The sequence below is a fragment of the Balaenoptera acutorostrata genome, chromosome 7 (genome assembly GCF_949987535.1).
Source record: "Balaenoptera acutorostrata chromosome 7, mBalAcu1.1, whole genome shotgun sequence".
Lineage (NCBI taxonomy): Eukaryota > Metazoa > Chordata > Mammalia > Artiodactyla > Balaenopteridae > Balaenoptera > Balaenoptera acutorostrata.
This window is the reverse complement of record NC_080070.1, coordinates 94497403-94641581: the sequence shown is the minus strand read 5'-3', so window position 1 is coordinate 94641581 and position 144179 is coordinate 94497403. Positions and strand designations below refer to the sequence as shown.

At 37.7% G+C, this 144179-nt stretch overlaps 1 protein-coding gene across 1 annotated transcript; it reads left to right on the top strand.

The window, feature by feature from the left end:
- The first annotated feature begins 46866 nt into the window (after positions 1-46866).
- GNAI1 (G protein subunit alpha i1) lies at positions 46867-137370 on the top strand. Its single transcript, XM_007187121.2, has 8 exons — positions 46867-47429; positions 101240-101282; positions 101376-101517; positions 110645-110802; positions 114308-114436; positions 121479-121608; positions 122967-123120; positions 135314-137370. The coding sequence occupies exons 1-8, from the start codon at positions 47312-47314 to the stop codon at positions 135502-135504; spliced, it is 1065 nt and encodes a 354-aa protein (XP_007187183.1). The 5' UTR covers positions 46867-47311; the 3' UTR covers positions 135505-137370.
- Positions 137371-144179: the final 6809 nt, after the last annotated feature.

The window sequence follows — 144179 nt, the reverse complement described above, 5'->3', positions numbered from 1 at the left end:
CCATGCAATTTAAGACATATTATATATTTTTTTCTTTTCCATTATGGTTTATTATAAGATATTGAATATAGTTCCCTGTGCTATACAGTAGGACCTTGTTGTTTATCCATGCTTTGCAAGTGCTAATCCCAAACTCCCAATCCATCCCCCAACCCCCTGCACCCCCTGTCCCTTGGCGATCACAAGTCTGTTTTCTGTTTCATAGAAAAGTTCATTTGTGTCATATTTTAGATTCCACATATAAGTGATATCATATGGTATTTGTCTTTCTCTTTCTGACTTACTTCACTCAGTATGATAATCTCTAGGTCTATCCACGTAGTTGCAAATGGCATTATTTCATTCTTTTTTATAGCTTTTTTATGGCTGAGAGGTATTCCATTGTATATATATACCGCTGCTTCTTTATCCATTCCTCTGTCGATGGACATTTAGGTTGTTTCCATATCTCGGCTATTGTGAATAGTGCTGCTATGAAGGCATATGATATTTTAATCTCTGCTTATTTCTTCTATCTCACCTCTTGCCACAACCTGCTCCCAATCTGTGCCCCCCACCTCCAGCTTTGCCTATTTTTTACACTAATCATAGCCCTGAAATGCATATTCCTAATTCTAAATAAAACTACTTAACCTATAAAGCAGTATTCTCACAGGGTGGGAGAAAATTATCTTCAGAATCGAGGATACTCCTCTGAGAGGAGGAATCTTTTCCAACTGTCCCCTCCCCACTTGGAGATTATGATCCATTGCCTATAGGATGACACATCATCCCACACACTTAAATGAGAATCATTATAATAGAAAGCCACTGCCATAGAAAGAGAATGCATTGCATCCTTCAAATGAGCTGGGGCAGAAAATAGTGTGAGACCCATTAAGATAAAGATTCAATATCAAATTGAGTTAACCTATCTTAACCTCTCCACCCTCTTAGATCCTTTTACATACCTCCATCATGTCATAGGGGAAATGAAATTATCTTTTAAAGTATAATCTTTCATTAGATTGTGAGTTCCTTGAGTGTAAACCAGCTTATGGCCCAGTGCCTAGTATATGATGGATACTTACTATCAATTTCAAAAGTGAAAGTTGACTCCAATAGACATATTTATCCAAAGTTCAGTCAAAACTAATTGAAATTATAATAAACCCTGGTATGATAAATTCTAAAAGATATTGTGAATTTTCACTAAATCATACTTTCATTCTAGTTCCATTGCTATAGTCATAATGAAGATCTCCCAGGAATGGGAGCAAAAGAGAGTGCCCGCCCAACTTCCCAGAATTTTTGCAGATGAAAGTAATAACTGCATGTAATAGAGAAAAAGGAGAGCTTTTTAAATTCATGACACAAACAAGTTCCTGGTTCTCGTGTGAGTATTGTTTTCTTTCCATGGACCTCCTTCAGGAGTAGTCAAGAAGGAGCTCATGTACTTGAAGACCATTCCTCTGCAGTTTGCCCTTGACAATGGTCAAAGGATGCTGCATGCCCTGTGCGCAAGGTAGGACTGCTTCACTGCCCAGCAGCAGGCTTCCTTCTACAGAAGTCAAGAGGAATAGATTGCCCTGGGAGGAAGACCCTAGTCTGCAGAGCTCTGTGCTTCCATGTCAGGAGTAAAATGGGAGCCCAGAAGTAGCCATAGTCCTCGTAAGACCTTCCACCCTCCAACTCCTTCCACTCACAGCCTGGCTGCCACTCTCTGCCTTGGAAATATTAGGACTAAATTCATTACTTTTCTTATACCAGTTGATGTCAATCACCAGAAGAAACCTAAGATTCCTAGATTGCCTGGGTTATAATATTGCCCATATGGTGCCTTTTCTGACCCCATATTCCACTCTTTGCATCTTTTCTCAGTGTGGCCACTGAAACTCATGCTAGATTATTAATAAAGTCTCTTCTGTGAGGCTTCATTGTATCATGTTGCTTTAATGGAAACCTGTTTTCTCCCTGAGGACTTTCCCTTTTTATAGTCTTCTCAAATGATGACTGATTTCTTTTCCACTCTCGTCTTAAAGTAGGGCTAGAAAAGTAGTTGATATCTTCCTCACTCCTCTTTACCGCTTCCAGACCATTTCCCTGTTTTCTTCCCTAAAAGTTCCCAGCTTTCAAACTTGTGTCATCAGTTTGTGTTTCCCATTATCTGTCCTTTGTGCAGTCATCTATAACTCCCAAGGTCAGCTCATCCCCCCCTTATCTTAAATAAAGATCATTGGCTGTTTAGGTCATTGTCAAGCTCTCCAGCATTACTCCTGTCAGTTTTTTTGTTGATTGCAGCATCCACGCAGATGATCCTTTCCATTCCCTGGCCTTTTAATTCCTGGACCTCCTCTCGGCCAGTGGTCTCTTGCACACTCCTCAGCCACTCACTACTATGACTTTATCAATATCGATAATTACAACCTCCTAGGTAATCTTTAGCCCTCCCTCCAATATTACCCCAAATCTTTCCTGATCACTCCCTAAACACCAATGTTATTTTCATACTGAGAATACCACCCTCTCACTCTTCTTCTCCCACCTCCTGTGTGTCTTTACTCCTCTCATTTACCTAGCTTAAATCTTATGTTCGTTCATTATAATTACTCCCTTGACTATATTCAATTCTCTATCCCTTTCTCATTTGTTTTACTTGTATGGCTAATCCATACCCCTAGTTAAAATCAATTATCTGTCTACTACTTGCGTGTAATTCCGTAGCTGAGCATAACTAGAGAAAAATATACAGTCATACTTACTTGTGTCATTTCAAATTCATGAACATTAACCCAAATCATTTTTAATGGTGATGATTACTATATCATCAATTCGTAGACCATTCATTCTCTTATTCGCCTAGACACTGTTTCTTCCTTTCTGCTCTATTCTCAAACTTTCAGCAATTCCTTTTTGATCCTTGCTCTCAGCTATTGATTTGACTTCCTATTTAATTAAGAAAATAAAAGCAACCAGAAAAGATGGAGCATGGGCTCACAAGACTAAAGTATAGAGCTATCTGAATCTTTGCATTCATTCCTATTACTATGGGTGAACTGTTCAGTTTGTTATTATGGGCCAGTTTTCAATTGTCCACTAGATGCCATCTCCTGTCATGCCCTCAAGGGCATTGCACTGACAGTTCTCCTCTTTCTCCCTTGAATCATCCATGTTTCCTTCTCTTCTGGATCATTCCCTTCAGTATAAAACCGTACTATTCTTTCAAAATTATCTTTGAAAAAAAATTATCCCGTAACCTCATTGTCTCTTCCTGCTGACATCTCATTTCTTTCTTTTCCTCTATATCAAAATCTCTTCAATGAGCTGTCTATACACCCACTTTTCCTCCTCCCATATTCTCTTGAATCTATTCTAATCAACTTTTCATTCCCTTCACTGTATCCAATCTGTGTTCTCAGTTCTTTTTCTTTCCCTTGACTTGTCAATATAATTTAACCCATTAGCTGACTTTCTCCCCCTTGAAACATTCTTTTTTCCTCTTAACATCCAAAACATCACACTCTCTGAGTTTTTCTCCTACCTCTCTGGACAATTTCTCAGGCTCTTTGCTGTTCCCTCTTTATTTCCTGACCTCCAGATGTAGGAATTTTCTAGGGTTTGGTCCTTTGGGATCATCTGCCTATATCAATATTCAGTCCTTAGGAAACCTCATCCGATCTCATCGTATGATATACCATCTATATGCTACGATTCCCACATTTACACCTCCATCCTGGACCTCTCTTCCAAATTCCAGACTTATGACCAACAGCCTTCTCTTTATCCCTACTTGGGTATCCAATAGTCACCTCAAGTTTAAATGTTCAAAACTAAACTACTAATATTTCTCCTCCATCACCACCAAAACAAAAATGTTTTCCACAGACTTTCTATCCCCCCAAATGCTAACGCTATGAAGGTAATTTGAAGAATGTGGAGGTTGCCTTGTAGATGTAGTTAAATATTAAAGCTATATCTATTCCATTTCACTATTAAAGATATCATTTTTATGGATTAAATTTAATAATATATTATTTCCTTATATAACTTGAACTCAAGGAACCCCTGTCTAAGTTTGGGTCCTTTAGAGAAGAAAAAAAAAAGCCTGAGAGAATACCCTCATGTTAATTAGTTAGGAGTACAATCCCAGGGCACCAAGAGTGAGAGGGAAAGGAAGTGAGGTAAAGAGAGTTGGAAAGGAAATGCAGGTGATGTGATGTGGTGCTCTGCTGGCCATCACTATTTGACAAGCCTTGAAAAGACGTGCATGGAAATCCTGTGTAATGGAACAGTCCATTTGCAGGAAGAATAGAGAGCAAATTTATCTGCTGTTGTCTCTGTGTCTCTTGCCAACCATTGGTCAAAGTTTTCCCCATGAGAAGACTTTACCCTGCACTTCTGTGTTGTGTCACCTGGTCTCACCTGGTCTCTATGACGGTCTCTAGGGCAGGCAGATCCCATATTTTACAGTGCTGGCTGTGGGTGGGGCAAGCAGCCCAGGGTCTGAAAGCTTGGTAAGGCCAGGAAACTCAGAGGAGAAGTGTGAAAAATGTTTGATAAACCCCATATAACTGCATCAGTAGATTTGATAGTTAATGTCTCCTAAACACCCGTACCATCTATGCTTCAATACTTTAGAGTAATTTTAGGTAATTTTTTAATTAAAAGAGGGTAAGCCATATAGCAGTACTATCTCTTAGTTATTTTAAAAATGACTGATGAATTTATATGTGGCTTTTAATTGTGAAATAGTTTGAAAATAAATAGGCATTTCAGATCATCAGCTTATCATTTTATGAATATTTACAGCTCAGAGTTTTTTAATTATTTCCTAAAATATTTTTCCCAAATTAGAAACTACCTGCTACTATATTTTCTTCTAATTATACCTCTCAATCTGTTTGATGTTTAGAATGTTGATGACTAAAATGAATTATGGGACTTTTTAATATTTAATCATAAAGCTATATTTTCCTCATAAAGTTTTCAGTTTGAACTCCTCCAGCAAGGATTCTTTTCATTTCTATCTTTTCTATTTTTGGTACCAACTGCACAAAATAATATTTTTATATGAATTAGTTGTGAGATCTGCAGATTTACAAATAAAATATCACTATTAAAAAAACTTATTTTGGCATTAAATTATTGTAGGCTACTACTGAGTGGTAATGTTAACTTGCCTTAAAGGTACCTCAAAAATAGATGAACCTATCTAAGTAATTTAAAACCTCAAACTTTGGTCACAATCTAGTGTTAACTAAATAAATAATTCTAAATCCTAGGGATGGGTTAGTGTTAAAAGATCTACAAGTTATTTTCCATATAAATAACTGAGTTATTCTCCTTAAGTAAAGTATAAAAATAAACATTAAATATCTGTTTAAATTATATTGATAGGGAAAATTTGATATTAATTTTAAAAAGAGATTGCAATAATTCTTTTCATTAAAACATTGGCCTCCATTAGGCCTGCAAATTTCAAACAGTGCTCACACTGTCAAGAACTTTCTTAAAAAACATGATCCATTTTCACCTCCCCTAGTTTTTTAATGTAAATTTTATTTGTATATAATATATGTGTTATACATAATTGCATATACAAATCATAAGTATAGAGCTCAATGAATTTACACCAAGTGTAACTAGCCTCCAGATCAAGAAAGAGAATATTACAGAGTCCCTCCTTGTTTTGTAAAGTAAACGTGAAACTAGATGCAAATATGAATTTGTTTAAATTAGGAGTTGTCATCTAACTGCTTCTGAGTTTATTTCCAGTCAGAATTATTTAAAATCATTTTTATAGTTAGAGCACAGTGATAGTGAGATCTGAGTTTCACATGTAATGGTCATATGAGTGAACAGACGTTCTCAAACAAAAATGAAACCCCTGTGTTTAAAAGCATATATGTGTGTATGTGTGTGTGTTTGTGTCACTTTGATAGAAAAACATATACTATTCTTATTCATCGATTTATTTACATGAAGAAGACAGTATTTTGTCTTTTCTAAATCAACTTGGTGCACACCATACTTGGTCATAATAAATAAAAGATAATGACATCTTTCTTCTGAACAATATTTGAGAAAGTTCAAAACACAGACGTGTTGTGGTCAGGTTTACAGACTGCTAGGCAACAGATGAAAGAATATTTATTATACTATTAATACAAAGTGGCGATAAAATAGCTTACATTACTCTTTTCTGCTATAGAAATAGAGAGGCAAATTTTATAACTTCCAAAGGTGAATCTCTTTTTATAGCTCTTTGTAATAAGGTAGTCTTTTGTTTGATGTTTCAAAAGTAATTTATCTGTTTTAAGTAGCAGTAAGTCATTACCACCATCTAAATATAAAGCTCTATATTAGAATAACTTCTTTAGTAAGAAAAATAGCACTGTGGACATTAGGCTGAGCACCCAACTGCTAAATAAAAGATTGATTTAATATTGCAAAGGTATGAATCTGTAAAGCAGGTGATCTTCAGTAAACCTCAATGGCAATTGAACCATTAGGCAACTAATGCCAGATGTAAACTAATAACAAAGACAAGTTAGAAGCAGCTATGAGGAGCACTTGTATAGCCACTAGGTGCCAGTGTTTTGTGGAAAACTCATTAAATGATATAACTGATGTCTAATTTAGTCCTTTCTTTTTTTAAAGTCACATACTGAATTGGGCTATTGGCATATCATATTTCTAAAATGAGTATATTTCTTTGTCTTGGATTAGTCAAACTCACACCAAAATAAAATAATGCAATATTTGAAAGAAGTGATAAAGCAAAAAAAATTACCATTATCAATATAAATCTGGCTGTTAGAGCTGAATCATCATTGATCAATAATCAAAGGATTTATGAACTGAAAACTTAAGTAAGATATGGTAAGATAGCTGCATAAGCATTTTTAAACTGAGACATATTGCTTGGTTCCAAAATACTTTCTTTTCCTACATGATCGCTTACAGAAAATTAGAAATGGGATCACATATAAGTTAATGTAGGAAAATTATTTTTAAAGAAACTCTCCTTAATCTATCAATTGGCATTGACCCAAAGTTGGATATAAATAGGCCCACATCAAAGCTAAAATGGTAGAGATTATCTTCAGAAGTAACCAACTCATTGATAGCCAAATACTGAAGACCTTTTTCTTATAAATATGCTAAGTTATACGGGCTGATTCCATTTGTTCCTCAAAATAAACCTAAATAAAATCACTACTGTAATCCCTTAGTGTCAGGTAGAGTTGGTGCCCCTTTGCTTTGGCATAGAACATGGTATTTGAATATATATGGAAGTTTGGTGGAAAGTTGTAAATAGATGAGTTTTTTATACTTTCCAAATAACTCTAAAGTCCAGTCTAAGATATAGATCAAGTGTGTCTTAAAGTTACTAAAAGGTTTTTCCAAAACTGATGTTGACTATTAAGCTATCGTCTGATTATTAGACAACTAATTTAATTTTTGAATATTCAAGGTAATATTGTCATAGGGCAAGGATAATGATTTCATGGAGTCTATAAAGAGAAACAGTGAGTTGATTCTGTCATTGTATGTTCATACTATCCAGGCAGTTTCCTTTACCAACAGAAGTAAATAGGTGACTTAGGATATAATAGCTTGATGACATTGTTTCCGAAATCACTCAACTCTCTCTACCAATACTCTATATTACATACAAATAATAATCTTGGCAAAGTGATGGTCTATTTCAAGCCTATCTAAATATATGCCTTTTATCTGAATAATACTAAAATTCCTACTGAGAGCTCTTAAAATGAGTGTTTATCAGCTTTATTTCTTAGTAAACTAGAATGTGAGGGAGATCTGGCTGTGTTATCCTTTGTTTTGTGATTAATTCCATTGATTGGAATGGTTTTCACCCTTTGGGGGGTGACTTCCCAAGCTGTAACCTGGATGGAAGCACATAATATTTCCAGAATGTGCCAATTAAAACTTCTATTTTATTCATCTCTGGTTATTCATATGAAATAATTTCCCAAAATCCTAATAATCTTTGAGTAACCTGATAAAATTGTGACTTTGGCATATTATAGATACACAATAACTCTGTGGAATGACTGACTAAGCATGCAAACCTGAGGACCAATTTGACCTTACATACCCTGCTTCCCTATCTTTTAAAGGACATTTAACATCCTTTTAAAAACATCCTCTATGCTTTTTGTTTGTTTGAGAGTTGCTATAGTTTTAAAGGATATCTTTATTTATTTATTTATTTAATACAGCAGGTTCTTATTAGTCATCAATTTTATACACATCAGTGTATACATGTCAATCCCAGTTGCCCAATTCATCACACCACCACCACCACCCTTCCGCCGCTTTCCCCCCCTGGTATCCATACGTTTGTTCTCTACATCTGTGTCTCTATTTCTGCCCTGCAAACCGGTTCATCTGTACCATTTTTCTAGGTTCCACATATATGCGTTAATATATGATATTCGTTTTTCTCTTTCTGACTTACCTCACTCTGTATGACAGTGTCTAGATCCATCCACATCTCAACAAATAACCCAATTCCGTTCCTTTTTAGGAGTGAGTAATATTCCATTGTATATATGTACCACAACTTCTTTATCCATTCATCTGTCGATGGGCATTTAGGTTGCTTCCATGACCTGGCTATTGTAAATAGTGGTGCAATGAACATTGGGGTGCGTGTGTCTTTTTGAATTACGGTTTTCTCTGGGTATATGCCCAGTAGTGGGATTGCTGGATCATAGGGTGATTCTATTTTTAGTTTTTTAAGGAACCTCCATACTGTTCTCCATAATGGCTGTGTCAATTTATATTCCCACCAACAGTGCAAGAGGGTTCCCTTTTCTCCACACCCTCTCCAGCATTTATTGTTTCTAGATTTTCTGATGATGCCCATTCTGACTGGTGTGAGGTGATACCTCATTGTAGTTTTGATTTGCATTTCTCTAATAAATAGTGATGTTGAGCAGCTTTTCATGTACTTCTTGGCTATCTGTATGTCTTCTTTGGAGAAATGTCTATTTAGGTCTTCTGCCCATTTTTGGATTGGGTTGTTGTTTTTTTTAATATTCAGCTGCATGAGCTGTTTATATATTTTGGAGATTAATCCTTTGTCCGTTGATTTGTTTGCAAATACTTTCTCCCATTCTGAGGTTTGTCTTTTCATCCTGTTTATGGTTTCCTTTGCTGTGCAGAAGCTTTGAAGTTTCATTATGTCCCGTTTGTTTATTTTTGTTTTTATTTCCATTACTCTAGGAGGTGGATCAAAAAAGATCTTGCTGTGATTTATGTCAAAGAGTGTTCTTCCTATGTTTTCTTCTAAGAGTTTTATAGTGTCTGGTCTTACGTTTAGGTCTCTAATCCATTTTGAGTTTATTTTTGTGTATGGTGTTATGGGGTATTCTAATTTCATTCTTTTACATGTAGCTGTCCAGTTTTCCCAGCACCACTTATTGAAGAGACTATCTTTTCTCCATTGTATATCCTTGCCTCCTCTGTCATAGATTAGCTGACCATAGGTGCGTGGGTTTATCTCTGGGCTTTCTATCTCGTTCAATTGATCTATGTTTCTGTTTTTGTGCCAGTAGCACATTGTCTTGATTACTGTAGCTTTGTAGTATAGTCTGAAGTCAGGGACTCTGATTCCTCCAGCTTTGCTTTTTTCCCTCAAGACTGCTTTGACTATTTGGCGTCTTTTGTGTCTTCATACAAATTTTATGATTTTTTGTTCTAGTTCTGTAAAAAATGCCATTGGTAATTTGATAGGGATTGCACTGAATCTGTAGATTGCTTTGGGTGGTATAGTCATTTTCACAATATTGATTCTTCCAATCCAAGAACATGGTATATCTCTCCATCTGTTGGTATCATCTTTAATTTCTTTCATCAGTGTCTTATACTTTTCTGCATATAGGTCTTTTGTCTCCCTAGGTAGGTTTATTCCTAGGTATTTTATTCTTTTTTTTGCAATGGTAAATGGGAGTGTTTCCTTAATTTCTCTTTCAGATTTTTCATCATTAGTATATAGGAATGCAAGAGATTTCTGTGCATTATTTTTGTATCCTGCAACTTTACCAAATTCATTGATTAGCTCTAGTAGTTTTCTGGTGGCATCTTTAGGATTCTCTATGTATAGTATCATGTCATCGGCAAACAGTGAGAGTTTTACTTCTTCTTTTCCAATTTGTATTCCTTTTATTTCTTCTTCTTCTCTGATTGCTGTGGCTAGGACTTCCAAAACTATATTGAATAATAGTGGTGAGAGTGGACAACCTTGTCTTGTTCCTGATCTTAGAGGAAATGCTTTCCGTTTTTCACCACTGAGAATGATGTTTGCTGTGGGTTTGTCGTATATAGCCTTTATTATGTTGAGGTAGGTTCCCTCTATGCCCACTTTGTGGAGAGTTTTTATCATAAATCGGTGTTGAATTTTGTCAAAAGCTTTTTATGCATCTATTGAGATGATCATATGGTTTTTCTTCTTCAATTTGTTAATATGGTGTATCACATTGATTGATTTGCCTATATTGAAGAATCCTTGCATCCCTGGGATAAATCCCACTTGATCATGGTCCAAGGATCATAATACTTTTAATGTGTTGTTGGATTCTGTTTGCTAGTATGTTGTTGAGGATTTTTGCATCTATAGTCATCAGTGATATTGGTCTGTAATTTTCTTTTTTTGTAGTAACTTTGTCTGGTTTTGGTATCAGGGTGATGGTGGCCTCATAGAATGAGGTTGGGAGTGTTCCTTCCTCTGCAATTTTTTGGAAGAGTTTGAGAATGATGGGTGTTAGCTCTTCTATAAATATTTGATAGAATTCCCCTGTGAAGCCATCTGGTCTTGGACTTTTGTTTGTTGGAAGATTTTTTTTTTTAATATTTTATTTATTTATTTATGGCTGTGTTGGGTCTTCGTTTCTGTGCGAGGGCTTTCTCTAGTTGTGGCAAGTAGGGGCCACTCTTCATCGCGGTGCGCGGGCCTCTCATTATCGTGGCCTCTCTTGTTGCAGAGCACAGGCTCCAGGCGCGCAGGCTCAGTAATTGTGGCTCATGGGCCCAGTTGCTCCGCGGCATGTGGGATCTTCCCGGACCAGGGCTCGAACCCATGTCCCCCGCATTGGCAGGCAGATTCTCAACCACTGCGCCACCAGGGAAGCCCTGTTGGAAGATTTTTAATCACAGTTTCAATTTCATTACTTGTGATTAGTCTGTTCATATTTTCTATTTCTTCCTGGTTCAGTCTTGGAAGGTTATACCTTTCTAAGAATTTGTCCATTTCTTCCAGGTTGTCCATTTTCTTGGCATAGAGTTGCTTGTAGTAGTCTCTTAGGATGCTTTATATTTCTGTGGGGTCTTTTGTGACTTCTCCTTTTTCATTTTTAATTGTACTGATTTGAGTCCTCTCCCTCTTTTTCTTGATGAGTCTGGCTAAAGGTTTATCAATTTTGTTTATCTTCTCAAAGAACCAGCTTTTAGTTTTATTGATCTTTGCTATTGTTTTCTTTGTTTCTATTTCATTTATTTCTGCTCTGATCTTTATGATTTCTTTCCTTCTGCTAACTTTGGGTTTTGTTTGTTCTTCTTTCTCTAGTTCCTTTAGGTGTAAGGTTAGGTTGTTTACTTGAGATGTTTCTTGTTTCTTGAGGTAGGCTTGTATAGCTATAAACTTCTCTCTTAGAACTGCTTTTGCTGCATCCCATAGGTTTTGGATCGTCGTGTTTTCACTGTCATTTGTCTCTAGGCATTTTTTGATTTCCTCTTTCATTTCTTCGGTGATCTCTTGGTTATTCAGTAACGTATTGTTTAGCCTCCATGTGTTTGTGTTTGTGTTTTTTACGGTTTTTTCTCTGTAATTCATTTCTAATCTCATAGCATTGTGGTCAGAAAAGATGCTTGATATGATTTCAATTTTCTTAAATTTACTGAGGCTTGATTTGTGACCCAAGATGTGATCTGTCCTGGAGAATGTTCCATGCACACTTGAGAAGAAAGTGTAATCTCCTGTTTTTGGATGGAATGTTCTATAAATATCAATTAAATCTATCTGGTCTATTGTGTCATTTAAAGCTTCTGTTTCCTTATTTATTTTCATTTTGGATGATCTGTCCATTGGTGTAAGTGAGCTGTTAAAGTCCCCCACTGTTATTGTGTTACTGGCGATTTCCCCTTTTATAGCTGTTAGCAGTTGCCTTATGTATTGAGGTGCTCCTATGTTGGGTGCATTTATATTTATAATTGTTATATCTTCTTCTTGGATTGATCCCTTGATCATTATGTAATGTTCTTCCTTGTCTCTTATAACATTCTTTATTTTAAAGTCTATTTTATCTGATATGAGTATTGCTACTCCAGCTTTCTTTTGATTTCCATTTGCATGGAATATCTTTTTCCATCCCCTCAGTCTGTATGTGTCCCTAGGTCTGAAGTGGGTCTCTTGTAGATAGCATATATATGGGTCTTGTTTTTGTATCCATTCAGCAAGCCTGTGTCTTTTGGTTGGAGCATTTAATCCATTCACGTTTAAGGTAATTATTAATATGTATGTTCCTATGACCATTTTCTTAATTGTTTTGGGTTTGTTTTTGTAGGTCTTTTTCTTCTCTTGTGTTTCCCAGTTAGAGAAGTTCCTTTAGCATTTGTTGTAGAGCTGGTTTGGTGGTGCTGAATTCTCTTAGCTTTTGCTTGTCTGGAAAGCTTTTGATTTCTCCATCAAATCTGAATGAGATCATTCCTGGGTAGAGTAATGTTGGTTGTAGGTTCTTCCCTTTCATCACTTTAAGTATATCATGTCACTCCCTTCTGGCTTGTAGAGTTTCTGCTGAGAAATCAGCTGTTAACCTTATGGGAGTTCCCTTGTATCTTATTTGTCATTTTTCCCTTTCTGCTTTCAATAATTTTTCTTTGTCTTTATTTTTGCCAATTTGATTAATATGTGGCTCGGCGTGTTTCTCCTTGGGTTTATCCTGTATGGGACTCTCCATGCTTCCTGGACTTGGATGGCTATTTCCTTTCCCATGTTAGGGAAGTTTTTGACTATAATCTCCTCAAATATTTTCTCTGGTCCTTTCTCTCTCTCTTCTCCTTATGGGACCCCGATAATGCGAATGTTGTTGCGTTTAATGTTGTCCCAGAGGTCTCTTAGGCTGTCTTCATTTCTTTTTCATTCTTTTTTCTTTATTCTGTTCCACAGCAGTGAATTCCACCATTCTGTCTTCCAGGTCACTTATCCGTTCTTCTGCCTCAGTTATTCTGCTGTTGATTCCTTCTAGTGTAGTTTTCATTTCACTTATTGTAGTGTTCATCTCTGTTTGTTTGTTCTTTAATTCTTCTAGGTCTTTGTTAAACATTTCTTGCATCTTCTCAATCTTTGCCTCCATTCTTTTTCCAAGGTCCTGAATCACCTTCACTATCATTATTCTGAATTCTTTTTCTGGAAGGTTGCCTAGCTCCACTTCATTTAGTTGTTTTTCTGGGGTTTTATCTTGTTCCTTCATCTGATACATAGTCCTCTGCCTTTTCATCTTGTCTATCTTTCTGTGAGTGTGGTTTTTGTTCCACAGGCTGCAGGATTGTTGTTCTTCTTGCTTCTGCTGTCTCCCCTCTCAAGGATATCTTACTTTAAATGTCTAGTTTTCCCAGTAGCCCTTCTAGCACACAGTATGAATATGGGATGTGCAGGGGGCAGTTCTGTGGCTTCCCAGGGAGAGGTATAGGCCTAAAGGGATGACATTTGAACCTACTAGATAATGTAACTGTTGCCTGGTGGTTATAAATGTCACAAGAACTAAACTGGTTAAGGGTGAGAGAGACCAGCACTGTCCCTGTGGTCCTTGCTGCCTTTGTCTAAGCCAGTTATGGCAGGTTTGTACCCAATGTCAGCAAATTCTAGCCAGGTTCAGACCAGAGCTAGAATATCAGAATCAGACTAGTGAGGCAAAACCCAGTGGAAGAGACAGAATTTACAAAGACAAATTTTTAAAAAAGGAGGCAGCGGGGTGCGGGGGGGATATGAATGAAGCTGTGCTAATTATACACAGGAAAAACATGTACACATAAAGAGGGCTGCCCTACTTTTGTGTGTGTGTATGTGGAAGTTTCAGGTATAAAGCATTACAGGTCAACATCTGTATATACTCCAGAGTGATCAACACCACAAATCTAGTTACTATCCATCTCCACACAGTTGACCTTTATCCATTTTGCTCACCTCCAACCCCCTTCCCTTCTGGTAACCACTAATCTGTTCTCTGTATCTATGTGTTTGTTTTTGTTTTATTTTATTTGTTCCTTTGTTTTCTTTTGTTTGATTCCACATATGCGTGAAATCATATGGTATTTCTCTATCTGACTGGTTGAGATCTATTTCTTTGTCTTCGAGTTTGCTGATTTGTGTTCCTACTTCATCCCTTCTGCTGATTAACCCCCTCTAGTGCATTTTTCAGTTCACTTATATTCTCTGTTTGGTACTTTATTATATTTTCTGTCTCTATTGAAGTTCTCACTATGTTCATCCGTTCTTCTCCTGTGATTGGTGAGCATGTTTACGACATTAATTTGAACTCTTTATCAGGTAGGTTATTTATCTCCATAAGGTCTTTTTTTCTGGGAATTTGTTATATTCCTCCATCTCCTCATTTTGTCTGACTCTTTGTGTTTTTCTATATGTATTAGGCAAAACATCTACCTTTCCCAGTCTTGAAGGAGTAGTCTTGAAGTGTAGGAGTGTAGGAGATGATCTGTGGTGCCCAGAAGTGCTGTCTTCCCTGCCCTCCAGAGCCAGATGCTCAAGAGGAATCCCTTTGTGGACTGTCCTGGGGCCTCAGCTGCTGCATAGGGAGGGCAGGATGTGATGCAGCCTCCCTGTGCAGATGTGGCATGGCTGTGGCACAGGCAAGTTAGAGTACAGCCCACGCACCTGGCCTGGTTGTGGTATGGCTGCTGTGCCAGGTGGGTTGGGTGCAGGGAGCTTGCCCAGCTGCAGCCCTGCTAGTGTGTGGAGAGGGCGGGGCATGGTGCACTTGCCCAGTTTGGTTGTGTCATGGCTGCTGTGTGGAGTGGGTGGGGCATGGAGGACACCTACTGTACTAGCAGGTTAGAGGAAGGCACCAAACATGGCTTCCGCCAGCTCTGTCAACAGCAAGTTAGAATGAGATTGCAAAAATGGTACCCACCAGCATTTTCATCCCTGGAGAAAGTCACTTCAGTTTTCTGCCTCTCTGACAGACACTTTGGGATTAGTAACTGGGTCTTCCTCGCATACTGTCTGGGTGTTTTTCAAACTGCTGCTTTTTGATGGATCTCAGGGCAAGTTGGTCTGTGGTTGAGCCCTTTAAGAGTGGGTTCTTGGCAGCTGCGTGGGTGGGTGGTGTGCAGAGAATGCCCACTGGTGCTAGCAGGCTAGAGGGAGGGCTCCAAAAATAATGCCCCCACCGGCCTTTGTGTCCCCAGAGAAAGTCACTGCACGTTCCTGCCTCTCCAGGGCTACCATTCTTTTGGGAAGAAGGTGGAATCTTTGTGTCATTTCACAGCCACTTCAAGGACTGACAGAGGTACATGTTCCTTCCCTGGCTGTCCTGAAGTTGCCTCCTCTTCTTAGAAGCAACTAGAAAAAGATTATGTCACTATTCACTGTACGTAAAGACTCTGAAAAGTAAAATTATTTTACTTTGACTGGGTCCCAGGTGATAAACTGACAATAGCAGCTTTGAAAAAAATAAGAAGCCACTAAAGAAACTGATATCATTCTCTTCATTATTTTTTAAAATTGAAAAAAAAAAACCTACACAATTAGCAGTATCAAGGGTGATTCCTGAAAACACACACATACAAACACATATAATTTACAGTCCTAATTATGCTGTTGCTGACTACGGGAATATAAATTGTATAACCAATTTGTAAGCTTCAGTTTCTTCCTCAATGAAGAATGCCTGCCTCACAAAGTTACCTTATATATTGTTTCATATTTTATTTTATTTTATATACATTGTATAATATTTTTTCTGTGTGCTTCCATGGAAAACTATGCATCTTCTGTAGTATATACCCTTCTAGGTTATCATATTCCAGCCCTGTTACTTTTCTTTGAGCTAATTTGCAACTCTGTAGGTTGTAGGTAACTGAGAGATAAGTAAATTGTCCTGTCTGGTAGTGATTTAACTGACTTCCTCCCCTCTGTGGAAAACTAATTTCGTCTCCATTTGCAATTCATCTGAACATTCCTCTATTCCTTAGTAATTTATGCTGTTCTGACTTTTCCTTTGAACCAAGAGCCCCTGACAGTAAGTGTCCATTTTCCTCATCCAGTGTGGACTGGTTGCCCTCCAGGCTAGCTGCACAGTACTGGTACTTCCCTTCATTGTCATCCTCAAAAATTCTGTCATTTTTCTAGGTTTTATCCACTGTTTACTGTATACTATATCTGTCTCTTTGCTTAATTTGCATTTGCCTTTGTTCAGAGATATCCTCTAGTAGTAGCTTCCCATTAATGAATGACTGAACGGTGTGTATGTATATATATGTATATATGTGTGTGTGTATATTTTTATCCTTGCATTCCTAAAAATGTCCTCATTTTACTCTCTTTCTCTTTTGCCGCACCATGCAGTTTGCAGGATCTTAGTTCCCCAGCCAGGTATTGAACCCACGCCCTGGGCAGTGAGAGCACAGAGTCCTAACCACTGGACTGCCAGGGAATTCCCTTTACTCTCATTCTTGAACATTAGCTTGTCTTGAGTATAGAACTGTTCACTAAATACCATTTTTGTTAAAACTTTTGAAGACATTGCTCCAAAGTGTCTTAACAAGTGGATTCTAAACCCCCATAGACTTATCTTCTTATTTTCTTTTCTCTACTTCCTGTTTTTCACTTCTTTGTGTTTTGTTTTACTTTTGGTCCTGGATTTATCTTTCAATTATTTTAGAATGTTATTTATTTCTATTATTTTTGTGCTCTGATTTTTTTTCCTTTTCATAGCATCCTATTCGTATATCTATTGAAAAATATACACATTGAAAAATAGTATTTCCACATTGAAAAATAGTATTCCCTATGTTATCTCTGTTTCCAGTGGATTTTATCTCTTATGGTATTTTTTTTTTTAATTTTATTTATTTATTTATTTATGGCTGTGTGGGTCTTCGTTTCTGTGCGAGGGCTTTCTCTAGTTGCGGCAAGTGGGGGCCACTCTTCATCACGGTGTGCGGGCCTCTCACTATCGCGGCCTCTCTTGTTGCGGAACACAGGCTCCAGACGCGCAGGCTCAGCAATTGTGGCTCACGGGCCCAGTCGCTCCGCGGCATGCGGGATCCTCCCAGACCAGGGCTTGAACCCGTGTCCCCTGCATTGGCAGGCAGACTCTCAATCACTGCGCCACCAGGGAAGCCCTATGGTATTTTTTTTATTGCTTTATTCCTTTACTATTGTTTTAGTAAGGTTTGCAAAGGAAGAAAAATAATAACATGTGATCAGTCATTTGGTTAAAAAAAGAAATTCCTTTTTAATCTTCCAGAATACTAATTTTTGGTTTTTTATTTGTATTGGGTTGAATAGTGTCTCTCCAAAACACATGTCGAACCAGTGAACGTGGCCTTATTTGGAAACAGGGTCTTTGCAGATGTAATCAACTTAAGATGAGGTCATACTGGGTAGCGTGGGTCCTAAATCCAATACGTCTGGTGTCCTTATAAGAAGAGGAACATTTGGGCACAGAGACACACACAGGAGAGAAGGGATGTGAAGACAGAGGCAGATATTGGACTGATACATGTATGAGCTAGGGACCACCAAGGATTGCTGGCAACCACCAGAAGCTGGAAGAGATAAGAAAGAAAGGATTCTTCCCTAGAGGCTTCAGAGGGAGTATGGCTTGCTGACCCCCTGATTTTGAACTATTGATACTAGCCTCTAGAATTATGAGAGAATAAATTTCTGTTAAGTCATCTGGTTTCTGTACTTTGTTACAGCAGCCCTAGGAAACGAATACATCTTTCCCCATTAAGATGAATTTATAATTTAGTAAAAATAGATTAAGCTGCTTTTGAAAAACTTGTCTCAGATTAGTACCTTTTAAACCTTCCTTTTTGAGAAACAGAAAATGCAGACAGTTGAGAATCTAAAACTTCTTCCCTATAATCATACAATGTTCAAGGACTTAGTGTTGATTTTTCCTCCTTAGTGGTTTCTCCTGGTCGGGTCAGCTCAAGCACCCAGTGATAACTGCATAGAATAAAACAGTTTTTCCTATGCTGATAACTGAAGATAAAATTCCAGTTTTATACATTTAGCTAATTAGAAGTGTAGATGATGACTGCTTTCCATATATAATTTTAGGGCCTGGGCAATTTGACGCCTTTTTCTATACAATGAGATGGGCATTTTTTTTTTCTTTTATACCTAAGAATTTGTTAAGCTCTATACATAGTTTTATTTAAATATATTTGGTTCAAGACTAGTGAGAGATAGAAGGAAATGTATAAACAAAAAAGACAAGCCAAGAAAGGGATGTGTTCAAGAAGAGAAGAGTCAACTCTATCGAATGCCACAGACTCCAAGAAAATACCGTCGGGAAACTGTTTTGTGTGGAGGAAGTTATTGACATCTTTGGTGCCTTGAGGGGTTCTCTGAGCAGAGACCAAATTGCAGTAAGCTTGTGATTGAATTAGAGGTAAGGAAATGAAGTAGGGAATGCTCTTTTCTTTTCTATGGAAAAGTTTGGTTTTGCAAGGAAGGAAAAAGGGGGGCAGTTATAGGATATTATTTTTAGAACAAGAGATTCCGAGTGTTATATTTAGAAGGGAAGGAGTTTGAAACGAAAAGCAGCTGGAGCTGAAGAAGTTGAAATACTAGAGAGAGGGAAAGATAGAGATGAGATAGAGATAAGGACAGGGAGGTGGGGGGTGGAGGGGAGAGAGAGAAAGAGAGAGAGAGAGAGAGCGAGAGAGAGCGTGAGAGCGACTGAGCGAGAGCGAGAGAGAACGAGGGAGAGAGAGAGAGAGAGGGAGAGAGAGGGAGGTGGGGGGAGAGGTAGAATGAGAGGTCGGGGGAGAAGATAGTATATTTTCTTGAGCAGAAGGGGACACTAATATCCAGACAACGATATATATTAGCAGTAGCTTTGGACATAAGCACAGCCCCTGAGACTAGAAAGAAAAATAATTTGTTTTCAGGGAGTTAAATGGGGAGGGGACAGGAAATTGAGAACTCTTGACTTTCTGTGAAGTTAGAAAGCAATATCGCGTGCTAAAAATATTTATATAAAGAAACTAAATTGAATAAGCTAAAATTATTATTTTATTTCCAAGTTGAAATGGCAAAAAATGACTACACAAGTGCTCTGAGAGCTCTCTTTAAAACAACGTGGAAGGAGGATCACTGAATAACGAGAGTCCTAACACATGGCTTCTTAGGCCATTAACAGAAATTATGGATTTCACACAGTCCGTCAACCTTGTATATTTAGTTGATTTACAAAACAATAAATGACAAGTACAGACTGGTTTCAGATGCTAAGAGACGGGTAGGTTCTGCTATTTTATCTCTGAAGGCTCTAAGTGTCCTGTTTCGATTTAAAAGAAAAAGTGCTTCCTCTAAAAAACATCCATTGAGGATGTGGCTTTATGACACACTTTAACTTTATTTGCCTAAGTGCTTGCTTTTCAGGGTATAAGGAAAAGCTTCATGGAAATTTTATTTGACTTTATCTGGTAACACTTATTTTAGGAAAAAAAAATCAACTGTTAATTAAATATGTAGCTCCTATAGATAAACTGTAAGTTCCTGACATAAATTTCAAAATCAGTCAAATATAGATAAGTGACTGACTGAAGTATTTTATGCCAATCTGCTTATTTAGAAAAGAAAGCAATTTCATCAGCTAAGCATATAATTTATTCAATCCTCTCAATTAAATGAACACATTCATAGTTAAACATGACACAAATGTTTGCTAGAATGCCAAGAGACACGCAGAAAAAGATTCTTGTTTGAAAAAAAAAAGTTGTATAGAGATATTTGTGAAGCACACAAACTCAAGGAAAAATTGTGTAAGTATTTTAGTATTGCTGTTCACATTCGTGCCTTTTCTCTTTGCTTTTATCATTATGTTTATATAATCTAGACCAAAAAGGAGAGTAATAGCGCAGGTATACTTTCTGTATTCAGCTCGGGCACATGGCTGCTTGTAGCTGGTTCCATTTCCAAGTGAAATCACACAGCATTTGGTATGAGCCAATCCAAACTTGGATGAAAATGATGTCTCTTTCTAGCAAATTAATTAATCCTGCCCTTATGGTGAACTACTTTGTGATGCTTTTCTTCCGGCCCATTGGGTTAATGATGAGAGAGCAGAGCAGCTTTGAATGTGGTGCCTGTCTTCTTGGTTTTTACTTTTCTACCAAAGATTTTTTTTTCTGAATGGATTTTAGTTTTGCAAGTTATAGCACACTGTCGGGTTCAAGAAGATTAAGGAAAGAGAAAAAATACAGAATTATAGAAATGGTCCTAGCCACACTTAAAAACGTTTATTGAACTCATGTAAATGAGACTGCTTTAACTCAAAAATCAGATAGAAATTGAGGGTTCTGATTACCATAGAAATAGAATAACTGAGTTCATTTAATGCCTCTTTTCTTCATACAGCAAGGCATTTCAAGGTTTATTGAGAGGTAGAAGAAACAGTATGTTGTCAGAAAGATCTTATATATACTTCATTCAACATATAATGAATTGATAATAAAACATTACATTCATGATATTTTATATTTTGTACTTGTATACTGGAGTTGTTATTTTCCTATGAAATGATGAAACAGTTGTTTTTTAAAAAACATTTATGTTATACAATAGAAATTTTCTTTTAAATATACAATAATTCAACCAAGGGGGAAAGTAACAAATATTAATAATGATATGTTAAATAGTTTGTAATAGAATAAGAGCACACACATAGGATGTGAATAATGCTATTGTTCTCAAATTCTTGATTATTTTTCATGTTTAAAAAAGTTTCCACAAGTATGGTGTGCAAACTGAGTTTTGTGTTTGCAGCTAAGAAACCAAGACAAGCTATAAATTTGTCAGTTTTACTGATTAACCTAAATCAGTGCATACCTAAATATTAACCTAAATTGTACATGCCTAAATATCTGATAATACATAGAATGATTAACTTACTGGTTTGTAGTAATTTGGGTGAACTCTCAGTTTTTAAAACAAAAAGCTCATTTCTATGGTTCTGCATCTCTGGACGTTGCTGGGCCTAAGGCTTAGACCCTCAGGACACACCAGTGTATATTACCAAGATTATTTATCATAATTTGCATACGTTTTTATTTGTAAGAATTCTCTTTATAAAACATTCCAAGTTATTTGTATCTTGGTCTGTCTTTTAGGGCCTTATTATTCAAATGTGGTCCCTGAGATCAGCAGTATCCACATCTCCTGGAAGCTTGTCAGAAATGTAGACTCTCAGGCTCCGCCCCAGACCTGCTGAATCAGAATTTTAATTTAATGAGATTCTCAGATGCTTTGCATGCACATTAGAATTTGAGCAGAAATGCTTGAGGGAGTAAAAACCTAGTATGCTGGAAGGTTTAAAGGTCCCAGGTGGTGTGGAAAGAAACACATTTCAAAGAAATGTAGCTCAAATCATATTCAACTTTACTTTTTCACATCTTGGGTTTTCTTTATAATCAATAAATTATAAGTGAGACATTTAAATGAGTCAGTTTAAACAAATGGGTATAGTTCAGAATTGAGTAGAAACAAGAGATTTTATTTGCATAGTACTCTAAGTTGGAAAATGTTTTTAAAAATAGAAAAATATATCAAGTAATTATTAGTGATATATTTTTCTGGCTAATTTCTTCATTATTTTAAATCATAATTTCAATAATATTTAATATGTCACTGAACTAAATATAAATATCCTTAAATAGTCAAGTGATCGAGCATTCTGTTCACCTTCCTTGCATGACTTGAAAAGATTTCTAAATCTAAAGAAGCTGTAATAGGGAAAGTGCACATGACTCGGTCCTGTTTTAGCAATTCGCTAAATGGATAGCTAGAAGGTTTCCTCCCTTCACACTGAGTCCTCTACAAACATTTGTTGAATGAATGAATCAGTGTTAGAGACAAAGACTATTCTTTCAAGAATAGACTGTACCAGAAAAAGATATAGGGCAATATCCAAAAGGAAGATACATTCAAAGTGTTTTTGTTTGACTGTTTATAAAACCAGAAAGGCAATTTGTTAAAGATAAGAATTACATTATCAAGAAGAAAGGATACCCATGTTTGCTGATCAGCACATTCTCTTCCTGGGACAACTATGTGTGGGAAGCAATATTATAATCAGAAAGTTATTGTGAGCCAAAGACATTAGATGGGTGATTATAGTGGCTTGTGCCATCAAGCCTGAAAAACTGGTACGTAGTTTTTTACCATTAGAATATACTAATCCCACAGAATGGATATTTGATTGTCTGGGTTCAGGTTAAATCGTCATCTGATTAGTACAAGAGACATTTTATTACTATTTGCCCTACCTATTCTGCCTTTTCTTCTTTTCTTTCTTTTGGAGAAATGCTTTGAATGGCAGGAAGAGTGGATTGAGGGAACCCAATCCTATTAGGAGCCCACTGACCCATTGTATGTGTGTTTACATGTGTATGTGTGTATCTCTGTCCCAGTTTAGCTGGAACAGGCCTCACTTACACCTCCTTAGCATTTGTTCAGAACTTTTTATTTTTCTTAAAGTATTAGTATTTATATTAAAATAATCAGGGATGAGTTTGTGAGATCTACTCTTTGTGTTTCCAGGTCTGTCATTGTCTGTCAGGAACACGGTTATACCTTTAAAATAACCTTTAATAACCACCTACCTTTTCCTGAGTCTGTTCAGATTCAGTATAACAAGCCCCTCCCTTTCAAGAAGAGCATACAGTATGCACACTGATAAAACCAAGTACACTTGGACGTGAAAGGCTAGGGATAGTTAACTTTGCAGTTTCAGGTGCTGACAGGAGATGCTTTTGAAGTTGCAGCCTCTGCCAGACATTTGGTAAACTAGTCAACTGTTTGGTGGCAACGTGTCACAGTCTGGCAGATGCATGAAGCCACCAGTCAATAGGGTCAATGGGAAATATGGAGTATTAAAGGTTAGATGCATACGGTACTTCTGCAGTACAGTATACTTTAAAATCTCTTGATGTAGTAGTTTGGTCATTTATTAAATGCTGTAAATTACAAATATTTATTTTATTGTTTGGTAAAGCTTTTAAAATTTTGCAGTAGACTCTGGGCAACAATGAACTCAAAGTATGAAAAGCATGTTTAATGAAAACTTTAGTACTAAACATCGACTTTTCAAACAAGTAGATATAATGTGAACTTGCACAGAAAGCTTATCAATGGATACCATTCATCCCAGGAGCCAGAGTAAAGCTAATACTCGCTACAAAGGGAGAAAACACAATCTCTGAAGAAACATCATCTATTTGAAAAGTTAATACTTATTTTAAGAAGAATGTTCCCAAAGACAACAATTTAATATATACAGCTGATACATTTCATTCTTGAGAAGCATGAGTTTTCATTTGGATCAAATGAGTGTCCTTCTAAATAGCTGAATTTATTTTCAATCCCAGTTCTTCTTGGACACATGTGCAAAGTGAAGCAGTAGCTCTGATGTCAGTTTTATATATGTCATTATATGCTTCAAATAAGAATTCATGTAAGTTAATTCCAACAATGCTTCAGAGTTTTTCCACCAGCTCATGCAAGCAAAGGAAAAATTTTGGAGGTGAAACATCTGACATTTACAACATTACATAAAAGTTGTAAATTCAATTAAAAAGTTCAACATTTAAGATACAATTATTTATTTGTACAATGATAAAATGAACACAAATTTTGGTGGAGCAAGCATTGTGATAGAAACAATGTTGTGGCTAATTTAAGAAACCTATTTTATCTATTGACTATTGCCACATTAATGCTGCTTAATAAATCACCCCAAAATTCAGTGGCTTAAAACAAAAATTATTTATTTGCATGGATATATGATTAGCTGACTGTAAGAAGACCAGCTAATAGATGAATTCAGTAATCAAGAGTGAGATGATGGTGGCTCAGGCTAGGAAGATAGGATTGAGGACTTGGGGAGTGATAAGAAGGGACTGAATTTAAATACATGGGTCAGCTTTGCGTCAACTGATCTGGGCTATATTCAGCTGCCAGTTTATTCTATGTCTGTCTCATCCTTCCTGTGGACCCAATGGAATAGACAAGGACCTGTTCTTCCCGTGGTTATGGCAAAGGCTCTGGAGAGCAAGCAGAAATGCTGCAGACTTCTTAAAGCCAGAGGTCAGAACTAGCACACTATCAAATCTATCCACATGCCGCTGGCCAAAATAAGCCAAGGGGTGGGAAGTAGATTCTGCTCAGGATGACTAGGGTGCGGATACAAAAAAGGATGCAAAGATTTGGGCCAGTCATTCAATCTACAAACCCTTTTGGAAGCAATAAGCTCTTAAACAGATAAACTTGGAATTGGCTGTGCTCATACATAATTGACTGCATCCCATAAAGTACTGCACTCTATAGTCAAAACAGAGGATGTAGATGTCAAAATTTACACTTTTTAATATGTTCACAGAGTAAACTACAGAATTTGGAGGAGTAAAGCTGATGTTAAATAAACATAAACACACTTCGGCTTTGAAGTATGTGCTTTCTCTCTTTGCTGCTCATCATCAATTTGATTTTTAAAAATATCTTGAGACTTGGAAGACACAATTTTGTAAAACAACCTAAAAGGCCTACAGTGGAATTGAACTTCTTAAAAAAAATAAAACGCTTCTAAATTGTGGTTGCATTTTGTTCCAAAAAAAAAATTTTTTTTTTCAATTTATTTATTTTTGGCTGTGTTGGGTCTTTGTTGCTGCGCGCCAGCTTTCTCTAGTTGCGGTGAGCGGGGGCTATTCTTCCTTGCAGTGCGTGGGCTTCTCATTGCGGTGGCTTCTCTTGTGGAGCACAGGCTCTAGGCGTGCGGGTTTCAGTAGTTGCGGCACGCGGACTCAGTAGTTGTGGCTCACGGGCTCTAGAGCGCAGGCTCAGTAGTTGTGGCGTACAGGCTTAGTTGCTCCGCGGCATGTGGGATTTTCCCAGACCAGGGATCGAACCCGTGTCCCCAGCATTAGCAGGCAGATTCTTAACCACTGTGCCACCAGGGAAGCCCTTGTTCAAAATTAAAGTTGAAAATATTTAACCAAAATTTTCTGCAAATGAAACAATAAAAAACTTACTTTTAGAAAAGAAAAATTATTTAAAACAATGCTAAAATCAGGAAGGCATTAAAATATATCTGTTTAAAAGCAAAGGAGAAACTGAATAAATTAAAGGATGAGAGCTCAAACGGGGTACACAATCTAATTTTTGAATTCTAAAATGGCACTTTGGAATATCGCAAGTTGTGGGATGAATCTTTTGACAGAGGCCTTATTTTTAATGGATAAATTTATAATTTCCACAAAAATTGAATAAAAGACCTACAATTATAAATATGGTGAAACATCAAAAAATAATAGAAAAAGATAACTGACAAGTTTTTTTCTTATAAAATGTACATCAAAGAAAGGTTTCCTGAACGGAGGCAAAAAGAAAGCCTGTCAAAATATTTAGGTGAAATATTTGCACAGCTGAATGGCAAAAAAGAAGAACTGACAATATCCTCCATTTAGCAAAATTTGCTCAGATCTTACCAGGCATCTTAACATCTATAAAGAGATTGTTTGTTTAATTAAAAATACAATGGTCCACAGAGAAATATTTGTATAAATTGTCAACAATTTCAAATTTAGTAAACATAAAATACGACCTCAAAGAACATTGCAGGTAATTGTATGAAAACAAGATATTTAGGACATTTTTAAGAAAAGATGTTGAAAAAATACATTCTTAAGAAAAGCACCAGTGACATTATGTAAAAAAACGTTTAAAGAACATGAATATGTGCCAAAATTAATTATTCTGCTTATATTTTTTAATGTTTATATAATCAACATAAATAATTGTTAAAATTTTTGCTTTGATGAACATGGATATATGCTATTTTTATTTTTAGAAATCTTTGTATAGTTTCAGCATTATAATAAAATAATTTGGGGAGTAAAGAGATAAACATTTCAAAAAACAATGTAATTTTTTTTCATGTCTTTAGTTAAATTCTTTTTTCTTTTAATTTTATTGGCGTATAGTTGATTTACAATGTTGCATTAGTTTCAGGTTTATAGCAAAGTGATTCAGTTATACATCTACATATATTCATTCTCTTTCAGATTTTTTTTTCTCATGTAAGTTATAATGGGGTATTGAGTAGTGTTCCCTGTGCTATACAGTAGGTCCTTGTTGGTTATCTATTTTATATATAGTAGTGTGTGTATGTTAATCCCAAACTCCTGATTTATCCCTCCCTGCCATGTTTCCCCTTTGTTAACCGTAAAGTTTGTTTTTGATATCTGTGAGTCTGTTTCTGTTTTGTAAATAAGTTCATTTTTATCATTTTTTAAAATTAGATTCCACATTTGAGTGATACTGTATGATATTTGTCTTTGACTTACTTCACTTAGTATGGTCATCTCTAGGTTCATCCATGTTGCTACAAATGGCATTATTTCATTCTTTTTTATGGGTGAGTAATATTCCATTGTATATATGTACCACATCTTCTTTATCCATTCCTGGGTTGATAGACGTTGCTTCCATGTCTTGGCTACTGTAAATAGTGCTGCAATGAACATTGGGGTCCATGTATCTTTTCGAATTACGGTTTTCTCCAGATATATGCCTAGGAGTAGGATTGCTGGATCATATGGTAGCTCTATTCTTATTTTTTTAAGGAACTTCCCTACTCTTCTCCATAGTGGCTGCTACCAATTTACATTCCCACCAACAGTGCAAGAGGGTTCCCTTTTCTCCACACCCTCTCCAGCATTTATTGTTTGTAGACTTTTTGATGGTGGCCACTCTGACCCTTGTAAGGTGATACCTCATTGTAGTCTTGATTTGCATTTCTCTGATAATTAGTGATGTTGAGCATCTTTTCATGTGCTTTTTGGCCATCTGTATGTCTTCTTTGGAGAAATGTCTATTTAGATCTTCTGCCTGTTTTTTGATTGAGTTGTTTGTTTTTTTGACATAGCTGCATGAGCTCTTTGTATATTTTGGAGATTAATCCCTTGTCGGTCACTTCATTTGCAAATATTTTCTCCCATTCTGTGGGTTGTCTTCTCATTTTAAAACTATGTAATGTAATTTGACTCTTTCATTCCCAAAATTATCCCAGACTGAAATTTAAAGCAAATAGTCAAACCTATATGTCAGTAGTATAGGCATGACATGATAGTAGTCTGAACTACGTAGATAGTAGTTGTCAGAGAGAAATGTGGATAGAGCTTAATTATACTTAATTAAAATTAATAGGAGCTGAAGTAGACATCTCTAGATTGTATATTGTGATTAGTGGAACTAGTTAGTATAGTTAGTTGGTTAGTGGAAGTCATCTGTTAATAGATGGTATTGACCTTCATGGGATTTAAAAAAAAAGAAAAGATGAAGATACAGTTTGGTAGGAGACTGTTTTCAAGTGGGGAGGATCAAGAGACATTGGGTCTCTTGATGGTGGGCTGAAGCCTCGGAGATGAGGTTTTGATACAAACTGAAGGGCAACATCTTTCCTAATGACCATATCAAAGGCATGTCTCCTACCAAAGGTACTGAGTTTTGTTCATTTGAAGCCTCTGAATGTAGTTATTTTAGGTGTTTTGAAACAGTATTAGGATAAAAAAATACATTTTCTGTGTTTATGTTGGTATGACAGACTACTAACAAGTTAATAAACATGAATGAAAAGAATACTGTTGTTACATATTAATTTTGTGTGAGACCTAGTCAAATCAATTGAGTCCAGTAAGATATAGAGAAAGGTAATTTTATATTTTCATTTACCCAGTAAACATAATGCATAATTCAACAAAAAAATAAATCTATTGGAATTCAGTGCACTAAGGAAATTAAAAATTAATATATTTACATTCTCTAAATCCAAACATTTTCTACATTCTATTTATTAGATCTCCATTCTTTAATGATCAATTAATTTCACATAACAAGAACTGGCAAATTCAATTAACATTGTAAAGCATCATATGTGCTATGTGTCTACTCAACTATGGTCTCACACAGTTCCACATCCACCGTTTTATGCTCTATTTTGTGGTACTTTGTGGTACTGGAAACTCAGAACTTTTTTTGTTTTGCTTTTTTGCAAACCGAGTCCATGTAGGTCTCACCAATAGTGGGCGCTAGTGAGAGAGTAGAAAAGAGAAGTCAGTAGAAAAAAAAATTAATATATTTACATTCTCTATTGATTTATTTTACTACTCGTGAAAAAAATAGTTTTGCTATGTACAAATGTACATGCACATACATATACTGAATCGCAGCTCATATACTACCCCAGTTGAAAATGTACAGATACAACATAAAAAGATGGGGCAATTTGGTGTTTTAAAGTGTTAAAAAAGACTATTTTAAATTTTAATCTGGTTAATTTGTCTAATTATTAAGACACTAGATATTGCTTTAGTTTGTATTAGATTTTTTATTTATGTAATCTTATTATGGTTACTAAAATCCATGTTTTTGTGATTTCTGTCCTTTAGGATCTCAGATTATTTTATAGTTTATCTTATTCATTTATTTGAATATTTTTAAAGGAATTTTCATGTGTGTGCACATGTACATATTTTGGAAAATCCTTGTGGAAAATAGAATATAGAATTCTTCAATGATATAAAATATGATGTAGAATCCTTCAGTAATACTACACTAAATGGTAGTTCTAAGACTTGTCATTACATCTCAGGGACTCTATTTAAACATCACTGTATTGAAGACAGACGTTTAGTCTGGTCAAGTGTCAGTGAATACAGATAATCAAGTGCTTCCCAGATCACTAAAAATGAAATAGAAAATAAGTGACCTAAATGGAAACAATTAATTGGTTCTAACAAATATTAGAAAGCTAATTCTAAAATTTACATGGGACATTATTTTCCTGAACCTTTAAAAATATGTCAGTCATATTACTTGATGCACTCATCCTTCATGTCTTGAAAAGTAACCCATTCGTTATGACATTAAAACACAACAGAAACATCCCCTCCTTCTTAGTGAGAATGCTGCCTCCCCACCCCACCCCACCCCCAGTTCACTATTCCTCGCGTTGTCCATTTCCTTGGTACTTGCCTTCCCTCCCCCACAGTCTTTAACTCTCAGCTGATGCACACCCCACCCCATCATTCACTGAGAAAAGTTACTGCACGGGAGCTCCCTCACATTCCCAGCAGCAGATCTATTCATTTTCTCTGCACTCCTACTTAGAGTAGGAACGAGTGTCCTATCAAGTCTATTCTTGCAGGCACTGGCCTCCATGCCCTCTTGCCTTATCAAGAACTTCACTCCTCAGCCATGCCTCCTCTCCCCTACCTCCTGAATCTGTTCATCTCTCCATCATCAGTCTCTTCCTCTGTATTGGCATAATTCTGTCAGCATACAGATATTCTCTACTAGTTCTATTTTAAAATCCCTTCCGTAACCCCTCATTTCCTCCTGTTACTGTTCTATTTTTCTACTCCTGTTCCCAGAAAACATTCTTTATTTAGCGGCTTTACTTACTCTCACCGACTTCATTTCTCCAACTCATACATCAAACTACACATATATGACTTCATTCTCCTTTCCACTGACTCTGTTCTTTTCAAGGTCACCAACTACTTCTGAGTTGCCAATTCCAAGAGGAATTTCTCTGTGTTTAACCTACTTGGCCTCTTGACGGTATTCAACATGTTGGAAATGCTGTTCCTCTGGAAACCTTCCCTCCTGGATTCCTTGACCTAATAGTTTCAGGCTTTTCCTCCTACCTCACAGTCTCCTCAAAGTCTGTTTCTGATTTAGATCTTCCTAAATGCCTTCCTAGTATGCCTCCTTCTCTTTATTACCCACATCTTCTTCCTAGGTTGCCTTTTCTTTCTCATAGCTTTAGATACTATTCCTGTTCTCCCGCATTCCATGTCTATTTTTCCATGTCAGACCTATCCTCTAGGTCTGAATCCTGGCTCATGAAGTCGAGACTCATGTATTCACCTGCCTATCTGACATCATCTCTCAGATACCTAGTTGGTAAGAAATGTTCAAACGTAGCTGATGATTCTCTCCACTAACCTATTTCTTTCTCTATTTTCCCTTGTTACGCAATGGCTCTGCCAGTTACTCAAGACAAAAACAAACAAACAAATCTAAAAATCATACTTGATTTCTTTCTGTTCTACACCATCATCCCTAAATCCAATTGATCATCAAGTCCTCCTGGTCTAATTAATTCTAAAATATGGCTTGAATTTATCTAGAAGATGTCAGCTGTGATTCTGAACTGCACCAGCCCTGTTCTAAGTTATCTTCCTTGTGTTGCCTAAAATATTACAAAAACTTCTTAATTATAACCCCTGCTCTCATGAACAATTCTTCCATTCTCCAAACTGTATTAAGAGTGATGTTCTAAAATAAATAAGATCATATCACTTATCTGTTTATTCTCCTCTAATTGTTCCCCATGGAGTCTTTCCATGATCAAGCTCCTATTTACCTCTGCAAATACAGGTCCTCTGTGTCACCTCTTGCTTACATTCCATTCTTCAGCCACCTGGCCTTCATACTGCCCTTCCCGTATCCACGTTGCCTTTCTCTGCTTGAAATGATCTTCCTCCCACTCCTAACCGTCATCTGGCTCATTCTCATCCTTTATATTTCAGCTCAAATGTCTCCTTTTTGCAGAGTCCTCCTCTCTACCCAAACCATTTAAAGTAGCTTCTGCCTACTACTCTTTATCTTCTCACTCTGTTTATTTTGCCCTACACCTATCTATCACCACCTGAAAACATCCAACTTTTTGGCCGCCCTGTACAGCACGCGGGATCTTAGTTCCCCGACAAGGGATCAGATCTGTGCCCCCTGCATTGGGAGTGCGGAGTCTTAACCACTGGACCACCAGGGAAGTCCTCTGATTTGGTTTCTTGTTCACTCTTTATCCATCTGAATGTTCACTTGAATGGAAGCTTCTGGAGAACAGGGACATTATCTCTGTGGATCAGTTTTTGTTTTTTTTTTTAAGCCCAGGCCAATGTCTGCCCTGTATAGCACTTGATAGGTAATTGTTGAATAAATATGTGACTAAATGAATAGATTATTTATAAAGTATGTTTATTATATGAAAAAGGTCAAGGAGTGTGAAATTGGATGACATCACAATCTAAACCAACCTAAGTGGTCAATACCCTCAATTGTCTAGAAAATTCAGAAAATGTAAATAATCCAAGAACATACGGAGCAACAGTACAGCTGAGAGAACAAAAAATAAACATACTAAGTTTAAAGGGACACATTTTTCCTTTTTGAAAAGTTACAAAGAAATGTATATATAATTGCAGAAATCTTAGAAAATATTATAAGGAAAAATAATCTAGGAATACCTGCTCTCCTGTCAACTGGTCAAAGCCTCAATTAATGTTTTATTACATAATTTCCAGATTTTTCCCATGGAGATCTACATATGGTCATTGAGCACTTGAAACATGGCTAGTGCAAATGAGGAATTGAATTTTTAGCTTACTTATTTACTTATTTATTTTTAATAAAACTAAAATTAAAATTGAGGCAGTATAAAATATTTTTTTTCCAAACACCACTTTATTGTTTGGCATGACTACATTTTGCTTTATTGAAAATACAATGTCTGAATTGAGATGAGCTGTAAATGTGAAATATACACTGCATTTTAAAGACAATATAAAAAATCCAAAAAATCTTAGTAATAACTCTTTTATGGATTACATGTTGAAATGTTAATATTTTGGATATAATGGATTAAGTAGAATATTTTTAATCTAATCTATTTTTATGTTTTCTAAAGTGGCTACCACAAAATTTCAATTACATATGTGGCTTCCGTTATACTTCTATTGAATATCACTTTATACATATACATCTATATTTATATATGCATATACTTACACATATATAGGTTTTTGTGAAACATATTCTTTTATAAACTACTTCCTTGACTTAATGATATTATACAAACATCCTTTGAAGTCAATAAATACAGATCTATATTTAGCTTATTTGAATGATTGTTTAGTATTTCACTGTGTGGAATATTAGATATATTCCTTATTACTGAACATTTAGATGATTTCTAAATTTTCACTTTAAATACAATGCTAGGGACATAATTTAAGGGATGTTTATGCATGAGTGATGGTTATAAAGGCCAGACACCTTCAGTGCTAAATTTTAAAGCAATTAAAGAAGGCAAGGAGAAATTTTTCAATAATCATTGAAGTAATGAAAGTAATGGAAAGCAAAAGTAGTGGATTACTATGCATAATGGTGAAAGAATGGATGGAGAATCAGTCACAGTGGGTTCCAGGAGGAACACAAGTGGTGGCAAGAAGAGTTTTCAATGACAATGGGAGCAGTAACAAGCAGAAGACAGAAGTGGCTAAAATCAAGGGCATCAAGGTTATCTGAAGACATTTGGTCCAAATGACCTTACCCAACTCCTACACATATTGTTCTAATAGAGTCATGTCCCTACGAATAATAAATAAGAGATTTTATATGTTTCATACCTTCTGCTTATTAAGACAGAAAGTAAATAACATATATTATGAAGATTTCTATCAATACCAGTTAAATTCTTTTTTACAATTCTATTTAAGACAGTTCTAATTTTCTGGAAAAATATGTTATATGATGATTTCATCTCTCTGAGAACACTTTAAAAAATAATTTTAGGTAAATGAAATACTGCTATTTTTTTTTTTTTTTTTTACTGCTATTTTTAAAAACAGCATACAAGCTCATGGATATAAGAGGCTGAATGCTCTGGCCTATGTCTGTCATTTTTGCCTGACTCTAGAAGATGCTGTGAGTACAACGTCAGAAGACAAAGAGCCTGCAGGGACAGGTGCTCTGGTCCAGCCCTCCTGAGAACACATCAGAATTTACCCATCTAGGCCAACCTCAGGGGTTTGCCAAGGGATGTGGAATGGAATGGTTCTCAGACCAGTTTGGGGAGGCCTTTATCCTTTGTGCTCCAAAATGTCAGATCTGCTCCAGGTGTCCAGAATAGGTAACAATATTGTCTCCGGAGAACTTCTAATACACTCCACATTAGGGGAGATAAACAGAGTAGGACTGTCTTGATTTTCCAAGAGGTTTGAGTCTACTATATGCTCAGTGTTTCAGTATTGTGTGAATTACAAATTCCAGTGTTGTCAGGCCACTGGTAGGTTCCTAGACAGAAAAGATTGAAATTTAATATAGAGAAAATTACAGATACAGAAGAAAAAAATATTTTATGGTATTAAATGGAAATAAAATATAATACCATATTTAGCATTGCTAGAAAAAGTCTTTTACAATTTGAACCAGTTATGCTACTTACCCCATAAATAGAATCATATGACTTTCTTGGTTAAGAGCAGTACAGTTGACTCTTTTTCATCCATTTATTTCAGCAGTAAGGGTTTTGCCTCCTATGTCCTACATTTCACTCAAGTTAAATAGATAATAGGTAGGACCTGGGCATTGTTAAATTTCTAACAGTTACACCTTTTATATAAACACATTGTAATTCACTTAGAAGCCACTCGTCTCTGCATCATTCCTACAGTGTCATAGAAGCACCAGAAAGAAGGTCTGTCCTCTATTTCTGGCTCTGCCAGTTACTGATTTTTAGCGAGGGTATGTCAGTTAATCTCTGAAAGTTAATTTCCTCGTACATAATATGGGGACAGTACATCTTGTGCTACCTACTTCACAGGGTTGTCATGAGAATCAAATGAGGTAAAACATATAAATACACTCTGTAAACTAAAAGAGAGATTATTCTTGGAAGCTTAGAACAATTTCATTAGTAATAACAATGACAAGTCCTCATTTTGTAAGTATTTCTTTTTTTTTTTTTTTTTTTTTTTAGTATTTCTTTTATTAGGAATCTTCTGATTGCAAGCAAAAGGAATCAACTCAAAGAAGCTTAAGGGGGGGCAAAACATGGAGAGAGGTTTGTAATATAAGGATGCAAAATCATCTCTTGGTATATGAAACCAGGAGCACATCAAGATCTTAGGAAAAAAACTGAAACCAGTTACTTCTCTCCTCTCTTCTATTTGCCTGAAGCTTTTTTTTTTTTTTTTAAATCTAAAGATAGATTTCTTCTGCTTTTCCATGAATGAAAATGTGGCTACCCACAGATCCAGAGCATATATTTTACAGATCCAGCCACCTAAAGACACTGATCTCTTTCATTTCCAACTACAAGTTCATGGGGAATCTGGTTATGCTTGCATGACGTGCCCACCCATGCCCTATATTGTGAGCAATGATCAAGGACAAGACAAACGAAACGGCTGTTCAGTGAATACTGCTATTCTCCGATAGATTGGAAAGATAGACCCTTTTTCCTTCCCTAGAAAAGGGGCTGTCAGACATCAAATCCCTTAGGTATCCACTATTCCCCTTTACTTTCGAAAGCATTTTCGCATGTGAGTGAGGTGAAAAAATGTCTTAATACACAACAGATAGAATTCTCTGAGGGATGAAACTATTTTTGTTGAGGAGAAAAAATACTTTGGCAAGCTATTCGAAAGAAATGTGAGATCTTGAGGGTGTGGGTACCACCTGAGTCCCAAGAACAAAAGAGTGCTTGAGGGTTCTCTGTTCCAGAAAATGAAAGGCATCAGATTCAGCTCTTAAGACAACTGGGGAGGAAAAAGAAGGAAGGAGACAGGGAGGCCAAGAGTCCAAGAAATGCTGTGCATCAAAGCAGCATGGAGTAAAGAAGTTGTAAAAATCTCCCTGGTGGTAGAATAAGCCTCAGCCTCCATCTAACCCAAAAAAAGTCCTTTAAGGAGGAAAATAACTCAATGTGGTTTTTAATTGATTCTGTGTAATTTGGGTTATATGTCTGTTCTGTGGACATTATGTAAATGAGGTAAGTGTGTGTGTGTGTGTGTACCTTAAGTTCGTCTGGACCAAATCAGTAAGGAAGAGAAGAAATGTATGCAGAAACGAAAAAGCCCCTTGCTTATGAGAGGCAGAGCGTACACCACCCAGGATCTCAAGGGCAGCGAGGCAGCAGCTGAGTCAGGGCTATACATGTATTATTCCCTATGATCTGCCCAACAACTTGTCAGGTAATTAAAACACATCATTAGTGATTGACAGATGAGGAAACTAAAAATCATTTACCCAGTGTCTTATGGCCAATTAGTCTCAGAGCAGGACCGAAGCCTATATGTTTCCTCACTCCTGGGCTCATGTTACTGCACTGAATTTTCTTTATTTCCTTCAAATGTTATGACACCGACAGAACAGGGGTAGCATACCTTAGTGGCAAGAATCAAGAAGACATTGCTTTTCACAAAATGCTTTTAATGTTTTTTAAACGCTTTTAATGAAACCACTAAGATTACCTCTTATTCATTCATCTACTCATTTAATATATATTTGTTGAATTCCTATTCTGTGACCAGCACTATAGTAGGTGACAGCCCCTTGCTTCTGAGCAAGAATAGTTTGACCAAAGTGAATCTTAAAATTGTAAAACAAAAAGACTAAATAGTAATGGAGGACCATGCAGTTCACAGTGTTCTTGATTTTTTTTAAGTACTCTTTGAAATCGCAGTGTCACACAAAGCCTGATCTGGTTTCAGCAGCAGAACTGAATAGTTAAGATTCCGAAACTAACCTCATCAACCCTCATACATTGCTGGTGGGAATGTAACGGTGCAGACACTTTGGAAAACAGCTTGGCAAATCCTCAAAAAGTTAAACATAGAGTTACCATATGACCCAGCAATTCCACTCCTAGTATATGCCCAAGATAAATGAAAACATGTATTCAAACACTTATGCACAAATGTTCATATCAGCACTATTCACAATAGCCCCAAAGTGGAAACAACCCAAATGTCTACCAACTGATGAATGGAAAAACAAAATGAGGCATATCCATACAATGGAATAATATTATCAGCAGTAAAAAGAAATGAAGACTCATACAGGCTACACCATGGATGAAACTTAAAAACAATATCCTAAATAAAAGAAGCCAGACAAAAGGGGCCATATATAGTATGATTCCATTTACATGAAATGTCTAGAATAGGCAAATCCATAGAGTCAAAAAGTAGATTAGTAGTTGCCAAGGGCTGGGGTGGGTAGGGAATTGGGAATGATTGCTAAAGGGTATGAGGTCTCTTTTTTGGAGTGATAAAAGTGCCTTGGAATTAGTGGTAATGGTTGCACAATCTTATAAATTTATTAAAAAAAATCATTGAATTGTACACTTTAAAATGGTGAATTTTATACATGGATTATATCCCAATTTAAAAAAAACTAACAACTTCACATTTCTAATTGTGTATAAATTCAGGATAATAAAATCATTCTGAAAATGAACACTAACTCTACTGCAATCGCTACTTCCATTGCTACATTTTCCTTTTCGTTGTTTTCCTATGCTCGCCAAAATTCCCTCAACCACTGTATGTTAAAAAGGAGTCTGAATAATCTGATGAACTTCTAAAAAAGAGCCAATGCCCTTTTTTACCTTACCTTTCTCAATATTCTGGCTCTGTTTTGTGCTTTTTAGATACCGTTCTCAGCATCAACTTCTTCTTGTTGCTGAAAAAGCAATTGCTAGTGACTCAACATAGGATAGATCAGTTGTCTCTCTGCTTTGAGAATTTTAGAGGCTAAGGGTAAAGCTTTGAAAATTATTTAAAATTTTACCTTCTAGGACCAAGAAGGGCTTGGAAGGTGCTCCGCCAATGTAGACAGTCTTGCTCACCCAGGTGTTCGAAAGGAGCTGTTTAGGAAAGGAACAGGAGCACGTTGTGAATCAGAGCGCCCCTCTGTTGGCAGCTGTGCAGCACCAGGTGTCTGAAGCAGAGCTTTGGTAAAAGGATGAGGGTGAACTTGTGGCTGAAGCCTGAGGGCTAAGCAGCACTTCCCAGTCAACACATATTAAACATTTGTGGGCCAACACACTCAGCATGCTTGTGGAAAACAGTGTGCCCCGGGCAGGCCTTGAGCCCATGCACCTACCCGGAGCGCATCAAAGGGCAGAGAGAAGCTCTGCTGAGGCCAGGCCTCCATCTGCCCACCCCACGGGAATTAGAAGCAGGATATGCAAGGAGAGCATGGATCCCAGGTGGAAACCAATGTTTGTACCAGCACCCATGCCATGTTCCTGAGTTATTGAATTTCTCTTCCTGGGTGTTAAGGGTAGAGTAACAGTGGGCTGGGAATAGAGGGGCATTGGATAGGCCAGGCCCAGGGCGGGGTGACCAGAGATTTTCTGCCAATACATATATTTTACCCCAGTCGCTATTCTCATAGAAGATTTAAGGTCTGATCTTCAGCATTTGACTGATTGACTCTCTATTTTCCTGTGGTTGAGTAAAAGAGTCAATTAGTGGTTGAGTACTGTGGTTCTTTTTCAAGGAAAACCTTGAAAATTTCATGCCTTGAAGTTCCTCATATGTGGTTTTTTCCCCATTCAGTGACCCTGAACTCTTACAAAGAACTCATTTCTTAATAACTTAATATAAAACATTATTTTGTCCCTTTTAGCCCCTAATCCATACATAGCCTAATAAGGTGTTGATAGTCAACAAATGCTTGCTAAACTCCTTACTACCATGATTTGGAATAATATTGCCAATACTGGTAATCAGGACAGAAAAGCAGTAAGTGCCTCCCTGAATTCCCTTGGCCTGGCTCCTAATTCCAGTCCTGATAACCCTTCTGTTGCAGTTCCTGCTGAGCTGAACAAGAGACACACATGCCAGTTTCACAGTTTAAAGAGAGAGCTACAGAAGAACAGCTGAGCCAGCAGGAAGCATAAACTGCGGGGGAGGCGTCAATATACCTATTTTTTTTTTAATCCAGTGTAGTAAATAAACACATAGACTTTAATAAAGCCAGGTATCTTTCCTTGAGAAGTTAGCTTATGCTTCAAGCTTGGCCCAAGGTTTGCTTGATCCTTTTTTAGAACAGCATTTTGAAATTTTGGCAAGGTCAAACAAATAAATGGGAGAAAGAAAAAAAAAAAGACATGACCTTATTCTTAGGTTTATTCTCTCACAAAGAGAAGCAGGATGTTTAAGAACCAGGAAAAGACAAGGCAAATAGGAATCACAAAAACATTCAAAATTTTTAGCATTGTCAATCACGATACAAATAGATACTATATCATGAATTTGACTATTATATAATTTCTCCTCTCTGGATCTTATCCAAACCCTTCATCTTGGCCCTCAATGCCCTCAGTTGTCCTCTTCACCTTAATTTCTTCTCTCTCCTATTTTGTGTAAGAGTAAAATGCTTAAGCTCTTGGATCTGACAAAGCAGAAAGAAAAAGTACTATAATTTGGAGCGCATGATGTGTCAGGAACTGTGTTACACTTGATGTTATTTAATCATGAAAACACATCTGCTGATATATCCAGTTTTGCAGAAGAAACTGAGGCTTACAACTTCCAATTTAGAATAAAGTTAGAATAAATTCTGAGCACCTGAGAATGGCCTGCCCAGCTCTAGAGGATCTGCCCCACCTCCCTTGCAGCCCTCTCCTTTCTCATTCCCACCACTCTCTTCTTCATTATTACGCTTCAGCCAAACCGACCTGTGGGTTCCTTGATTAGGCCAACCTCAGTTCTATCCTGGGGACTTGGCACTGGCACTTTGCAGTGAGAGAGATTGGAATCCTCTTCCCCCAAATCTGGTTCCTTCTTCTCCTCCAATTCTCAGTTCAAAAGCGTCACCTCCTCAGACTGATCTCCCTGAACCCTCAGTTGAAAGTAATTCTTCCCTCAGAGTAACTCCCTGTTGTAGCCATGAAAGCGTTTCACTAAGATCCCACTTTAGTGGAGTGTAGTTGGCTGACCACCTCCAACTGCCCCGTCTTTAGATCCACTGCAGTGTTCACATCTGAGGCTGCCCAGAGTCCATCACTGAGCATCACAGGGGTTGCTAGACTCAGGCCGTTTCTGCCCAAGGCAGGACCCCTCTAATGAGCAGTATTTCCTCAGGAGTCAGGGAAGGGAGCCCCATTGGCCTGGCCAAGACTTTCTCAGAGTCGTACCATAGTCTGAGACTCTTCCTACCCAATTCTTCTTTCCTTCTCTCCTTCCCCAGGTGTCCGAGCTGCATCCCATTTGAAGGTTCTCCCCATCTCTTCCTGCTCCCTGCTCTCATTTATCCTTCACAGGCATTTCCCCCAATAAACCTCTTGCATGTCTAATTCTGTCTTGGAGTTTGCTTCTCAGAAGACCTGAACTGGTATACTCTTTTTGTAAAACTCTTTATCTTCATAGCACTTACAACTATTTTTAATTGAATCCTGTTTAATTGATCCACTTACCTACTTATTTAACATCTCTCTTCTACCACTGCACCATCCCAACAAAATAAGTCTTATTCACCCCCTCATTTCCAGTGCTAAGAACATTGCCTGATTCATGTCAGGTCTTTAATTAATATTGTTGAATGAATGAATTAATGGCATAGAAGACTAGATTTATATTCTAAATCCAGCTCCTTCCCTTTATTTATTTAATATGGGTATTTAATGTGCTAGCGATTGGAGATAAAACAGTAAACAAAAGAGACAAATTCTCTGCTCTTTTGAATTTATGTTCAAGTGAGCGAAGACAGGCAGTAAACAAATCACAAAAATAAGTGTGTGATGTGATGAGTTATAAAGAAATGGCAGTGCATAGTAAGGGAATGAAGAGTGACATGTGGTGGTTAAGCAATATATCTCCCTGATAAGGTGGCATTTAACTGAGATGATGTAAGAGAGTCAGCCAAACAGCTATCTAGAGGAAGAGTGTTCCAGGCAGGGAGAACATAAGTACAACGGTCCCGTGACAAGCATGTTTGGCAAGTTCAGAGAATAGCATGCAGGTCAGTGAGGCTGAACCACTGAGAGCAAGGAGAATGGTAGGAAGTAATATTTAGGGTGAAAGAAGTGAACTTGATAAACCAGGTAAGAACTGGTTGTATGTATGTCATCATAAGAACTTTAGGTGGGATTTTTCTCTAAGTAAGATGGAAAGTAAATGGATGGGTAGTTCTTAGTAAAGGAGTGACCATTCTAAAAGGATGACTCTGGTTGCTAGATAGAAAATAGGAGGGGATAATGGTGGAGACAGAGGGACAAGAAAGCAGGCTATTGTGATATTCCATCAATATCTCAAACTAGGATATATCAATGGATAGTGATATTTGGCCAAATTCTGAATATATTTGAAGGCAGAGTAAACAGGATTTCCTCAGGGGGTTGAGGGAAAGGGAGGAATCAAAGATGATGCCAGCTTTTTGGCCTGAGCAAATGGAAGGATAGAATTGCTGAGTAATGTGTTTTCCTCCAGTCAAGCTCAGTTGTACAGGTACAGACACAGATAGGCCAAGAGGTGATTTAACCAAATTTGAGGTTTTTCTGTTGAATACAATGGTGGGGATGTTTTGAGGGTATCTGCAAAGGAATGATTATCCTGGTACAAGATGCATAAGTTGCTTAAGGAGAGAAATTATCACATGACAGGGCATGAGGGACAGGGAAAAGGCATATGGTCAATGGATGGAAGGTCTCTGTGGATTGAAGAAATGGTGGTGATGAGGTTTCAGAGGGCGTGAGATGGAAAAATCAGAGGTAGAGGTCAGAGAGTGGGGAAGCCATGTTCTTTCCTTAGCATAGTAACAATTTCCTTTTCTACCCCTGCCTAATACTTGGGAAGAAGAGTCATGGCTTAAATGAAACAACAACAAATCCCAAACCCACCTCTCCATCTACCATCCCATGTGTCTACCACTTTCCATGGTTAAAAATTCTGGGAAATTTCCTCATTAATCTCTGCATTCTCAGCACTTACTTACTCCTTAATTTTACATGGTATGGTTTCCATTCACAGCAGTACATCAAAATACTCTGGTATATTTGCCAACCATCTACTGTTTTTTTTTTTCTTTTTTTTTTTTCCTGAAGTTCTTAATAAATACATAGAGCAAAGTGGTTTATTTTTTATTTTTTTATTTTAAACATTTTATCAAGAAGGCACTTTTTTTTTTTTATACAGCAGGTTCTTATTAGTCATCAATTTTATACACATCAGTGTATACATGTCAATCCCAATCGCCCAATTCATCACACCACCACCACCACCACCCCCCCCCCCGCGGCTTTCCCCCGTTGGTGTCCATACGTTTGTTCTCTACATCTGTGTCCCAATTTCTGCCCTGCAAACCGGTTCATCTGTACCAACCATCTACTGTTGAAATGACAGACTCAAAGGAATTCAGAATTATTGGGATCTTGCCGATGATCTAATTCAACACACTTTTATAGGTAGGGATATTGCAGTTTATATAAGTTAAGGGACTTTCAAAGACAGATATGCAGTTGAAAATAGAGCTCTGAATTGCTCCAAGGTTATTTGATTACCTGCTTAGAGCTTCTTCTACCATAATACTATTTCCAATTCTCTTTTGTTTATACTTGTCCCTGGGAGTATTTTTTATGCGTTTGAAATAATATATTACCTTTTTTTTTTTTCTTAAACATCTCCCTCCTTTACTTATGTACTGTTATATTCCTCAGTGCCCCCTGGCCTCATGGACACTGACTTCAAGACTTACCTGCTTCAGCAGGAAGCTGGCATCATATTCACGTGTGCTCGCAAACCAGTCTGATGGTTGAAGTCACTGCCTAATACCTTCCATGTTTTTCCTCTTCTTTTCCGGTTCTCTTCTGTCATGGCTGCTGTCTGTGAAGCTAAATGAGGGAGACTGAGCATTGCCAGTGGTGCAGTGCCCATCAGGAGCACGTACATGTCCATACTCAGGGGCCGTCTCTGTATGCTTTCAGTCCACCAACGTGCTGGCGCCTGGGTGGTGGTATGCTCCTTGCAGAGACGATGGCCTTTATGTTACCTCTGCCCCACAGTGTTGTAACTTGCAAACCGAAGGGTGCTGCTTGTCTTTTAAAGTCTTTCAGTAATAATTCAATGAGCTTTTGTATTTCAACCTTTGCCCAGAATCTCACAACATCTCTAATAAAAATGGTTTTGGTTTGGGGCCTTTCTAACTATAGACAGGTACGGATGCCATGCTAGCCCTGCTATTCTCCAATTATTTATAGACTCTCCCCAAACCAGACTCTCTCCTTCTTACTTAGAGAGCAAAACCCTCCATGTAGACAATGGAAAGGTGTCCGCGTGTCACGTCTGCTTCCAACTTAGCCAAAGACACACGCTGCGCTTCGGCTGTCTGTGTGTGTGTGTGTGTGTGTGTGTGTACACGTCTGGTTGTCCTGACTCTCTCTTCTCTGGTTCATCCTTATCCCCACACGAATCCGTCAATACACCAAGCCAAAATGTCTCACGTAAACTCTCCTTTCCCACTTCTGCTTGTATATCTCATGGCAGGATGAGTAAGAAAATGGTTGAAGACCAGAAGGTGTTTCTGGATTTTAATATCATTTCTCACACTAATCCCATGTGACTTCTGACTGATATAGAATCTCAAGGTTGTAAGGGATCCCAAAAGTTCATCGATCTCTAGATCTTTCCCAATATATGATCATCCAGTCTAGAGTTTTACATCTTAGTCAAGAATAAACGAGTTTCTGAGGTTCCCTATTTCCTTCGGGGGAAATTGTACACTTTTTTTTTTTTCACTTCAAGGTAAAATTTGTTGGCTATAGCTTTCTTCCAATAGGTCTTAAATCCACCACCTTGAATCCAGACAGAAGATGTCTATTCCCTCTGATTTATGATATCTCTTAAACCATTTATAAATAGCTATCATGTCACTTTGTATCTTCTCATTCCTGCATTAAATATCCCTAGTTTCTTCAATTATTCCTTATGACATGGTTTGGAGTTACTTTAAAACCTAGATGCTATCACCTGAATGTGTCTCAATTTGTCTTTTAACATATGTCTCTAACTCTCTTAACATATGATGCTCAGTATTATTCAGCAACAAAAAGAAATGAAGTACTATACGTGCTACAACATGGATGAACCTTGAAAATTTTACGCTAAGTGAAAGAAGGCATAGACAAAAGACCACATGCATGGTTCCTTTTATATAAGATGTCCAGAATGCGTAAATCTATAGAGACAGAAAGTAGATTATTGGTTGCCTAGGACTGGGGGTAGCAGGGAAGGTGGAAAGATTGGGGGAATAATGGCTATAGGGTATGGGGTTTCTTTTGCAGGTAATGAAAATGTTCGAGAATTGATTGTTGTGATGGTCACACAACTCTGTGAATATACTAGAAACCATTGAATTTTATACTTTCAATGGATAAATAATACGGTATGTGAATTATATCTCAATATAGTTGCTTAAAACATATGATGTCCAGAAGGGAAAACAGTACTCTGAGGTAGATTGCTTCAACATCTGTATATCAGTTTCACTCTCTATAAAATAGATGAGTTAATACTATTTTTTCCACCTGCTTGACAAGGTTGTTGAATCATATTTTTCAACATCGTAATTATGTAAATTGTTAATTTGAATGATTCTCACCACCTCATATCTGGACTATTAACACAATCCACTTGCTGATAACACCACTCGTTTTGTTGGGTGAAAGCTTTTTTTTTTTTTACACCTATTACCCAGCTCAGGAGAATGTAGGGAACATTTAGTACCCATTGTAAAAAAGTCCACCTCTTCACCTTAATATTTAAAGCTCTCTTTCAACTTTGTGCCATACTTCCTATCATTCTTTACAACTGAACTACATTTTGATTATAAAACAACTGTTATTTCCATCATGTACTTTGCAATTAACCCTTTTAGCTGGTTATTCCTCTTAAAATATACCCTGTTATGAAGTGACATTTAACCCTTTTAGCTGGTTATTCCTCTTAAAATATACCCTGTTATGTTTGTGCCCCCCTCCCAACCCCATTCATTTGTTGAAGCCCTCACTCCAGTATGATGGAATTTGGAGGTGGCGGCTTTGGCAGGTAATTAGGTTTGGATGAGGTTATAAGGGTGGGGCCCCCATGACGGGATTAGTGTCCTTATAAGAAGAGTGAGAGAGATTAGAGCTCTTTCTCTCCACATGTGAGCGCACAGTGAGAAGGTAGCCATCTGAAAGCCAGGAGGAGGGTCCTCACCGGGAAACTAAATTAGCTGGTACTTTGATCTTGGACTTCTCAGCATCCAGAACTGTGAGAAATAAATTCCTATCGTTTAAGTCACCCAGCCTATGGTATTTTGTTATGGCAGCCTGAGTTGACCAACACAAAGCCCTGGAAACTCCCCATCAATCCCCAGTCATGGCTCCCTTCTAAAGTTTTTTCAAAACTTTCTCCTCTTGGAATTTCCCCTCATACTGCTCACTCCATTATTCTGCATCCTCTCAGAAGTTTAGTCTTCATAATAAAGCTAATTTTCAGTTCTTATTCATCCATATATTGTATTTTAACTCCTCACCTACTTGACAAATGAGAGGTGTAATGTGTATCATTCTGTTCAGCTTTCTTTTCTCCAAAACACAAGTTCTGTAGTCATTTCCACTAGTACTCAGTCATGATTGCTTCCTCTTTTCTTGCGATTGGTGGTCCCATACTCCATATGGCATGAAAGCTTATAGGAAAGACTCACAGATAATCCAAAGTTGGTAATATGTAAACACTATGTTGAAAGCTCACTCTATCAAGTTTAATTCCAGAGTTTCTGATGAACATCAGCATTTAGACTGCCAAGAAATACAAAGAGGGTAGGAGGTGATTAAATACAATTTAAAGCTTGTTCCTTTTTGTTGGTATATTACAAAAGGCCATAGGAAAAGTTGAGGCAGTTCTTGAAACTGCAGCTGTTGAGCCCAGCAGGTTTGACTATTGCAGGAGAACAGGAAAGGGCATGTCCAATAGGGAGGAAACTGGCAACCTCTGCTAGCCCACAGGCCTTGCTTAGGAGACCCACTCTAAGGCTGTTCTTCCTGTAGCATCAGCTCAGCCTTACCTTCTTGGAAAACTCAAGCCCAGTTTTTACAAATGTTTTTTAGAAAATAAGACTTCCAGATGGTTGCTCTTTGGTTTCCATCAGAGCAGTTTCCTAATTTTTGAACACATCAAAGAGGATGTTTTTCTTTGCTACCAACCCCATCTTATAATCAGTCAACATTTCCTGCGATGTCTATAAGGGAAAAGTGTAGTAGTACAAGTGACAGGGAGAGACCAGACCTTAAACCTATGCTCATTCATACCGTGCTGGGTGAAATGCCTCCAAGGGCCACAGAAGCTATTTCCCCCAGACCAGGTAGAGCTGGAAGGATGGTGGATGGTCTGGATCAACTCCATCTCATTTCATGGATGAGGAAGCCAAGGCCTGCAATAAGGAATGACATGCCCAGTGGCTTATGATTTACTAACACGGCCATAAATATTGGTTCAGAACTTGGCCTGGAAGCTTCCATGTCGCCTCAGAGGAGGTCAGTTAAGGTGTGGAGATTTGTGTGGGTGTGTTGTTTGGTCTTATTTAAAAATATGCTCTTTTTTAAAGCTTATCCATTCGAAAATATAATTACCCTGGTACTGTAGAGAAAATAAAACGTTTCTATTGTTTCAGTCCTTTAAGGGTTGATTTTGTTTAATGCAAGTAAGAGATATCTGAGAGCAATCTAGCAGTAGACTTTGATGCCCCTGCGTTTCTGAATTCTCAGTCAATGAAAACACGTAAGCCAGGAATATGCCTGAATCTGTGGCAGGAGGGAATAGGTAGCAGCTGTGAAATCTGCGTAGTATGGAGAGGTTGGGCTAAGTGACGATTATGGTCTCTTCTAACGTTAAGTGGCATTCTTCCAAATACTTTATCAACATATATGTTATTTAAGAAAAAATTTATCGTACTTTTCATACTGCTTTAAAAATTCTATTTCATTTAAAATATAAATATCTCTGCTATATCATTAAATATTATTCTATAATATAACTTTTAATGCTGTAGAGTATCCCATCATTTTGGCAATCCTTGGACATTTTGTGGATAATTTTGAAAGTGGGATGAATGGACACAGTATTGAAAAGACTTTCTGAATAAAATTTATGGCACATAAAATTGTATGGATAGGAGAAAAAAAATATGCTCTTTGATTCTTTGTCTTACATTTTCTCAGGTTTGAGGAAATCCTTCAAAATGTTCTTTGCTTGTGGAAAGGGACGTGAGAGTGGATGGAAGGAGGGAGGAGAGAAGGGAAAAAGAAAAAAGCGGAAGAAAGTTGACCTCCTATCCTCCCCAGACTTTTCTGTTCCCCACTTTACCCTCTCTGCTTTCTCCACGGTTCCATTCCCGGCCCCAGCTCCCTCTATTTCCCTCACCCCTGAAGGCCAGCTGACACGCCTTTACATTTGGAAAACCCTTGCGCGCCTGCCCGAGCTGGGCATGCTCAAACGCCCAGGACTGGCTTTTTTCGGTTTCCAACTTTGGCAGCTCTCCCACCCGCACCCCTAAGGGGCAGGTCCGAACACATCCCTGGGTGTGAGTAAACGGGAAGAAATTATCACGCTCCCGCGGAGGAAGCGAGGTAGGGGAGCTCGCCGCAACGTTCGGCCTTCCGGGGGCGCTCCCCAAGGGCGCGCGCGGTGGCCGGCCCTCGGGGGCTGTGGGGCGCCGGGGTCCGCGGCAGCGTGGGCGCGCGCACCCGTCCGAGGGGGTGATGTCCGAGGGCTCGTGCTCGGGCGCGCGCTCTGGGAGTGGTCGCGGGGCGGCGGGAGGGGCGAGCAGGGGCGGGGCCGCGGCGGCGCGCGGACGCCGAGCAGTGCCGGGCTTCTAGAGGTTGCGGCGCGGCCACCAGCAGGAGGCCACCGGTAGCTGTACCCAGAGCCTGGAAACCCGAGACTTCGGGGCCGCGGAGGGAGGCGAGGCGCGGAGGGAGGCGAGGCGCGGAGGGAGGCGAGGCGCGGAGCCCGGCCGTAGGCAAGAGCCGCGCGGTGCTGCTAGCTTCTCTGCAGACAGCGCTTCCCTAGGTCCGTTTCGGAAGTGGGTGGGGGTGGCGTGGCCGGCGTCGGGAGGAATTCGAACGCCCGCATCCAGGAAGAAAGAATTCACCTGTGTTTCGAGGCAGCGCGGCGGACTTGAAGGGAGCGGCGGCCAGCTCTTGCTCCTGGCACAATGGGCTGTACGCTGAGCGCCGAGGACAAGGCGGCGGTGGAGCGGAGTAAGATGATCGACCGGAACCTCCGCGAGGATGGCGAGAAGGCGGCGCGCGAGGTCAAGCTGCTGCTGCTCGGTAAGGGCGGCCGGGCCGGGTTGGCGGGCGGGGGCCCCCGGCGGGCCTGGGGCCAGGGAGTCTGGCGGGTGTGCTGGGCGCGGGCTCCTCGGCATTGGGAAGCCCGGAGGGGACGTGCCAAAGCGGCGGAGGGCGCGTCTTGTAGCGCCCGAGGATGCTTTCGGAGCGCGAGCTTGTGCGGCGCGGCCCCCAGCCGAGTCGGGTGCCCCTCTCCCCGGTCCCCTTCCTCTCTGTTCCCCTGGCCGGGGGGAACTCGCCCGCGGCGGGGCAGGGGCTTCACTCGCGTGCCTCGGTGTGGATCCCGCCAGGAGCCGAGGAGCGAATCGCGAGGAACCCCTTTTCTCTGAAGTTAGCTCAGCTTTGTAAAGATGAAAGGGCACTGGCGACAAGGAAATAAAAGCACATCCCACCCTCCACCCCTCCCCCGCGCGAAAAGCCTTCCTACAAGGTGTCGTATCGCGGTTGTGGTTTCTTCATGTCACGAGTGCCACGTTTTGTGAAATCAGTGCACCTTTTGTGGGGTCTCCGTAGGGTTGAATTGTGTCTTTCTGTTGAACTTCCTGTGGCGCCTCAGTAAGTGTTAAGGCAGCACTGATTATATTTATCTTGCGTAAGGAAGTAGGCTATGCTGGACGCTGGCTTTTTATTACGGTGGGACATGGAAACCATCAAAGTTAGGCAACACTGGCTTCAGAAAGATACTCGAGCAGTGAAAACCGGTGTGAGAGGTGTGAGTGGGTCACATTGGACAACAGGATTCTCTTCTCTGCTGCCACGGCTTCAGATGAATGAGATTTGCCAGATACACGCAAGGCTCTTACTTGTTCTTAGTATTGTTCTCCTGGTGAAACGCTCTGTGGAGGTCTTTTGCAGTTGTTTGAAGGGAGGGAACGTAAAAAGGGTAAGCCAGGATTTTATTTAAGGGATGCATTAGGAAAATACTCGCAGCTTAAGATTTGTTGATGTGTGAGTTAGGGTTTTCTTTTGTTTGCATCCCCATACCCCCCAAACACACACCCTGTAGGCAGTGAAGTAGGTGAAAGATTTCTCAGAATCTTTATTTGCACTCCCAGCGACTGCTTTTATTTTTGTAACAGTTACAATAAAACAAATACTATCGCACAAACCTGTTTTCGGTGAGCTTCTGTTTTATTGGTTTAATGACTGCAGGAAAAATGGTGGGTTTTTTCTCCATTACTAGTAGGCTTAGAAGCAGCAAACTTGGCATGACTAAAAGTAATAATGATCTGAGTCATTCTGCAAGTAACTGTGAAATAACTTTGCATTTTAAAGACCTGGTGGTTTTCTGCACCCCCGCGCCCCAACGTAAATCTTTCTCAGTTAATACTGTTTACTTAAGTTTTTACATTAATGAGAAATATTGTCTTTTGAGGAAGTCAGTGTATTTTAGTGTATTGAGCACAAGGGTGAGACACACCTTTGTATGGAAACGTGTAGGTGCTCCTCTTTCGAATTCAATGTGCTTGCGACAAAAATGGAAAAAGGATTGAAAAGTTCTTTTCCTGCAGTTTCTGCACTCCTGCTCTGTTATATTATTTCAGTGTATTGTGTGACCTGAGTTTGAGTCAGCCATCCACCATGTTTAAAGCATTGGAAAGTGAGTCCTCTGGTGTTGTTTTATGCTTTAAATAGATGTCTGCTAGAGAGAGATGGGCTAGGATCAAGGTCCACCAAGTTGGCTTTTGCTTATATTCAGAAGAGATCACTGTTTCTCAGCTTCAGCACTGTTGACATTTTGGGTGGAATAATTCTTTGTTGTGCGGGCTGTCTTGTGCATTGTAGGATGTTAAGCAGAATCTTTGGCACCCACCTTTTAGATGCCGGGAGCAGCCCCCCTCCACCCGTGACCCAGAAAAGTCTCCAGATATCCCCCAAACATCCCCTGGGGGCAAAATTTAATCTTGGCTAAGAATCACTGTTCTAGACTAACAATTAAATATACTTCAATGTGTAACATAGAACCCAAAGTTGCATCTCTACCACGAACTATAGTGAGATCCGTGAGAAAGGTGTAGCAGAGTTGCGATTTTCAGAAGTTAGGGAATTTTTGTTTCTCCATACCAATAACATTAGAAAGCTTTCACAATGATTTTAAAATCTTTAGGTAACTGAATTTCTTCAGCTCTCTTTTCTAGCTTTAGTCTCTTGCTGTTCCGTACACCTTTTCTCTGTAGAAATCCCCGTCACAGCATCCCCGTCTTGTTGGCCCAACACTCCTCTTTGTCTGGCTTACTCCCATTCTACTCTACCCTTTTGCCCAGAGTTCCAGCATTCTAGTTCCTATAAACAGAATGTTGGCTTATTCTTGGAATGTTTGAAAACATTTTTCTCTTTCCTAGTTTGACTTCAGCAGTGGAGGGTTGACCTTTGGTTCCTTTTTGGATGTTTAAAGTTATACGTGTAAGGAGCTCAATGAAATCAGTCCATGTAAAACACGGCAACTGAATCAGTTAGAAATGTGAAATGGTCTCTAGGTAACCTATAACCAATGTCAATTCTGTTTACATCAGGTTTTCCTCCTCTTCACTTTTGTTTTTCTCATCAAATGATTTTTTTTTTTCATTTAAGGTATAAAGCACATTTAAGATGGTATAGTAAATAGTTCATTGTATTTCATTTTTCTTAAGGCATGTGTTGTCATTTTAGACATTTGGGTTGAGAGATTCGGGTATAAGACACATACAAAGATTTGGGCACTGGATGTCTATTTTATACATATATGTGTATATATACTATATATGTATATATATGTGCATATATATATTGTGTGTGTGTGTATGTATGTGTGTGTATATATATATATATATATATATATATATATATATTTTTTTTTTTTTTAACTCAGAGGTATTTCACTATCCTTATTAGGAGCAGTGAATTAGGCCTTAAAAAAAAAAAGAGGGCCTAGTCTAATCCTTGACCTAAAGGAAATCAGGTCAGGGTTTGAGTGGTTCTAAAGATTTAGCTTTCAGGCTTTAGTATTAGAATAATAATCCTAAATAATGAAACTTATTTTAATACTTAAAGTTTTCTTTCCATTGTATATGGCTGATTGTCTCAAGGAAAACATCATTTATTGTTATATCTTTGAGGATGTTACAACTTATCCTTTTAAGGGTATAGCATTAGGCCTAGGTGGTTGTTTCAGTGAGACTACATTGTACATATGGGTACTTATTAAATATCTTATGGTAATTTTCAAAGATATATGAGGGTAGAGTATATACAAGTAAAATTTTTATGAATTAATTGTTCTTAAATTATTTCACTCTGGAGTTTTTTTTTTTAATTTTTGAAATTTATTTATGGCTGCGTTGGGTCTTCGTTGCTATGCGTGGGCTTTCTCTAGTTGCGGCAAACGGGGGCTACTCTTCGTCCTGGTGCGCAGGCTTCTCATTGCAGTGGCTTTTCGTTGTGGAGCATGGGCTCTAGGCGTGCGGGCTTCAGTAGTTGTGGTAAGCGGGCTCAGTAGTTATGGCTCACGGGCTCTAGAGCACAGGCTCAGTAGTTGTGGCACACGGGCTTAGGTGCTCCGCGGCATGTGGGATTCTCCGCGGCATGTGGGATCTTCCCGGACCAGGGCTCGAACCCATGTCCCCTGCATTGGCAGGAGGATTCTTAACCACTGCGCCACCAGGGAAGTCCCTTCACTTTGAAGTTTTTTTTTTTTTTTTTTTTTTTTTTTTTTTTTAATGTAAGGGCTTGGGTGCTCTTATAGCTACTTTATTTATTTATTTATTTTTGACTGTGTTGGGTCTTCGGTTCGTGCAAGGGCTTTCTCTAGTTGCGGCAAGCGGGGGCCACTCCTCATCGCGGTGCGGGGACCGCTCTTCATCGCGGTGCGCGGGCCTTTCACTATCGCGGCCCCTCCCGTTGCGGGGCACAGGCTCCAGACGCGCAGGCTCAGTAGTTGTGGCTCACGGGCCCAGCTGCTTCGTGGCATGTGGGATCTTCCCAGACCAGGGCTCGAACCCGTGTCCCCTGCATTAGCAGGCAGATTCTCAACCACTGCGCCACCAGGGAAGCCCCACTTTGAAGTTTTGAGCTTGTATTCTCCTTCACTCCTCCCATTATCCTTCCCTCCACCCATTATCCTTCCCTCCACTGAACTCATCCCCACAAACAAACAAATACAAATCCATACCCTTTATCTCTTTAACTTCTTAAAATGAGGTGAGGGACTGGATCTCTTCTGCCTGGTGAATATTTTTACATTGCTACCACCCACCAGCTATTTGAGAAACTAAACCGTTCATCTTTTTGGCTTTCTTTAATCTTGCCCTGTGACTTCCCTAGTTGAGAAATTCTGGCATTGCAGAACTTTTGATTTTGCATTGCTTTAGCCGTTTCCTTAGAGTTGGCTCAGGATTTTAGATGTCAGAAAGCCCCTTTCCTTAAGTGAGTGAATGGATCTGGTATTTCTACAGGGGTTATGTGCTTCTCTCTCCCTCACCTACTTTGTATTAGCAATTACTTTACTAGAAGCCGCAGGTGGTGTTAACATATGTTTTGAAAGTGCTGATTTTTCTGTATCTTTTGTTTTTCCTTCTCACTTTTATAGTTCAAGTTCTCCTCTGCCTCTGGCAGCCTATTTCCAGTAGACTTTCCTGCTTCTGGTCTTTGCCTCTAGCCTGCAGTAGGTATCATGCTAATGCCTTGCTCGGAAAACCATTCTTGACTTCTCCATTGCCTGCAGAATAAAAACTTTCTTCTAGACCTGGCTTCCCTCTAGCCTCATACTCTTTTCCTCAGGGCACCGTTCTTCTCCAAACAGGAATAGTTGGCATATGGCAGAGCACATTTGCTCTCTGGTTTCTAGTGTGATTTAGCTTTATGCCCCGCCTGCTTCCCCCACTAGTGTGAGACTTCAGGGGCAGGATCTTTGTAGGTCATCATAACAAACCTTTCCTTTTGTCATGAGCATATTTAGTTCTTAATTATGTTAATATCTTGTGTAGGATTAGGATTTACCTAGAATATAAACCTTATACTTTGCCATTTTCAATATTGATGGGAATGTAAACAAAAAGGGAACAGTAAAAGTAAATGACAACCGAAGTAAGCGCATGGTATCTAAAAGTAAATTGTTTGGTTTAAGAATTTTTTTCATATTTATAAGAACTTTTCACAGTCATTATATTTATTTGACAGTTTAGATAAATTCAAGAAAATGACAATGGATATTCATTGGAGGAGGGTCTTCTATGTTGTTATAGTGTTATAGTGTAGTGTTTGTCCTTAAAATAATTTTTTTTGGTAAGGATAGATCAGGTTTTTTTACTCTTTATTTTTGGCCTCTTAGCTATAAAGAGCATGAATCTTGTTAACTTATCAATGATAGGAAATACAATACCTATATTATAAGATTTAGTCAAAGATGTTATTTAAACCTGAAAAAGATCACTGTAATTTTTAAGACAAAAATTGAGTATCCAACCACGATCTTAATTTGTATTTTCTTATGCATTTCTCTCTGCCTTGGAAAATTCAAGATACCACAGATTGACATGGGAGGACCTGATGTATTTGTCACATTTCTAGGTCGCATAAATTTCTTGGTCACATGTTCTGGCACGCAGTTACCCAATGTCTGACTTCCCAGAGTGTGACATTGGTGAAGCTCAGATCCCACATGGCATTTGAGTTGAATGAGCTAAGGTCAACTGCACCTAGTCTTGTAGCGCTTAGGCTGCTTTCTGTCATAATTTGTTAAATATTAATTAAAAACTTTTACAGAAATAGGGTTAAAAATCTTAACAGAAATGGGGCAAAAATAATTGTAAAACGAATGTTCGTTACCATAACTTAGTGGCTTAAAACAATGCACAATTTATTAACTTTACGTTTCTGTAGTTCAGAAGGTTACACCAAGCTAAAATCAAGATGTCAGCCGGGCCGCTTTTCTTTTGCAGGTTGTAGAAGAGAATCTGTATATTTGCTTTTTCCAATCTCTGTCTAGAGCAGCGGTCCCCAACCTCTTTGGAACCAGGGACCGGTTTTGTGGAAGACAGTTTTTCCAGGGGCATTGCGGGGCAGCGGGGAGGTGGCTCAGGTGGTAATGTGAGCAGTGGGGAGCGGCGGGTGAAGCTTCACCCGCTTGCCCGCCGCTCACCGCCTGCTGTGCGTCCGGCTTCCTAACAGGCCTCAGACCGCTCTCGGGCTGCTTCCTGGGGGTTGGGGATCCCTGGCCTAGAGGCTACCTGCTCTCATTGGCTCATGGCCTCTTCTTCATCTTCAAAGCTAGCAATGGCTAGTGGAGTCTTTCTCTTGTAGCGTTACTGTCCTGTCTGCCTCCTTCACGTCTAAGGGCCTTTGTGATTACACTGGGCACACCCAGATAATCCAGGATAACAGATGCATCTCAGGATCCTTATCTTAATCACCTCCGCCAAGTTCTTTTGCCATGTAGGATAACACGCTCACAGGTTCCAGGGGCTGGGGGCATGGGCATCTTTGGGGGCTATCATTCTGTCTACTTTAGTCTGCCCTCTAGCTCCCAAAGATTCATGTCCACCCCACATGCAAAATGCACTTATCCTGTCCCAACATCTCCCAAAGTCTCAACCCCTTACAGCATCAACTCAACATCCAAAATCTCATCCAGATCTCAGAATCTAACTCTGGTATGGGTGAGATTCTCCATATAATCCATACTGGGACCAAATTTCTTTCTCTCTGTGAACCTGTGAAGCTAGAAAACACATTACGTGCTCCTAGAATACGGTAGGAGGGCACAGTGATAGAGCAGGCATTGGATACCGGTTACAGTCACTCGTTCAGAAAGGGAGAAAATGGAAAGGAAAAGGAGTGAGTATTCAGTCCCATGCACTTTCCAAACTACTTTAGGTTTCAAGGCCTACAAATAATCTTGGTGACTCTGCTTGACTTTCTGGCCTCTGGACTCTGCCCTTGAAGTCATCCTTCCTTTTCAATCAAAGGTAGCACATGTTTGCAGCGGAGTAATGTTATCAGCCTGTTTCTTGCCTGTATGATGGTGATCTGACAGCATTCTTTCATTTTGTACTCTTTTTTTTTGAGTTTTATTTTATTTTTTATACAGCAGTTTTCTTATTAGTTATCTGTTTTATACATATTAGTGTATGTATGTCTATCTCAATCTCCCAATTCATCACACCACCACCACCGCATTATGTACTCTTTTAATTTATCTTTTCCTCTCCCATTTTACTATAACCGGTAAGAAAATAACAGGTCACAACTTCAACAATTTGCTTGGAAATCTCCTTGTCTAAATATTCAAATTTATAGTTTACAAGTTCTACTTTCCACATAACTGCAGGACATAATTCACTTATGCTTTGCCACAAAATAACAAGGATCCTCTTTCCTCTAGTTTCTAATAATATGTTCCTCCTTTCCATCCAAGTCCTCACCAGCAACACATGTAAAGTCCACATATCTATCAACAGTCTGTTCATGACTGTATTTAGTTTTCTCTACCATGTTCCTCACTTTCTTTTGAGCTCTCACCAGGGGAGCCGTTAACATCTGTGTTTTTAACAGCGTGTCAAGGCAATCTAGGCTTTTTCTATCATGGTCCTCAAAATTCTTTCAGCTTCTACCCATTGCTTAATTCTAAAGCCATTTCCACGTTTTTAGTGTTTGTTGTGGCAACACCCTACTTCCAGATACCCTCATTGATAACCTCATGTATAACTTTAGGAAATGCATAATGATGGTAATTTTATATTCTTTGGTCCCTTATAATTTATGTGACTGTTATGGTAATAGCAAAACCACCAGTTTCTGGTGTTTCATATTGAACTCATGGTATTTCACTTGAGGATTAATGTGAACGAATAAGACTTTCCTTTGTTTGCCTCCTCTTCAATGAAGTTTTTCCTGACCATCCAGTCTAAATTAGTCTTCTTTGCTCTCCCTTCCAAATTAGAGTTTTGAAATCATCTTGTGCATTTACTTTTTTATTGTCTGTTGCATCTCTCCGTGGGGATTGGCTCGTCAGAGCACGAATCCTGTCCAACTTGTTTATCACCTAATGAGGTGGCACGTACTAGTCTTTTCATAAATGTTAATTAAATGAGTGACTAGTTAAATGATTCATTTTGAGTAATAGTCTTTTTTTTAATTTTGTTTTTCTTAATTTATTTTATTTAATTTATTTTAATTTTTGGCTGCGTTGGGTCTTTGCTGCTGTGCGCAGGCTTTCTCTAGTTGCAGCGAGTGGGGGCTACTCTTCATTGTAGAGCGCGGGCTTCTCATGGCGGTGGCTTCTCTTGTTGTGGAGCATGGGCTCCAGGCACACGGGCCCCAGTAGTTGTGGCACGCAGGCTCAGTAGTTGTGGCTCATGGGCTCTAGAGTACAGGCTCAGTAGTTGTGGCGCACGGGCTTAGTTGCTCCGCGGCATGTGGGATCTTCCCGGACCAGGGCTCGAACCCGTGTCCCCTGCATTGGCAGGCGGATTCTTAACCACTGCCCCACCAGGGAGGTCCTTGCCTGTCCTTGTATGGTGAGAATTGTCATTGGTGGCATTTGTAAAGTGTCTTTCATGTTTTTGGTATCCAGTTATGCCTTAAGTTTACAAAATCCTTAGGAGAATTTACAGTCTACTTAGGGAAAGAAAATGTGTACATAAAGATAACTCCTTATAAGGGAAAATGGGGAAGAAGTGGTATAAACAGATACCCGGGGACATGAGCTTTAATATCGGAGTGTGCATTGTTGATCTTGTGGGATGAGGGCGTAGGTAGCATGCCTCTCAGAAATTACAGCAGTTAAGGATCTGTCCATTGCCTTCATGTATTTCTCTCTCTTTTTTTGGCCGTGCCTTGCGGCATGCGTGATCTTAGCTCCCCGACCAGGGATCCAGCCCGCACCTCCTGCAGTGGGAGCGCGGAGTCTTAACCGCTGGACCGCCAGGGAAACCCCTTCATGTATTTCTGAGCAGACTTTTGGATCCTGATTGGCTGTAAGCTCTGTATTATACAGAAACCTGCAATCTAGAGGAGACTTTGCCATCTATAGTTTAGTTTTCTTACTTTTTCCACGTATAAGGAACTCGGGCTGTAAAATGTTTTCCTTAAAACCTTGGGCAAGTTATCCAGTTCTTTAAACCTCAGTTCTCTATAAATTCCAGATAATAAATGTACCTACCCTATAGGGCTGGGGACAAGATAAGCTAATGTATCTACAGTACTTAGAGCAGTTGTACATGGCACAAGTTTTTATTAAATATAAGCTGTTATTATAAATACTTTAGAGACTCTTTGCGATCAGTCCTCCCTCCCTGCCTCCTTGTGGATAGATCCATTTATGGTCATAGACATTAAATCCTTTTGTCGGCTCTTCTTAGCAGAGGGTGTGCACATAGCAAAGATTTCAAGAAGTATAAACTCAATTGTAATTACTAGTTTCTGGTCCCACCACAGCTTCCTTCTGGGGCTTGGATTTCTGTTACAGACTCCCCACTGGGAACAGATCAGGTAGATATCTGTGCTAGGTTAAGAATTCTATAGAGCCTGAATTTTGAGTAATTAGAAAACTTTACAAATGATTTAAAAGTAATTTCTCTCCATTTTATTACCCATTTTTAGAATAAATGCAGTAATTTCCTGCAAACTTTCCTTTTATCTTTCTTGAAAATAAAACACAGCTGTTAATAGAAATTACGAAACATTGAGTTGACTCAAGTGCCATTTATCAGGGGAGTTTATGATTACTTCCTACAAATTTTAAAACTTTTCTGAAACTCCCTGTGCTGATAACTCAAAGAGATTACTAATAAAACTCCAGAATTACAATGAATTTACTTTTAAAAGAGAAGCAACATCTCTTGAAAAGTGGTCGTAACCTTGAAATAGAAACAAGCATTGAATCTGTGACAGTATTTATGCCTTTTAATAATTTTTCAAAGGAGTCACTTAAGACTTAGCCTTGAATTACCTGGAATTCCTCTGTTTACCTTGCCTTTCTAAGGTACCCTCCAGATTCTTTTTTTTTTTTTTTTCTGGTAATATACTTATCTAATGTACATTATATTTTTTCTTGTTTGGGCACATGCCTTTTATTTGATAGCCTTTCATGTATTTAAGAAGCATGCAACCTGTAAGTAAACCACATTTAAGATTAATATAATATAATAGGAGTTAGAAGAAAACTGCCTTCTGATTGGTAGTTCTGAAGCTAATCTTTTGAAGCATAACATATTTCTGTGCAGTTTGAAAATTGATCCACTGAGTTTTCACAAACTGAGCACATCAGTGTCATCAGCAACCAGATCAAGACATGCCTGCAAGAGATGTGTTGTGACAGTACAAAGCGGTGATGCCGGTCAGTTGAGTTGCTGGAACTGATGAGAAGGTGCCCCTCCCAACTCTAGGCCAGCGCTCCGTACTCACCCCCACTCCTTCATCCCTTCTTACCCTCAGGACCTTCCCATCCTCCATGATTCTCTCTACCATCTTCACGCTTTAAAGACTCCTGTGCCCTGCTCCGTAAGCATTCTCAAGTCATGCCCAGCATTAAAAGTAATAAAATCCAGACAAAACTGTTCATACCCTCCTTAAATAATTTTTCATCCCACATTTTGTCATCTAAACTTTTCAAAATATTAGGCTGCATTCCCATCTTTTTCACCTTCCATTCAGTCTTTAAACTGCTTTTTATTTTAAAATTGTGGACTTTTCCAGTGGTACACAAGTATTGGGAAATATCACAGACACTCATGGAACACACATCAGTATATTTTTTTAATGAGGTAGTATCTTGTGACTTTTCTCTCTCCACTGGAGTTTCTTTTATAATTAGTTTGGGCTTCTCATTCTAACTTCTCTCTCTCTCAACCTCTCTCCTCTCTCCTGTTTTTTATCTCCCTATTTTTTGTGTGCTACTTAGATATCTCCTAATTTACTTTCTCTCTTCAGTAATCAACTAATGTGCCTTTTAACATAATTGAGTCTTTTAATGGTGACATTTTTATTTCTAGAAACTTTCTAATCTTTTAAAAATAGTTTATTGTATTTTCTGTCTTTTTTAAAAAGTAACTTTCATTAATACTACACTTCATAGTCTCTTTGCAAAAAATTGATGTTTAAAAAAAAAAATCTTGCTGTTCAACTACTTGTAGGGTCTTGACTGTATCTCATGGTAAGTAGATTGTATCCTCTTGTAATTTTTTTTGTGAGCATATATTTACCAATACGTGGCCTGTGTGAATCCTGGGCACCCTGGACTGGCTGCAGTTTTCCTTTCAGTCTTGCGGGTGGAGGGTGGAGGGCAGGTTTATTTCTCATTTACCTAACATGGTGTTCTGAAATTGAAGGCATCATCTCTCAGCCACTTATCTACACTTTCTCCTTCTTCCTGTTTTCTTCTTCTTAGCTCCCGGCACCACCAGTCCTTGACTTCTTATTTGTCTTTACACCCCATTAGTCAAAATCTCCATTGACTTGATTTTCTAAATATTTTAGTTATTTCCCTGCCTTACTTCTTATCATCCAGCAGCGCTGAACTTATTTATTCCTGTGCTGTTTTTTTGCCTCCCTCCACCCTTTGCTCACGTGGTCTCTGCTTAGGTTGAGAAGGGTGTGTGTGTGTGTGTGTGCGTGCGTGCGTGTCCGTGTGCGAGCACGGTGGGGAGGGTCTTCTGGGGATCCTTGTTTACTTGCATCGTGCCCGTGACCCTGGCAGCCAGCTTCTTCCTTGTCTACTGGCACCCAGTGCTTAAGTGCGGACGTCCTTGTTGGTCCATGATGTCTCCTTTTGATCATAGCCAGGACCATCTGTCTCACTGTCCTGGCCCTCCTTGGTCTCTCGCGGATGCTGTGGGCTTCCTGATCTCGCTCCTCCCCAGGCGGCCCTTTGCTGCAGAGCCGGTGCGTGGTAGCCAGGCTCTTAGCCCCCGAGTGCTCTGCTTTCTCCAACCACCTCAGGCACGTTGCGGGTTCTGAGTTGTGATTCTGGGGTGGTGCCGTGGTGCTGGGGGAGATGAGCTCAGGTGTTCTCTCGGCAGACCTCACGTCTCCGCCAGGCTGCGTGGATGTGTTGCTGCCTCGGCGACTTTCTCCTCCCAGGATCCCAAATACGCCCCTCTGCCTTTAGCCATCTCCTCGTCCTCTCTCACGTACCATTCACCCCTGAAACTTTGGCCCAAAGAGGAGATCAGGATAGAGGTGACTCCCTGCCTCCTTTATCCCCATCTGCCTTCTGCAGTTTGCTCCTAGGCCACTGGGTCCCTTGTGGCTGCCAGGGTTACAGTCTTGCCATGTGATGTCTGGAGAGTACACCACTTGTATTCATCCATTTGTATCTAGATGACACTAAGGTACCCTGTCTGCCTCTTTCCCCTTATTCATGTACATGCAAAAGATAAAAAAAACCACAGTAATATTCAAAGTATTTCTCGCATTACATTCTCTCTTATCCTTTAATTCCTGCTCCCACGTTGGTTTTTTCCACAATTGTATGTTCTTGCTGCTCCATATGTGCTCACCTCATTTTCCTAAAGCAGCTCTTCTTAAACTTTAATACACATAGAAATAAGTTGGAATCTTTTAAAACGCGGGTTCTCATTCAGTAGGTCTGGGGTGGGGCCTGAATTTCTGCGTTCCTCACGAGCTCACAGGGGTTGCCTGGGCTGCTAATCCACAGTCCAGTCCGTACTTCGAGAAGCAGAGTCCTAGAGGTGATCCTCCTGGGTCTTTTCCATTTATCCATTTTGTAAGCATTTTTCAAGACTTATCCGGTCTTTGCCACACTCATGAAGCCTCCCATAACCTTATTAATAAAGTATTTAAAACAGTGCCTTGCACGAAGTAAGCACTCATTATGTTTTATACATTCACATGCATGTACACACATATATAATGCCTACCCACCTAGTGTTATATAGTTAACTTCTGATGTTAATCTGGAACCTTGTTTTAGTAGTGCATTCTGAGAAAAAACTATTTGATGTTTTCTTGCACGGAAACATGCGCTTCCTGGAAAGTGATCAAAAACTGTAATTAGTGATAATGAATCTTCTGTGTATTTAGTAAGAATTTTTACAGTGGATTGCTTCTTGTGATGATATGATTATTCAGGTCAGGTTGAATGTGACCTTATAATAATGTTTTTATGGACATTTTCATCTGGTAAAGTTCATGATGAAATTCCTTTGTTAGAAGTAAGTAAAAGACGGTTGCAAATTCTGAGCAAGTTTATAGCCATTGCTATTTGTATATAATCTCAGCTCTCCTAATCTATATGCACATATAACACATTTTCCACTGCCCTTAAAAGGGAATTCTGATCTTAGAAAACTATCCGTCACATTAATATTTACTGACAGGTACCTACAAAATGTGATTAAATATAGCATAAATGTTCTATAACTTCTGCTTTCATCATAGTATCATTAGTTGGTTGGGCTTACTTTCAGTTAGTTATGACATCTGGTTCTTATGAAATGTGTAAATTCATTCAACAAATATTTATGGAATGCCAACCCTATGGCCTGCATTTAGGTATCTGGGAATGGAAAAATCATTGGGAAGAGGAAATTAATTAGAGAAAGTATTCTTTAAGCATTTTACCATTAGATAAAAACAATATGGTTATTTTGGCTTGTTTAGTATAAGTTTAAGTATAAAAAAATGGGTTCTGGGTTTCTTCCACTCTGCCGTTTGTCTTAGTAAGCCTTTGTGGTAGATCATTTTAACTTTGCTTTGGATGATTGCATTTTATACGTCAAGTTGAATTTTATTGCTTTTTGCCAAAAGCTATTAAAAAACTTTCAGAGCAGAGAATAAGTAATGAGCTCCACAGTAACTTATACTGTGCACATAGTGACGCTTAGTATAATTTCAGAACAAACTTCCTGAAAAGTTATCAGTCAACAAATGTAGCCCATTGTAGTTTTAGCAGTCACATCTGAAATAGTTTCAGCTCTAATCTAAGAAGTATACGAAGAGTGATTCTGAAAAATATGAAACTCTAAACAGAGTCTTCCTAGTGGCTACCTTTTGAGAGTCAGCTGAACTTATGCTTTATAATTCATAGACTTGGGTAGATTTTGAATTTATTTGGGGGTGTGTGGATGTTTTTGTTCATTGTGGACAAATGTTATTTTAAAAAACAGAAACATTAGAAAATTCAAAGAGAATGAGCCTGTCAGATATGCAAATTATTTTTTCTGAATAAAGATAGCAAATGCCATGAGGAATTTCTAGAATGGATCCATGTACATGGGGGAATAAGTTGCGAGTTGAACTTTAGTATTTTAAGAATCATATGGTATTCTAAAAAATAATTTGGTATAATGGTTTCATCTGGATTCTGAAAGTTAAGATTAGGTATTTAGATTTTATGACAGTTTTAATCGTTAAATATTATGTGGATAAGTTTGCAACCAAGAAAGTCACCTTATTTGATAGAACGTTTTGAGTACAAATATAGAGGTATATTTATTTGTCATGTGTTTCCCATATAAGTAGTCTGTGATTGAAGAAAAGTTGGTTTTTAGTAATGTGTATATCATTTACATTTGTTGCATTTTCACAGTTTATTTTACTATAAAGTTTCTAAAACTTGATGTATATGTCTTAAATTGAAGCAGTCAGCCAGAGCACTTGAGTTATTAAAAGTACTCTTTGAATACATTTCTTCTGCTAATAATGGATTATATAATATAGATCCAAGATTATTTCATACTTTAATGCAATCTACTTTTACAATTTCAGTATTGAGATTTTATAAAAGATACATTCTTCAACTTTCTTGGGCGTAACATATCCATAAAGTGTTTTTCTTCTTTCCTAGCTGTTTCTCTAATGTTATATTTAATGTTTATATATCATTCTCTTAAAAATAAATTGGCATCTGTGCTGATAGGTATAGTAAATATCTGACATGATAAGTGTGTGAAGAACACTTCTGTTTTTAGGTGGGGCTCTTTATGGGCTAGGAAGTGATACTCCTCAAACCAGCTCTTGCAAAGAAGGCATCATTATCACAGAAGCCTCAGAGGAAGCCCAAGGCTCAAACTCTTTAAAGCTGGTGTGTCAGGAACCAAGACCGGTGCCTTTGGTTCTGGAGCTGCATGACATTGCCTCAGTGCTTTCCACCCAGCCTTTGGTTTCCTCATTCCACGAGCTTTAAGTTCAGCTCACACCACTCACTGCCTCATACCCTTAATTAGTTTTCCAAAATCAGACAAATCACCTGCCCATCTCAACTTTTGCCCCAAGCTCTGGATTCATAGGTCTTTGGTAAGTGAATATTGGGCTACCTTTTGGTCACGTGCTCACTCTTCTCTGGTCTAGGCAGCTGTGGTGTGAGAGTAGTGCAGGGTCATTGAGCCTGCTTCTCAGTAAAGCCAAGGAAAGGGCTGTCAGACTGTTTTAAAATAAAAAAAAAAGCATGGTGTGTGCTTCCAAATCCTTTATATGTGCACTTTGGACATTTGGGAAGATAAACTTTTGAGTAAGTTTCTTTGGACATTTGGGAAAATAAACCTTTGAGTAAGTTTCTTCTCTTGGTGCACTTTTTAATTTAATTAATTAATTAATTGGCTGCATTGGGTCTCCGTTGCTGTGTGCAGGCTTTGTCTAGTTGCGGCAAGCGGGGGCTGCTCTCCGTTGCGGTGTGCAGGCTTCTCATTGCGGTGGCTTCTTGTGATGCAGAGCACAGGCTCTAGGGTGCGCGGGCTTCAGTAGTTGTGGCGCATGGGCTCAGCGGTTGTGGCTCGCGGGCTCTAGAGCGCAGGCTCAGTAGTTGTGGCTGGCGGGCTCAGTAGTTGTGGCGCACGGGCTTAGTTGCTCCGCGGCATGTGGGATCTTCCCAGACCAGGGCTCGAACCCGTGTCCCCTGCAATGGCAGGCGGATTCTTTTTTTTTTTTTTTTTTTTTAATTTATTTATTTATTTATTTATTTTTGGCTGTGTTGGGTCTTCGGTTCGTGCGAGGGCTTTCCCCGGCTACGGCAAGTGGGGGCCACTCTTCATCGCGGTGCGGGGACCGCTCTTCATCGCGGTGCGCGGGCCTCTCACTATCGCGGCCCCTCCCACTGCGGGGCACAGGCTCCCGACGCGCAGGCTCAGCAGTTGTGGCTCACGGGCCCAGCCGCTCCGCGGCATGTGGGATCCTCCCAGACCAGGGCCCGAACCCGCGTCCCCTGCACTAGCAGGCAGACTCCCAACCACTGCGCCACCAGGGAAGCCCGGCAGGCGGATTCTTAACCGCTGTGCCACCAGGAAAGTCCTCTTGATGCATTGTAAACAGCTGACATAATTTTGTGTGTGTGTTTATAAAAAACTGTTTTGTCTTAAATGTTTATCTGTCATTAAATGTTTTCTGTAAATTTCAAGTGCACTGGCTACATAATAATCCATTTTATAGATCTATGATTTATTTAATCACACTAATCTTGAAAATTGAGATCTTTGAGTTTTATGATCAGATATTATGCTGAGATGATCATATTTTATGCATATATCATTGCCTGTATTCCTGATTATTTCCTTAAATTACTGGCTTAAAAGGTTTAAACTGCTTAAAGGCTTTATGTATTCAGGTAAATTGCTTTCCCCAGTTGTTCAGGTTTGTACCCCTACAGGTGGTATGTGAGGCTGCTGTTTCACCTCACACTCATTAGCATTGAGTATTCTCATAAATACTAAAGTACTAAATTGAATAAAAATGGCTTCACATTGTTACTTTAATCTGCAATCTTGGATTTACTAAAGGGCAGTAGAAGGCTTTCTGTTCTAAAGAAGTTAATCTGGTCCATTTTGAGATTCATCAGAACCTGTCCTGTAATACTCTGCATACTTTTGCATATATTTTTCCCCACTTATGTTCTTTTTTCTTGATTTTGCTTTTTGACATACATTGTCTTACTTCAAGTTAAATAAAAAGGTTGAGAATTGTTTAAATTGTTAGACCATATAACTATGCCTTGATATTTTTATATTCACTTAGTTATATATGCCTTCAGGATATACAACCTAAGAACTTTTTCTTATACTATACTTAGTATAAGTATACTTATACCGAGAAAAATATCTTCTGCAATATTGTTAGTAGTAAAAGCAAATTTTGGAAATACCAGAATAACTCATCTTCAAGAGTGAATAAATAAATAAGCAGGAATGAATAAATACGAGTATATATTAAAAATGAAATATATACAACTATACAAATGAAATACTATCCAGAGAAAGTGAACGTATGATGAATCTCAGTGATAATGTTAAGTTACATATGCAGTTTGCAAAATGATATGCTGTATGGGACATCCATGTAAAGTTAAAAAAAACTTCAGAACTATACCATATGTTTATAGGTACACACGTGTATAGCAAAGTATGAAGAAATGCATGGGGAGGATAAACATCAAATTCAGAGTGCTGGTGATTTCTGAGAAGGGAGAGAGGGAAGTGGATGTAAGAGAGGTATGTAGTGCTTTATGTCTCAAGCAGCATGCTGGATGCACTACACAGGTGTTGATTCTCTTATTTTCTAGGTATTTCTGTATGACTGAAATATTTCATAAGTATACAGAAGTTTTGTTACTGTAGGCTAATTCATGTCAATTTTGGCATCCTCTTTTTTTGTGCTTTCACATCTGTTATTTCCCAAGCCTTGTTTACTCTCATTTCTATTGCCTTGTCCATCATCTTTTTTCCATTTTCATATAAATTAATCTGTTGTAATTCTTTCCTACCTGGACTTCCTACTCACACACTTTCTGCCCTTCATTCTAAATTAATCCTCATGAATGACAGCTTTCATCTTACAGTAACTGCTCAGAAGTCTTCAGTAGTTGTGATTACTTACAGAATATCCCCCTGTTTATTACTTTGGTAATCAAGAGCCTCTGTGGTTTGGCTTCTACCCTGCCTTTCCATATTTCCTGTGATGATCCCTTGCCAGTCTCTGAGCACTTCACATGCTTTCCCATGTTGATACCCTTCCTCATGCTGTTCTTCTTTCTAGGAATACCCTTCCATCCTTACCTATTTCCAGTCCTGCCCGTGTATGTTCATGAGTAGAGTTTGGGACAACTTTTGTCAAAATTGAATAATATCTGGATCCTTAACAAAGAGGAAAGAATTCTTATAGATTTCTGATATTCCTAATAATATTCCTAATTCTATATTCTTATAGGTTCCTGATTTAAATGTATTGCAGTATCACTTAAATATATACAATTGTGCAAACATGTAATTAGGTGTAAAAAATCATGTTTCTTACTCTTAAGCAACCACAAAGCCAAAAAAATTACAAACAAAACCACGTATACAATTGTCATTACCATTATTTGCTCTGTGCTGGTTGTGTTATGAGTCAGGTATATATTGCCTTTGCATTTGGCACGCCTATACTACCAGATGCCGCAAAATGTCCCAATTCTCTCCTCCCCTTTCTGTAATTGAATTATTGGAAAACCCTCATTTCTGTGGTGCTCCCTCCTTCATTGGTATAAATGCTTCGTTGAGGCATCGTCTATGATATCATGAATCATAAGGCTCTGTAGTGTTCCCACCAAGTGGCCTAATTTTGTATGTGAAAAAAAGTGTATCTGGACTTAAATCCAGGTATCACCAATAAATATTAAATTAGCTACTGTCTGCTGTGGGCTGTGTCAAGTGTGTGGATCCATACACACGTCAGACATGGGTCTTGCCCTCAAGGAGTTCAGTGCTGATACAAAGCAAAAGGAAGCATTATTTATAGGAGGAATAAATGCTGGGTATTTGAGCATATATAGGGAGACACCTGGATTTCAGATTCAGAGCTGTTCATTTAATAGCCCTTAAGCTATTAAAGGATACAAGCAAAAATATTAGGTTGATGTGTTTATTTTGAGTTGATTTCTCTACTTTTATATTTATGTTCTTCATTCTCCTTTCATTGCCTCTCGTCATTTCTTTTTCATGGACCAATTTCCTTCAGTTTTCTAGAACTAAGGAAGGTAATTTTGACCTCATGTTACAAAGTAGGAAATTGAGGCTTATACACGTATGTAATCTGCCCAAGGATATACAACTAGTAAGTAGCCAGGCTGGGTCTTGGATATCTCTTGATCACATTCCAGGTTCTTAACACTCTTCATATACTGCCAGTCAGTACTTTCTTAGCCTAGATCTAAAGTAAACTACTATTCTGTTATTTCATGTGGGTTTTTGCATTTGTGAAATTAAAGGATATATTAGGGGGACAGGGCTTGGTAAAGAGCAGACATTTAGTAAATGTTGGTTGAATAAATTAACAATTATGTCTTATGTTGAAAGAATTAATAACTATAATTTAAAACACCAATATTAACTGATACGCAAAATGAGATGTTTTAGCTAGGTATTTGTTAAGGGGAGACTAAATCATACATGTTCATTAAAATAGTGTCAATGTTGAGTATGAGAAACCAACCTCTGGATCTAATCTCGGGTTGGTGTAGTTTCAGTGTCATCTCTTCCATCTCCAAATGTAGAGCTGAAGTACTTCAAATGAAAAATGAAATTTATTATTTTTAAAAAACAGATAAAACTAAATATCCTGAATCTTTGAAGAAAGAGTTAATTATACTTACTATACTATATTTACTAATTTTACTATACCATAGAAAACTTATGGGCTATTTTATTTTAGAACGACTTTTTTCTACATCAGTGACTTTCCCATTAACCAAGGTAACTAAAATACTTAATTTTTAATAATATGCCACCATGTAAAAATACCCATCTCATTGACACAGTGGCCCCTGCTTGATAATGATGGAGACTCTAAGAGGGCAGATTGAATTAATCAAGCCTGTCATGTCTAATGTACACCTCAAGAAGAATCAAAGTATTCATTTTAACTTTGAGTTCCTTTTTTCTTTGACATAGGCATAATACACAGTTTTACATTTTTGGTTTAAGGTTTTGGTTATAAAATGTATATCTTAAAAATTGGTAAGCGTAGTTCATGCTTATATTTTTCTAACTTTGTAAGTATCTTTGAACACTGGAAATTAAAACCATTTCCATTTCTGCAGATTAACCAGGAATATGTTGGGGGTATTTTTGCTCTGATTCTGTACAAGAAAAACAGTCAGATGATTAGTAAGTCAGAGGTTCTAGGGCTAGGATGCTTATTCCCTCCAGAATGCTAAAATACTGTAAATATATAAAGGAGTGTTTCTGGTGAGCTTATTTTGAGGGGTCCTATTAGTTAATGGCCTTAACATTCTGAAATATGGCCCTAGATACTTTACTCCAGAAACCATCAAAAAAAGAGATACATCCTTTGTTCCATGGTCGAGGAGAGGAAAAAATTTTTAATGAGCTGAAAGTAATACATTTTTTTTCCCCTCGCATTTAGAAGATTGTCCAGTTTTCTTACTCTCAATCTTTTGTGACTTCTATTTTGTTTCCTTTAATATAATTCCTAGAAATATTTCAAGGAGCCAACTTACAAAGTCTCTGTGGAAATCAGGTTTATATACTCAACTAATTTGATTTTTTAAGGAAAAATAGTGAGGTATACCTTTATTTTAATTGTTATTTTTATGGTTATAATGGCTTGTGTTTGAGTTCTGGGTTGTAAATGTTTTGTTAAGGTTATACTTTAAAGCCTCTATGCAAATACGGTGAATTTTGTATTTGGTGCAGTTATGGTAAACTAGGATTGCATTCTGTGCACAGGGGTTTGAGAAATAAAGCCCTAATCTTCCCCAAATTCTGGGGAGTTTGCCCTGGAAAGAAGGGCAGGGATGGGGTGACAGAACCTGATTCTGTGAACTCTTGTATACATTAATTTCCAGACTGAAGTTATCTGAGCTTTCATTTTTTATTTGGGTACTTCTTAGATAAATAATCTTGTACCATAATTTATATTCTTTACCAGAGTAACTTTATTTAGGTTCATGGTTGACAAATAATACATTTCAGTTATATCATTAAGGTTGTTTTCTTTGCTATAATAAAGCAAATGATGGGTACATTTTACATTTAAGAGAAAACTATAAAATATCTCTTGAAAATGGTGTTTTCTCCAAGTTGCAAGAACTTAGAAAGATTTCGATTATTATAACTACAGCTTTGGCCTCAGCAATAGCTTTCTGGCCTGTGTTCCAGAATTATACGTGGAGTCTAATTGTGGAAGACTTGGACTTATGTATTAGGTTACAGATACAATATTTTTTAAAGTAGATTTTTTTTTATAAAATATCGTTTCATCTTTAATGAGATGTACTGATACAGAAGAAATACCTATTACGTTATGGGGAAAATAAAATAATGTGCTGGTTATTCTTTATTCAATTTTAGCCTGCTTTTGAATTCATTTTTAAGTGGATTGCCTCTGAATGTTGTATTTGTAACTAAAGTGCAGAGATTTTCCAAAATTATTGATTCAATAAGTGGGATTATCCAACTTTTGAATTATTGAGCTTTTCTTGGTAAAAGGAAAAGTTTAATGTTTTTAATAGAATTTCCTTAACATGAATAAGTATAAAGCATTCCGAGAGTTGATATTAATCAAGCACATGAATTGTTTTGTTTTTGAATATCTTAATCATAATTGAATTGCTTTTTACTGCATAAAAAAGGAAACAAAATTTTCTTTGCTAGTATTGTAAATTTCAAATAATTTCTAATTCTGTATTTCTATCAGACAGTACATGTATAAAGCATAAAAATGATTTTTTTTTTTTTTTTTTGGTGTGTGCCAAGTCTATAATAGTTAAAGATTTTAGTGATTTCAGAATTTGGTTGTTGGGGTGTTGTTTTTGTTCTGAAATCATATGATTTCATCAAGGTTAAACAAAAACTCGTATGTGCTTACCTTCCTTAAATATATTTTATGTAGTCTAGTTTTCAAGACTTTGCACTCTTAGTCATTAAGGTGTCAGAGACAGCGAGTAGGCTGGTGTCTTTATTATTAAAGATCAGTGATTATAATTGAGGTTTTGAAATTGTAAGTAGCAATGGCATTCCAGAAAGAATGATAACAGAGTTATTCAGCTAGATGTTTCAGAGAACAGAATCCAGTGTGTCACTGAGCAGACTATTAGAAAGCAAATGTACATATGAGCAGGCACGTTTGCCTCTTTTCCTGGTCACATTAAAATCAGAGCTGTTGGAGCAGTCTTTAGTTGTCCAGGACGCCATGCTCCTTTGCATAATTCTCCCAAACACTTTCCCTCTGTCTTAAATAAATATGCTGTATCAGTAAGCACTTACTGTGGGCTTATCATGTGCCATTCATACTGTTGGCAGAAGTGAAAGAAAACAAGGGAAGAGAAGGCTCTTGTACCCTGGATCTAGTGGTAAGAGATTTAGATATCTTTCTAGGTGAAACAGACCCCCAGGTATAAGTATACTTATTGTAAAGAAGGGCTTTTGAGTACTGAAATGAAATCATTTCCTTCAAATTCCAGGACTCTTAATGAGGTGTTTGCATGCTTAATCAGTATACTAATATATAACAATGTTTCTAGATATGTAATTAAACTTTTCTTTTCCAAAGAGTGACATTTAAATAAAAAGTCACAGTGCAAATGGCAAAACACAGTATTCTCAGTATGCACCAAGCTACTCTTGCCAACCTCTGAAATCCATCCCTTTTAACTTCCTCCAGGTCCATCCTGAGATTTGTTAGGGGAGAATCACATCTGCTGTGTCTTTGCTCTTGGCTTCCACGTGAACTCTGTTGTTGCCCAGCCCTCCTGCCGTGGCTCACAGTGGTGATGTCGTCTAAATATCTGTTGAGGTCAGAGGTAGCCTAGCTTTTGCCACTGCTTACTGCCCACCCAGATGTGCTGGTACTCTCGGCGCCCAGGCTTGAGTTTGCTGTGTCTGTCTCAAGGTCTCTCCAAGTCTCTTGTGATGTTTCCCGTGTCAAGTTGAGAGTACTGTCCTGGCCACAGCTGCTGGCACAGGTCCTGGAACCCTGTGCTCTCACATGCCCACAGAGACTTCTGTGAAGGAGCTCTGTTTAAGTTTTAATTGCTTGTTTACTGCAATGCCCTTGTGCCCTGTTCAGGCCCAAGTTCAGATAGGCTTGGCTGGGTGACACCATAGCTCTGAGGCTCCGTAGTTCTTTGTTTTCAAGCCAGACTGTGAGGATTGACTCCTCACCCCCCTGATTTCCTTTGACATAGTGTCTTCTAGTGTCTAGAAAAGCCTAAATCCTAGGTGACCACAGCTCAAGTCCAAGCAGTACACTCAGTGGGTGGTCCTTAATAGACACTTGAGACATTTCTATTTACTGTCTTCTTTTTCAGCAAACTGTTCTAACATTTTGAATTATGCTTTGTTTCCTGTTTGGGTGGCTGAGAATCTTCAGCTGTGATTGTCTCCAGGTCGATTTTCTCCATTTCACTTTTCTGTGCTAAAAGATGCTAGGTTTCAAGCAAGCAGAATTCAGTTTGAATCTCGACTTCAACACTTTAACTGGTGGGATGACCATGACACATTTCTCCATTTCTGGGGAACATAATCTCCTCATCTGTGAAATTGTAAGAAAGTATCTGTCTCACAGGGTTTGTTGTGAGGATTAGATGTGCGTCAAGTGCTATGCACATGCTGGATGCTTATTACGTGATAGCTAATGTTGACCTTCCTGAGTTGGTTGGATCGCTCATTAATCATCAGTAAATAAATGAATTCCTCCTGTTACTTCGCTTCATAGATCTGAGCTTAGAGGCAGCTCTATTGCAAACCAGTTCCCTGCAACTTCTCTGGAAAATGACTGCTCCTTGTTTGAATGATCCCACCAGCCACCCCACAAGTGACTTTTATCTATTATGTATTGGTAGCTCACTGTAGACAATTTTCCTTTCAAATGTGGCGGGAAACATTAGAACTGTTTGCACATGATGTGAGCGTGTGACAGTCAGCAGAGTCTAGATTAAAACGCAACAGCTGGGGCTTCCCTGGTGGCGCAGCGGTTGAGAATCTGCCTGCCAATTCAGGGGACACGGGTTCGAGCCCTGGTCTGGGAAGATCCCACATGCCGCGGAGCAACTAGGCCCGTGAGCCACAACTACTGAGCCTGCGCGTCTGGAGCTTGTGCTCCGCAACAAGAGAGGCCGCGATAGTGAGAGGCCCGCGCACCGCGATGAAGAGTGGCCCCCGCTTGCCACAACTAGAGAAAGCCCTCGCACAGAAACGAAGACCCAACACACCCAAAAATAAATATTAAAAAAACAAAACAAAAACGCAACAGCTCCCAGAGCCCAGCTTCTCTGTAGTTCTCTAGACCTCAGTTTGGTTATTTTAAAAAATGGGAGGAATGAACCAGGTGATCTTTGAAGAACTTTTCCATGCTAAAAAAAAAAAAAAAAATTGTTATTCTATAAGACAAGATCTACTGTGCTCAACTTTGTATTTTAGGCAGGTGGTTTGCACGTAAGTAAGATGCATTCTGGTGTTCCCATCCTGGAATAAGTAAGTATCCAGGAGAAACCTAATACCAGTCAGAGTTTGGAAATTGATCCAGCAGCATCCGACCTCTTTTGGTTGTTGCCTTTGAAGGTTTTCATTAAATTTTAAAAATGGATAGTACTTATGATATCCATTTGCAAATCAGAGACTTCATTTCAAGTTATTTGCCAGTGTATTATCTGGAGTGATTTTACCAGTTAAAGAAGAATATTACCTTGAATTGTTATAGCATACTCTTGAGAGCAATGTGAAAATCTATTAAAGGGGATATTTTGATAAAATAATTTGAGTATTTTCTAAGGAAGACAGGAAGTATGTTTTTTATATTCCTTACATTTAGTAATACTGTTTTTCAGAAAAGAAAATGTTTTGATAGCTAACATCATAGTTGATATTGTATAGTATATCTTGGAACAGTTTTCTGAATTTCCATAAATCAAGTAAAATGGTTTCTCAGTTAATTACGTCTAAGAAGTGCTGAGTTAGAGTTAACAGACTTTAAAATGTAGGACACTTCTGAGTCTTTAATATGCTAATGTGCATTGTGTATATCCTCAAAAAGTAGGTATAGTACGCACCTTACACTATACAGCCTGGTTATCACAGAACACCTACGGGCATTCTTCATAATATTAGTGTTCCAAGGATATAGTTTGTGAGAAGCTCCGTCATGTAGTTCTTAGCAGTTTATAAAAGTACTGTTGCATTATTACCTCCTTTGATTTTCACAACCCTGTTAGGTATTGTTTTACTAGTCAGGTACGTGAATGTTGGAGAAACTGTGGCTGTGTTATAAAGGCACGTATTTACTTAGCTGGAGATTTATGTTGAGAAGGAAATTTGATCTTAAATCAGCAATAGCGCGTTGTTTTGAGAAATATTTTAGCAGTTAATTGAGTACAGCTTTGGTGATTAAAAAGAAATCTGTTAGAAGACATTGATTTAGAGAATGAGAGTTTAAGAATGTCAGCTATTTACCACTGGGCAGGCAAGTGAAAATTTCCACTCCTTAATTACGTTTGTGTCAACAAGAAGGAATTTCTTTAAACGTTGTATGTTTTTAAAAGTACATTATGGCTCTGCAATATAAACTCCTTGGATTCTTATTAAATTTAAAAATACATGTTAATGTATAATGTTACTGTTTGCTAAGGCAGGCTGTATTTGTTTCTAAAGTGTGAACCCCACAATCCAAAACACTGAATCATAGACCGATAAGAAGTTGAGTTCAAAGAGATTTTCGGTGTCCCTTAGTCCATCTCCCTTTTCTAAAAGCTGAAATTATCCCTGCAACATTCCTACTGGATCATGGAATTGTATAGCATGATTGAAAGTCACTGGAAAGGTGCTCAGTTGTTTTATTTATTAGCAGATGGTTATACATTGCTTAGCATTTTCCAGACAGTGTCCCAGGGGATCTGTAAATATCAGCTTATTTCATTAATAGTTATCGAGTGTCTGCTAATATGCCAGGTAGTTTGCCTGGATCTTTAAGGTATTTTATTAAATCCTACAGCAACTGGCTGAGGAAGTTTGTACTATTATACTCGTTTTATAGATGAGGAAACAGATACTCTTCTCATGCATCTCAGACGGAGACTACATACCTGAATACCAAGGTTAATACCAAAGGCAGGAAAAGAACTCTGCTACCTCTTCGGGACTTGGCTTTGTTGATACACAAGCAAAATCAGCAGAATTCTCTTCAGTTTCATGTTTTCAAAGAGGTTTTGCTCTTGGAGCTGTTATTTCAGTAGCAATGGTAAATCTCTCCACCTAGAAAAGAAACCCTTCTTTGGTTGAAGGAGTACTTTGAACAGCTCCTTGAATTTGGGGGAGAGATGTTAAGATAACTGGGAGAAATAATAAATGGTCCTTGTTCAGCCACAGACTCGGATTTGGGGTGGCTGGATTTTGAGAAAGCATATGGGAAGAGAGTGGGAGAGGGTTGCAGTGACTTTCAGTGAAGAGAAACAGGGGAAGGAAGAATGGATGGTTTCTGGTATGCATTGTGTGATGCAAATCTTATTCCTTGTCTCCCCACAGAATCTTTATTAAACTTTTTAAAAATAATGTGTGAACCTGGATTTGATTTTTAGGCCAAGTACTGACTGCAGTTTCATGGGAGACTCAGAGCTGACTCGCTGAGATGACCCAAGGGAGGCTGACATATCTAGGTTCCATGTGTGTCTGTGGTCCTTGTATTCATTTCCCTCTGGCAGTATATGTATCACTTCTCTTGCATATAGCATCTGAAAGGGTTTTAGAGGTTTAAAGGACAGAATGGTCCCTACCCTAAAACCTCTCAATATTTTGTTTAAGTTAAATAATTTTCATTCTGTAATCATCATTATCACATCACCCCCAGACTCACTGGCATCCTAATAGCCCTTCTGTAGGCGGGCCCACACCTGTTTGCAAACCCCAGATATGTTTGTACAATAGCAAGTACTTAGACCCTGCTTGATCTCTACACATCCTCTAGTAATATGGTCTGTTTAGGGTAGGTTCTCCATCACTATATTTTGTGCTTAGCAAGCTCTTCTCTGTTAACACGTTAATTGTATTCCACTAAAATTCATTACGTAACTACTTAGCTCAAACCCGTAACACATGTTGGAAAAATTGGACATTTTGAGTCTAAGTTCTGTATTTTACATCCATTTTAACATATGTGAAGACAATTTGTTCTAGTCCTTTATTACTGGATTTTGAGATACTAAGAGATACTGGTTTTCCTTTTTTTTTCCCCTACCTCATGATTAAAGTATAAATTTTATAACACATTATTCACAAATAATAATTCATTAATCAACATTCTTTAAATAGATACCAGATACAAACCCACCTAAATGAACTAGAGTGAAGCATTGTATTCTTGTCTTGAGCACAAGAATATTATGGGACATTTGTTAAAGCCTTTCTGAAACTAAAGCTACTCTTGGGCTCAAATGTAGTCATGCCTTTTTCTCTGTCTAATAATCTCATCGATACAGGACCAACTTTTTTTAGTGAACCTGTGCTACTTCCTCATGCCAGGGATTTCTGTTCTGAGTGCTCACAATTTACCTTTCAGTGAGTTGTCTTCAAAATTGTCAGAAATTGATTCCAGGCTTATCTAATTTCTCCACTCCTCCTTGCCCATTTCTTCTCTTCTGTAGCATTCTCCATGATTTCTTAGCTTTCATTTGATGACTTTACAAAGATACCAGCAATTGGAGGAGCAAGAATGATGGCTTAATAACAGCAGGTTGACATTTTAGAGCATGAGAAACCACCTACCTCCTCACTTGGCCTTTTAAGAGGAATGGAGAGGGATAAGAGAAAAGGATTTATAACAGGTTAGAAAATAAAGCCTATGAGAAAAAGCTAAAGGTGGCATATTTGTCCCCCCAAAAGAGAAAGCTGAAAACTTTACTTGTAGTGTGATGGCCAGCTGTTTTGCACATTCCATGAAGACCGAACAAAAGGAAATGGATTTAAGCTGGATTATTCAAAGATTTATATTGAGCATAAATAGAGATTTTATGATTCTAAATAAATTGTTCATCTCTGGAGTGACTTTTTAGAGGAAGTAGGATTTTTTTTTCCTCCCCTCTAAAGTCTCTAAAAATAACAGATTTTCATCTCTCAGTAATGGTGTAGCCTTATATTTGTAGCCTTCCCAAGGCTAACAGAGATACTGACTGACGTTCACAAGTCCTTTCTGGCCCAGTGATTCTGTCTTTTGATAAATCTCACCTCACATCTAGAGATCTGATGCCTTAGAGCCACTCCTATTCTTTCTCTTTCTGTCATTTAAAGTGCTGTTAACATTCCATCATGAATCTGCTAATGCAAAAGTGACTCTGCAGTTTAGTGTACTATTCTGTATAAAAATAAAACTCAATATGTTTATGTAAAATATAAATGCTTCATATAATATTTCAATAATTTAAATGGCAGGAGATACTTGAAAATTGTTTTTAATGACGATCTTTATTTTTCAGTTCACCTTAAGAGTTTTGGCTGAACATTTTTCTGTCTGTTGTGAAATTGAATATGCCATACATTTATTTTTAGTTCATCTTTCAAATATTTCATTAGTAAGTAGTTTTTTTTAGCTAAATTATTCTACAACTGGAGGTATCTTTTACTATAGTACTTTTTAGAAACTAGATTACTCTTAAGCTGGTCATATTATCTATCTCAAAAGAACAAATGCTATTTGAGAATATCCCAAATTTTTTCTGATTTGGAAATAAAATAAATAATATATATAGTCAAAATATCAAAGTAAATCCATAAAATATTTCCATAACAGTTCACCATTTAGACAGGAAGTGTCATCCCACTTGACCTTCATTACTTTGTACTTCATTGAGAATTAAAGACAGAGAAGGTAAATTAATATAAAACCTTTGACTTCTGGATCTCTACTTACAAGTGGTGTGACCTTGGGCAATTGGTTTAATCTTTGTTAAGCTTCAGTTTTACCATTTATAATATAACATGGTAATGTTCAGTGCTTATTAAGATTGATGAAAAAAATGAATGCAAAATGCTTAGCATAGTGCTTGTCACAGACAATTCCATTGTGAATATTTGCATATTGATATTAATTTAGTACTGTAGGTTGACTTTATGATTACTCGGATTGAGTCTCCATTCTAATTTTGTTGCTTTAACTCTATTATAATTTAATTTTAGTCTTTTCGAACTATGTGGGAGTTTGACAGTAATATATATATTTATAAATTTATTTTTAGTTTCATCTCCCCTGCCCCCCATTCTTTTTTTTAAAAAATAAACTTATTTATTTATTTATTTACTTTTGGCTGTGTTGGGTCTTTGTTGCTGTGCGGGCTTTCTCTAGTTGTGGCGAGCAGGGGGCTACTCTTCATTGCAGTGCGTGGGCTTCTCATTGCCGTGGCTTCTCTTGATGCGCAGCATGGGCTCTAGGCACGCGGGCTTCAGTAGTTGTGGCTCGCGGGCTCTAGAACACAGGCTCAGTAGTTGTGGCGCACGGGCTTAGCTGCTCCGCGGCATGTGGGATCTTCCCAGACCAGGGCTTGAACCCGTGTCCCCTGCACTGGCAGGCAGATTCTTAACCACTGTGCCACCAGGGAAGCCCCCCCCCCATTCTTAATGTCATTGGTTGGGGATAAAAATAGATCTTCTTCTACACATTATCCACTATAAAATATATACCTGTGGTTTTTAAAAATGATGTGCTACAGTTCCCAAAGCAGGTTCTAAATGGTCTTTCCTTTTCAGTCTTCTGGTTTATAGGTTGACAAGATCTATCAAGGTTGTCATGACAGGTTTATTTGCAATCATTGGGGTGTATCACGTGGGGCAATATGTTGCCTGTGAGAGCCTTTTTAGGACATTTGGTCCTATTTAAAACATCCATGAGTGTATTCGGTCCATGCCACATGGTTTTGGACAGGACCAAATATCAAGGACCTTTTGGCATGGACCGAATAAATGTCTGATGGACTTTTTGGACTAGGACTAAATGTTCCAACAAATATCAAGGACGTTTTGGCATGGATCAAATGTCTTATGAACCAAATGTTTTACGGACGTTTTGGACAGGACCAGATGTCTGCTAACCATGGGAGTTGATGAGGTGGTTGACATCTTATAAACAAAAACCATTGAGAGTGGGTAGGTTAATGGCTTGCTGTGTCCTGGTGTTCGGTAACCTAAAATCACCTTAGAATCATTGGGAGTTTCACAGACTTCTTGGAGTTAGAAACTTGGAGTTGACCCTTGTCCTGCCTTCAGCTATTGTAGGAATGCCCTTCATCATTCTGCATCTGTGATTGGTGGGCATTCTGCCTCTGAGCACTGTACATGGATGGATGGAAGGAAGAAAAGAAAGTTCTTCCTTGCAGTGCTTGGCGTTCTGTGGAAAACAGACATTTACAATGTCCTTAATGTGCAGCGAGAGTCACGTGGAGTCTAGCTTCTCTTTTCTGTACTTGAGACAGGGGTCAGTGTTCTGAAGTGAAGATGGAGTCCAGTGTCTGACAGAGGAAAAGAGGTCTATATTTTACTTGCTCTAGAGCAATGGTTCCCATCCTTATCAGACCCAATGCCCCCTTTCGTGGCAAATAATTTTAATGTGCCTCATAATATTCTGAAACAAAATTTGTAGATAATAATAACCTATATTTATATACTTATTAAAAAACAATCCGTATAACACTCTTAACTATAAATGTATTAAGAGAAACAAAGTAATTTATGTTTCTCAGTATGTGATCAGCCACACTGCAAGTGATTATAAAAGTCAGATACTTGTTTCTGCGTGTAGAATCATTTGTAGTTTGCTACGCTTGCAAAGTGCAGTATGTGTGCCGCTGATACATGAGATTGTCAGAAATGGAGCTCAACTTTCCTGAAATTTCTAAATGATAAGGACTTATTCTCTCCATTTATGCAGTAGTTGCTTTCCTGGAAAAATCCAGTATATATTAAAACCATGCAAAAAGGCCTTTGTGTTTATATGAGCAATGGGATTAGGTTCTAGACTCAGATTATGAACTTTTTTTTTTTTTTAAGTTCAAGATATCTTTGTATTTCTTTTTTTCTTAGTACCTGTTTTATTAAGGGTATACATTTAAAATAATATGACCCAGTTACTTGCGTTAATTTTTTCTGTGTGGATATGCTGTCAGTTGATATACAGATAAGCTCACTTGCTTCTGTTTTGTGTTGAATTTTGAAAATATATCAGTGGAGACACATGTACAATTATTTGCCTCAGAACTATCAACATAATAATTTATATTAATAGATTTCCTAATACTGGGTCATTCGTTGATCCCCAGAATAAATATTGTTTGGCCATGATGACATATTTTCTTAACATTTTATTGGAGGTTTCCAGTCTTCTTCCCTTGTATATTGTGTTGTTTGCCTTCTTTTTTTTTTCTTTTCTTTTTAAATTTTTATTGGAGTATAGTTGATTGACAATGGTTAGTTTCAGGTGTACAGCAAAGTGAATCAGTTATACATATACATATATCCACTCTTTTTTTAGATTCTTTTCCCATATAAGCCATTACACAGTATTAAGTAGAGTTTTTTTTTTTTTTTTTTTTTTTTGAGCAACGGGGATGTCCAGAAGGTCATTAGAAAATTGTGCAGAACACAGGACAATGCGTCATTGATAGGATTGTTTTGTATATTGCAGTAATACACCCAGCTACTCCAATAACCAAAAATGCTCTCATAAATTTCCTTTACAGTGCCCATGAGGCCGCACCATCCTTTTGAGAATCTCTGCCCTGTGCTGATTCCAATATAACTTTACCAGCACCTTGAAGCCCCGGGAACTTCCTTAGGTCAAAAAATTTACATGAACCTGTGCATGTAAAATGTGCTGTAGAAATCTTTAGTCTTTATTTAACCCCTTTTCACTAATTTACTAGATTTTATTTTTAAATTACTTAGAAATATATTAGAAACAAGCCCCCATGCATAAGAAAACACACCTAGAACACCAGATACTACTTTTTAAATTTCTTTTTTTAATGTAAAATACACAGAGCATAAAATTCATTATTTAACCATGTTTAAGTGTGCAATTCGGTAGCATTAAGTGTAGTCACATTGTTCAGCCATCACCACTGTCCATCTTTGGAACCTTTACATATCCCAAACTGAAACTCTGTACTTATTAAACAGTAACTCCACATTCCAGCCGTTGGCAACCATTATCCTACTTTCTGTCTCTATGAATTTGACTCTTCTGTACACCTTACATAATTGGAATCATGCAATATTTGTCTTTTCTGCCTGGCTTATTTCACTTAGCAAAATGTCTTCAAGGTCCATCCATTTTGTTGTACGTATCAGAATCTCCTTCTTATTTAAGGCTGAATTATATTCCATTGTTTGTATATACTACAGTTTATTCATCTGTTGATACACATTTCAGCTGTTGAGTCTTTTGTCTATTGTGGATAATGCTGCTGTGAACATGGTTGTATAAATATCTCTTTGAGACGCTACTTTTAATTCTTTTTGGGTATATACCCAGAAGTGGAATTGCTGGATCATATGGTAATTCTATTTTTTATTTTCATTTTTTAGAATCAAAAAATTATATTTTTTAAGTTTAAACTGCCATAACATTTTCCATAGTGGCTGCACCATTTCATATTCCCATGACATCCTTCCCAACACTTGTTAATTATGGGTTTTTGATAAGTACCTGTCCTAATGAGTGTGAGATGGTATCCCATGGCTGTTTTGATTTGCATTTCCCTAAAGATTAGTGACGTGGAGCATCTCTTCATGTGCGTATTGGCTATTTGTATATCTTCTTTGGAGAAAAGTCTATTCAAGTCCTTTGTCCATTTTTTAATTGGGTTATTTGTCTTTTTGTTGTTGCGTTGTAGGAGTTCTCTCTATATATTCTGGATATATTAATCCTTTATCAGATACTTAATCTGAAAATATTTTCTCCCATTCTGTGGGCTGTCTTTTCTTTTTACTGTCTATTAATGTACAAGTTTTAAAGTATGATGAAGTCCCATTTAGCTATTTTTTCTTTTGTTACTTGTACTTTTGGTGTCTTATCCAAGAAATCATTATCAAAGCCAATGCCATGAAGCTTTCCCCTGTGTTTTCTTCTAAGAGTTTTATGGTTTTATCCCTTATGTTTAGACCTTTTATGCATTTTTGAGTTAACTTTTTTATATGGTACAAGGTAAGGATCCAACTTCTTTTTTTTTTTTTTTTTGACTGCGCCCTGCAGCTTGTGGGATCTTAGTTCCCTGACCAGGGATCAAACCCTGGCCCTTGGCAGTGAGAGTGCAGAGTCGTAACCACTGGACCGCCAGGGAACTCCCCCAACTTCGTTCTTTTACATGTTTTTTGTTTTTTTGTGTGTGTGTGCTTTGTTTTGTTTTGGCCGCACCGCAAGGCTTGCAGGATCTCAGTTCCTCTACCAGGGGTTGAACCCAGGCCACAGCAGTGAAAGCCTGGAATCCTAACCACTAGGCCACCAGGGAACTCCTTAATTTACCAGATTTTAAACTTTTCACTTTCAGAATTGTTAGCTATCTCACCGTTATAATATCAATCTCCTTTCACATATAACATTTTTCTACTTAATTTTTAAAATATTTTACTTATTTTCTAATTTGTGTTATGCAGTCATTTTTATTCTTAAATATAAGCACATTCTTTTTAAATTTTGAAATTATTTCAGCTTTGTCTTCTTTTTCAGTCTTTCTTATTTTTAACCATGATATGTCTTATCTCTTTTTGCACTCGCCCACTTGATATATTATTTACTTGGTTTGAATGCTATTTTTCAAATATTATTTTTATTATAAAGTGATACGTGATTATTATAAAAAGAATTACCAAAAAAGATATGTAAATTAGAAAATGAAAAGCATTCATAATCCTAGTCTCAAGGGATAATAACAATTTTGTGTATATCCTTCTAGATACTGATTGTGTATGTGTGTATTGATACACACATATTTAATCTATCCATACACTCTTACATCCTGCTTTTTTTCACATAATGTATCCTGAACATTTTTCTATGTTGACTCATACAGAGCCATCACGTTTTTAATGCTTTTATAAAAATAAATTTATATGGTTATAGCATGATTTGTTTAATCAGCTTCCTGTTACTGGAAGTTTAAGTTGAGTATATTTTTTTCATATTTTTAAAATGTATAAATAGATTTAGGACAGATCTCTAAAAAGGATCACAGTGTTTGGATTAGGTATTTATTGAGGCTTTTGAAATATATAGTCTGTTGCCCTCCAAAAGGTTGTAACAGTTCTACTCTCAGGAATAGTATGTGAGTGCACTTACACTCCCACACCATATCTTACAATTTACTGTACTGATTTGGCTAAAAATATTGTATTACTTTTCTTTTTGGTGATTAGTGAGATTGATTATCTTTTTAAGTTTACAGGGCTTCTATATTTCCTCTGTTGCCATTCTTGTGCTTTATTTTTTGTTTCTTTATTGTTGCTTACTCTGTATTAGTTTGTTGGTTTCATCTTATCTAGTTTAAGTATTTTAAATAATAGTTTTCTCATTACCCTCTTTCTGTAGTTCTTTTCCCGATTCTTGTAGTTTTAACTATTTTGTCTGTCAGAATTGAAAAAATAATTATTTCTATCTTTTTAAATATTCCTGGATTTAAAAGAGGGAGAACCATGACTTAAAGATGACAGTTTTATTAGGAAGATCCCATATCCTGTCCTACATGTGGCACTTGGGGTGGCTTTTTCCATCCACTTGTCCCTGCAGGAGCCCTCTGGCTCTCCTTAATGAAGCTCTAATATGACTGTTGAATGGTCTAAAAGCATTTAACTTTTGCAAGTCTAGAGACTTTACAGACTAAAATTTTCTCCTCAGGGAGTATTTTGCTAGTACTAGATTAAGACTAAAGTAGTAGAAATACATCATACTCTCATAACAGACACCACTAATCTGCTAGGTATAAAATCTTTGGATTTCTGCTTTAGATAAAATCACTAGTCTTTTAGCAAACTGTGGTCAGAAATGCTACAGGATAGAAGGAAAGGTACAACAAAGTTTCCATTTAGAAAAGGTTTGGTCTTCTATGAGCAGGAAACCAAGTGTTAGTCAATTTTCAAGACAGTTTCATAGGAAGGAGGTAAATGGAATGTCTGTAATCTGGTTTTTAAAATATTCTTTTTTTAAAAAATTTTATTGGCGTATAGTTGATTTACAATGTTGTGTTAGTTTCTGCTGTACAGCAAAGTGAATCAGTTATGCATATATCCACTCTTTTTTAGATTCTTTTCCCTTATAGGTCATTACAGAGTATGGAGAAGACTTCCCTGTGCTATACAGTAGGTTCTCATTAGTTATCTATTTTATATATAGTTGTGTGTATATGTCAATCCCAATCTCCCAGTTAATCCCCCCCTCCTGCCCCCCAGCTTTCCCCCCTGGTAGTCATAAGTTTGTTTTCTACTAAAGTATTCTTAAAATTATCTTTTTAATTATAATTATTGACTATCAAATTTTTACTAACTTTTAAAATACCTTTATTGAGATATAATTCCCCAACCATACAATTTGCCCTTTTTAAGTGTACAATTCAGTGTTTTTTAGTATATTCACATTGTAGTGCAGCCATTACTGTAGTCAATTTTAGAACATTTTCATAACCTGCAAAAGAAACCTGTATCCTTGGGCAGTCACCTCCCATTTCCTCCCCCCCCCCCCCACCGCCCCCCGTCCCCAGCCTTAAGCAGCCACTAATCTACTTCTGTTTCTGTTAGACATTTCTGGGCATTTCGTATAAATAGAGTCATACACTGTGTGGTCCTTTTGTTTGACCTCTATCACTTAACATAATGTTTGTAGCCTCTATCAGTACTTCATCCCTTATATGGCCAATAATATTCCATTGTATGGATATGCCGCATTTTGTTTATCCATTCATCAGTTGATGGATATTTGGGTTGTTTCCATCTTTTGGCTGTTATGAATAATGCTGCTTTGACCGTTGATTTACAGCTTCTTGCATGGACTTATGTTTCATTTCTCTTGGGTACATACTTAGGAGTGGAAATATTAAATCAAATGGTAACTCTGTGTAACTTTTTGAACTGTCACCGTGTTTTCAAAAGTCGGTGCACCATTTTATATTCCCACCACCAGTGTATGGGGGTTCTGATTTCTTCACATACTCACCAACACTTGTTATTATCTGACCTTTAGATTCTAGCCATCCTGGTACCCACTGTGTCAGGGGTCCCCACCCCCCGAGTCATGGACTGGTGCCGGTCCGCAGCCTGTTAGGAACTGGGCAGCACAGGAGGTGAGCGGTGGGCAAGCAAAGCTTCATCTGCCGCTCCGCATCGATCACATTACTGCCTGAGCCACCCCCCCACCCCCATTGCTCGCATTACCGCCTGAACCCCCTCCCCCCGTCCGTGGAAAAATTGTCTTCCAGGATACCGGCCCCTGGTGCCGTAAAGGTTGGGGGCGCTGTGCTATATGGCAGGCATCCTGGTGTGAAGTAGTATCCTGTTGTGGGTTTGATTTGCATTTCCCCGATGACTACTGATGTATCAGTAGTATCTTTTCATGTTTATTAACTCTTACTTAACTCTTAAAATTTAAGTATACTAAATCCCGAATGGAAGCCCTCATCTGGCATTTACATCCATTAGAGAGGATGAATCAAGACATGTATTTCATTAGTTATACACGTGTTTCACATTTAACATACAGAAGTTAGCACATCGTATAGTAAGTGTAATACGGCTATAATAAAGACAATTTGAAAAGAAAACCCAGTCGGCATTTAAGAAGTTTACTGTTTCTGGTTCCATAGTCCTAGAGCAACCGGTTCAACTAGAAACTAAAGGGTTCTCAAATTAGCATCAAGTAATTCCTTCTCTTACAGATAACCAGACTAAATTTTTAAGTGATGTAAAGCCTCTTTGCTTAAATAAATCTTTTCTGATTAGTGTGCCAATACTTGCCAACCTATTTTATGTCCTAGCCAGTCATGAGGGATTTGATGCATTGTTTATTCTCATTTTTACTTAAAAATATTTCCTTATTTCCTTGCAAAAATTAATTTATTGGATATTTACTGAAGACTTTTTTTCTATTACTTATGAACTTTAGGGTTCTGTGTGTCAATTTGCATGGCGTGGGGTATTTAGTTAAAGCTGCCCCATCATTTGATAGTTTTTAGACTCACTCTTGTTTGGTGGAGAGAACTGATGAGAAAAAGCAGTGAAGGCTTTTCTTTTATTCATCTCCATGGGACTTTGACCCCATACAGAAACTGGCTATGGCCAGAATGTATGAATTCAACATAGTCTTTTACATAGTCTTTTATTATTGTTGTTTGTATGAAACCTACAGTTTAAACACGATTGCATAAATCAAGGTGGTACAAGTAATTTTAAAGATTTCCAGTAGTGTAATCCAGAGTTCTGTATTGCCCCATTCTTTCCACACACACACACCCTTTTATTGTGGTAAGAATACCTTAAATGAGATCTACCCTCTTAACAAACTGTTTAGTGTACAATATTTTTAACTGTGGGAAATGGGGAGTTGCACCATTTCTTTTTTTTTTTAATTTTTATTTATTTATTTATTTATTTATTTATTTATTTATTTATTTATTTATTTATTTATTTATGGCTGTGTTGGGTCTTCGTTTCTGTGCGAGGGCTTTCTCTAGTTGCGGCAAGTGGGGGCCACTCCTCATCGCGGTGCGCGGGCCTCTCACTATCGCGGCCTCTCTTGTTGTGGAGCACAGGCTCCAGACGCGCAGGCTCAGTAGCTGTGGCTCATGGGCTTAGTTGCTCTGCGGCATGTGGGATCTTCCCAGACCAGGGCTCGAACCTGTGTCCCCTGCATTGGCAGGCAGATTCTCAACCACTGCGCCACCAGGGAAGCCCCCTCTTTTTAACTTATATCTTGATGTAAAATGACATAAAATTTTATATATATATATATATATATATATATATATATATGCCTCCTGCTATAAAGAACTGGGGGGAATAATAATCCTATTGACAGATGATGTGTTTTTATAGATTCTGGCATCATTTTATTAATAGGTTATTCCTTTTACTGAGACAGGTTTGCTTCTGTGTAATTTGTTATTGATCTTAATTCAGCCTTCTTGAGTGTCACACAGTATAACTTCTCTTCCCATGAGAGGGCTCTTCAGCTGTTTATCAGACATCCTGTTGTCTCCTGGTCTTTTTCTAAACATTCCTCCCTCCATCAGCCTTTGCTCAAATGAAGGAGTTTGTAGTCCTCTACACCTCCTCTCTGGACATAATCCTATTAGTGTCCTTCCTAGGAGAATGGTATAAAAGTATACCATTAAAAGTATATTAGGGCTGTAGTTCTTATACTTTGGAATTACATACTTGTACACGTTTTGTTTGTACTAACTTTTCTGTAACCTTTTACTGTCATTTTCTTCCTTTCATTAATTGAGCTCTTCCACTGACTTACTGGATACATCAATTTGTTGAGAGATATTAGTAGCAGGTGTTGATATTTTAAGTAAAAGATCTGCATGTATCAGTCACCCCCTCTAAGTAGCCTTTCCTCGCCACAAGATCTGAAGTGTTTCCTGCCACCTTTTCCTCCCCCCATGAGATGGGGGCCACAGCTTTTACTCCCACTCACTCTGCCCTCGATGCCCTGAGTTGTGCCTGCCATCACGTGGGTACTTCATATGTTTTGAATGAAAGAAAGTATATTGAAATTGTTCATTTTCTTGACTATCTCTTTTGATGCTGGTTACAACTTTCTAGAGTCAGGACCCATGATTTATTCAACGTTGACTTGATTGCCTAACATAATCCTTGACGCATAGATGCTAGAATTCTGGCTGTATAGGTTAGATAGATTATTTTGGCTAGAGAATGATTGGAGGTGTATAGTATAGAAGACGTGAGGCTAAAAGGCATGTGGGTCCAAATCCTAGCATCCTTGCAATGCCGTGCTCAGAAGTTTTTGGTTAAACAGTTGATACAAATTTAAACATTTTAGAAAAATAGTTGTGGGAGGAGTATAAAAATTGGGAGATAAAGGTAATTAAGTTCTGAATATGTTGATATGCAGGGGGAAGTTTCCTTCGTAGAAATTCTCTGTGCTGATGGGATCAGAATTTACCTGTCTTAAGGGGAAACCCTAAAAAAAAAACTTTTGCAAATATAACTTGAATATTTTGTTTTAGTTGAAAACATAGGTATAATGCTATTCAGCAATCTTTTGATGTACGATCATGGCCTTTTTGGGGGGAGTATGAATCACTGACTATAGTTCACAGTTGTCTTTTTTGCATATCCAAAATGAACCCCTTATGTCCAGTTTGTTTTTTTCAATTAAAGATACTTGCAAAGGAATATGAATGAAGAATCCTTTTAGATTTAATTTTTTTGCTTGTCTCTGTTGGACAATTTCTCACACTTATCTAATTCAGTGGCCTTTTTAAATAGCTTGCTTGCTTTATTACATTTTTTTCAAGGCATCCAACTTAGTTTTCAAGAGGAAACCAAAACAAATAAAAAACAAAACACAAACCCAACTCTTTCATTTTGTATATATTGACTGGCATAATGTTTCATTTAAAAAGTTTTTGCTTTTTTTTTTTAACTTAAAGGTGGAACAGATGACACAAGAAAGAAAAGAATACGCTTATGGGCTAGCTAAGCAGAGATTTCTGGTTATTCCCCGGTGTGCACGGTCCCTCCATATCTATTTTCTAGACACATAGTTACACAGCTAGTGACTGTATTTCCCAGCTATCCTGGTGGCCAAGTGAAGCCAGGAAGCTGGGTTCTGGTCACGGGGATATGAGGAGAAATGAGTTACAACTTTTGGGTGGTCCCCTCAAAGAGAAAGCACATTCCCTCACTTCCTCTACTGGTTGACCCTCCCACTGACTGCAAGTTCACGTGCCAGTGGGATCCTGAACAGATATACCTAACCTGAGTCGGAAGCCGTGTCATGAAGGCGGCAGAGCAATAAGATAGAAGGTGCTTGGGTCTCTCACAGTATCAAGCTGACCGCAAGCCCTGGACTGCTTTGTGAAAAAACGATGGAATTCTTTCTCTCGTGTTTAAACCACTTCCACTGCCTGAACCAGAATCCTGACTAAAACTTTAAGGTACGTGTATACTTGCCAGAAGCTTGGCACCACACGGAACTGATTTATTCTGAGTTGGTGAAAGTAGAGAAGGGAATGTGCATCGGATTACGTACTGAAAGGAAGTGTTCAAAGTGGTGAAAGGATGATGTCAGCTCACATCAGATATGAGACATGTGGTCCTCCAAGTCTGGTTTAATAATTCCTCTGAACAGGCTACGGAGATAGTGTGTAAAATTTGGGATGTTTGATAGGGGAAAGTGTAATATCCTTGTCTTTTTAAAAATATGCTTAAAAATCATTGCCTGTATATTAATAGTGAGGGTTACAAGAGTTGATTCACACTATTTTAATTTTTATTTAGCCTAAAATCAATTTACTTCCTGCTGATTAGCAGGGAAAATTACACAATGTTCAATGTTGCTTAAGCCTTGGTCCAATCTGATTACTTAAACAGTCTACTTATGTAGTGTTCAGATAAAAATGTTTCATCCCTTGTCATCCTTCCTTCCTGCTGTTCTCCCTAATTGCTGTGGGGGACTGTGAGTGGGAATGGAGGGAAGAGTGACTTTCTTGAGCTCATTGCAGCGGGAACAGGGTCTAGTCCCTTAGATGTAATGCCCTCTTCCTCCTCTGATCGTGGAGGTAATGGCTCTCACCTAGGTGCTCCTGGTATCACAGCTGAAGTCTCTGGTGCTGTCACTCATGGCCTGCTTAGAGCCTGCCTGCTTGAGCTGCCTCAAAGTGCAGGCCTCGGAATCTCTCACCAGAGTCTCTGTATGGCTGCGGGCTGGGTGGTTTTCCTGCCTGCCATACTGGGCCATGGAGCAGGCCTGGTGTCTGTCTGCTCAGTTTTCACTGTCCCTGAGAACTGGACGTGCCTTGGTTGGGAAAATTCAATCCCAGATGCTCCCTGCCTGAACATGGTGTGGTCCCCTGTAGTGCCGATGTTGATAAGGGCTCCACTTGGGAGAAAGTATGGGGGAGGAATGGAGGCGGGGATGATCGTGAGACTTTGGAAGTAAAAGTAATTTGCTGTGATCAGAATGTGAGATTTATGTGCATGAGTGATGAGATGGGAACGTGGGTTGAAACAAACGAGATTAAAGAAGATGATCTTATTCAACTTTAATCATTGGAGAGATATGACCAAATTTTTATAAATAAATTGTATAATTTTGATTCAGTCTTACGGTTTAAAAATTTGGAATTACACAAATGTTTGAGGCATAAAATTGCATTAGTCAGATACAAACACTTTTCAGTGTATTTCTTTCAAGGTACTTTTTTTAGTATGAAGATATATATATCTATATAGAGTTTAAAATTACTGTATCTGTTTTTCCTCTATGAATTGTGTTTATGTCTTTTGTTACTTAGAGTATTGGTGTTTTTCTTGTCAGTTAATGTTAATTCATTATGAATTTTAAAAATATACATTTTCTTTTTTTGTGGTATCTTTGTCTGGTTTTGGTATCAGGATGATGGTGGCCTCATAGAATGAGTTTGGGAGTGTTCCTTCCTCTGCAGTTTTTTGGAACAGTTTCAGAAAGATGGGTGTTAACTCTTCTCTAAATGTTTGATAGAATTCGCCTGTGAAGCCATCTGGTCCTGGAGTTTTGTTTGTGTGGAGTTTTTAAATCACAGTTTCAATTTCAGTACTTGTGATTGGTCTGTTCATACTTTCTATTTCTTCCGGGTTCAGTCTTAGGAGATTGTACCTTTCTAAGAATTTGTTTCTTCCAGGTTGTCCATTTTATTGCTGTAGTAGTCTCTTATGATGCTTTGTATTTCTGCGATGTCCGTTGTAAATTCTCCTTTTTCATTTCTAACTTTATTGATTTGGGCCCTCTCTCTTTGTTTTTCGTGAGTCTGGCTACAGGTTTATCAATTTTGTTTATCGTTTCAAAGAACAAGCTTTTAGGTTCATTGATCTTTTCTATTTTTTTCTTCATCTATTTCATTTATTTCTGCTCTGATCTTTATCATTTCTATTAATCTCACAGTTTGTTTATTCTTCTTTTTCTAGTTGCTTTATGTGTAAGGTTAGGTCGTTTATTTGACATTCTTCTTGTTTTCTGAGGTAAGCTTGTATCCCTGTAAACACCCGTTTTAGAATGGCTTTTGCTGCATCCCCTAGGTTTTGGACTGTCATGTTTTTGTTTTCATTTGTTTCTAGGTATTTTTAAATTTCCTCTTTGATTTCTTCAGTGATCCATTGGTTGTTAAGTAGCATATTGTTTAGCTTCCATGTGTTTGTGTTTTTTACAGTTTTTTTCTTGCAATTGATTTCTAATATCATAGCACTGTGGTTGGAAAAGATGCTTGATATGATTTCAGTTTTCTTAAATTTACTGATGTTCACTTTGTGGTGCTCACTTCGTGGCTCAGCATGTGATCTGTCTTGAAGAATGCTCCATGTGCACTTGAGAAGAATGTATATTCTGTTGCTTTTGGATGGAATGCTGTATAAATATCAATTAAGTCCATCTGGTCTAATGTGTCATTTAAGGTCTGTGTTTCCTTATCGATTTTCTGTCTGGATGATCTATCGATTGATGTAAGTGCCGTGTAAAAGTCTCCCACTATTGTGTTACTGTCGATTTCTCCTTTTATGGCTGTTAGCATTTGCCTTATATATTGAGGTGCACCTATGTTGGGTGCGTATATATTTACAATTGTTATATCATCTTCTTGAATTTATCCCTTGATCATTATGGAGTGTCCTTTTTCGTCTCTTGTGACAGGCTTTATTTTAAAGTTTATTTTTTATGATATAAATATTGCTACTCCAGCTTTCTTTTGATTTCCATGTTTGTGAAATACCTTTTTCCATCCCCTCCCTTTCAGTCTGTATGTGTCTCTAGAACTGAAATGGTTCTCTTGTAGGCAGCATATATATGGGTTCTGTTTTTGTATCAGACTATACTGTAAAGCTACAGTAATCAAAACAGTATGGTTCTGGCATAAAAACAGACATACAGATCAGTGGAACAGGATAGAAAGCCCAGAAATAAACCCATGCACTTATGGTCAATTAATCTATGATAAAGGAGGCAAGTATACAATGGAGAAAAGGCAGTCTCTTCAATAAGTTGTGCTGGGAAAACTGGACAGCTACACACCAGACAGAATAGGCATCATTAAAAAGTCTACAAACAGTAAATGCTGGAGAGGGTTGGAGAAAAAGGAACCCTTCTACACTGTTGGTGGGAATGTAAATTGGTGCTGCCACTATGGAAACAGTATGGAGGCTCCTTAAAAAACTAAGAATAGAGCTTCTATATGATCCAGCAATCCTGCTCCTGGGCATATATCTGGAGAAAACTCTAATTCTAAAAGATGCATGCACCCCAATGTTCACAGCAGCACTGTTTACAATGGCCAAGACATGGAAGCAACCTAAGTGTCCATTGACAGATGAATGGATAAAGAAGATGTGGTGTGTGTGTGTATGTGTATACATATATATATATATATATATAGCAACATGGATGGACCTAGAGATTATCATGTTAAGTGAAGTAAGTCAGATAGAGAAAGACAGGTATCATATGTTATCACATACGTAATCTAAAAAGCGATATAAATGAACTTATTTACAAAACAGAAATAGACCCACAGACATAGAAAATACACTTATGGTTACCAAAGGGGATAGTGGGGAAGGGGAGAAGATAAATTAGGAGTTTGGGATTAACATATGCACACTACTATATATAAAATAAACAAGGGCCTATTGTATAGCACAGGGAACTATATTCAATATCTTGTAATAACCTATAATGGAAAAGAATCTGAGAAAATACATACACACACACACACACACACGTGAATTACTTTGCTGTGCACTGGGAAAAAAAAGAAATCTACATTTTGATACTCATTAATTACTGATAGTTTTCCCTATTCTTTAGTTTGCCTGTCTACTTTATGGTAATTTTTAAAAACATTTGTAGGTTTGGGGACTTTTTAGTTTGTTTTATATTTGCTTGTGTATTTAAATCTAGACCACCTTTTAAAAAATTGTCAGCATGAAGGCCTAGCTCTGTATCAGAGAAACCTAACCTGACTATGGCCTAAAGAAGATAGGTGTTTATTTCTCTTGTGTAACGGATCTAAGGTTAACTAGAGCTGGGGTGCTCTGCCTCACATGACCATTCAGGGACCTGAGTTCCTGCCTTCTCATTGCTCTACCGTCCCTTGGACATTGTCTTAATTCACATGGTTGGAACAAGACCACAGGGACACCCATTTTCTGGCTCATACGTAGGAACAGGAGACAGAGAGTCCAAGGCTGCATTTTACTTTTACACACATCGTGATTTGGTGAGAAATGGGGTGAAGTGGCTACACCTAGCAGCAAGGAAAGATAAGCAATGTAGTCTCTAGCTGCCATGTTTCAAGTCACTACTCTTATTACAATAGAAGGAGAGAATCTGTTTTTTTTGTTGTTGTTGGGTTTGTTTGTTTTGTGTGTGTGTGTGAGAACCTGTTTTTAAGGGGAAGTCACAAGCTTCCACCCACTTCTTTGTTTCTTCTGGTCTTCTAACAGAATTCTCCCTTTCCACAATTCATATACATATTCAGTTACATTTTCTTACGCTTTCTTCCTGTTGTATATTCCCCTCCCCTCCCCTCCTGCTCTCCTCCCTCTCTTCCTGTCATCCAGCTGGTGAATAAGTGTCTTGTGCTCCTGCCATGGGAGTTAGCTTTGGGGATATCATGGTGACAGAAACCAGGGGCTCTCTTCCCTCATGGCTCATAGTCCAGTGGGTGAGAAGGACATTAAATCTGGTTTTAGGAGGGATCTGTGGACTCTGGGGGCCCTGCGACCATTTTCGTAGTAATACTAAGATGTTGTTTGCCTTTTCTATTGTGTTGTTTGCTCTAATGGTACCAAAGTAATAATGGTCAAACTGCTGAATCATGTCAGTAGCATGAGATTGTACCAGTAGTCATTGTATTCTTCACTACTGTGCACTTGTGATTTAAAAAATGCTGAAGTCATAAGCATGATTATTTTTATTAAATCTTGACCATTAAGTACATATGTCTTTAATATTCTGTGTGACCAAATGGGAAGTACTCCCAAACTACTTTTGCATATGCCAGAGCACGTTGGTTGTCTTGAGGAAGAGCAGCTGTGTGATTGATTGAGTTGTGAATTGAACTAGTTGCTCTTTTCCTGGAATACCATTCCATTTTCACTTGAAAGAAAGACTGATAGAAAACTATGGTTAATCCGACTTGGGGATTTGGCAGTTAGTCGGTTGTCACTTCAAGGAAAACAGCAAACAGTATTTGTTGCCAATAATAAAATTTGAGCTTTCAAGCCAAAAAAAAGAAAAAGGAAATTTAAAAACCATGTCCCTACCACTGGGAGCTTGATATCATCTCATGACCTAAAGCTTTTTCTGGTGAAATTATGTATAATATTAAATAGGCAATTTAAAAATAAATGCTCTTTTTTTTTAATATTGAAAATATGTCAACATTCAGTTCTGCATAAGTCAGTGAACTAATTTCCAAATCAGACATGGGTAAGGGATCCATTCCAAGTACAAGATAGACCAGTGGATTTTAAGCTACCAAAGTATGAAAAGTTCACAGAAATCCATTATAACCAAACTTTAAGCTACCCTTTTCAAAGTTTGGTATAGAATCAAAGAAGACTATCCACAATTATATGCAAATGCTATTAAAATGCTCTTTCATTTTCTAACTACATTATTATGTGAAAATGGATTTTCTTCATTCAACCAAAGTAATACATTGTATCCTATTAAATGCAGACATAGATAGGAGAGTTAAGCTGTCTTTTAATAAGCTATTTGCAGAAATGTAAAACAATATTACTTGTCTCACTTTCAGGGGGAGGAGGGAAATATAAATATTTCATAAAAATAATAGTTTGTTATAGCTCGTCAGCAACTTAATCACTATAATAATTCTGATTGCAATCAAGAAAAAAGGAGGAGACCTTTCTTCTACCTCCCTGGTTCTCAGAACCCCTGGGAGGGATTGTTATAACACAGACTGCTGGGCCCCACTGCCCGAGTTTGAGTCAGTAAGTTCTGGGTGGGACCTGAGAATGTGCATTTCTTAAGTATTGCTGATACTACTGGTCCTTAGATCATGCTTTGAGAACCACTGTTCTAGCTGTTTCTTTGGGTTTATTGGACAAACCTGATTAAGCTGCCATTTGAGGAAAGATAAGTAGTACAGGTGTAGAGATCATGGCTGGAAGCGTCCTTAGTTGTCAAATTTGGGAATTAATTAAAAATTAAGCAGAAGAGCATGTCAAGAACTATTCAGTACCTGAGACTTTACCCTATTTACAAGCTAACAAGTTAGCTTACCCCAGTTTCTTTTTTCCTTTTTTTTGGGGGGGGGAAGGGGGGCACACGACGCAGCTCGCAGGATCTTAGTTCCCCAACCAGGGATTGAACCCCGGGCCCATGGCAGCGAGAACATGGGGTCCTAACCACTGGACTGCTGGAGAATTCCCACCCCAGTTTCAAGGTTGCTGGCAGAAGACACTAGAGTCCTGGTTCAGAGACAAAAATGACTTTATTACAGCAATTGCAGTTGCCAGAGTATCAGCCTTTATGGCGATTTACCCAGCCCCAGTTCCCTAAGGGCAACACGAAGAGAGCCATGGCTGCACAAGCAATGGGTTATGTTGCAGTAGAGGAGCCCTTAATTTAGGGATCCCCAGTATTTTTTTCATAATGTGCAGTAAGCCCGCCTGATCTTTGTCCCCAGAGCATGTTATCTTTATAATGCTAGACGACAAACAGACCTGCTCTCTGTTCCAGAGGGAAGCATTATCTCTTGTTTTCCAAGACTATTCTCTATATAAACATCTTTGAAAAGATGGTTGAGAATAAAGGCAGTCGGTGCCTCTGCTCACATATGTTCAGAAATGTGAGAGAGACCCATGGAGAATCGTAGGGCAACATAGGAAAAGTTGAGAGTTTGTATATGTTAATTATTTACTGGTCCTTAATAGTAAACCGTTGAGCAAAAACACGAGAGCAGTTAGACTTGAGTTTTAGACAGTGCAGTGTATGGCCCCCTGATAAAGGAAAACCTTTCCCCCCTGTGTAGTTCTAAATTATTTTCACAAAAGTGTGTAACTGTCATTGGGAACAAAGTTCCGTATGCTTTATAGGTCTTCTATGAACTATAAAACCAAACAATTTTATAACATAATGTATATGAACATTTAAAAAGTAAAGTTAATATGAATTTAGTAAGACAAATAATGATGGTTGGGTTGGCCAAAAAGTTCGTTCGGGTTTTTCTGTAACGTTACAGAAAAACCCGAACGAACTTTTTGGCCAACCCAATATAAGTCACAATAAATTGTACTTACAGTATGACTCTTGGATTAAGGCATCCCTCTTCTACAGTGGGCTGTATAATGACTGGTTTGTCCCACATCTTTTCTCCGTCTGAACTTCTGTAACTTTCTTTTGTAAAGCAGGCAGTAGTTATCATTTGACCTTTACTTGCTGCAAATGCATCATTAACCTCCTTTGTTTTTCCTTCATTAGCTAAAGATAACTAAAGTAATACTGTTTGGCACAGGGTCAGTCCAAAACTCTTTTCGGGTCCATGTGACAGAAAGCAAACTCATAACTGACTCATAGCTTGGAAATCAAATCGAAATCGTCTTCAGTTCTGACTAGAGTGATATATTTTCTCCTTTTCCCGGGTCAGTCCTAGTTTATGCTTGTGCCCCCTTTAACTCTCAACAGTGTTTCACTCTGGATGGTCAATTGTAATATGACTCCCTAGATATGACTATATCTAAAGGCTCAAGGGTTGCTGTCTGGCTTCTCTTATCCTAGTTTTCTCTCAGTGCTGCTTCCCTCTGTTTTGGCCCCATCCTTTAATGGTGTTTTCCATGATGTGATCATGGAAAGTGACTTCTGTGGGCCAGATTCCACATTATGCTTTGAGTGCTGTGATTTTTTTTCTTGATAATTTTCACATAAAAGGCCAGGGAAAATCTCTGGCACCTAGATCTCATTCCTTTCTTGGAGGAAAAAAAAAAAAAAAAATCAGTGTATCCAAAGTGATTATTTTGTTAAGTTTTTAGTATATTTTATGTATATTATATATAAATATGTTTACATATATTAATTTGTAAAATGTTCTATTTGATGGTTTGTATAAGATGTATAAGCATAGGGAATTTTACTCTCAAACACAACTCGGATTGGCCTGCTGGAAACACATGGCCCTTTCTTTGGATAGGGGGTCTAGTGGTTGACAGCCAAACCAGATAGAGTGATGGATGGATAGATTCTCAAGCAAGGTGCAATGTTTGGCACTTGCTTGAGTATCTCAGGACCTATAAACACAAACTCAAATATAGATCCTGAAATTCAGTTAGATAGAGGCATTCAGATGACTCAGCATTTCTTAAATTACTCTTGTTATACAAATAAAAACACTGAATTAAAATTTCTTGCAGCAAACTTGTAGACCCCGAAGAGTATACTTGTGGCCCCCAGTCCTCTATCCTCCCTTACCCTCACCGTGTGAGTCTCAAGACTCGACTCGTAGAAACATTGACCCCTCAGTTCAATTAGTTACTTCTGTGGTCTCTTTAATTAGGCTGCCAGGAAAAAGCTTCCTGTGTTGCCCACGATTCTCCTTTCTTTTGTCCTACCTGGATTCTAGAGTAGTCTTGTGTGTGTAATCATCCTTGTGCAGTGTAATAGTGTGATCCCTATCTCAGACATGAATGGCTCGGGGAGTAATTTTATGGGGAGTTAATATTTGGAGAAAGGGGATCATTTGGGGGAATCTAGATTCTGCTGTTTACAGTCATTATTTTTATATCCCAGAGTGTCAGATATAGCCTATAAATACATATATATTTATATAAATGTAAGTCCAGAGCTTCTCACGGCTAAATAATAAAGATTTCTAGACTGTTACCCATGTTGGGGAATTATAATTAAGAACAAAGTCTTCTCCCAACCCAGAAATCATCTTCACCAAAGGTAGTGGAGAAAGAAACCATTTTTTTATTGAATGGATTGCATCGCAAGCAGTCCGTGAAGAGACTGCAAGACAGAAAGGTGTGCCACCCACTTAACATAGCCAAGCCGATTCAGCCGTTACGGTTACGTACATGTTTGCGAGATAGATGACAGCTAGTCCCTAAATGAGAGGCTTTACAACACCTTATGTCACTCACAGTTCATCCTAACTTTACCTGGTAATTGAGGTAACCATCTTTTAGCTAATGGACCTTATCCAGAAGAGAAACAAACTTACCTTATGACAAGAGGTAGTTTTGCAACTTGGAGCAAGACACCCACCCAAGTTAGACTCCTACCTACCTGCAGAAACTGGAAGACAGGGGTGCTATCTCCTGTGATGTTTACCTTTCAAAGAGATGGTTCTCGGGTCCTTGAGAAAGACATTCTTGATCATAAAGCTGACAAAAAAACGCCTGTTTAGTTTTCAAAAGGGTATACAGTTGTCCCTTGGTATCTGCAGGGGATTGGTTCCAGGACCTGCCACAGATTCAGCTAACCTCAGACTGCGTAGTGCTGTATGAATTTATTGGGGAAAAAAAAAAATCCACATACATGTGGACCCATGCAGTTCAAACCGAGGTTGTTCGAGGGTCAACTGTATATACATTTCAATGAGAGGAGAAAGCACTTACATTTAAAATTTTTCTAAAGTAAATGTCCTAAGAAAAAGGGAGGGAAATTTTCCTTTACTTTCAAGGGGGATAATTAAGCCTCTTATTTTAAATTAATATTTGCCCTTGCATCCTCTTTATTTGCTTCTATCTTAAAAATAAGGACCTTGATCTTATTAATCTTACAGTAATATTATGATAAGCAGAAGCGACTTTAAATGCACTTGTAAATTTGGTTTTATTCCAGTTTAAACTGAATTGTAATTTTGTCTTATTGAATGTAAAAGTGGTGTAATTGTACGTAAAAGTTGGGAGTTTTTAAAAGTGGAGTCAGGAATTCAGGTAAGGTGACTTTGACTGAATCACCATTTTCATGCTGAGCAGCCTTGATGTTAGGCAGCTGAAGCCAGTAAATAAATGATATAAATGTGAACCCAAGCAAAGCTGGATAAAGAATATTCTTGTGGTGGGGGAGTATGTGTTTTCTGAGGTCAGAGGTGTTTTCTTTTTTCTTTTAAACCTCGCCACAGTTAAAATTCCAAATTTCTCTAGACTGCCCCTCAACAAAAATCAGGGGTGAGCCCTGTTTGATAATCATTTTTATAATGGTAACTTATATCATTCTGTTCAAGGACTTATAATCTAGCCAAGGGGTTACTTTACTTAGACCTTGATTTGCTGTTAGTCGTTCCCCTCCCTCGTCCTTCTCCGTGTCCGCACTTGATGCGTTTTGCATTTCCGAGCCCCGTTAATAAGCGGCCGTGTGTGTGCAGCCCGGAGCCGCAGGCGAGGCCCTGCCCGCGTTACTGTGGTGATGGTCCTTTGCCCTCCCATTATCTGTGTGGTGCCTTATCAGGTGCCCAGCTCCACTTCACACACCTGCTGGGCTCAGTATTTACTCTCAGAGATGCAGTTTTCCATCCGCCACTTCCTCCTTAGAGAGTGGTCTGGGGCATCCCCCTCAGTGGCTTCATGGTTCCTGGCCCACCGTGCCCACACTGCACACACTCTCGCCCTGGGGAGCTACATCCTCCCTTCCCGCTACCCTAGAGTCTCGTTCATCTCACAGCCACCAGCTTGTCAGCAGTTATTTACAGGCCACCTGGTCACCTTGACCGTCTCAGCTTTGTGACCGCAACGGTCCCACGCTTTGATCTTTCCTGACTGATCCGTGTTACATATTCCTTGTTTCTCCTTGAAAGAAGGGTACTCTCACTCTTTTGATCTTGCCTGTGGATTGAACTGAAAAGCAATAGCTGCCCAGCCGAGTACTGCTAGGAAAATTTACCCTTTTCTCCTTTCTCCTGCCTCCACTACCTCTGAGGGGTTTTTGGTTTGTTTGTTTGTTTTATTGTTTTTTTTACAATATTGCTTCCTGTCAGTCTCTCATACAGGACTGTGCTGACTGAGATTTCTAGAGGACCACCTTTAACTCTTTCCTGTACGCTGTGTGGAAAGAATACCAGTGTTTAGAATGCTGGAACCATAACCGTGCAGCATTTCTAATTTTCCTGTTAGGAGTCTCTGCATGGAAGTAAGAATTGAAAAGTAATTATATAAACTGCTAAATTATGAAAGTTTTTTCCCCAGTATTTCTGCCTTTAGGAAATCTGGTCCACAGAGAGTATGCTTGTCTAACTAGCAAAGAAATTAGGTAGAAATCCAGCCAATAACACTGCCATCTCCACTCTTTAATGTTAAACATATTTCAGGATTTTTTGGAACCGCAAGCCATTGACTAGACACTCATTGTGGAGTAAGCCTCTCAGTGTCCCATGTCACCAGCTATTGTATGAGATAGGAAGTGAGTTAGAATTTAAAGATAATGTCTAACATTAGGAAAACTTGCTTTTTTCTCATTAAGATTGAAAAATTCTCATCAGCATACATAGTAACCATCTTATTCTTTGCTATTTCTGATTTTCCCCTTGTATGGCTCTCAGACCTCACGAGCTTGTATCATGTGAGCCTCTCTCTGAACCTCTGAGTTGTCTCGCTAACGGAATGGGCCATGGGTGGCTGTTCATGGAAGCTCACTGTGCGTGTGGAATCACCACCCCGTGAATGGATGTTGGGATCTAAAAAGTCCTATCAGCAAAACACGGCTGCTGCTGAGTCAACTTGCCGTGCCCGAGAAGCACAGAGGGCCCCCTTGAAGATAGCCCTGCTGGAGACTGCCGAGGGTGTGTTACTTGGGCGGACTTCTCTTGAATTAGAGAAATGTGTGAGCCATAATGCCTACGATTGTGCTTTTCATAGAGCCAAGTATATTGTTGTTGATTAATATATAATGGGTTGTTTATCTTGGAGTTGTTTGTATTGGCAGATGCCCTGCCAAGATTCAAAAGCTGTCTGTAGATGAATAATGCCCTCATTGTTTATTCAGCGCCTGCTTTTCTACTTAATATGCAGCTATCTTGGGAAAATTTCTTGAATATCAAATCACAAGTAAAATTTAAGCAGTTTTTCCCCCAGGTTTTCAAATAGGCCATTCAACTATGACTTATTCTCAGATGCCTCTGATGACTTGGATGTGTGTAGCTGGAGGGGGAAGGGGAGAAGGGAATGAGGCCCAGAAGTTTGCCATCTAACTGATCCTTCACAGATAGCTTAAATACATTCAGGTACACTTCTGGTTGATTGTGTGTCTAGCACAAGTTAGCTGCTGAGCATTCAAGTAGAAAATGTTCAAAGGGAGAGGCAACAGGGATCACAGCGGGAGTGGGTCAAGAAAGGCTGAGGAAGGAGGTAGGTTTGATGGTTGATACAGCATCATGAGTGTAGCTCTAGGAAGCAGAACAAATTACGCTTTGGCAGGAGGAACAGTCTGTTTGAAGATTGGTGGCGTCGTCAGCAGTAGGTGTTGTCGGTACTGTAAGTTCAGTGACACTGTAGCATAGAGCATGTAGCAGTGGCTCCGGAAAAATGGGACTATGAGGCCTAGATAATGAAAATCCTGAGCCCTGTCTCTCAGACAGTAATAACAGCTCCATGATCTGTAGCCCTGGCCAAAGACAGTATGAAGCCAAACAATAGACTTGTCATACCTTCCTTGTTTTGTGTCCTGTGCTCAGATGTTCACAGTATCTAGAGGGCTCTAATTTTTATAAAGGGCCATTTGGTTAGTGATATTTTCGTGTTATGATGGCATAATTCTAGAGACTCAAATTGTGAGGAGGTCATGAATATGTAGAGTGAAGGAGAGTTTTGAGAATGGGTTTATGACAGGGAATAAAGAAAAACATAGGGGGAGACATTTCTGCCATACCATTGCATCCCCAGTGTTAGCGAAGCATGTCGGCTGTGTGTCACTTGTTCAGTAACAGTGGTTGACTATATAATGTGTGAGATAGCTATTTTATTATAACGTAATATTTAAAAATAATTTTCGTGATTTCTTGGCACCACTGGGCTGTCCACTTCACATGAGGCAAATTATGATAATTGGCCAGACAGTTAAACATCTTCCAGTGGGGAGCAAAATCTTGAGTAAAATTTATTTATACTGCTTCAGTGTAAGTTATAGAAGAAAGAATTTTTTTTAGTACTTCAGGGAATACATAAAAACATCGATGAAAGCATTTTCTTTTTTAGCTGAGTTTAAGAATTATGATGTAATAAACAGATGGGACTTATTTTTAAGAAATTTGCTGTATGTTTGGAAACCAATAAAGATCATTTTGATATAAAAAAATTCAATCACAGATGTAAAAAACAAACTTGGGAACAAACTTGGGGGAAGTGGGAGGTAGATTGGGAGATTGGGATTGATATATACACAATACTATATATAAAATAAATAAGGGCCTACTGTATAGCACAGGGAACTCTACTCAATACCCTGTAATGACCTGTATGGGAAAAGAATCTAAAAAAGAGTGGATGTATGTGTATGTATAACTGATTCACTTTGCTGTACAGCAGAAACTAACACAACAGTGTAAATCAACTATACTCCAATAAAAATTTTTTAAAAATTAACTGTAAGAGACAGAGAGAGTGTGTGTTGGGAGTTGGATATACATAAGTGATAAAATTAGAAATCCCTCATTTTTTTTATTTCCCTTTTTTTAGGTGCTGGTGAATCTGGGAAAAGTACAATTGTGAAGCAAATGAAGTAAGTAGATTTAAAACATTAAATTTTTTTATGTTTACGTGTACTGTTCCATCAAAGGAAGTAAGTGTTACCTTTTTTCTTTTGTCTCGTTAGAATTATCCACGAAGCTGGTTATTCGGAAGAGGAATGTAAACAGTACAAAGCAGTGGTCTACAGTAACACCATCCAGTCAATTATCGCTATCATTAGGGCCATGGGGAGGTTGAAGATAGACTTCGGTGACTCGGCCCGGGCTGTAAGTTACTAAAGTCCTTGGAGCAGACCTGATGAGTAAAAAAACAACTTGCATGATTAACACCATATTGTATAACATAGATTTATCAACTGTCTCAGGACCAGAAGGATGGTAGTGAGTGAAGTAGGTCAGAAGCTTTAGAAGTGAGTGAAGTAAGAATACACAGGTTTGCATAATCTTCCCTTTAGAGCTAGAATACTTTCCTTATCCATAAGATGATTGGGACCACTCAATACCCATTGCAGTGTTTTCTATATAACATGGCATATTGGGCACCTCTGCATCTCCATAGCAGTTTTTAGTAGTTACTACTGAGTTTAGTAAACTGCCTACACTGGCATTCTTCAGAATTCGTTTTTATGATTTGGAGTGCTGAAATTGATCTAATTATTTGCGTTCATGCCCAGACTAAAAAGCAGTCTAGTCTCAGATAATGAAAACAGTATACAAGTTTGCTAACCTTTGGAATCAGAAAATACTGGCTATTAGAAAACATCTTTCAGAATTTCGCAGCTAGGACCTTAGGAGACAAGCTAGTTTCACCTCTTTATTTTATCCGTAAAGAAACTGGAACCCAGGACATTACATGATAGAAAGATTGCCACACGGTGGTAACCAATGCAGTGTGCCTGTGCTTCCTTGTTGGGCCCAATGTGTAACTTATTTTCAGTTTGATTGGAAGTAGGCCCAGCCAGTCCATAGGGTATTTTCTCTTTCTCCTTTTCCCCCAGTCTCAGTTTGCTTGCTTAATCTGTTTGTTTCAAGTTTTAGTATTATTTTATTATGGTTTATTCTTCACTGATTCTTTTTTTAATAACTGATGTAAAACTAGACCTTCCCAGAAACCTTTAACTGAATCTCTAGATTAATTTTTAATATTTTTGTACAAAGTAGATTATTACTACTACTACTGTTACCCCTTTTTATAGTTCCCTTTTATTTTTATGTGTTCAGTGTGTGTGTGCTATCTCCCTGATAATACTATGAAGATTTTTTACATAGAGACCGTAACTTTTTGTCTTCTTAACGTCTGCTAGGTTTTTATTTTTACATAGAGGCTCGATGTGTGCTTAACAGGAAAAAAAATGAATGAAAGCAACGTTAGAGAACATACATTGGAGAAATCTGTAAAGCAAATCTGGTTTATTTTTTATAATAAGTTAATCTAATATTTATAAGTTGCTAGGCCATATTAATTTACTAAGCTTTTCCTTTTAAGCAAAGATTAAAAAGCTTAGGGTAATGAATTAAAATTTTCAAATAGATTTCAAGATCATTTTTAATAATAATTCATAGCATTCTTCTAAATTATCTTATCTGAAGTAAGATTTGATCATGTCCAGACAATTTTTGCCCTATCAGTACTATCCATTCAGGCTGTAACTTATTCATTTATCATTTATTCATTCAGCAAATTTTTTTTGAGCTCTTAGTCTTACACAAAAGAGAGCTACCCTATGATAAAGAATTGAATAAATTGTACTCTAATTCCAATTCATATGTACAGTATTCTGTGTTCAGATCTTACGTGTGATTATTAGAGAGAGAGGTTTTTGTAGCCTCCATTGTACGCGGTAATGATGGGTCGATGCAAGCTGCTTTTTATGAGGTCTTTTTATTTTCATATTTTTCTCTCAAGGAATGTTGTCATTTTCTGTCCTTTTTGGGGCAGATTTGGGCTGTTTCAGGACTGACTGGAAATAACTGCTCTCTCACCACAAGCTTTTTTTTAAAACTGGTTTTCTGATGCTTTGGAATCTACATGGGGGCCTGCGCTGCTCATTTTTGTTTCACTGGTGCTAGTTTCATCCACTCTTTTTAAGCTCTCTCTAGCTGTCCCCTGGTCCTTTGTTTTCTTCCTACCTACTGACTATTACTTCTGTTAGCTTTAGCCATTGTTACTCTTTCACATAAACATCTTCAGTCTCTCTCATTGGTTCTGATTGGTCTACTCCGTGTCTTTGTTGCCTTACCTCTATGCAAATCTTATTTTTCTATTTATTTGTTTTTTAATAAATTTATTTATTTATTTATTGGTGGCTGTGTTGGGTCTTTGTTGCTGCTTGCGGGCTTTCTCTAGTTGCGGCAAGTGGGGGCTACTCTTCGTTGTGGTGAGCAGGCTTCTCATTGTGGCGGCTTCTCTTGTGGAGCACGGGCTCTAGGCGTGCGGGCTTCAGTAGTTGTGGCACATGGGCTCAGTAGTTGCGGCGCGCGAGCTCTAGAGCACAGGCTCAGTAGTTGTGGCACACGGGCTTAGTTGCTCCTCAGCATGTGGGATCTTCCCAGACCAGGGATTGAACTCGTGTCCTCTGCATTGGCAGGCGGGTTCTTAACCACTGTGCCACCAGGGAAGTCTGCAAATTTTAAAATACTATGAGGCTATTGAAATTGTGCTAAGGAATACAAAGATGAATTAAACATGGCCTAGACAGGAGGAAGGGACTTTGAGCTTGGTATTGGAACATGTATTAAGAGTTTTCTAGACAAAAACAAGGAAAAAGCATTCTAGAAAGAAGAAACAGTATAGAGAAAGGCTGAATATATTTCTTTTTCTACAGTATCAATTCCTGGAAGTATTAGCCTTTTAAGTTGAAGGATAACCAGATATTTAAGTTTGATAAGTACCATAGTTTTTTCTGTTTTCAGAAAAAACACAAAGTGAATAATCTTTTCTAGCAACCGTGCATCAGTGTCAACTTTCCCAGTGTCATTAACTTAGATACATTAACATTTTAATTTTTTAATATCTTAGTAAAAAAATATTATCTTTCTTTCTTAGTTTTTATTTTCCTGATTTGTAGTGAGGTTGAGAATCTTGTCATTTTGTATCTCTTCTATGGACTCCTCTTAGTATTCTTTACTCAGTTCTGTTAAATTCCATGTCCTTTTCACACTGAATCTCTTTGAATATTACGGATATTACTTCTTTATGTTTTACAAATGTTTTTATTCAGCATATTTCTTTTATTTTTTTGAAACAGTATTTTTCTTGTTACAGAACTTTTAATTTTCTTCAATCAGGTGTGATTTCTGTGTTTTGTGCCTTGTCAGACATTCTTCAGCTTACAATTATTTTTTAAAAATTATCTTCCTTTTTCTAGGTGGAATCTAAGTATATTTTATAATCTGATCATCCCTTGCCTACAACCATATATTAAATACTCCATTCCTGGGTGACTTGAAAATGCTACCCTTAGCATTAAATTGAGTGTTTTTCTGAACTCCATTTTTTCTTTTTATTGATATATTCTTTTCTTCCCTAGCTCAGTCACTTATTTTCATAATAAGATGGAAATAATAATAACATCTACCTTACAGGGTTCTGAGAAATAATGACAAGCCTTTACTACATGCCTTGGTCATAATCAATGCTCAGTAACTGTTTGTTATTGCTGTTGTTATTTATAATGATTATACTACTATTATTATATTTGTCAGAGTCACATTATTTTAGTTTCTCTTGCTTCATAGGATATTGGTATCTGGTAGGGTAAGTGCACCCATCCCATTGTTCTTTTTTAACCAAAATATAAAGGCTATAATGCATTTCTCTTCCAGATAAACTTGGGAATCAACTTAATTCCTCACAACCCTTTTGAAACAAACAAAAAAAGCCTGTCGGTATCTTGATTGGAATTACATTTTAATATGTAGGTTAACTGGGTGAGAATTGACTAAAAGATGTAAAATTTTAAGAGACAGTGACAATTTGCTGTGGTTTGCTTCGTATTTAGCAGCTAGCAGATATGCAAAGCAGATTACACATTAGTTATTTAAAATGAGAGGAAACAAAACTGTTTTTAAGGCTGGAATAGAGCAATCAAAATTTGTGCCTAATATCCTTTCAAAACTCTCATAATACACGTAGTCCATCTGTGGATGACAGTTTATTGATAAATTAGATTATTTTGTTTTTAGTAATGTACAGTTAGGGAAGTGTTGAACAGGGGCCTATCAACATGTCACTGCATCACTTAGAATTGTGCTGCTCAGAATGTGGTCCATGGACAGTGCCTGCACACAAGCATGTGCACAGGTGAGTACAGAAGTAAAGGAAGCGATTAGACAAACTTTTACTGCAATTGACAGAGTAATGTATATGTTAACTCTGATAGTTTACAAAAATGTATTTATATTTTACGTCATTTAAATGTTATTTTCCCAATAGTATTAGTTTTGAAAGATTGGAAACAAAAGAAAATGAAACAAATAAAACACAAGACTGATCTTTCATCCCAGAAAGCTTGAGAAGCACTTCCTTGGAATAAGCTGGGCTGTAAGGAACAGAAAACCTTGCCTTGAATTGACTTAAGCTCCCTTTCTCCCCCAAACCTCAGCGTACTCCTGCATAATGGCCACTTTTCTCTTCCTCTAATTTTTAAATTTATTTCGTTATTTAGTTAGATTATGTCTCTGCCAGATTTGCCAGATTGCTTTTGAGAAAGGCTGTGTCAATTTACTTTCCTAGCAGCAGTGCCTTTTCTTAGCACTCTGGGTAGCCAAAATTTGGAGTCTGACATGTTTAAAATATTGGCTAATTTATTAGTAAGTCTTATTTTAATTTAACTTGCATTTTCAATTTTTTAATATAACTATGCAGTTTTCCATTTCTTTATTGACTTTTTATTTCTCTATGTTAGTGGCTTATTTTATCCTTTATTCATCTACGGATTGGAGTCTTGGTGTTTTGATTATGTATTTGCTTGTTTGTATGTACTTGCATATTAACCCTTTGTCCACTAATGCAAATGTTCTCTCACATTTGGCTTATTGCCTTTAATCTTAGGTTGTCATTTAAAAATTTTTCCCCTATTATTTCTTCCATTGTGTTTAAATTTAGAAAATCTTCTCTCAACCAAAGATTTACCAAATATTTGTGCTATTTTAAAAGTTTTTTAGGGGAGTGAATTTCAGCATCGTTTCTATGTTAGTTCTTTAATCCCTCTGAAACTTTGTTTTATGCATGGAATAAGGATCTACATTATTTTTTTTCCTCTTCATATGGCTAATTATTCACAAGTATTTTTTGAATAATTGTATTCTTTCCTACTGATTTATCTTGCCACCTTTGTCATGTAAGTTCACATTTGGGATTTTCTCCCCCTGTTGATCTGCATAAATACTAGATGTTCTACATATTGTAGACTTTTAATATCTGGTCATTTCAGCCCTCTGTCCCCAGTATTCTTTTTCAAAATGTTTCTAGTTATTTCTACTTATCATTTTTCCAGATGAATGTTTGAATTATTTATAGTAGTAGTCTGGTTTATCGTTGAGAACTAAGATGAAGAAGTTATAATATTATGTTGTTTTTGATTCTGAGAAATACTGATTTATTATATATGTGACAAAGTGATATTAACCTTCATTTGAAATGTATTATATGCCTCCAGCACAGTATTTTTCTACTTTGCTCAGTTCATGTAGTATTTATTACATGTTTGTCTATTCACAATAGGTTCTATTGTGCATACAAAGAACAGTTTAATATTTATTTTATTAATTTGAAAATTAAAGCTATATAGTTATAAGATTCATAAATATATACATAAAAGTTATATTTGTGTAACATACTTATTATAATTTCTCTTCTTGACATAATGAAGCTCATGCTCACTGCAATTTAGTCAAAAATTTTGCCGTCTGCAATTTAGTTAAAATTAATTTAGATGATTTTACTTTTATCCCCCATCCCTTCCCCCTTAAGCAGTGTTACGGGGAAAAAAAGAAAAACAACTTCCTCTTTCCTTGCCTCAGTCATTTTTACTTTGGTTACAGTTGTGTTTTTAGAGAAAAAAAGTTTTACATTTGTTTATTTCTTAAAGCAATTCTTTAACATCTGGGATTAGCACCAGGCGCCTTGGAGAGGTGACTTCACTAAAGTTCTCAAGATTTCCTTACCAGTACACTAACTTTGGTGAAAGCAGTATAACTGTCTTAGATTTATAGGAGTGATTGTATGCTCTAGAAATGTGGTAGATTAAATATGTCAGTAATTCTCATTGTATGTGGTGTTCAGTATTGTTGCCTAATGTTATTAATGAAATAATTATCCTAAACCATTGAAACAAAGGATTTCTATACCTCTATCAATCATGACATCAGTATATTATCCCTGTGGTCAAAAATTCAAAGGTGCACTATTTTTTTTAACACTCCTTTATTATATTACTCAGCCTCTATCGTAGAAGGGCTTTCTGATGTTTTCTATTGAAACACTCATCTAGCCTTTGCTTAACAATTTCAGTCTCTCACTCTCCCTCCTTTTTTTGTGTTTTTGGATAGCTTTGGTTGTGAAAAAGTGTTCTTATTGGATTGAAATCTGATATCTTTTGCCCTCAGAATTCTTTTTCTGCTCCGTGCCTAAGCACAAAGTCTGTTCTTTCTTACCTTTGATGATTCCTGATATATCAGAAGACAGCCATCATGGTCCCTCAAAGTCCTCTCTTCCCCGTAATTCTCACAAAATAGGTGACGGCTTCAAATAAAATCTGTTGTCACTAACTAACAGTTGCCCCCTGATCATCACTGCATGAGAAGATAGCATTTCCCATCTCCTTTGAGTTCCCCAAACATGCAGTTATATGAACTAGAATTTACATTCTTTAAACCATCTTATTTTCATTTAGTTCTTAGTCATTTGAAAACATACTAACTCGGCTACATCCAAGGATTTTTTTCCTTGCTACTTGCAAATAATTGCCTGGCAAATAAATTTCTTTTTAACACTACAAAAAGAGTTCCTGTAAACTGCTTTACTTACCTATATAGCCCTTTAGTAATCCCTACCCTTTTTCGACACTGTGTCATACTGTTTTAGTACACTCAAGTTTGTCTTTCTTTCTTAAATGTTCTTAAGTAACATTTTAAATGAATCTTGAAAAGACTTAAGTCCATGACAAGATAGGATTATTGTCATCATTCTGCAGTTGTCAAATTTATCTTTTCTTAGGCAGTGGCTACTTAGTAATTGTTGACTAATATGTGGGATTGGGTGACTAATTACCTGTGGAACTTTAAATAAATTGCACAATCTCTCTATGTCTCAGGTTCTTTTTAAACAAAACAAAAAATTAGGTAGAATAATTTCTGAAGTACCTTCCTGCTTAAATTTATTACTTAAAGCTCATCTGCAGACATCTGAATGTCCTGCTAATGACATGGAGATGAGTATTCCAGTTGGTTTTTTAAGGAAAAGAGACTTCTTTACATTTTGTAAAGAGGAGACATTTTTGAATGCCGCAGTTTATAAATAGAGCTTCCAGTTTCCCAAGTCTTTTCTTCAGGCTTCTTTCCCGGAAAGTTTGAAGAGAACATTATCTTATGACCCATACCAGAGGGCATTAGTCTTTTCTGTCAACAAATTTTATGGAAATTGAATAAATATATCATAATGAAAGCTCATTTTAAAGCTCACTTAAGTGAAAAGCACTTTTCTAAAATGGATGGAGAAAAATATGTTTGATGTCACTTAAAAATAAAAATAACCAAATTTAGAAATTTCTCATATAAGTCATTATTTGGAAAAGTGAATAACTGTTTACTGGAATTAGGTAAATGGTGCTAAAAACGACTTGAAATTGTGTTTTGTTGGGGTTTATTAAGGACATGGTACAAGTGTTACTTGCTTGCATGCATTTCTCTTGTGATTTACTAAAAAGGGAAACATATGCTTGAATAATACGTTCCCATGCTGAGTGACTTAATTATTTCTCACGATGGGTTCCCTCTGAAAAGAAAATGTTTCACAAATTGGTGGTAGAATGAATTTATATTGTCAGCTAGTACCCTCTGCTAGCCTGTGTCACCAAATGCTTCCCTTTTGTATGCCTTATCATAATATGTGCATCACTTTACAAAGAGCTACTACACCACGTTGGAAAAAATGCCCCTAGAGAAAAATTATGGACTGTCTATCCAGTTAACATAAAGCTGCATATCTCAGGCCAGAAAGAATCTTTGCGAAGATGGTAACTTCACATATCCCTTATTTTTGTATTCACTGTGTTATTACCTGAAGACTAGAGTTGTGTTATAGAGCACTGTAGCTACTACCCCATACTACCCCATATGTGGCTACTGAGTATTTGAAATGTGTCTAATCTGAATTGAGATGCATTGTCTGTATAAAAGAAACACCACATTTCAAAGACTAAATATCTATAATAATATGAAATATCTCAATAAGTTTATATTGATTACATGTTGAAATGGTATTTTATATACGGGTTGAGTAAAATATATTGTTACAGTTAATTTTACTTTTTTTTTTTTTTTTTTTTACACTTTTTAAAATGTGCTATTAGAAAATTTAGAATTGCGTCAGTGGCTCCTATCTCTTTTGGACAACACTGACCTAGTGGGCTTGATTACCTATGGATCGGAATAACTGTAAATATTGTAGCCTCAAAACTTAAGCAAAATTTAATTAAATTTATGTGTAGTATTCCTTCATTTAAAATCTTTGCATGCTGTCTTCTATATGTGTCATGAGTATTTCTACTCCAAAGCTGTGCTTATTTTGTTTCCTTGCCTGGATTAGCAAACAGCTATCCCCATCTCCTGGCCCGTTGATTTTAAGGTATACATACTTTAAGGTCTTCTGAAAAATCTCACACCATTCTGTGGAACTATTCTTGCTTTATTCCACATTGATTTCTCCCTTCTCTGAACTTATTTTGCATCGATGAAGTATATCACAAAGCTAACATTTAATTAGATTCTAAAAATAACCTCTAATGGTGTTAATGTGTTTTTTAGATTAGAAACATTTTGGTAAGGGAGAGGCAAAGCATACATTCTTCTGTTTTCTCAAAAGGGTACAACAGACTGTCAGTGGGTAGTTGGTTAATATATTCTCTCATGAGCTGCAAGTGTCGTCATTCTTTCAGCTCCTTAGTGCCTTGATAGCTGTTACTAATATCACAAAACATGGACTCATGATTTAAGATTATGCTTTTTTGATTAAGCCAATTTTTTAAGTGGTGCTTTTAGAGAAATCCAAGTTATGACACCAATAAAAGGCATAAAGGAAATTCACTATTGCACTTTTTGTAATCTATAATATACTTTATCTGTAGTGTCTGCCTTTTTACTTTTTAAATAAAAATGGACTTTGAATGTTCAGGATGATGCCCGCCAACTCTTTGTGCTTGCTGGCGCTGCTGAGGAAGGTTTTATGACTGCAGAACTTGCTGGAGTTATAAAGAGATTGTGGAAAGACAGTGGTGTACAAGCCTGCTTCAACAGATCCCGGGAGTACCAGCTTAATGATTCTGCAGCATAGTAAGTAATCGTAACTTCAGAACTACTCTATCATGAATAGTTACTTGGAAGTCAGGTATACTGCCAAGTCACTTTTAGTGCAGATTTGGCTGACACATTCTTGTACAACTCAGGATATTTTGGATGACAGTATTTCAAAACTTTTTCTGTCTTTTGTGTGTGTGTTTGTAGGTAGCAAGGCTCGTATTTCCCTTGTGTTCAAAAGTTGTCTCAAGAGACTCATGTAACTCTAATTGAAATGTGCAGAATGGAGCTGTTTCCAGTATATTTCCAAGAAAGTAATTGGAACTTGCCAACATTTACTCTGAATTTGGGTGTATCTCTAGTTTGCCTGGAGCTAGCCAAAGGGGAGAGTAACTGATTTGTGTGCTTTTTGTTTACTAAGTGCCTGAGAAGTTACTTGTCCAGTGACAGACACCCTGAGGGACAGGCACCCCATTTAAAGGGGTGCATGGTGATCCCAAGATATTTTCTCACTGATGAAAATAAAATAGCTGTGCAGTTGAAAGTTGTCAACTGTATGTGCCCTGTTGCATTGGACATTGTTTACAGATAGATCTAAGTCTAGTTTTTTAGAAAAAAAAATCTGCCCTGATTTTCCAGGTGGTGGCCCCAGAAAGTCTATAAAGGAAGTTTTGATAAAACCTAATCAGGGAGCTTTCTGTTTGATGATCTGCGTAGAATTAAAAAAAAAAAAAAATCAAGGATTTGTTTCCGTTACTTGGCACACATACTCAGAAATGTCAAAGATGATATGACTAGAAACATGTGCCTTGCACTCATTTTACTTTCCAAAATTACTCAGTTTTCTTGACAGAGCTATTGGCTCTTAGGAACACAAGTGAGGATTAAATAGAAGATGACAGGTATTAGAAGGTCCAGGTAAATACACGTACTTTGCCACAGTGGAAAACCAACGGGTATGGCTCCTGAGGACCTTATTATCGTATAGCATGTCATGTATTGCACGTCAGAGTACTCAGTGTTAGGTAAATGATTTAGTGTGAATGAATAAGTAATACAAATTACTGTGTCACCTGTCACAATTTTTATAATGCTATATTTCTTAATATGTATTTTTAGTGTTTTACAAGTGTATAAATATATAAATTATTACATACATAGTTTATATATCTATATGTAACATCTTCTTATTGCTGTGTAGCCCATCTCTCCAACTGGTGTCCTCACTTCTACAAGGAAATACTCTTTCAACTCAATGAGTAGGCCTTTGACTCCCTGTTAGGTATTCATGATGTGATGTATTTTTTTCCATACTACTCACAGATTTACATTTATTTGGAGGTGATTTGACTTACATTGAGACTGTTTGATTCTTTTTTATCTCTGCCACTGCACTGTAAATTCAGTAAGGTCTGTATTTGCCCAGTGTTATATCTCCATTGCCTGATACATGGTCATCACGCAATATGCCCTTAAATCACTAAACCAAACTTTACAGAAGCTAGAAGAGAAAATTAGAAGAAAAATTCTTAGGGCAAGGACACAGCTCTTAGTCCACCATACTTGCTTTGGCGCCACCAGAACCTGAAGAAAGATCTAAGTGGAAGTCACTCACGGTGAGAAGGTGTCTCTGAGCTGAGCCCAGCAAGGGGAACTATTTGAATAATTAAGGGGTGCTTCTTAGGGACAACAGATTGAAGTTCATTTCCCCCTGTCTTTCTGGACCCCCCTCAGTATATTTACCAAGACCCTTTGTCCTGTGCACAGCGCTTGGAGACGCTCTGAAAGAAACGTGTCACTTTGGCTCCCCATTATTTCATTACTAGTAGTTCTCATCTTAAGATGGCAATAATGGAGCCATTTTTCAAGAATGAAGGAAATCATAAAAATCTTTTTTCTCCGTGGTAGTTACAAGCTATCTTGATTTCTGAATTCTTGACCGGAGATGGGGGATGCTGCCAAGCTGCCCATTAAGGCCATCTAACCACCAATTTACATTTTAAATGTGTGATCTTTTAAAGCAATTGGAGTTTTTCACGATTCCTTTTTTTTCTTTTTTGTCTTGTTGAAATATAAATGTGCATGATTTTTAGAGGCTAATAGAACTATAGCAGTTTTAAGGAAAGAAATGTATATAGGAATAATCAGTAAATTTTAAATAAGAATAGCTCACTATTTCAAAGGGACAATTAGTAAAATCTAGCCATGGCCTGTTTGTTTGTTTGTTTTTTAAGTCAGGTTTTCTTACAGTAAGGTGAATGTTATATATATGGAACTAAAAACACGGATGAGGTACTAGGGGATTATCACCAATGCAGTAATACATTGATTATTTTAAATTCAGTAAATATAGTACAGATAACTCAAGCTGTCATCTCCATGTATTCTGGTATCAGCTTCTGGTATCAGCATCACATACATAGACTTAACTGTCTAAAACATTTTGATTACTAATTCACGGGATAGCTTTCCAACCCCATCTCCAGAAATCAGATATTTATTGAGCTCCTTTTGTTTGTAAGACCCCATTCTAAATGGCTAAGGAACAGTTTCAGAGGATAACATCAATGAAAGTTGCAAAAGTTGGTGCCTCTCTATAATAAACCTAGATGTATCGTCTAAAGTATCTTGGACTCTTCCACTCTAGTATTAGAAAACACTCGGGTGATGCTCCCCACGTTCAACTGACCTTAGGATTAATTCCATGCGTAGCCTACTAGTGGACGTCCTCCTACCTCCATACTGTTCTACTGCTTTTCCTGATGTGAATGACATTCCCTTTTATCCGTTGCACCTGTCAGATTTCTATTTATGCCCTTCACCATCCGTGAAGCCCTCTTGAACCACTCAGGTTCACCTGAATCTCTCCATACCTGGACTGTAACGTTATTGATTCTACTACCTAAGTGGACACAGAATAAAAGAACTGCATGGTATGACACCACTACATTTTTATAGCACAACATATTTTGCATCATTGGCAGAAAGTGTTGAATGAGTGACTGAAATCAGTGAGAAGTAAAATATGAATATTGATTCATAGAGGCAGTAAAATGTAGAGTACAGGAGCATGTGTCGTGTTTTCCTGTATGTTACTTAAGGTTGGTTGAAAAGGAACAATATTGAATTCAGCCTTTGGCCAGAGGTTTCCTCACTACTTAGGAAGGCTTTCTAATTTCTCAACAAACGAATAATGTCTGGAACATAAACACAGTGCTACATCGAAGAAGTGTAATAAAGAGTTTCAAGGGACATTCATGGTGTGCCGTGAGTTTGGATGTTTATGAAGTTATTACTTTGTTTTCTTTTCCAACAAGGAGAATTACTGAAATATTTAAGGAACTTTGTGGCTGGAGAAGTATAAACATTTTCATTTCTGCGAGAGTTGTGTAAGATATAGACTTAAAATTACATCATTTCACAGAAATATAAAAACTTCAGTAATCTGGAGTATTGCATGCATCAGAATGTTTTACTCTTTGGTTTAGATGATCTTTATTGACAGTGTTAACTATTAGCATACTGTTGTTTATTTTTTCAGCTATTTGAATGACCTGGACAGAATTGCACAACCGAATTATATCCCAACTCAACAAGATGTTCTCAGAACCCGAGTGAAAACTACAGGAATTGTTGAAACCCATTTTACTTTCAAAGATCTTCATTTTAAGTGAGTATCTTCAAAACATATGATTTACGAATTTAGATACAAAACACATTGTTCAAGGAAAAAAAGGTATACTAATAAAAGTTTTAAAATTTTTAGAGTTTGAAATTACAAAAAATGTTTCACAGCTGATTGGACAAAAGCATTTGGGGCTGAAAGAGGTCAAGAAACATTCAGGAGGAATATTTATATTTTTTATTTAAGAAAAAATAGCCATGCAAATTCCTTTTGCCTATATTTTTCACAGCGACTTAAATAAAAATAGTTTTTGGCTTTTATTTTTAAAAGAAAGTACTGCTCTAATATTTTATATTTTGGGAAAGTATTGCCATCCATTTTTAGGTTTTACTGATAGACTATATGCTTATTTATGGAAATTTTTTTTTATTGTCTTTTTTTTTCTTTTTTAGGTTTTTTTTTACATTTTATTTATTTATTTAATTTATTTATTTATGGCTGTGTTGGGTCTTCGTTTCTGTGCGAGGGCTTTCTCTAGTTGCGGCAAGCGGGGCCACTCTTCATCGCGGTGCGCGGGCGTCTCACTATCGCGGCCTCTCTTGTTGCGGAGCACAGGCTCCAGACGCGCAGGCTCAGTAATTGTTGCTCACGGGCCCAGTTGCTCCGCGGCATGTGGCATCTTCCCAGACCAGGGCTCGAACCCATGTCCCCTGCATTGGCAGGCAGATTCTCAACCACTGCGCCACCAGGGAAGCCCTATGGAAATATTTTTAAAAGTTACCTTTTTAAAAATTTTCACGAAGATTTTTATTTATGTAAACTCATGTTTGTACCATTTCATGGTGAAAAATGTTCATTTAATTTACAGTGTACTATAACTTAAGTCTGAACAGAGAAGCACTAAGTGGTAGCCTTTAGAATGAAAGGGAATCTGGAGTTCATTTTGTCTAGTCCGCTCATTGTGTAATGAACTGGGCTCAGGGAAGTTCATTTAAACATTGCATTCAGATTTACAGAACTATGTTTTTCTTTTTCCAATAAGTAACAGTTTTCAAAGTATGAGAAAAACTGCTGAATTTTGCTTCAGTTAACTCCAGTGCTCTGAAGCAGTATGATAATAAAGCAGAATTTCTGAAACCATCTTAAAGAAAGGCTCCTAGTGAAAGATTAAAAACAAATATTCATCAGCTGACCTCGTAAAGAAGCTCAATATTACAAGTTGTGGGGAGCACAGCTAAATATATGCAACTGTACCTCTGATTCTCTCCATAAGTATTTTAAATATAATACATTTGTTACTATCATTTATCACTACATTATCCCACATTCAGTGATTCATGTAATTAAGTTTTCCAGAAAACTAAAATTTAAGTTCAATTTTCCCTGGCAGCTTCCCTACAAAAAAACAAACATTGCCCTGCTTTCTTAAACAGAGAGATAGATCATAATTAGTTTATCTGACCGTGTAACTTTTGGTACTGTAACATGGTACTGTTTTGCATTTGCTTTTAATTTTTTTCTGTTTTCACTTTTTTTTTTTTTTTGGCGTCAGTGGGCTTTTTTTTTTTTTTTCCTTTCCCTGCTGGTATGATCTCTTATTGAAATCATTTACCTTCTTTTAGTTTGCTTACTATTTGGAGAATATTAAATAACCAAACTGAGGAATATTAAAATAGTATTATTTTAAATAATCTGATTTGTCTTATTTGATAACTGTTGCCAGATGTATTTAAAAATTATAAAGTGATTTTAATTATAAGGAAATTCACTGTTAGATTTTAAGCTTTACTGGGTCTTTTTTTAATCCTAGTACACCTTAAATTCTGATATTTTTGGTTTCTATTTACCTTGCTTTAAGACCATATTCTATAGCAAACTTAAATTGTTATGTTCAGATGATGACTTTATTCTAACCATGAAGTTTCAGGAGAAAATGCATGGGTTTAGGGTTAGCAAGTAAGGATTCTGGACATAGGCCCCTGGTTAGGTAAGGGCAAACTTGTTTAAGATTCTTAACAGACTGGTCCAATCTTGCTCATTGTCAGAGGTTTATACATAAAATGGTTACTGTCTATAAAAGGAAACGTAGAGTTGTGAGCTCTGTAAATGATGGGAAACGGCAAAGGTAAATGTCACATCAATTATTTAGTGCTTTGGGCAATCTAATTGTGCAAAATTCAGTTTCGTTCTTTGGTAGATGCACCCTAAACATTCGCTTCCAGACCATACACTTCAATTCTAGCCTAGGTTTCTCAAAGTTGCCATTTCAACATCAGGAGTTGTCTGTCATCATGGTCCTTCCAGGAAGTCCACTTATCTCGCTCTGTTTAGTCTCCTTGGGTGAGGTAAAATTTCACAGGATGTTTTTAGTTACTGTTTTCACTTGCTGACTTACAGATAAACATAGGTCTGTCAGGAACTTCAAATAAACTTTGTCTTATTTTGGTTTTGAATTCTGTTAAATTACTATCATTGCTAACATATGGTTCCAACTTTGCTTTTTATATGTTAAGTGAGCCTCAGAAGAATGAGGGCAAAAATATACTTAGAATAATTCTACTGGGAACTCTTGAGTGTGCTTATCATTTTGTGTGTTTTGTGGTATGAATTCATTGTCTGATTTTTAACTGCTGATATAAAATTTCAGTTTCACTTAGTTTGTGGTATGGGAATTAACATTCAAAATGAGGCAATAAGGCATTATAACTTAACAATATACATTATCACCTCTGTGACTAGGCATGTATGGAAAGTGTCTATGAGGATTATTTTGCTTTAAAGAATTAACAGTTTTATCTTGTTATATTTTTGCTGAATATAGAATTAAAGCATCCCTTCTCTTAGAAAATCATCATAACATGTTTCTATTCCTTTTCTTTAGTAATGTAATGTGCAGTTGGTTTTGGGGTGGAATGTCATTTATGGGGTTGGTATTCATATATGGTCAACTAGCATTGTCTCAGTCTTGGTCACAGTGGAATCAGATGACAGTCTGAGGGTAAGTCAGCATAGCTCAGGATAGCCAATATATCCTCTTCCATCTTCCCTCCCTCCCCCTGCTCCCTCTAAAAAGAGAAACCTAAGAAAACTCAATTTCACTCCCTATTTGATACTAGTCAAAAGTCTCATCTTTTCATATGAAGGAGAACATACTATAATCTTGCTTTGTTTTGGGTTAAAGAAATAGAAGTTCAGAATTTGAAGATAATTCTCCTGTATTTGTGAAATAATGAAAATGCTCTGTGCACAGTCTGATCCTTTGTCATATTAGTTCTTAGTCATTTTTGCTCCTTGACTTATGAATTAGGCCAGTGATTCTCAAAGTGTGGTCTCCAGATCAGCAGCATCAACTTACCCACCTGGTGATTCTAATGCACACTGAAGTTTGAGAAGCAGTGGCTTAGATTAAAGGTTCTTTATGACCAGTATATGAATGACCCTCATTCATTTCTAAATTAAATAAATTGAAGATTTCTTCTGTATTCATATTACTTGATTATCAAGTTAAAGCGCTTTTACATTTAACATTCCCACAGCATAACTGGAAGGTCTAGATCTTCAACATGGTAAAACTAACCTATTATTGATCCATTTAGAGTTTATTTTTGTGTATGGTGTTAGACAGTGTTGTAATTTCATTCTTTTACATGTAGCTGTCCAGTTTTCCCAGCCTCACTTACTGAAGAGACTGTCTTTTCTCCATTGTATATTCTTACCTCCCTTGTCATAGATTAATTGACCATAGGTGCGTGGGTTTATCTCTGGGCTTTCTATCCTAGTCCATTGATCTATAGTTCTGTTTTTGTGCCAGTACCATACTGTTTTGATTACTGTAGCTTTGTAGTATAGTCTGAAGTCAGGGAGTCTGATTCCTCCAGCTCTCTTTTTCTTTCTCAAGATTGCTTTGGCAATTCGGGGTCTTTCATGTTTCCAGATAAATTTTAAAGTTTTTTGGTCTAGTTCTGTGAAAAATGCCATTGGTAAAAACTAGTCTATTATTGCTTGATAGTGTTTTAAAATATTCTGTAGACAGAGTTCATTCTTTAATTCAACAAATGTTTATGAAGTGTGTGTGTTTGTCCAGTGGAGGGGATATAACGTGGCCAAAACAAAGTCTTTGCCTTTACATTGTTTTAGGGATGGGGGAGGAGAGGAGATGAAATAACTGTTTAGTATTCAGGGGGTGATAATTGCTACAAAGAGAAGTAAAGCAAGATGGGGGGGATATACTAGTTTCCTAAAGCTGCTGTAACAAATGACCACAAACTACTGGCATATAACAATGGAAATTTATTTTTTGATAGCTGAAGCCAGAAGTTTAAAATCAGTTTGTCAGCAGGACTATGCTCCTTCTGAAGGCTCGAAAAAAGAATCCTCCCTTGCCTCTTCTTAGCTTCTGGTGGTTGTCAGCAGTCCTTGGTGTTCCCTGCCTTATGGCCATATCACTCCAGTCCTTGGCCTTCTTCCCTGTGTGGGTCTGGTTCCTCTTTGCTTATTAGTTCACTCCTCAGTTTCTCTCCTTCGTCTTGCATTTTACTTTAGCAGCAAGGAGAACCAAGGCTGTACCTTGCATTCTTTGCTTGAAAATTTTCTCAGCTAAATCTAAATATCCAGGTTCATCTCTTACAAGTCCTACCTTACACCCAGCCCTAGAATAGTTAAGCCAAGTTTTTGCCACTTTAAAACAAGGATTACCTTTTCTGCAGTGTCCAATAATATACTTCTCATTTCCTTCTGAGACCTCAACAAAAACATCTTTAACATTCATATATCTTTCAACATTGTGTCCATGATGATATATATTCATTCTCTAAGATAGGAGCTTTTCTACCATCCTCTTCACTCCATCTAAGTCTCATCAAAATTACCTTTAATGCCCGTATTTCTAACCAACCATCTTTTCAAGGCATTCTGGGCTTTTTCTGTCAAGTAACTCAAAATTCTTCCAGCCTTTCCCTATTACCCACTTCCAAAGCCACTTCCACAGTTTTGGGAATTTGTTTTACAGCATTACCCCACTCTAGGTACTAAAATTTGTGTCAGTCAGGGTTCTCGCAAGCAGCAGAACCAGTAGGTTCTGTGTATTTCAAGGAACTGGCTTAACGTGACTGTAGGTGCCAGCGAATTGGAAGTTTGTAGTGCAGGACAGCAGGCTCAGATAGAAACTGATGTTACAGTATTGAGGCAGAATTTTTTTTCTTCTGGGAAACTTCAGTTCTTGCTCTGAAGGCCTTTCAACTTATTGCATGAGGTCTGCCCACATTATCAAGGATAATCTCCTTTACTGAAAATCAACTGACTATAGATGTTAATCATAACCAGAAAATACCTTCACAGCGGCACCCAGATTAGTGTTTGATTAAATAGCTGCGTGTGATAGCCTAGCCAAACTGACACGTAAAACCAGCCATCAACAGAGTGATAATGTGACAGGGTGGGTTTTGTTGTTATTTTATATGGAGTGGTCATGAAATATGTGACATTTGATCAGAGAAGTTAGCTAAAATATATTATCTTTTTGGTAAAGTTGTCTTCAAATTGTGTTCCTTGGCAATTTAACAAATGGGTAATCATTTTAATTTCTTTTGTTCTTGTCTGATCTTTATTACCAGCTGTCCTTTTTATATCTTACCCATTTTGGTGTGTAGTAGAATCATTTTGTTATAGAGCATACTTAAACTTAATGAACAATTTACTAGCTAAACTAATAGAAAGAATGGCACTTAGATGATGATAAAAGTAACAATACTAGTTACTTTTGTAATGAGTACAGATCCTGTGTACTCGGATTTGGTTTATAGGCCAAAACTATTCTACAGGGAAAATTCTTTTTGCCTGAGAATTAAATAGGGACTATTTTAATTAGTGCAGTATCTAGATAAATGGAGCCTTTAAAAATGTACCAGTTTGCATAGTGTTTCCATTATGTAAGTGGTTATTTCTAGGTTGCATAACATAATCTATGTGAATTTCAACTTGTGCTTAACTTAAACTCTTACAAGGAAAAGAGGAAAAGATTATTGTTTTTTTACTGTTTGTGTTACTACCCTGTACAGTAACCTACAATGGTCTACTGTTGTGTATCATGTAAAAATTAAGTTTTTTCAATCCTAATTTTCAGACTGTTCAGTAGGCCATCCATTTATCTCATCTTTTTTTTTCTGTACCATGGTTTTACTTTTTAATTTAGGCAGCCTGTTTGCCCCTGTTTAAATATGACTTGCTTGCTCAGTTTTTCTTACCTGGGATGGTTTCTCCTTTACATCGAAGTTCTGCTGTATTGCTTCTGAGAGAAAACATTTTGTAGTTGGATGAGGGGACCATGTTCTCTGCCTCTAATGTTCTGTGACTTTAGCAAATTGAATATATTCTGTCATCTCCGCGTTCTTATAGCGCTGCCCCTTCTTTTTTTTTTTTTTTTTTTTTTTTTTTTTTTTAAAGGATTTTCTTATTTATTTATTTATTTATTTTTGGCTGTGTTGGGTCTTCGGTTCGTGCGAGGGCTTTCTCCAGTTGCGGCAAGCGGGGGCCACTCTTCATCGCGGTGCGGGGACCGCTCTTCATCGCGGTGCGCGGGCCTTTCTCTATCGCGGCCCCTCCCGTCGCGGGGCACAGGCTCCAGACGCGCAGGCTCAGCAATTGTGGCTCACGGGCCCAGCTGCTCCGTGGCATGTGGGATCTTCCCAGACCAGGGCTCGAACCCGTGTCCCCTGCATTAGCAGGCAGATTCTCAACCACTGCGCCACCAGGGAAGCCCTGCCCCTTCTTTTGAATTTGTTTTCATGTTCTGTTCTAACGTGTTCTCATACGTTAATGAATGTGTTATTTTTTTTTTTTTAGGGTATTTTGGGTTTTTTGTTGTGTTCTACTGTGAGATAAAACAAAATGGTTTAAAAACCAGCAGACTTTTTTTCCTTTGTGAAAATCAATTTGTGACATTATTTTCCTCCCATAAAATCCTTTTCTCCTTTCTTTCCATCCCACATTCCCTATGTGATTTGGAGCTTTCTTTGTTGATTTTTATAGAACTCCTCAGAGCCTCTGAACATTCAGCGTGATGTCAAACTCATTATTTTTCCTCTTACAGAATGTTTGATGTGGGAGGACAGAGATCTGAGAGGAAGAAATGGATTCATTGCTTTGAAGGAGTGACCGCCATCATCTTCTGTGTGGCGCTGAGTGACTATGACCTGGTTCTAGCTGAAGATGAAGAAATGGCAAGTAGAACCACTACTTTTTTTTTTTTTAATTTTATTTATTTATTTATTTATTTATTTTTGGCTGTGTTGGGTCCTCGTTTCTGTGCGAGGGCTTTCTCTAGTTGCGGCAAGCGGGGGCCACTCTTCATCGCGGTGCGCGGGCCTCTCACTGTCGCGGCCTCCCTTGTTGCGGAGCACAGGCTCCAGACGCGCAGGCTCAGCAACTGTGGCTCACGGGCCTAGTTGCTCCGTGGCATGTGGGATCTTCCCAGACCAGGGCTCGAACCAGTGTCCCCTGCATTGGCAGGCAGATTCTCAACCACTGTGCCACCAGGGAAGCCCAGAACCACTTTTAAAGATTGAGCATGGCATATGAAGAGCTAGAGATGTAGCCAAGAATTTTTCTGTGAAAAATTCTTGAAGAATTCTTGCTAATGCCTAAATTATTTGAAAGTTCAGGCTCTTTTCTCTAACTTTTCTGTGTAGTATGTTTCCTTTTTAGAATGCAAAGAAGAACAGATGGATCCTGACAAAAAGTTAATCTCACCTCAACCCTAGATGCTTAACTAGGCATTTCTGAGATCTGGTGTCTACATACTAAATGAAAATAAAGTTAGTTCCATTATAGTCCAAGGCTTACTTTTCTTAACTTATTACTTCTGCCAGCTCAGTAATCCTTGATCTCTGTTATACTTTGCTACTGTCATGTAATTTTCAGATGTGTTTCAGTGTACCATTAATCTGGGGGAAATATTTTTAATTAGAAAAAAGCTATAAGTGTCAGTTTCTTTTATTAAAATAAGTTATATACAATTATCATGCAGTAGGTGTAGTGCACATGTTCATTTCTGTCATTCTGGCACTATAAAATATATTAGTGCCCTTTTTGAAACCACAAATACTGGAAGGGCAGGAAGCAGGAATTGGAGGTTTCCTTCCCTAATGTACCATTATATTTAGGGTATTGGGCTAATTGTGTTTCAGCTTTTTCAGTTTAATTTATTAATCTTTAAAAACCTCTACTTATCTTTTAATGGAAACTTCAGTTCGCTCTGTAATAATGAGGTCTCCTTTGAAACGTTTGCACTTCGCATTTCTAGATCGCAGGGTCCTGCAGCACAGTGACACGCTGCCGGCACTCAGCAAGTACTGGTTGAATGCAAAAAAGTGATGAGTGATGTAGACACTCATCTTGCCTAAAATCAAAGTGTGTGCTTGTTCTTAAATGGCAAAAATATGTTTTTGTGGGACGTTACCTATTTTTCAGCTAAGTTCTATTGTATTACCATACTTTTTTTTTTTCCACGCTCATTTTTTAAAAGTAATATTTCTCAAAATCCTTGCCATTATGACAAACTGGCTGTATTCTATTACAGAACCGAATGCATGAAAGCATGAAGTTGTTCGACAGCATATGTAACAACAAATGGTTTACAGATACATCTATTATACTTTTTCTAAACAAGAAGGATCTCTTCGAAGAAAAAATCAAAAAGAGCCCTCTCACTATATGCTATCCAGAATATGCAGGTATTTTACTTTCTGTAGATAACTTGTCAGCTCGTATATTTCTAAGTGAACGTTTCCCTAAGGCAAGATTTCAGTTGTTGATTTGAATCTTTTGGCTTAGTAATTCTTAACCTTTAAGAGAAATTATTTATCAAACTGCATTCAAGCACAAGTAGTTCCTTGAGTTGTGGGTGAGATGATTGAAAATAACATTCATTTTAGGGAAAAGCTGTAAGATAATTTTCTATGATGACTCCAAGTCTTCGTAAACTTAACGATATTGATTGGTTCATCCAGTTAACAGATCTTATGTCAGGTATTGTGTGATGCACAATAAATAAAATGTGTCTCTGGTCACTGACTTAATCTCAAAGACAGAGGTACTCCTAAACAAACAAATACACAATAGCACTGCAGCACGCGAGTACAAAGGAACATGGATAGTAATTGGAAGGGGGAAAAATTAGAAAGGAGTCCGTGAGTTAGCTAACTCCTCAGGGGAGTCAGGGAAGGTTTCACAAGAAATCCAAGCTTTGGTAATGAGACTGTTAGTGGTACTTTAATTTTACTACTGTGTAAAATGGTCTGCAGTGAGAAAAGGAGACCTGAGATGCAGTCCTGGCTTTTCCATAATTAGCTCTTTGATGTTGAACAAGGCAGTTAATGGGGTCTCACTACCCCATCTGTGAAATCAGAAGTTGGGCTAAAACATCGGTTAAGTTTAGTTCATTGGAACACTTCCCTGGCTGCTATTGAAAGTGGGTGCAAGCAACAGTGATACTCACCCCCCACCCCCTGCCCCCCTCCACACTCAACTTCTCCCTCCCTAAAGCAGAGTAATTTAGCTTTCATCTGTTTTGCATATTGGGTTTCTGAATAAGGCTTTATTTTAATGAAGAAAGTTCGATGCCTAAAAAAAAAGTTTGACTACCAATAGTTTATCTGATCTCTAAATCTAAACATTATGAAGCTTGGTTAATTTAGCTAATTGATACAAGTTACCCTCACTCCATCCTCATTGTTAAAAAAAAAAAAAGTCTCAAGAATTTTTTTTGGTTGAAAAATGTGAAAGTGAAATATTATATTTATTGCATTATTTTTTTAACATGCTTATTGGAGTATAATTGCTTTACAATGTTGTGTTAGTTGCTGCTGTATAACAAAGTGAATCAGCTATACATATACATATATCCCCATATCCCCTCCCTCTTGTGTCTCCCTCCCAACCTCCCTATCCCACCCCTCTAGGTGGTCACAAAGCACCAAGCTGATCTCCCTGTGCTATGCGACTGCTTCCCACTAGCTATCTATTTTACATTTGGTAGTGTATATATGTCCATGCCACTGTCTCACTTCATCCCAGCTTACCCTTCTCCCTCCCCGTGTCCTCAAGTCCATTCTCTACGTCTGCGTCTTTATTCCTGTCCTGTCCCCAGGTTCCTCAAAACCACTTTTTTTTTAGATTCCATATATATGTGTTAGCATATGGTATTTGTATTTCACTTTCTGACTTACTTCACTCTGTATGACAGACTCTAGGTCCATCCATCTCATTACAGATAACTCAGTTTCATTTCTTTTTATGGCTGAGTAATATTCCACTGTATATATGTGCCACATCTTCTTTATCCATTCATCTGTCGATGGACACTTAGGTTGCTTCCATGTCTTGGCTATTGTAAATAGAGCTGCAGTGAACATTGTGGCACATGACTCTTTGAATTATGGTTTTCTCAGGGTATATGCCCAGTAGTGGGATTGCTGGGTCGTATGGTAGTCCTATTTTTAGTTCTTTAAGGAACCTCCATACTGTTCTCCATAGTGGCTGTATCAATTTACATTCCCACCAACAGTGCAAGAGGGTTCCCTTTTCTCCACACCCTCTCCAGCATTTATTGTTTGTAGATTTTTTTGATGATGGCCATTCTGATTGGTGCAAGGTGATACCTCATTGTAGTTTCGATTTGCATTTCTTTAATGATTAGTGATGTTGAGCATCCTTTCATGTGTTTGTTGGCAATCTGTATATTTTCTTTGGAGAAATGTCTATTTAGGTCTTGTGCCCATTTTTGGATTGGGTTGTTTGTTTTTTGATATTGAGCTGCTTGTATATTTTGGAGATTAATCCTTTGTCAGTTGCTTCGTTTGCAAATATTTTCTCCCATTCTGAGGGTTGTCTTTTTGTCTTGTTTATGGTTTCCTTTGCTGTGCAAAAGCTTTGAAGTTTCATTAGGTCCCATTTGTTTATTTTTGTTTTTCTTTCCATTTCGCTAGCAGGTGGGTCAAAAAGGATCTTGCTGTGATTTATGTCATAGAGGGTTCTGCCTATGCTTTCCTCTAAGAGTTTTATAGTGTCTAGCCTTACATTTAGGTAAGGGGTTTTTCGGGATCTTTTGTGTTTCCATACACATTGTGAAATTTCTTGTTCTATTTCTGTGAGAAATGCCGTTGGTAGTTTGATAGGGATTGTACTGAACCTGTTGATTGCTTTGGGTAGTATAGTCATTTTCACAGTGTTGATTCTTCCAATCCAAGAACATGGTATATCTCTCATATCTCTCCGTCTGTTTGTATCATCTTTAATTTCTTTCATCAGTGTCTTATAATTTTCTGCATACAGGTCTTTTGTCTCCTTAGGTAGGTTTATTCCTAGGTATTTTATTCTTTTTGTTGCAGTGGTAAATGGGAGTGTTTCCTTAATTTCTCTTTCAGATTTTTCATCATTAGTGTATAGGCATGCAAGAGATTTCTGTGCATTAATTTTGTATCCTGCTACTTTACCAAATTCATTGATTAACTCTAGTAGTTTTCTGGTAGCATCTTTAGGATTCTCTATGTATAGTATCATGTCATCCACAAACAGTGGCAGTTTTACTTCTTCTTTTCTGATCTGGATTCCTTTTATTTCTTTGTCTTCTCTGATTGCTGTGGCTAAAACTTCCAAAACTATGTTGAATAATAGTGGTGAGAGTGGGTAACCTTGTCTTGTTCCTGATCTTAGAGGAAATGGTTTCAGTTTTTCGCCATTGAGAATGATGCTGGCTGTGGGTTTGTCATATATGGCTTTTATTATGTTGAGGTAGGTTCCCTCTGTGCCTACTTTCTGGAGAGTTTTTATCATAAATTTGTGTTGAATTTTGTCGAAAGCTTTTTCTGCATCTATTGAGATTATCATACGGTTTTTCTCCTTCAATTTGTTAATATGGTGTATCACATTGACTTGCGTGTATTGAAGAATCCTTGCATTCCTGGGATAAACCCCACTTGATCATGGTGTATGATCCTTTTAATGTGCTGCTGGATTCTGTTTGCTAGTATTTTGTTGAGGATTTTTGCATCTATGTTCATCAGTGATATTGGCCTGTAGTTTTCTTTCTTTGTGACATCTTTGTCTGGTTTTGGTATCAGGGTGATGGTGGCCTCATAGAATGAGTTTGGGAGTGTTCCTCCCTCTGCTATATTTTGGAAGAGTTTGAGAGGATAGGTGTTAGCTCTTCTCTAAATGTTTGATAGAATTCACCTGTGAAGCCATCTGATCCTGGGCTTTTGTTTGTTGGAAGATTTTTAATCACAGTTTCAATTTCAGTGCTTGTGATTGGTCTGTTTTTATTTTCTACTTCTTTCTGGTTGTCTCAGAAGGTTGTGCTTTTTCTAAGAATGTGTCCATTTCTTCTGGGTTGTCCATTTTATTGGCATATAGTTGCTTGTAGTAATCTCTCATGATCCTTTGTATTTCTGCAGTGTCAATTGTTACTTCTCCTTTTTTCCCTTTCTAATTCTGTTGATTTGAGTCTTCTCCCTTTTTTTTTTTCTTGATGAGTCTGGCTAATAATGGTTTATCAATTTTGTTTACCTTCTCAAAGAACCAGCTTTTAGTTTTATTGATCTTTCTGTTGTTTCATTTCCTTTTCATTTAAATATGATCTTTATGATTTCTTTCCTTCTGCTAACTTTGGGGCTTTTTTGTTCTTCTTTCTCTAATTGCTTTAGGTATAAGGTTAGGTTGTTTATTTGAGATGTTTATTGTTTCTTGAGGTAGGATTGTATTGCTATAAACTTCTCTCTTAGAACTGCTTTTGCTGCATCCCATAGGTTTTGGGTCGTCGTGTTTTCATTGCCATTTGTTTCTAGGTGTTTTTTGAGTTCTTCAGTGATCTCTTCGTTATTTAGTAGTGTACTGTTTAGCCTCCATGTATTTGTATTTTTTAACGATTTTTTTTCCTGTAATTGATATCTAGTCTCATAGCATTGTGGTTGGAAAAGATACTTGATACGATTTCAATTTTCTTAAATTTACCAAGGCTTGATTTGTGACCCAAGATATGATCTATCCTGGAGAATGTTCCATGAGCACTTGAGAAGAAAATGTATTCTGTTGTTTTTGGATGGAATGTCCTAGAAATATCAATTAAGTCCATCTTGTTTAATATGTCATTTAAAGCTTATGTTTACTTATTTATTTGCATTTTGGATGATCTGTCCATTGGTGAAAGTGGGGTGTTAAAGTCCCCTACTATGATTGTGTTACTGTCGATTTCCCCTTTTATGGCTGTTAGCATTTGCCTTATGTATTGAGGTGCTCCTGTGTTGGGTGCATAAATATTTACCATTGTTGTACCTTCTTCTTGGATTGATCCCTTGATCATTCTGTAGTGTCCTTCTTTGTCTCTTGTAATGGTCTTTATTTTAAAGTCTATTTTGTCTGATATGAGAGTTGCTCCTCCAGCTTTCTTTTGATTTCCATTTGCATGGAATATCTTTTTCCATCCCCTCACTTTCAGTCTGTATGTGTCTCTAGGTCTGAAGTGGGTCTCTTGTAGACAGCATATATATGGGTCTTGTTTTTGTATCCATTCAGCCAGTCTATGCCTTTTGGTTGGAGCATTTAATCTGCTTACATTTAAGGTAACTACTGATATGTATGTTCCTATTAGCATTTTCTTAATTGTTTTGGGTCTGTTATTGTAGATGTTTTCCTTCTCTTGTGTTTCCTGCCTAGAGAAGTTCCTTTAGCATTTGTTGTAAAGCTGGTTTGGTTGTACTGAATTCTCTTAGCTTTTGCTTGTCTGTAAAGGTTTTAATTTCTCCATCAAATCTGAATGAGATCCTTGCTGGCTATAGTAATCTTGGTTGTACGTTTTTCCCTTTCATCACTTTAAATATGTCTTGACACTCCCTTCTGGCTTGCAGAATTTCTGCTGAACGATCAGCTGTTAATGTTATGGGGATTCCTTTGTATGTTATTTGTTGCTTTTCCCTTGCTGCTTTCAATATTTTTTCTTTGTATTTAATTTTTGATAGTTTGATTAATATATGTCTTGGCGTGTTTCTACTTGGATTTATCCTGTATGAGAGTCTGTGCTTCCTGGACGTGATTGACTACTTCCCATGTTAGAGAAGTTTTTGACTATCATCTCTTCAAATATTTTCTCAGACCCTTTCTTTTTCTCTTCTTCTTCTGGGACCCCTGTAATTTGAATGTTGGTGCGTTTAATGTTGTCCCAGAGGTCTCTGAGACTGTCCTCAATTCTCTTCATTCTTATTTCTTTATTCTGCTCTGAGGTAGTTATTTCCACTATTTTATCTTCCAGCTCACTTATCCGTTCTTCTGCCTCAGTTATTCTGCTATTGATTCCTTCCAGAGAATTTTTAATTTCATTTATTGTGTTGTTCATCATTGTTTGCTCTTTAGTTCTTCTAGGTCCTTGTTAAACGTTTCCTGTATTTTCTCCATTCTATTTCCAAGATTTTGGATCATCTTTACTATCATTACTCTGAATTATTTTTCAGGTAGACTACCTATTTCCTCTTCATTTGTTTGGTCTGGTGGGTTTTTACCTTGCTGCTTCATCTGCTGTTTCTCTGTCTTCCCATTTTGCTTAATTTACTGTGTTTGGGGTCTCCTTTTCGCAGACTGCAGGTTCGTAGTTCCCGTTGTTTTTGGTGTCTGCCCCCACTGGGTAAGGTTGGTTCAGTGGGTTGTGTAGGCTTCCTGGTGGAGGGGACTGGTGCCTGTGTCCTGGTGGGAGGGGCAGCATCTGGTGGTGTGTTTTGGGGTGTCTGTGAACTTAGTAGATTTTAGGCAGCCTGTCTGCTAATGGGTGGGGTTGTGTTCCTGTCTTGCTAGTTGACTGGCATGGGTCATCCAGCACTGGAACTTGCTGGCCGTTGGGTGGAGTTGAGATGGAGATCTCTGGCTTGCTGGCCGTTGGGTGGAGGTGGGTCCTAGCATTGAGATGGAGATCTCTGGGAGACCTCTTGCTGATTGATATTACGTGGGACCAGGAGGTCTCTGGTGGTCCAATGTCCTGAACTTGGGTCTCCCACCTCAGAGGCTCAGGCCTGACTCCAGGCCCAGGTACCAAGTCCCTGTCAGCCACACGGAGACATATGGCATCTTGATGCTGTGATGCTGAGTGTAGTTCCAGGGGAAGGAGCTTGGTGGTGCTACTCTAGCTGCTCCGGGTGACCGCTGCCTCTGTTAACAGCTGCACTAAGCCTGAGGGTCTACCAGCTGCAGGAAGATGAGACCACCCGGGGCAGCCTTCAAGCCGTGATTCTTGCCATGATCCCTGCTGTTGCTGTTGTGGAATCCGGCTTCCCCCACTGCTGCCCAAGTCTCAAGAATTTGTTTCATTATAAACAAAATTTGTCAATTTTGTATTCAGTAAATTGTACAGTGAGTATTCACTGCCTTTTCACAGGCAGTGTTAAAACAACCATATGATATCAGTGCTTTTACATCCCACTTATGTAGGTGAGAGCACTGTGATTTAATGAAGCAGTAGAGTCCAAATCCAAACCCAAGTCTGTTGCATTCCTGCATCCAGGACATTAACAACCAGAATACATTTAATTATATATTTTCAATGGAGGCAAAGCAGGAGGGTCTCCAATCAATCAGTATGATCCTCCTACTCATTACTACAGCCCTTTTTATGTATCGCAAAGTTATACTTTGAAATAATTTCACAGAATTAACTTACTTTAAAAGTTTTGTTTTCTTTTTGAAAGTCATAGTGTCCTAAGTCCATAGTGTCCTAATGTTTCCTAAGAAACATTTTTAGTGCTTTGTTAGGAATAAAATTATTTATAGTTCTAATTCCAAGATTGAAGTTGCCCAGAATCAAGGTGGCTCAGTTTGGCCTTTACTTTCCTCTGTCTTTCAGCTCATCTTTGTCATTTTCTATTGTGAAGTAGCCCTTTTGTGCTAATATTATCAGAGGACCCAAATCAATCCTCGAATATTACATACTTACAGGGATTTTTAGAGCAGCCAAGAAGATAGTTGTTAGCGCGTTTTTTGCCAGGTATGCATTGTGTTCAAAATGTTTTTCGTATGTTGTCAAGTTAATAAGAATCACTGATCTCAGGCTCTTTGAGCAAAGAGAGTATTACATAATTCTTTCATAGTCCCAGTGTTAAGACTATAATTAAAAACTTCATTGCACATGCTAAGTATTGATGCTGTCACCTCTTGTTGCACCCTCAACTCTTAATCCCTGTGGCTACTGTTTGCTATAGGAGAACCCATTGTAGCCTCCAAACTACTCACTTGGTTTATCCCCTACCTCTCTCTGCTCCTGGCTTCTCCTCTTTTTATCTATTTACATTTTGGCATTTCACCAGATTCCATCTGCAGTCTTATAATCTTCTAGCACTCCATTCTTTCATAGTCATATTTATTCTCAGCATGATAAATTCAGTTGTCAACTCTAATTTCTCTGTTGAGTCTCAGGCTTGCATTTCCAACTGCTTGTTGAATCTATCCATGTTTTTTAGCACCTGAGACTCCAACTGAATTCATGTTATTTTTTTTTTTATTCAAATCTCCTTTATCTCCCTTTGAATTAGATCACCAGGCACCCAGTTCTCCAGTATTGAACCAGATTATCATCTGTACTTAACCTTTATTCAAGACAGTTCTATCACGTTAGAAAATATCTGTCACCTTCCCCCAGTCATTCTTTTCCAAAACTTAAAATCAAGTTGAGGAATGTATCTTGTAGTTCTAGGGCTTCAATAATCTAACTAGCTACCCACAATAGATACAGCAAATTGAGCCATGCACTCAGGGCAAGCTGTTTTCTCAAAACATGTTTTTAATTTAGAGGTTGTATTAGCTCCTGTGAGTCAAGAAGACATTGTTTATTGCTTTAGAATTTCAGAGTACCAACCTTATTATGATTTAGTAAATTAAAATTTGATTTGTAGAGTATATGGTTGTCTGCTAGCAACTTACTTAAGAGAGAAAATTTAAACTCATTTTGACAACTTAGAGAAAATGGAAAAATTCATAGAAACATACAACCTACCAAGTTTGAATCATGAAGAAATAGAAAATCTGAACAGCCTATGTTTGTTAGTAAGGAGATTGAATCAGGAATCAAAAACCTCCCAATAAACAAAGTTCATAACCAGATGGCTTTACTGGTGAATTCTACCAAACACAGAAGAATTAATTGTTAGCAGTCCTTCTTAAACTCTTCCAAAATTGGAAGCATTCTCTCCTTTTCCATAACTCATTTTACCAGGCCACCATTACCCTGTTACCAAAACCAGGCAAGTATGCCACAAGAAAAGAAAATTACAGGCCAATATCCCTGATAAACATAAAATTACAGGCCAATATCCCTGATAAACATAAACATAAATGCAAAAATCTTCAACAAAATATTAGCAAACTGAATTCAGCAATACATTAAAAGGATCATTACACCACAACTATGTGAGATTTATTCAGAGGATGCAAGCATATAGTTCACTGTCTGCAAATCAATTAATGCAACACACCACCTAAACAAAATGAAGGATAAAAATCACATGATCATCTCAACAGATGCAAAAAAAAAAAAAAAGCATTTGACAAAATTCAACATCCATTTAGGATAAAAACTCAACAAAATGGGTACAGAGGGAATGTACCTCAATATAATAAAGGCCTATAGCTGATATCATACTCAACAGTAAAAAGTTGAAAGCTGTTGCTCTAAGATAGGGAATAAGACAAGGTTTCCCAGTCTCACCACTTTCATTCAACATAGTATTTACAAGTCCTACCACTGCAGTTTAAGCAAGAAAACGAAAAGGCATCCAAGTCAGAAAGCAAGAAGTAAAACTGTCACTATTTGCACAAGACATGGTATTATACATAGAAAAATCTCAGATTCACAAAAAAACTTAAAACTCATAATCAGTGAATTTAGTAAAGTTGCAGGATACAAAATCAGTATACAAAAATCTGTAACACTAGTAATGAACTATAAGAAAAACTGAAAGTCAGATTTACAGTTGCATTAAAAGAACAAAATTTCTAGGAATAAATTTAACCAAGGAGGGGAAAGGCCTGTACACTGAAAACTAAAACATAGATGAAAGAAATTGAAGAAGATACACATAAATAGAAAGATATTCCATGTCCATGGATTGGAAGAATATTAATATTGTTAAAAAGGTCCGTACTACCTAAAGTTGGCTAACAGAGTCAATGCAATCCCTATCAAAATTCTAATAGCATTTTTCACAGAAAGAGAGTAGTCCTAAAATTCTGAATCACAAAAGACTCCAAAAGCTAAAGCAATCTTGAGAAAGAAGAACGAAGCTGGAGGCACTATGTGCCCTGATTTCCAACTATATTACACAGCTACAGTAATCAAAACAGTGTGGTATTGGCATAAAAAACAGACACATAGATCTGAGGAACAGAATAGAGAGCCCAGAAGTAAACCCATGTATACAAGATCAAGTAATTTATGACAGATGACCCAAGAATATACAACGGGGAAAGAACTGTCTCTTCAGTAAACAGTGTTAGGAAAACTGGACAGCCACATGCTAAAGAATGAAACTAGACTGCTTTCTCCACCATACACAAAAATAAACCCAAACAGATTAAAGACTCGAACGTGAGACCTGAAACCATAAAACTCCTAGAAGAAAACACAGGCAGTAAGCTTGACAGTCATGATTTTTTTTTAAGTTTGACACCAAAAGCAAAGGCAACAAAAGCAAAAATAAACAAATTGGGTGACATTATCAAACTAAAAAGCTTCTGCACAGCAAAGGAAACCATCAGCAAAATTAAAATGCAGCCTAAGGAATGGGAGAAAATATTTGCAAAACATTTATCTGATAAGGGGTTAATATCCAAAATGTACAGTCATCCCTCCATATCCTTGGGAGATTGGTTTCAGGACCTGCCATAGATACCAAGATCTATGGATGCTCAAGTCCCTTACATAAAATGGCATAGTACAGTTGGTCCTCCATATTTGCTGGTTATAAACCCACAGATACAGAGGGCCAGCTGTATAAAGAACTCATACAAGTCAGTAACAAAAACACAATTTCACTATTAAAATGGGCAGAGGATCTGAATAGACATTTTTCCAAAGAAGACATACTGGTGGCCAACATGTCCGTGAAAAGGTGCTCAACATCACTAACAATCAGGGAAATGCAAATCAAAACCACAATGAGCTATCACCTCACGCCCGTTAGAATGGCCGTTATCATAAAGAAAAGAAATGCCAAACGTTGGTAAAGACATAGAAAAACAGGAACCCTTGTACCCTATTGCTGGGAATGTAAATTGGTGCAGCCATTACGGAAAACAATATGGAGATTCCTCAATAAATTAAAAATAGAACTACCATATGATTCAGCAATTCCACTTCTGGGTATTTATTTGAAGAAAATGAAAACACTTTCTGGAAAAGATACATGCACCTTTCTGTTTATTGCAGCATTACTTAGAGTAGCCAAGCTATGAAAACAACTGGTGAAGTACAGGGGAGGGGAAGCACTGCAGTAACACAGGTGGTACTCTGAATATAGGTTTCCTCCTGACATGGAGTGAGCCTCAAATGTGGAACAGAGGGTCTTAGAATGGCTTTACCAAGCAGGCTGGGTAACAGAGGACCTTGAAGTCCAGTCACATAATTTTGTGTTATTACTGCAAGAGACAGAATTAACAGTTTTTTTCAAAGGAACATTTTATTGAAGTATCATATGTATACATATATAAACTATATAGATACAGTATATAGATACTCACATACTTAGCACAAATGTGAAACTTACTGAATTTTAAAAAGTGAAAACACTGATATATGCACCATTCAGGTCAAGAAATAGAACATTTCCAGGTCCCCAGAAACCCTGTCATGCCCCTCCCAGTCTTAATTGATCAACTTCCATCCACCCACCTACTCACACAAAGAGTAACCACTATTATGACTTCTGTCTTCATCGATTAATTTTGATTGTTTCCAAACTTGTTTTCTAAACATCAGTTGTTTACAGTATATACTCTGTTTTGTGTCTGCCTTCATTTGTTCAGCAGTGTGTTTATGAAGCTCATCTATAGTATTGTGTGTAGCAATAGTTCTTTTATTCTCATTTCTCTATGGCAGCTCATTGTATGAATATATACCAGGATTTTTTAGCCATTCTACAGTTAATGAACTTTTGGGTTGTTTCCTAAAGTAGAAGTTCTGCTGTTAACAGTCTTTATATGTCTTCTGGTGAACATATGTATGTAGTTCTGTCAAGGACACACCTGGAAAACTGAACTCTTGAGTCACAGAGTATGTGTGATTATCTTTAGATACTGCCAAGTAGCAAAGTGTTGTACTCAGGAGCCTTCAGTCAGTCACCTGAAAGCAGAAGTGTGTCATTCACTTTTTTGTAACCTCATAGGCATAAACCACGTTGTAGACCCTTGTACAGTTTTTGAATACAAAAATTGAGAAATGCTAATTAATGTATATATAGGAAGGGAAATAAAAAATACCGATCAGCATCGGCCAACATTTCTTGATCCAGCCACTAGGCTAGAAGTGAAATAGTGTGCCACTGTCAGGAAACTGAGTGGTTCCGTGTTAGGATGTAGAGTATAGGGGGTTAGAAAAAAGGGACTCTGACGATTGGAGATTGAGGCAGGAACAAAGATCATGGGGAACATGGAATACCGTGCTTTTTGTTTTTTGGGTTTTTTTTTTTTAAGGGTAACTTATAGTCATTACAGGGTGATTAACATTGGGTATTTTTCACTTAGAAGAAATAGTTTATCTTATTCTCGAAGGGCAAAGATGATTATAGAGTCCACATATTTTACACGTAAGAAACTGATTTCAGTATTTTAAGGTCCATGTTGCTTAGTGGTATACTCATTTTAACTTCGCCTTATGTTTCTTTCCTTTTCCCATATCAGGCTCGAACACATATGAAGAGGCAGCTGCATATATTCAATGTCAGTTTGAAGACCTCAATAAAAGAAAGGACACGAAGGAAATATACACGCACTTCACATGTGCCACAGATACCAAGAATGTGCAGTTTGTCTTTGATGCTGTAACAGATGTCATCATAAAAAATAATCTAAAAGATTGTGGTCTCTTCTGAGTTTCGCAGTAAGTGGTAAAATGCATTTTCAAACCAAATGAGTACTTATATGTGGATCTCTCTAGACGAGTCTTGCAGCAACACAGAATGTAGTATATAGGAAATGCATCTGGGACCTGACCAAAATTTTCTTTTTTTTTAAACTGGAAGTAATGGAAGGTCCTTTCTTAAATGTGAGAAGTGGTCCTGCAGTGTGAAACTAAGGGCAGTGTTAAAGCTGGACTCTAGTGTATTGATGACTTCTGTGTAAGTGTAAATATGCAAATGTATGTATACATGTATTTATGACTTTAGTTTTCCACATTACTTTTAGGTATTAAGAGTGGCAACTTATGATTTTAGCGTGATGGCTTGGGAAATAACAGAAATATTAAGTACTTTGTACTGAATGACAGACTATTATGTTTGCCAGTTTTAAACAGCTTTATTTATGTTCATGTCCTGTAAATTTTTAAGTACAGTAATTAATATTAGGACACATTGCAGCCCTTGTCTTGATTATATGTATACTTGTAATCATAAAAATGTTATTTGTACAAACATTGCACAGACTATTTTAATAACATGATTTGTTCTTTAAATTTGTTTTATTGAAACGTTCTTGAAGTGGATGAGTATACCTGCCTTTGGATCAGTTAAACATTGTATGCATTTCAGTTTTTCTTTTAAGAATGCATGCTAATCTGATTCTACATTAGATTTGGTTTGAAAACAAATTTCAGATTTTTGAGGATATACTTACAGACTTACTATAAATTCTTAATTTTTATTCCGTTGGTTTGTTTTCACTTTGAATTTTAATATTTGGATGGTATTCATGCATTGCCTTAAAGGTGATGCCAGATTTTTATACACTTTAAATAACTACATTTTTATTTATAACTAAGTTTAGGTGGGTGTGAGAGCATTTTTGTGGGTAAAAAATAAGTTAGCATAATGAATTTTGAGACATTCATTTGTGTATTTCCTTTGGGAAATCCCTTGTACCTACTATACATGATAGCTCCTTGTTTAGAAGATAACAAGAAAGATCTTTGAATATTCTGCTGATGATAAAATGCAACCTTTAAATTCATATATGTAAGTAACTAGTTTCAAATTTAATTATCACGCTATGTTAAAATTACTTTCTTCCCTTAGATTATTCAAATTTCCTCCACTTGCTTGAGTTTGTATTATTTCTTTTTAAAGTGCTATTATTTCTGAGAATGAAATGGGCAATTACACTTAGAAAATGAGTAACAGCATTTAATTAAGTCAGTGATTGTGTGTATCCTCAAGTAAGTGTTACATTTCTGCTAGATATTGAATTTTGATAGTCATTTTTAATTATTCATGGCGTGTCTCTATGACCTCGTTTCAGCAAAGTGAACAGCATTCCATACCCTACTTCTCTTTTTTACTCATCTTGAAAAAGTTAGTCTTTCAGTAAGCTTCATGGGTAAGTAGTTTCTAAATTTAGTTGTGTGCTATCATTTTGTTGAAGTCTCTTTGTGGTTTTGTGTGTGTGTGTGCGTGCGTGTGTATATAACCGTTTCATTTTGGGGATTTGTTTTTCTTCTTTGTAATGTAGAGAAATTCAAAAATTTCTTAACAAAATTCTTCAAATGTGTTAGTTTAGATTCTTTATGTGCCTTTCATGAAAGATATGTTTTCATTAATTTTATGGACGGAAGACCTGTTGTATTCACATTATGAAGCTATGTATGAAGTTCAACTATCCTGTAAATCAATTTGAATCATGAGAAATAAGGTTAAAACGCCACAAGAAGCACATATTGGTGACCATAATTGATGAATTCCTGAACTTTAGTCTGTGTAATTGTGTTACTAATAAAACCTAATAAATTTGAATTTTTAAAATTTTACAAACCTGTTGGGTAATACGTGTTTTGCATTAGCATTTAAGTATCAGTCTATTGTGTGTGCTCATTTCTTCTTAATCTGTGTTGTCCTTCTGCAATTTCATCTACTCCAGAAGCTTGAGTTTTCCCTGCCCCGAGTTTCCTCATGAGCTGTGGTGCCACAGTTGGCATTGCCTGCTTGATATCCCCGTCTGATACGTGACTGCCTGCCCCAGTTCAGTATGTGCAAACCAAACTCATCATTTCCCTGTCAACCAGTTCTCACCTCTGACTTGGCCATTGCACCGTCATTCATTTAATCCCTCAGTGGGGAATTTTTCAGCCATAGAAGTTACCATTTGCTCACAAGTCTACTTTCCCAGTGCCTCACATGTGTTTTTTGTTTTATTTCTCTTTTCCATTCCCACTACCACCTACTGAATTCCGGTCTTTGCTTAACTTCCACTTAAAATGGCTTATTACATTCCCCACTTCCAGTTTCTCCCTTCTTTAATCCAGGTTACTTATCCTAATCTAGAACTCTGGCTGTGTTATTTTCTGTGCATTGGCTCTGACTTGTCAATAAAGTGAAATCTAACTTAGCCTTCCATTCCAGGCTCTTCATCATCTGAGCCCACTTCACTACGTCCCCTCTCTCCCTCACATTCACTTTGTGCATAGCCTGGGCTTTCCTTCAAGTATTGTACTACATACTACCTGAAATATGCTTAAAACAATGCCTGGAACATGGGAAATGTTCATTCACATCTGTTAATGTTGTTATTTTTATTTCTTAGCACTTGTGTTTGTGGTCTTTTTTTTAGATCAAGTGGCATCTGTTCTGCAGTCTGCCCTCCTGGGAGCTGCATGGTTCTCACGGGGCTGCCAATCACCGTTCTCACCTCCCTGGACCGTTCCTCGTCCCCATCACTGGGCAAGCACCCCAGCTGAACCAATCACGTAGTCCTAGTTCCCATTCCTAAGGTTCCCAAAGATGTTCTGGTTTCTAAAATCCCCTTCCATCTATTTCAGTACCCTTCTAAAAAATACTTTCATGCTTCACCTCATTCATTCAGTTTCAATCTTTTCCCAAAAGAAATCCATACTATAAAATGCATATGTTCTTACTGAATGCCAACAGTAACTGTGAGATATATCAAAAAAGGCTCAGAGAGGTTAATTAACGAACAAGATCAAGGTTTCAAACCTATGACTTCTGATTTCATGTCTATCAGAGAACTCCAAATAATGCTACCTTATTTCCAGAAAATGGCTAAGTAGTCTTTTAACCATTCCCACTCTCACCTTCTGAGTTTATCTGAATCATAATATTTTTAGAACAAAAATATGTAAGATAGAACAAAGCTGTATACATCATTCTCCATAATTTGAAACTATATTAGAAAACGAGAGTAAAGCAGTGTTGTATTGGCATAAAAACATACACGTAGATCTGAGAAACAGAATAGAGAGCCCAAAGATAAACCCAGGCATATGTGGTCAATTAATTTATGGTAAAGGAGCCAAGAATACACAATGGGGAAAGGACAGTCGCTTCAATAAATGGTGTTGGGAGAACTGGACAGCACATGCAAAAGAATGAAACTGGATCATTATCTTACACCACACACAAAAATAAAACCCAAAATGGATTAGGGGCTTGAATGTAAGACCTGAAACCATAAAACTCCTAGAAGAAAACATAGGCAGTAAGCTCCTTGACATTGGTCTTGGTGATAATTTTTTAGATTTGACACCAAAACCAAAGGCAATAAAAGCAAAAATAAGTGGGACCTCATCAAACTGAGAAGCTGCTTCTGCACAGCAAAGGAATCCATCAACAAACTGAAAAAGCAACCTGTAGAATGGGAGAAAAAAACTGCAAATCATATATCTTATGTGGGGTTAGTTAATATCCAAAATATACTCATAAAACTCAATAGCAAAAAACCAACCTGATTACAAAATGGCCTGAGAATATGAAGATATTTTTTCCAAAAAAGTCATAAAGACGGCCAACAGGTTCATAATAAGTTGCCCAACATCACTAAGTATCAGGGAACTGCAAACGAAAACCACGATGAGCTATCACCTCACACCTGTTAGAATGGCTATTCTCAAAAGACAAGAAGTAACCAGTGTTGGTAAGGATGTGGTGAAACAGGAACCCTTGTGCCCTATTGGTGAGAATGTAAATTGGGGCAGTCACTATGGAAAACAGGATGAAGGTTCCCCAAAATAGTAAAAATAGAACTACCATATTATTCTGAAATTGTACTTCTGGGTATTTATCCAAAGAAAGTAAAAACACTGACTTAAAAAGACATGAACCCTCATGTTCATGGCAGCGTTATTTACAATAACCAAGACAGGGACACAACCTAAGTGTCTATCCATGGATGAATGGATAAAGAAAACATGATACACACATATACAGAGGAATATCAGCCATAAAACAAAACGAAATCTTGCCATTTTCGGCAACATGGATGGACCTTGAAGAGGACGTTATGCTAGGTGAAATAAATCAGAGAAAGAAGAATATCGTGTGATACCACCTGTATATGAATTAAAAAAAAAAAATTCAGCTCATAGATGCAGAGAACAGATTGGTGGTTGCCAGAGGCGGTGTGTGGGTGGGCAAAATGGGTGAAGAGAGTCAAAACTACAAAATTCCAGCTATGAAATAAGTCATGGGCGTATAACGTACAGCATGGTGACTAGTTAATAACACTGGGTAGCATATTTGGGAGTTGCTAAGAGTAAATTTTAAAAGTTCTCATCGCAAGAAAAAAAATTTGTAACTCTATGGTGATGGACGTTAACCAGACTTATTGTGACCATTCTGCCATATATACAAATAGCAAATCATTATGTTGTACACATGAACTAATATAATGTTATAGTCAAATATATCTCAATAAAAATACATAAAAACTTCAAACAATATATATGATACTTATATCTTGTATCAAAGCTATGTTATCAACACCCATTAGATTTGAAGGCACTTAAGGGGACAAACAGTGATGGGCATTTTTACATCACTTATTATCTACAGAACCACCCTTGGTGCCTTGTGTAAAGGAGTTTAATAATGTAATCTATATTACAGATGTTAGCATTGTCATTGCTTAATGTGTTATTTTAGAGAGAAGTTGAAGGTAGTGGGGGTGGCCTAGGCCCTGGCATTCAGTCTGAGTTCAAACCCTGGCTCTATCTCTTATTAATTGGGTAAACCTGGGCAAGTTATTTAATTTTTCTTGGCCTCCTTTTTATCATCTGAAAAAATAGGGATTAAATAATCAGACCATTAATATTAAGTTCACATGCCTGTTAAGTACTTGGAAGTGAGCCTGGCATGTGGTAAACATTCAGTAAGTATTATTGCTATTTGACTATAAAAACTATTTAATTTGGGGGTGCCTTTAAAGTCATAATCAGTGCTTAACCAGCAGCTGTTGATAAGAGCTTTGAATGAAATGTCTCCAAACAAGATAACTATCATAATTCATCTTTATAGTTAAAACTTCAGAGTGTCTCACATTGATAATGATATCGGAAAAATGTGAGAAGAAAAAAAATGCATCTCCTTAACTTCAGGACACTTCTGTTATCTTTATTTTTTTATTATTTACGTTATTTATTATGTTATTTAACGTAACCAAAAATATGGGAGATTTATGTTATTTTAAAGTTAGTTTGGGAAATTTTCTCTTGCTTCTGAAAACCCCCATCTTAGTAATTAAAATGGCTTTATATCAAAACTTTTATATTTTACAACTCCATTGGCCTGTTTCCTAGGCATTTTTCCCTTAACCAATAACTGCTTGCTTTGGTGTCTGTTGTGATGTGTTCTATTATTTACTTGGATTTTTTTAGTTACTTTAAAAGTTATGAAACACATTTCATCAAGTCCGGAAACACCCAAATATGCACAGGCAGGAATCTGCTGCAATCTAGCAGGACAGGGCTGAGGAGGCCTGAACTGGGACAGGCCTACCATGGTATAAATCTCAAGCACCATATATAAGGTCAAATATTTTCAACTTCTTTGATTTACTGGCCATCTTCCTGGGTCTCCATACCAACAAACTGAGTGGAAACATTGCCAAGGGATAGTTGTTCAAATTAAGAATGCATTGTAACTGATTAAAAATGAGATGCTAGTATTTAGCAAACCATGCATAGAAGATAAGTCAAAGCAGATTTTAACTACTATTTCAGCAGGTGGTAGTGCCACTTTTAGCAAAAGAAGGTACCATATCCTTCTGAATTGCATAGTGCCTCACCTGAAAGAAAGTACATGGAGTAGGACTCTTGAAAACCCAAGAATCCAAACCAAAGAAATTCCTTTTCCAACACAGGTGTACAATTTTGCAGTTAATTTTTACTAAATTGACATATTTGTACAATTTCATTGTAAAGCTAGTCTTACAAATAAGCCACTGTGAAGACTGGATATTACCTGGAATTTTCTGTCATGCCCTCTTGAATTTTATTTTCTGTGAAAATATCACAGTAGCTTCAACTTTGATCCTTTTCCTTACTTTTGAAAATCAAAAATGAGTGAAGTCAAAGCTACTTCTAAACAATTCTGTCTTTAATTTTCATTGAATGAAATAATCCTGGGTTCTGGTTCAAGAGGGTAATATAGGAAGATCCTGAACTTGCCGCCGCACATGGACACACTGAATTTACAGCTCCATGTGGAACAATTTCTTCTGGAAAGAAACTGAAAAACTAGCTAAGCAACTCCTACACACTGGGCAAATGAGAAAAAAACCCACATCGAACCAGGTAAGAGAAACTGAGACACAATCTTGTCATAAAACCCAGCCACGGCATGGCAACCCACAATCAGAACAGAACTCAAAACCCCAGGCTTCTCCCTGATGAGCAAAGGGTCTGAACCCCACATTGGGCACCCCAACTTTTAAGGCCTGCACCTCAGACATGAGCACCCAAAACATCTACCTTTGAAGCTAGCGGGCTCACGTCCATGAGACCCACAAGATTATAGCAAACAGAAACGCTTCTCAGAGGGACGCAGCACAGACGCACCCACGCCAGGGCCCATCCACAGGGGCAGCCGACTGAAAAGCACCCAAACTTCCTGTGAAAGAGGCTTTTATGCTTATCTTGAAGCATGGTGAGAGACAGGCATCTAACGTAACACACATCTAGGGACCTAGTGAAATACTCTCCAGTGACAGAGGACAGCCAGCTCCTTCTGCCTTGCTCCAGGTCACATGTATCTCCTGGAAAGGAAATTTCACCCTCATCTGGTACCCCAATTTTTGCAGCTGCTGCCCAGGGGACACCTCTAGAATGCCTGGCTCTGGTGGCCAGTGGGGCTTACACTCACCATTCCCAAGAGACTGTCACAGACAGAGAAAGAGTTCTTAACGGGCTACCATCCCCAGGGCCCAGCAAGAGACCAGAGACTGCAGTGCCCCGTCTTTCTGTGCAAGTGCTACATTAGCTCATCTTCATAGCCGCAGCCTGAGGGGCAGGCTGCTTATTAAACACACATCTAAGGGCCAACTCTAATCCTCTCCAGAGACTTCAGAAGGCTGGCACTCTCTTTTCACTCTCCCTCTGCTGAGCTCCTGAGTGACAGTACCTGCCAGAGGCGAGCTTGTACACATGTCTGGTGGCCCAGTTTTTCTGTCTGTCAACCAGGGGATGCCCCTTGACTGCCTGTCTCTGGTAGCAAATGGGGCTTTCATTCATGGGTTTCATGGGACTGTAACAAATGGAGAGACAGTTCTTAGCTGGTTACCACCACCAGGGAACAGCGCAGACAGCAGACTGAAACACACCCCCAGTCTTTATGGGAAAGAGGCCTATTTGCTTGTCCTGGAGCTGCAACCTAAGGGGCAGGCTTCTGACTTCACATATATCTACAGGTCTACTGAAGTGTTCTCTGGGCAGGGAGGCCAAGCGGACACCATCTGTGTGCTTCCCTCTGCCACACTCCAGGTTGCCAGTATCTCCTGGAAAGGGGCTTGCACACTCATCTCATGCCCCAATTTTTGCAACCGCTTTCCAGAAGATGGCTCCAGATCACCTGGCTCTGATGGCCAGTAGGATTTATGTTTGTGGTTCCACAGGACTATATATATTTTCGTATTTTAAAAGCTGTGCCTATTAGAATAAGCAAATTCAGTAAAGTTGCAGGATATAAAGTCAATATAAATGTCAACAAAAATCTGTTGCCTTTCTATCACTAATAACAAACAATCAGAAAGAGAAATTAACAAAAAAGAATAAAATACCTAGGAATAAATTGAACCAAAAAGGTGTACACTAAAAACTGTAAGACACTGATAAAACAAATTGAAGAAGACACAAATAAATGGAAAGATATTCCATGCTCATGGATTGGAAGACTTAATATTGTTAAAGTATCCATACAACCCAAAGCAATCTAAAGATTCAATACAATCCCTATCAAAATTCCAATGGTGTCTTTCACAGAAATAGAACAAACAATCCTAAATTTTGTATGGAACCACAAAAGACCTCAGACAGCTAAAGCTATCTTGAGCAAGAACAAACCTGGAGGCACACTCTCTGATTTCAAACTATAATACAAAGCTATAGTAATCAAAAAGTATGATATTGGCATTAAAAACAGACACATAGATCTGAGGAACAATAGAGAGTCCAGAAATAAATCTACACATACATGGTTAATTAATTTATGACAGAGGATCCCAGAATATACAGTGACAAAAGGACAGACTCTTCAATTAATGGTGTTGGGAAAACTGAACAGCCACATGCAAAAGAATGAAACTAGACCACTATCTTACACCATACAAA

Coding starts and splice junctions, on each gene's coding strand:
- GNAI1 (XM_007187121.2), top strand. CDS start 47,312: ATGGGCTGTACGCTGAGCGCCGAGGACAAGGCGGCGGTGGAGCGGAGT. Junction 101,518..110,644: donor TCGGTGACTCGGCCCGGGCT/GTAAGTTACTAA, acceptor TTGAATGTTCAG/GATGATGCCCGCCAACTCTT. Junction 110,803..114,307: donor CTTAATGATTCTGCAGCATA/GTAAGTAATCGT, acceptor TTATTTTTTCAG/CTATTTGAATGACCTGGACA.